The sequence below is a fragment of the Ambystoma mexicanum genome, chromosome 5q (assembly GCF_040938575.1).
Source record: "Ambystoma mexicanum isolate Mex_15411 chromosome 5q, UKY_AmexF1_1, whole genome shotgun sequence".
NCBI lineage: Eukaryota > Metazoa > Chordata > Amphibia > Caudata > Ambystomatidae > Ambystoma > Ambystoma mexicanum.
The window spans coordinates 959,298,181-959,442,359 of NC_090933.1; positions in this window are offsets into that span (position 1 = coordinate 959,298,181).

Here is a 144,179-nt window from a genome sequence, read left to right on the forward strand (position 1 = left end):
TGGTCCCGGCACAGGAAGCGCCGGGCTCATATTGGATAAGAGTGCTTGGTGGACCTACCTGTAGCAGACCATGCTGCTTACTTACCAGCTAACTGGTCTCCTGATCCTTCTCTGCCTGGAACTACTTTTTCTGTCTGGGTGGAGCAGGAGCCACTCCCTGGAAGCAGAACACAGGAACTCTTTTAGAAATCTGGAACTCTTTTCTTACCTGGGTGGGGCCGGGGAAGGAGACGCCTAAGCACTACAGAAGGCTATTTAAACCACACCCGATTGGTTTCACGTGCTTCGCGTTACTCTGCATCTGCAGCAGGACGCTCACCGTGTCAGCTCCAGGAAACCTCCAGCTCCAGATCCTGTGAACACGAAATAACCTGCTGGAATCCAATCTTCAGTCTTCTTCAGTCTTCTGCAGCTCCTGCAAAACAAAGGCACAGGTTAGGCTAAAGTAAAGGCAGTGAATCTACTTACCTAATCCAACGGCAGCATCCAAGGCGCCTTTTCTGCCTTTCTCTTCCGGCATCCGACATCTGCAAAGAGAGAGAACATCGGTCAGTAATATTCAACTACAAGTTCTGCTTACCTGTGTTACGCCCGTTCCGACTCAGCTCGCGCTGCATTCCGGCACCTGCAAGGCAAGATACATCGGTTAGTAACGCTTAGTTACAAGACTGCTTACCTGTGTTATGCTCGCTTTCAATCTGTTCGCGCTGCACCTCAGCACCTGCAAAGACAAAAGAGACATTACGGAGCATTCTCCAGCGCTAGTGCAGTCTTTCTACTTACGTGCCATTAGAAGGATAATCTTCATCGTCACAGCATCTGAAAAGGGAAAGACATAGACTTTACAGACTTAAGACTTTTGAAAGAGAAGAGAACAAGGCAAAAGGAACTTTAATACTTACAAGGCACGCTCGTGCATTAACGGCGTCTTCGCTCTCAGCAAATCCTCTGCTATCAAGAGGCAGAGCTCGCATCTAGTGAAGCAACTGGATCCAGCGCCCCTGCATAAGATGCAGGATGGAGAGCCCGGCATTTACCTATATAAGGTAAGCGCAATATCAACCCAGTTCCACGGGGAAAGAAAGGGCGAGAGGGGCTAGGAACTTTCCGAACCTTCCAAACACTAATACCTTGGTTTACCCTTGCAGACATCTCACTCTTCAGCTTAAACTGTCGGTGGGAAGGGGCCCAGTCTGGGAGCAAAACGAACCCTGCGCCTAACACTGAAGACAGTATCCTCGCCAGATCAAGACCTGCGCCTCCGGGGGAACCAGGTGAGCGTTACAGTTTCTGCACTCAGCACGGCATTCTGGACACTGCACAGCCTCTGGACTGGATCTGATGGGTTGGTTCTGGGTTGCAGCTAACTGGTTAGAGCTCTGCTCTACTGGTTTGGATCTTTGGGTTCTAGCAAGAGTTCTTGGCGAGAAAGCAGAAACAGCACAGCCAGGCTGTTCAATTTTTGTTGTGCCCATTGGAAGTCTGGGGGTAAAATCAGGTTTCAAGATTTTAAAGGCCAAGCTGAGAAGGGTTCAGCTTTGGAATTGGGCCTTCTGCTTTCAGAATTCTGGAGTCTTGGATCTGGGTTTCTCCTGCAGAGCGCTTCGCCAGTAAATCAGTTGATGGGTGAATCTGTGTGTCTCTCTAGATCCTAAGCAATCTCTATTTATGTATTTCCCTAAGGGGTGGGTAGGCTGAATTATACTAAGCACACCCTCTAGGAATCCTATTGGTTACAGTCTGTCCTCTCTCCTGATTTGAGAAGGAACACATGGTTTCATGATGATGCAGTATTTTACAATCCAGGGAGTACCTCCCCTTTGTTTCTGTACAGTAAATCTATTTTTCACATAAATCATATTTACAGTATCACCAACTTGCTAACAATACATAGTTACATCACAGATTTAGTAGAGCACGTATCCGTCCGAGTTCCATCTCGGTGAGAGCTTTGGTTCAGATTTGGCAGTTTTTCGCACTTTTGGTTGGGTACCCAGTGTCAGATCTGTCCACATTTTTCTACATACATGCGCATGACATCTGGGCATAGTCCTGTGAAGTTTCATATTTCTAGCATTATTACATTTGCTACAACATCAACATTTCGGTAGTCCTGTCTCTGAACATCGCACAGAGTAGTTTCAAACTGTGAGCAGAATTTTCATGTTAACAACCTTTAATTTACCGATTTTTACAAACTTTGCAGAGTATTTTTTCAAAAAGATAGTTCCTTGTGGTTTAGGATACACAAATCTGTCTGGTCCCGCCTCCATGGTTTTGCTGGGCCCAGAGCAGCCCTGGCCTCTTCCTGCTGGCAGTTGGTTTCTGTTGACACCTGAATTTGCATTCCCTTTCAGTCCAGGAAGCCTATTGTCTCTCTCCCAGAGAAGCAGAGCAAAATCCACTCCTCCTTTCATTAACATCTAACTGAGAATTCCTGGGCAGAGAGCAAAAGGGAAGGCACCTTTGTTTGGGGCAAACTGTGGAATGTGCCTTTGAAGTACTGTGGCTGACATCAGTTCACTTTAAAACACTTTGTTTAAAATTGTCTTTTCTAAACAAACTTTACATTTTCAACAAATATATACACAGATCTCTTAATTCCAGTCTTTTTAACACATAGAGATTGAATAGTAACAACCTATATTGCTTTTGATGGCAAGTCTCTTCTTTTCCACAATTTGATTTTAAGACACAAGTTTTAAACTGCCAGTATAAGTAAATGAAAGCTTTGACACAGGCAGGCGGCGGTACTGCACCCATATTCTGACATATTTTCCCAGGCAAGTACCCTTTTGAATGTGGATATTTTTGTGATTAAATCTGCTTCTCCTGACATTGTGCTTATGGGGATTCTTTAAATAAAGTCATGCTTAACACCCAACAAGAATGTTGTATCTTTTCTGATGTTTGGGGAACCATTATTTTGCAATTTCAACAGCCAAAAAAAAACAAATTTTAAAGCACTTCTGGGTTTTCCTGGCAATGCAGCACTATCTTTTCAGGTAGTTCCATTTCACTCTGTGGGCAGCCCAATGACAGGTTTTGGCAGTGTGGTCTCCTGTTCTACCACTGACACAGGAAAAGTAGATTTGCAGCCTATTTTTCTGGTTTCCCTGCGCACTTCTCAGATATTTTTAGCGCGCATAGGGCTTTTTGGCCTGTTGCAGGGCAGAGCCTAGTGGGTCAGAACATCCCACAAGAGACCAACCTGTTTTTTCCATTCTCAAGTTTGTTTTATTTAAATAATATGAATACGCCTCACTTTCCCTAAACTATGGGTTTTCCTATCCAAAAAAACTAACTAGCATGCTTGTCGGTCAGTTGTGAAGTCCAAAAGTAATCGGTCTGTCCTCTGTCCAAATCTTACCTACATTGACCCTACCACTAACACAAAACAACTAAAAGTCCAGGAGAATGACTCCCTTCTACTGAGGCTGCTTTCTAAGCAATTTTCCAATAATACAGAATGGTTTAGGTAGTTCTTAGTATCTGCTTGTTTTATTCCCTTAAGGGATTCTTCAAATTCTCTTGGACTCTCTTCTCTTGTCTTTACAAACTTCTCTTTAAAGGTGTTTCTTTTCCTAGAGCTTCTTTCACTCTGACTTTATCATACATTTGAAAGTTTCTCTTCATCTGACATCCAACTTGTATCTTGAGTACTATGGGCAATCTTATTCTTCACAGAGTTCTCAATCCTCTTAACACTTGGCTTTTCACTGTGACTAGTATGATGACCCCAGTGATGATTTTCTCTCTTTTTATTACTCTGCTTCTCACTGGGATGAGTATGATGAACCCAATAATGCCTCTCACTCTTCTGGTTACTTTGCATTTCACTGGGACGAGTATGATTGACTCAGTGATGCTTCTCACTCTTCTGGTTACATTGTATCTCACTGGGACGAGTATGATTGACCCAGTTCTGATTCTCACTCTCCTCTTTACTTGATTTCTCACTGGGATGAGTATGACAGACCCAGTAATGACTCTCACTCTTCTGGTTACTTTAGGCCTCATTACGAGTATGGAGGTAGCCATGCCCCTAATAAGGTCCTGACTGCCTCCATACCGGGTTCCAGTTCCGGGTTCCTTCAATGAGGAATTACCTGGCCATTCCAACCTTGGAGGACCCCGTAATTCCTCATTGAAAAAACCCATCCCCATGGGGAGGGAGCTAATAACGGGCCCGTTATTAACGGGCCCGTTATTAGCTCCCTGGTCCCCTTGCGGGACCCGCTAAGGACTTCTGGTCTGACCAGATGTTCTGAGCGGGTCCCACAAGGGGCCCTCGCAATAGGGCATCCCGTAATGAACAGTGCCGGTCCCGTACTGGCACCATTCATTACGGAAGTGCCAGGGTCGTAATGAGGCCCTTTGTGTCTTACTGAGATGAGTTTGAATATAGTACTTGTTATACTTGCTACCGTCCCTGGGTCTCCCACTCTTCCCGTTAGCTTGGTGGTGTTTGGACTGCATCACTGGGTCAGTAGTTTGCCTATTGGAGTATTCTCTGTGGGTTAGCACGGCAACTTCCTCAGTCTCTTTCTCCGACACCCTTCCCAGTGTCACTTTGTGCGTGGTTTGTCTGTCTGGGAAGTGTCTCCCAGTACTCTCTCCTTGGTCGTCAGGTCTGGATGCTTCTTCCCCGAGAGCTGCACATGTTCGCTCAACTCTACAGATCTTTGCTGTTTCAAGGTGTGACTCGCCCAGCACAGTGTCCAGTTTTCTGCCCTGTGTAGGAAACCACACCTTCTCTTCCTCTCCTCTTGGTTGTCTCCCATTGCAGCTTTGAACTTCCCGGGTTTCTCTCTCACTGGCATCTCCGCCTCCAATACTTATGATGCTGCACTGGGGATTTCCCTGCGTAACTTTACAGTCCACTTTTTTGTTGGACTGGTGTTCATTATTGTTCCATTGGTTTTCTTTATCACAGTACCAGACAGGTACTTTTTCTCAGGTGAAGTATCACAGTAGCAAATGTATACTGATTCGTCCTTTTATCCCCCAGTAGGTTCCACTCACTTTGGTTGTTGAGATATTTGGGCAGAGAGTTCCTCATCAGAACGGGAGCCTTGTCCCCACTGGGGAAGGCTCTCCTAGTGAGGTTCTGCTTGCCTCTACCTCTGACTCACCTCGCTAGCCTCACAAGGAAAGGCTCCACCCTGGGGAAACATGACAGAATCCTGTGATTCATCACAGCAGGCTATTCTCTTATGCTGGATGGGAGTTAACAACAGTAGCAGCTCAAACAGCAATAGTACAAAAACTCCAAAATAAAAGAATGCCCAATCAAGGTGCTATTAAATACAAACATTTCATTAAAGAATAAAAATGCAAATAACTGTCTAGAAAATACAAGCAGAACCCACCCCTGTAAGATAACATAGAACATGCAGAAACGGTATAGAACAGCAGTGAGGGGTGATCAGGCAGGCAACTGCAGCAATGTAACTCTTCAAAGGATATGTCTATCAAGAAAAGGATTAAAAAGGGACCTTATAAACCACAATGAAGCCAAGGTTGGACAGTGTCTCTTTGAGACCTTAGTTTTAGTCTTAAATGGTACAACACCATCACACTGGGTTTCTTGTTATTATTCTTGCTCTTGAACAGGGTATATGATGCACCAAGTCACACCGATCCAGAGGCAAGTTGGAAGTTTAAGTCAGCATTTGAGATGATATAGTTCGAAGGGTCAAACAGTCTCGGGTCAGTGGTTGAGTTGGTTCAAGATGATTTTACTACTGGGTTGAGTTGGCATGTGACATGATCGCTTCTAGGGGTTCAAGTCAGTTTTCAAGTCAGATTGAGGCAAGGTCCTATTGGTTTCCTTTTGTGCTCAAAGATGCAGGGAGTTGAAGTCTTCCACAGCTGAGAACCATTGTTCCAGTAGAAGCTGTGGTGAGCGCTATTGCAATAGAGCAGTGTCAAGCTGGTTTGAAGATGCAGTGAAGCAGTTTGAAGATACAAAGATTCCATGGTTCATGTCAGCTCGAAGGGTATTGCATGCAGTTTGTATACAGTTCAACGCTCTGTGTCCAGGTTTCTAGCTGCTATTAGGCTTTCTGGTTGCTAGGAAGGAGTACCAATCCATAGTCTCCAAGACAGGGTAAGTCCTTTTCTTTTACACTCTCCCTCCAGGTAGCTTGGCTGGTGCCTACAGGGGATCATTCACAGGCAGTGAGAGCCTGCTTCCAGTGCAGTGGGCAGGGGGCAGACCTTGATGAGTTCCCAGAGTTCCTTGACTTGCAGGAAATGGAGGTTGTAGGATGATGAGCCCCAACAGAAAATCAAGATGGTGGACCCCTTTATCAGATTAGATTCACTTTTCTATCTCTGGTTACTCCAACTCTGCCCCACCTGCGTGTGAACTTCAAAGGCCCTTTGGTGTGCAGCACCTAGGTGTGATGCTGGCCATTGTTATGTGAGTGCCCCTTTGAAGCAAGGTTCCAAGGTGATCTCCTGGTGAGATCCCCTGACTTGAGGGGAGGTGCTAGGGGAGAATTATCCCCATTAACACACTTCGTGACGTGGTGACAGCCCAGCTCTTATGAATACACATTGCCCTCACATAGCTGATCTGTGCTCACACAGCTGACACTTGTATGATATTAAATTGTTGCAGCTTTCATGAACGTGTGCTCTTGTTAGTCACAATACCAATAGCAGGTCGGGCTTATTCTTAGACATAAAGCTGTCACCAGACTGATAAGGCAACATTTATTACATTTTGATTCAGTGGGCTGAAGATAAAATGTCACCTCTGGCTGAAGCAGCTGTAAGGAATACACATGTGACCTTTTAATCTGCCCTGTGCCACTGTTGTGCTTGTGCTGCAGTTTTCAGAAGACTGCTGCACTAAGGGCAAATATGTGCACTATTCTTTTGGCATGGAGCTTTGTGGAAGGGGGGGGCTTATTAGCTTACTACACTTTCAGAAAAACATACCTGAATCATTTCATATTAATAAAAATAAAAAAAGCTAGGGCTTTTTTACCCCCTCGCCAGATGGCAATATCCTGGCAACACATCACACATTGCACCTTTTTCTTAGAGGCGACTGTGAGAGCAAATGTTGAACACGGTTATGCCACATGTTCTTATACTATGCCTACCCCCAAAAAACTGTGAATAAAATAGGAAATAAAACATTTTTAAATAACGAGTTAAGGTTACTATAGTAATGATGTAACCTGCCCTGGATTTGTATGGTATGAAATAAGTGTTTATACTTCGGGTTTGATGGTAAATGTGTACCTTAACGTTATATGGACTATTTGTGTACATTACTTTTGGTAAACGTAGCTATTTATTTTTTCCTATTTGTATGTATATGAACTATATGAATGTGTTAGTTAATTAAATGTAAAGCTTTGCTATTTGCAAATATGACCACTTTCCTAATCGTCAAATTTTTCTGCTCACAAAGTTGCCCTTTTCAAAGTCTGAATCATCATGAGTCAGTATGCTCAACAATTTCGCAATCACTATAATCAACAAATCGCGTATGGCATTGTTATTTGAAGGCCCCCTAACTGCGGCAATTAATTTATAGTATGCTTAAAACACTAAAACCGTCTTATTTTCTTTGCCACCCGCACATTTGTCTTACTGCTCCTAAGCATTAGGCGTTATATTGCAATCTCCTAGATAGACACAATACCAAGGGACCTAATTAAATTAGAAGTAATTACGAGTTGTACAGATACGGCTTCCAATTGAGCAGCAGGAAGTTGATATTTTGTCATCCTCGGTTTATCTCCGTGCACTGTGAACAATTCCTTGGACCAGTTATTAATGAGGGCCACTGGTGGACTATAACCTATATGCGGGAAATTGGGGTGGATGAGAAAGAGGGGAAAGGTTACAGAAAGCCGGATATAAAGCATGGCTAATTTGTCTTCATGCAACAACTTCCTTTTGCATCAGCTAAAAACAAATGTAACAATGCTTCTAGTGTAATGTGCTTAATCATGAGCGAAATTATATAACAATAACCTCGGGGTTAATGTCATACTGAATGGCTATGTGTTTCCAAGGATATTTAAAGAATGAACTACTACCAATAGTACACGCATTATTTGACTCTTCAAAATGGCATTTCTGGTTGAAAAATTGAAGTGCATTACTCTCCTAAATACATAAATAACATGATAGTAGCCAGCTCAGGCTGCCTGCTGACAGTAAGAAGGCTGGAGATGGCTCTCGGGGACTTTCCCTCAGAGTGTACCTGCTTAAGGACACTGTGCTTATATCTACTATAGGTGATGGGAGGGAGGGAGACGCCCTTTAGAATTCACAAGTCACACAAGCTGGTAATGAAAGTACATGTATGCCTGAGGTGGTAGCTCCAGTGCCTGAGGACCTCGTGCAGTATCTTTTTTCTCTAAAGAGATGGGCACTTGCACAGATCTATAATTACAGAGGGCTACCTAGCTCTCATCTACAGGGTTACATTTCACTAAGGCTGCTGACAGATTTCACTCAGAATCCAGAACCCAGACCTGGAGTAAACCATTTGTTCAAAAGCTGACCATCCAGAATTCTATGTTGTGTTTGGTCACACTGCAATACTTATCTACTTTTTGCGCTGGCTCCATTGTCCAACATTGGAAAGGGAGAAAACGGGATGAATAAAGAAATTATACACAACATAAACATGGGTACGCCTGTGAACAATAGGGGATCCTTGCCCCCACCCACACTTGCCCTTTGGTTGCCCCTCCACCCGAATGAAAACGTTGGATACATAGCAGCCTAACACCTTCCCGGCCTCCCTTGTTTTAGCATATCATCACAAACATCATAAGAGAACAAGTGGCTGCGCTCTACAGAGACAAAGAGCCCTAGTGACAAAAACATAGCAATGGCTCTAGGCAGAAGAGATAGCAGAACAATAAGGAAGATGGTGGCTTATCACTTATGCAGTAACTGGGCACCACTGTGTAAGATATCAAAAAGGATGCTGCAAAGCTGTTTGTCAATTTTCCAAAACATATACCTTGTAGAATATTCAATTGGGATATACCCCGGTACAGAAAATGTAGCAACCCTCCACAAAACAAGAATCACACAATCTATATTTTCAGGATTCTTGAATGATTGGAGCCAATCCAGGGTAATGGTACCAAAATGCCACCCAACACTAGCCATGAGCGGTTTGAAACCCTTTCATGTTTATAGGCGCTACATAAACATTACAATACAATGGCTATAATATGTTTAGTTAAAATGTTTTTATTTCACAATTAATAATCTCATGATAAATAGATTGTGTAGACCTGACAGCAAAGGACTAGATAATAAATGTCACTGTTTGTAAACATAAACGGTCTTCTCACTCTACACCTCTTTCCTAGTTCCTATCATCTCCTGCTTCTGTGTCTCACACCATTTCTAGGCTGATGACACACAAATCTTCCTCTCTTTCTCTCCCTTCACCTCTGACATCCACTTTAAACTCTTTCCTGCCTTTCCGCGATTAAATCTTGGATGTCCTCTCACTTTCTAACTCTCAATGTGGACAAAATAGAAGTCCTTTTCTTCCTGCTAACACACATCCTCCTCCCTCCCCCACCATCTATTCTCTTCTCCCCTTCTCATCTCCCTATCTCTCCCCATGCCTGCAATCTTGACGTTCACATTGATTCTATTCTCACCCTCTCCCACCATATCTCTCTCACTGCCAGATCTTGCCACTTCCACCTTTATAATATCCATAAAATGTGTCCCTTCCTAACCTTCAATGTTACTAAACTACTATTCTCGTCCTCAACTTCTCTAGACTCTTTTATTGCTCCACTCTCTTTTTTCTCCCTTCAGCTCACTTAACCCCCCCTTAAATCTATATACCACTCTGCTATCTGCTCCCTCTTTCTTCTTTCACCATATGATTCCATCTCCTCTTCTCTCCCCTCCTTAGGCTGGCTCCCCTTTCACTCCCAGCTCCGATTTAATTTCCTTTGTCTCGTTTTCAAATCCCTCTATGGTCTTGCTCCACCCTACCTTTCCTCTCTCCTCACTTTCTACACCTCTTCTCGCCCCCTGCGCTCTGCCGATCTTTCCTACTCACTCCTCTTCCATCACCCTGCGCCCCATCCCGTTTCCGTTCCTTTCAACTTCTTGCTTCTTACCATTGGAATCGTACCTCTCTCCCTATCTGCTCGATCTCCTCCTACCCCTCTTTCAACACTTCTCTAAAATCCCATTTCCTCCAATCCCCACCCTGACATCTTCAACTACCTCTCTCTCTTGATCCTACCACCCATCCTAACTCCTTCTTGTTGCCTCTCTCACTACAGTCGTACGCCACTCATGTTACACCTCAGAATTCAAGTAAACTGTCGTAAATTGTTGCATGTACTGCTTTCTGTTACTTGATTCACATGTTGTTTTACAATGCTTATTGTATTCTTTTGGTCCTCATGTATAGCGCTTTGGCATAAAGCGCCATATAAAAATGTAATAAATACAAATACAAATACAAATAAACGTCCACTATAGACTCAATAAAATGCAATGTTGACTGCACAAACAGGCTACTGTCATGAAGTAGTCCACAGAGCACACAGATGCCGGATTCAGTTCAACAGTGTTATTAAGGAAAATTAACATTGGGGAACATATATCCTCACAGTGTGTAGAACTAAATGGGCAATATTCTATTGCCACAAGCAGACTCAGGATGGTAAATAGAAATTTTGTGAATAGCTTTATCTAGAAAGATGTATTGTCCAGAGTACAAAAGTTAGTTCCCTGTCTAGAATTGAAGACTCCTGAATGTTCACAGCCAGCAAAATGGGCCTCATTACAAGGTAGGAGGTAGTCTTACCGGTAAAACCGGCAAGGCTACCTCCAAACTTGCAAGAAAGTCCGGCACCCGTGAATGGGCAATTACCGAGGTATTCCAGCCCCGCCGCTCGCATTACAAAATTGTCTAGGGACTCCCCCTTCTCTTGGCGTTTTCTGTGAAAGACATGCCTTTCATAATCGACATTTGTATGTGACGTGAAGTATTCTGATAATTTGGTATGCAGGTCTTGGTATGATGCGGTGTCAAGATTGATTAATTCCCCTAAAATGTCTCTAACGGCTGGCCCCACTGCCATGGATAGTGTGTTTTTGAGCTGAACGTCATCTTTGAGTCCTATGGCCCCTAGGTAGATGTTGAAATCACGTATCCAGGTCGCCCATCTGGGGCCTAAATTGCTAGTGTCGCGTATGTCAAAGGCATGAGGTATGTGCAGTACTTGAGAACCTCGGCTCGCGGGGGGAGCCTGACTTGACGGGTCGGCCCCTGACATGGATGAGGTGTCTTCCTCAGACATGGTTTGCTGTTGAGTTCCCCTTGGGAGCGTTGCCATCAGGTAATGTGGGGGGCAGCGGCCCCTTGTCAGGTGCTATGGGCTGTGCATGCTGGTGCACACGTGTCGAGTCTGGATGCGGGGAGTCCACTTTAATCCTTTGCCCTCTTCCAGGGCCACTGGATTCTCCCTCTCTGGCAGCTGTTGTGGCCTTGTATCGCCCTCAGGCCGTGTTGCGCCCCTTGAAGTGCCTTGTATGTGACTCTGCCAAGGCCCTCATGCTGCAAGGGTGGGGGGAGTAGCCTGGGTTGCTGCACGTGGCTTGCGTGAGGCCGGGTTGCACTGTTGTGCCTCTTTTAAATGGTGCTGTGCCCTCGTTGTGCTCTGTGTCCACCCTCTCTTCTCAAGAGTGTGTTTGAGGGGATGCGAGCACGCAAAGGGTGCCTGGGCATATAATAAACGGTGCTGGGCTTCCGGCTAATTTCCTTTCTTTCAAGCAGTACCTGTGGGTTCCTGAGGGACGACTAAATGTTGCACTGATATTTTGCACACATGAAGTGCCCAACAGCACCCTCCCAGTCAGCGTGCTCACCAGAGAACGGCCAGTGCGCAATGGCACCAGGTGCCGTGTGGCGTTCGCACGCGATCCTCATTGCCAGTGTGGAACCCCCAGTTCAGTCCATTCGTCACCAGGCAGGCCCTGAATAGGCCAATGACACATGGACCCAGGGCTTATCATGGAACGTCTTTATTCCTCTTAATGGCCAACTGCCGAAACCCTGTGACCATCTTAGTCCCGCCCCCTCTCTAGCCCAACGTCACTTCCCAGTAACTTGGCCCGAACTGGAGGCCACCCACACAACAATGTGGGAAAGGCGAAGTTGGTCACGTCATGACGTGACACGACCCACCACCAAATGGCACTGGTTATAAACTGTCACCAAGCCTACTGCTGCACCACGACGTTCAGGCAATGTGGAATAGAATACACGAGAAGGTCTGGGATGTCCAAAACAAGCTTGACCAAATAGAGTTCAAGAGCAAGTTGTCCTTTTATAATTTCTGCAACCTCTGTTTCATCTTCTTCCCTATTATATAATTTAAATGTATTCATAAATGGACAGTGGGACACGTTTATGCTTTTGGTTTTGACGTTTGTGTTGCTTTTGTGCTGCTGCCTTGATGTAATCAATTTGATTGATGTATTGAGTATTTGTAACGAGTCAATACAACACATGGTGTTTCCAGGTGCCACAAGACAAAAAGGGGAAGGGGGACAGGGGGGAAAAACAACATTAAAGGCCCTACTAGGCCTTGTGACATTCGGATCATGCAAGTGCAGTAACAAGAAGTGCGAGGCCGATTAGGGCGGAGGGAATGAGATAGAGTGGGGGTAGAGGGTGAAGTACAAGAGAGAGGGGCGCCCCAAGGGCTAGACAAGTGCTAAGGGGAGGTCAGTAGGGCAAATCCAAGGGCAAGACAGGGGTGAGGGTCGTATACTAAGTGCGAGGATGGGGTGAACTCAGTAGGCTAATCAGAGAGTACAAATGTGTATATACCCGTTTGAAACATTTGCCATGTTATTTTATTTTGTTTTGCTAACTGGAGCCTAGACAGGTTTCAAAGTGTCAAGGTGATCAGTGGCAGGCGGTATGCGTGACTTTAGGCCTAAACCATGTGAGCTATTGGACTGTAGTAGTGGTGTATATGGGTAGTAGTGGTGCATGTTCGTTTCTTATTCTCTAGCTCTGAAAGGTAAATATTTTTGATTTGTTGGGTGACCATTTGCATTACATTTTCTTTTCTGCACAACATCACAGAGTAAAATACGTGAAAAACTTGGTGTAAAGTGCAGTGTGCTTAAAAACATAGATTATGTCTAAAAATATAGAGACACATCATCCAATATAGCATTACTGTTGGTAGCTTCAAGGAAAGCTTACATGAAGGAAGGCATACCGTCGACCATTGTAGTTGGCCTTCTGTTATTGTTCTGTGTGATGTGTTTAGTGAGGGTAAATCTCTGTTAGCCCATGCACAAATAAAGCAACATATAGATGTTAATATTCCTACCATGTTAGCCACTGTGGGGTCTCTCTGGTGAAAAGTACAACATCAGACACAAGTAGCAGCAGTGAATGATAGTGATTTTCTCTGTATTGTCCTTATCTGAGGGAGCAGCATTAGTAGAATGAACATGTTCAAACTCTCACAGATGTGTTTATTCCAAATTCTCATCTCAAGGAACAATCAATGTGAGGAGTACAAAGTGTTGGTTCATCCTCATCATCAACACTCTGGCCACCCTACATGGGCCACCTCCCCTCCGCCCTCCTGTAAGGCAAAAAACCTTAGTGTCTGTCATCTTTGGCACCTCTCTCTCCTTCTCTCCTCACTTCATGGCTGCACCTCCTCAGAGGCATTCTCCCTTTCCTCACCTTCCCCTTGAAACTCAATCCCTCCAGAGCTTTGGTTCTCTCCAGACTGTACTATTGCAACAGCCTGTTCCTCAGTCTTCCTATATCTTCCCTTCACCTCTTCAACTAATCCAGAATAGGACTGCACAACTTATCCTTGGCCTCAAGCCCAGGGACCCCTTCTCTCCAGCCCTGAAATCTGTCCACTCGCTCCCAGGTACCACGATGATCAAGTTCAAGACCCTCTGCATAATCCACAAGCCTTTCAGGGGCATGGCACCCTGCTACATCCAACTCTCTCTCCCTAAATACCTCCCTGCTAGAGCCCTTTGGTCGGCTAGATCTAACTCTCTGCAGATCAGATGCTTTTCCAAGCAGAGAGTTCAGGGTAGACCTCTCTCCTACGCAGGTGCCTCCCTCTGGAATGATCTCCCTGTCACACTCAGACTTGAGCCAGATCTCTGTAAATTCTGGAAGCTTCTCAAAACCTTCCTTTTTTCTTTTTCCTTACCTCTCCCACTGCTAATATCCCATCTGTCCTTGACTGGCTGCCTGGAGTCATACCGGGCACCAGCCCCTATAGTCCTGTCTACCCCTGCACTTGTGCTCCCCTGCCCACTAACTTGCGTTGCCCTTCCGGGTCCCTCCTCTCACACTATACTGGCTCTGTCTGCACTCTTGTAGCCCTTCCAGCCCATTACCTTGCACTCAGCTTGTGGACCTTCCTTCCCCTGCAGTCTCTGCTTTCCCTTGTATCTGTCCACCTGGCCTCCCCTGGAACTCACCTTCTCACAAGCCCTTCCACCCTGTCCTGCACTTCCCCCTTGTCCCCTCTCCCCTGCACTTCTTGTTACTGCACTTGCACATCAGTCTTTACCGTTTGTCTTCCCTGTACACCTTTGTCTTGTTGCACCTCAAAACACTTGTGTATAGGTGCATTATAAATAACCAATACATAAATAAATACATAAATACATCATTAGGATTCCTACATTCTAGCACTACAAATACATACAGAGTTGATGCTAGCTGCTGAGCACATTACACTTTTGTTTGACAGTTCGTTTAATTGTGCTTATTTCTCCATTTGTCTGTACCAATAAATTAGCAGGCCACCATGTGTGATAAAAAGTTAATTATCGGTAAGGTACTGTTGAAGCATTCCCTCTACTAGCTATCTTGACACATAGAATTGTTCTGTTGGCTGTATCTTCAATTTGCATTTGCCTAAATCTTTACAAATAGTATAGTATGGTTACTTAACAATTAACTAGCACTGTATGCATGTATGTCATTAATTCTACTATAACTGCTTTCATAACTGATTTTGTGATTTTGTAACTATACTTATGCTGCACAACTGTACAAATGTTCTTACCTATGCCTGTAACCTGATGTTTAAGCGCCCATATACCTCTGGGTCAGGAGCGCTATACAAAATAAATAAACAAACAAACAAACAAACATAGTCTTGTTTGGAATACACTTGGGAAGCATTGGAGAAGGAGAAGATATACTTAATCAATAAACCCAGTTGTCTGGGACATTATCATGCTAGGTAGGGCAGTTAGAAGCCTGAGCAAAGCAAGGGTTTTAAGATTAGTGTAGGGCATTCCCTGCCCCAGTAATGCACCCGCCAAGAGGGTTTTATTGCTATTAGTATCCAGGCATGTTGTACCGGGATACTAATAGTTTTTTTTCAAGTTTAGACATGCAGTGTTTGCCGTTTCTCAACTTGAAAAAAAACCTACAAAACAAGATGTCCGCCATGTATTGGGGGATGGGAACTGCACAAAGTACTTTCTCTCTTTCCATAAAGCCATTGCTGTGTCGGGGATGCACCGGGAACACTAGTGTTCCCGGTGCCAGCGAGGGACAAGGGAGCGGCAGGTAAATTGGGCAGGGGTGGGATCTAAATATGTGGAAAAGGGGCAGAGGAGCAGAGGGCACTTACCTTGGATGCAGCAGGGGAAGATTGCGGCCTCAATCTCTGAGTTGCCTCAGAGTTGGGGTATTACCATGTGGTAAAGCCGCTGTTCTGAGCCTCCTGATTGGCTTGGAGGCTGCAACACCCCCTATGCTGGGTACTAATTGAACTTGTGCTACGTTTCTCATTTCTAATTGATGAACAAGACATTGCAGAGGTTGGTGACTTACACTGGTCTGGTAGTCTGGTGGCAGGTGTTGGGGTGGGGGTGGTTGCGTCACTAGGACTACTCTTTTCGGATGTGGAATACGAGGGCATTTCTTATGTTCTTTTCCTGAAAAGTTGCAAGGTAGACCCCTCACTTTCATGTGTCATGATTCAGTCTAAGATCCATATCTTGTCTCTTGCCATATCACCCTCTGATATAAATAGAGAATCAATGTCTGTTAGAATCCGTTTCAAATTGTGGCACGGAATAATCTCTTGGAGCAAACTATGTTTGTGCTCATCATGGAAATTCTTTCTAAGTGCTCTCCATGAGACCCCATTGCCTAGTTGTGCAGGATATGGATGTCGCTACTTTACCTTTGGGTTGTATCCATGCTCCATATTTCCATCAGGTGGTTATATCTTGTATGAAGCCAAGTTGGGGAAGGCCATTGGATGCAATGGCCACGAACTTTGTGACATATGACCATTACGCTGGCAACATCTGTGTTTCTTAGGAAGTGCTGTACTATCATGGTCAAACAGTGCAAAAACATGCTACACAGGAATAGTTCCTTTCCACTTTTTAACACAATGTGGCTACCATTGTTGCTGACTACAAACCAGCAATCAGTCTAGTTTAAGCCATCTCAATACAATTGTGGTGATTACTGCCAACATGTTTGTTGTTGTGTGCGCCTTCTGCATGACAAACATGAAAAAAGTTGTTTGCTAGAAATGTTTTTGTAGTATGGCAGTTCAGGTAGTGGAGGTTGAGTGGCTTGTATGCAGTTCCTTAAAAGAAACCAAATGTGGATTGTTACACATATAGCTTGTTGCCTATATACTTTACATACCAACTGTCACATTAATGGTATGCATGTCCATCAGGGCTGTAATGACTTTTATCTATGGAATATATCTACATTTCTAATGCGTGATTCATTTTACAGAGAAATATTCCTGACCTAAGACCCACTAATATGTCTATCTCACCCTAAAATCTGTGACAAGAAACAGGCTGTTTTTAAACTGAATATTGTTTATGTGAAATAATAAATCAAGAAGCAAAACATGCAAAATAAAGGTGGTTGTCTAATTTTCAAAGCTGGGTAAGTCACCCAATATACTCCCCATAATTACAGGCAACTTGTTTATTGAATGGAAACATAACCTGCCTGATATTATCATGCTAATCATTACTTTGACAATGTATGCAAGATTTTGTACATATAAAATCAAATCTGAATACTAAGATAAAAGAATGGAATCCTCTGCAAACTGAACATGCACATTTTCATCAGTTGTTGAATTTAAAAAGGTAAAACGGTTCTTAGACTATAGTTTGAAACAAAATAATTTGCATAGTTGTCTCTGAAAACATCATCAAGTGTTGGCATCAGAGAAAGGTTTTGACTTAAAATAGGACAGTAATACTATACTATTGATTTCTAGCTTGGACATAGATGCAAGAACGTTTGGTGAAGCTGACTTGGCTACACATATTCTAAAGGCCTAGGTTCAGTGCTATGGCTTTTATTTTAGTAAACAAAAGATCTAGATTTATTAAAAAGTCATACAAGTATGAGATATGTTGAAATAGGAATGGAATCACCAATGCAACATTAATTGTCTTTAGCTGTCCACAAAAGGCAGAATGCTTCTATTCTGTCCAATGTTACTTGGGAAATTGATATTAGGTATTTAAAATGACTTTATTTTTTGGGGAATGAAGGGGAGAAACATTCCTATCCCTCTTTGACGAGTAAACAACTTCATTCAGGATTTTTCTTTTCTGTAAACTTTGACTTTTGACAGGTCAGGAAGTTTATCAATCCCTGAAAATCTGTAAAATATGTTGTACACTGTGCTCACAGCCCCAGGTGTAATTTGCTCCTATAAAACCCAACAAATTAATCCATAATTTGTTACTATCAGTGGCAAATGTACCCTGCACAATTGTGTATTCTATGACAACCTAATTGCAACATATTTCTACATAGTTCAATTTACAGACCTAGTCCCCCCTTAATGACTTGTAAACAGAGTTCTTCCAAAACATTTTCAATTGCTATCTGGGATTTCATGAAATCCTGGGATTTAAAAAAAAAAAAAACAATGGGCTTATTGAATTCAATGTTGGTTTGTCTTTCAAAGGCCCAGTAAAGTTAGATACATGAACAGCTCAAGGCAATTCTGCCACACACGCTCTTCCTTTCAATCTGTCCACCAGCTCCCAAATCCCACTCAGGAAATCTGGTTCTGTCCCGGAGAAGGCTTTCCATTTGGATCCCTAATCTTATCTTGTCAGTTGCTCTTTGTTTCATATTCATGCCCTGATGCCCGCAGGCTGTGGCGGGCTACAAATAGACAAAATAAAAATAATAAAAAAATAATATGCTTTTCTCTGTGCAGCATCTCTTCCTTTGCTGCTTTCCCCCAAAATCTCCATCTCTTCCTATATGTTTGGTTTTAAAAACCCAAGCAACTCAACCCATGGAGCATCATTTGACACAGAAAATCTAGTTTGGACAGAGCCTGTGATAGGTTCCTTTTACTTTCTCACATCCACTAGAATCCCTTACTTTGCTTTGATTAGCCTAATGTATTTCAGCATATCTTAAGCAGTTGTCTTCAGTTGTGAGTTAGCATTTCCCACAGGCCTTATGGTCAAATTGGACTGAAATAATCTGTTCCCTATTTATGGGCTTGTGCATTAGTAATACCTATATATTCAATATATTCATAATCGAAAGACAATTCTAAACTCAAAGACATATGTCACGTTTCTGCTGCTGCGTGCATAACATATTAATTAGATTATGCAAACGTATTAATAATTCTTGCATTTTAACATATATTGTATATGCATGCACCCTGGGCTGCTCCAGTGAATTTATATCTAGTCTCATTTTTGTAAATAGGACAAATGGATCCAAATTTAGAGCAATCATCTGTTTCATTATGTGTCACTTTAAAATCCCATCACTACTAAGCCTGCACAGATATAGTGGCTTCTTGGGGGCTTTGCTAAGAACAGAAATACTCTGCTGAAGCAGGGATCCTGCAAATCAAAGGAATCATTTTAATAGACTGCTTTCAGGAAGCAGCCACATAATCGTTGAGGCCGCCTTGTCAGGTTATGGTTCGGGGTCTGTTGGCAGCCTCTGATATATGAAGTTGCCATAACTCACTCACCAGTCCTCCAAACTGACTGCACCAAAACCTATATGTAGCTATGTTGCTCTATTTTCTTGGGATTTTAATATAAGGCCTCTTCCCACGGAAAAAAAGGTGTTGTATTAATCTTTTTAATGGCTTGGTCACAGTGATGGATAATGAGGCCTGTTTAACATCAATCTGATCTTTGCATAACAACTTTTTCAGATTTCAAACTAAGTGGACCACTTTGAGGTTACATGTAAAAGGAAAAGGCACTATTTGAGTATTTTCAACTCATAATGCCAATTTAATAAAGTGTACTTGTCAACATAATCTATCATATGACTTATAATACTAATTCTGGCAATCATTCCTTTGTACAATACTAAAATATGAGCGTTCAGTTTGCTATATTCTTCATTCAACATGGCTGCAAAAATGCAGAACTTATTTTGCATGTCCTCATTTTTTTTTTCAAATAACACATTTGTCTTTGTAATTGGTTATTTATAATGCGCTTAACACCCAGAGGTTTCTAAGCGCAGACCGGGGGATCGAACCTGTGTTGCTCCACGTCGTCTTGCTTCCAAGGCAAGCACGTTGCCCTTGAGCTATCCTCCCAAGACTCTTATTTTTCTTAACTTTACTTTGCATGATGTTTCAATGCATAGCCCTTCAAAATGCACACTGGTTAATGAACAGTGTTACATTTAGTCAAATAATTGCCACAGTCCCCCACCCCACTCCTTGTGCTTACGTTCATGGAGGGAAAAACAAGGAGGACAGTGGATTTAATCTTTGTATAAATCCCATTACAACTAGGGTTAGGTCTGTTTTCCTTCATCACAGGTCCGCTTCATTTATTCATCTTGTCTTTAGAGTTGTATTTTTAGTCTTTGGATTTATCCTGGGTTTTCTTTTAGGAATGGGCACACCCAGTCCCCCTGTATGGATATTCCATCTGGAAAACATTTTCCAGATGGAACATCTGAGAGAGAGGTATTGAAAAGCTGCTTTGGTATAAGGCATGGATTAAGCAGATATTTTTCCTACATAGCCTCTGTATTAGCTATTTGTTAATGTACTGATTCTAACAGTATGTTAACAGTCTAATCAAAGCGGTCATCCTTTCATCTAGACATCCTTACTTAACCTTCTAACACCGATTCAATTTTTAATCAGAGGTTACCACAAATATGGGTTTAGATTATCCCTTTATTTGTCCTAGAATTAACCTGGGACCTCAGTTCTTCAGCTGGTTGACATTTACCCAGTAGTTCTCTTTCTAATCCATGTTTTGTATTTTTATTTTGTAGGCAACTGGAGATAGTGTGACTATAATTTCAAATGATCCCCTTCGAGAAGGCACACTCATATGCTTCTTAGATTGATTCCTTTGGAAGTGATAGGGATGGACTCAGTCAACTATTTCATATTCCCATTTGGAGTTCTTAAATTCAAAGTATGTCTGTATACTGATTTTAGATTTTTGCAGGTTTCCTGGTTCATAGGCAAAAGCATGTTAAAGGTGTTTTTAAAGATTTCAAAAAAATTAATGAGTAGTACAGGCATTATACAATGCATGTAGTTATGTTCGGTATACCATACGTGGAGGTAATATCATGTTTCTACCAGTCATGATTACAAAAGTGGATATTTGAGTAACTGAAGCAGGAATAGATCTCCTAGCCATCAGAGCCAGAATCGATCGTAAGTCGTTTTCAGCCAGTTCAGCCAGAAACAAATTAAGTCCCTCTAACTTGCCAGAAATACCGGAGGAATCACAGAACTGGCTGAAAACGACCACCCACGGATTTAGAAAATTCGGAACCTGCACGATGTGCAAATATGCTCACAAAAAAACAGACTTGTTCTCTAACAGGAATAACAAGACTTTGAAGATCAGACAACCCATCAACTGTAGAACAAAGTATGTGGTATATGCAATTATCTGTGTGTGTAAATTGGTGTATATAGGCAGTACGATCAGAGAACTTCTGACCCGAATACGAGAACATTTGGCGAAAATTGGCAGCCAGGATCCCAGATTACCACTTGCATGCCATTGGCAAGAAAAACACCAAATGGACCAAAAGGCAGATATACAGTTCATTGGTCTCCAAAGAGTGACTCTGGGGAGAAGGGGTGGGGACAAAGAGAAGAAACTTAGACAAATGAAGGCCAAGATAATTTGCAAATTCAACTCTACAGTACTTGGCCTCAACCTACATGGGTGTTTTAAAAAATGAAAACTAAAATAATACAGCCAATAATTTCAGAATAATTTCATAACATAACGGAATGAACCACACCGGTATTATGTAAAATTACAGAGTTACCAAGATGTTGTTAATGACCTACCTGCAATTTAACAACATGGAACTATAGAATACACTACACTCTAATATGGCCGCCAGGTAATCACTTGAGAAAACAGGGAGATAGGACTTCACAGTCAGTTCATCACCATTGAAACGTATATATACACATTGAGGACTCCTAATGGCGCCCCCTCGAGACTTCGTGTAGCACGCAATTGTACGCCTAATGGAAAGCAGAGGTAAGAGACCGTCAATGATTTCATGGTCATTTTCACTCGCTATGCGTGCGTTCAGTCTCACGATAACGTGCGCGACTCTTTCGCGCTTATGTTCGTCTCTCAATCACTTCATTTCACACGCACCAAAATGTACAAGTGCATAATCATTCAAAACACTTTAAGCACACTAGTAACGTGTGTTCTACTTGCCCTTTAACGTGCGTGATTCCTTTCGCTATTTCGCCCTACTTTTTACATTATTTTAAATGCATTTCTGCATCCGAGATTCCAATCACCTAGACTTTCGATTGCAATATGGATTAGAATTTGTATAATCCAGAGATTTCCCCAGCGAGACAGTCACAAAACCAACCCTGAAGAATATAGTTAATATCTTCAACAAAATATGCACATGGCTAGGATTACTGAGATACCTCATGTGAGATGTGAAGGATTTACCAAACTATCAAAGTTGCAATGACTGACATTGTCGATAATTCCAATTTGTAGGGATCTAACCCGGTTGTTTTTCTCACTTTCTCACATTTGTATTACGGTGTTAATTCATAATTATCATGACTGTGGTCCATCATTCTACTTTGAAATTTTTGCTTTGACTCATGTACAATTATATGTTGATGTTGGACTATGTTCTATGCATTACAACAACACTTGCTTTGTTAGTACTTATGGAGCTATGACTAAGAAATAGCCCTGATTTGAAAAATGTCTCAGGGAGACCAAAACACGTGTCATCACTCAAGGGCACTTTGCAAATAGAATATAAATAATAAAAACAAGATTATTGGGCGCTGTCCCCTTCCAGATTATTTATACTTTTCACCTAGTCTCAGGGGTTTTTCTTGGCTTAACCCTCCATCCGGTGAGACGCGACCATTGGTTATCTCAAGGAATCCTTTTTTGAAAAACACTTAGTACCAACTATTCTGATGTCGCCATGTTAGACCTAACCGCAGCAGCCAGGATTGTTTGAAAAAAAAATGTAAAAGTTTTTTAAAAAGCATATAATAGGCTGCCTTTCTGTCCTCTAAGTCTGCGGCTTTGTTTCTGTCGGAAATTAAATCTGTTCTTCTAGAATGCGCTGAGCATTTTACGACTGCTACGGTCAATGGCGGACTTAATGCTTCGATAAGCCTATCCAACAGGGCTGCATGTTGCACTTGAGTAGCGTCTGCGCGGAGGAAGCTTCTCCTTTTCCAGGGCGACAAAACTGGGTGTACATTTGACATCACATGTAATCTTCAGTGTGAGGATTGCGGTCATAACTCATCCATTTGAATGAGAAAATAAACGCAATTCTTCGTTATAATATGGGATCCCCAACACAGATATGTACAGATTGCCGTTTTTAATTCTTCAAATCTTTCATCTCATCTGTCCATGTTATTGGGCTTTTTTCCACCAGTGCTTTGTTAAGTCCTTTCAAAAGTGATTGAATATAGGTACTATAATCGAAAATCCAGGCCCTGTAATAGTTACATAAGCCTAGAAACTGTAGCATTTTCCTCACTGTTTTAGGTGCTACGTTGTTCGTGATTGTTTCTGCTCTTTCAGGTGTCACTTTTCTCCCTTCTTGAGAGATCAACTGTCCTATGTACAAGACCTCTTCCTGACAGTATTGTAACTTCTGTATGGCTGTCTGATTGAATAACGTCTCTCATACACTCGATGTGGTATGGGAACAATAGAGGGAACAATAGAGGGTGTCCTATTTACTGCTCTTCTCCAACTATTCCAGTATGCTGGCTTTGAGGGGGCAGGGACTAGTGAGAAAGTGTTTACCTGCTCCTCTACACATTGATTTGTAGAAAGATCACTTTCAGCATGAGTTTGCAATGAAGGCACTGCTGTTATTTGTATTTCTTGCAGAAGGTGTTCCATATCAATGGGTTCCTCTTGGAGAGGTCTAGGTTTTGCTAATTTATCTGCCAAATAATGTCCTGTTTTGTTAGAACCCTCTATTTTCATCAGGTACACTATTGTATTGTGTGACATTACCAAATCATGTATTGCTTGTGTTAATTGTCCATGCTTCAAGGGTTTCTTGCCAACGCACAGCATACCCTTAGCATTCCAATTGACCAAGTGTTCTACAATCCCATTTGGTGCATAACCTAAATTGGTAATTATCAGTAGTTTGTGGAGTTGATGATTTATGGTAGTAAAGAGAGTTTGATATATGGGCATTAAGTTCTGCTACCTGACTACTCTGACAAACATAACTTCTTGTTATTTTCTTTTTTATGGTAGTAACATCCATCCACATAATCTATGGGCATTCCCAGACAGATGTTTTTTATCCTATACCTTGTGAGGGCAAGCTAGATATGTCTCCATATGGTCAGTTGTTTTCAACTCGTCTTCCAAACCAAACCAGTCATTCTTTACACTGTCATGCAGATTCCTTGAGGCATTGGAAGCTTTTGATTTTGGCCATATCTGATTTCTACAGGATTGCCTTGCATAGAATTAATCCAGGAAGTAATCCTGGAGAGACATTGCCAGTCTGTATCAGGCCTCGGACCACCCTGCAACTACTGCCGAGGCTAGTGGTAGGGCTCAATTAAAATATATTTCCCATGGATCAACGGACAGTAGTTTATCAAAAACCATACTGTTGCCAGGAGTGAATTTCTTTGCATTCATCATTTCGATAGGTTTTAATATCTTACTTGCTTATTCAATTACATTATTAACTTGTCCATGCTTCTGCTGCTACAAGAACGCAATTAAACAAATGTTGGAGAATTTTGTTTCCAGAAAAAACTTTAATGGGAATAAGCAATGCAGAGAGCGTGGAACCAACTTCTTTTCAGTTGTTTCACAGTCTCTTTTTGAGTGCCCCTCACTCCCACTTCGACCCAGCCTTCAATAGTTGGACTGAGGGCTGAGTCATTCCTGCATAATTCCATTTGAATGTATGTATGTCTGTAGTTGGACAATCATAAGAGTCATCAGACCTAAGGTAAATTTGGGGTGGTTCTTTAATTCCAATAAAACCTCAGTCTTTTTTTTCTGAGGACTAAGGCCTTTGTCTGTGATCTTACGACCTAGAAAGTTTACACTGGTTCTGCAGCATTGTGTTTTCTGATGAGATAATTTCACACCTGCATTCCTAAATTGTGCCAGTTGTGACAGACCTCCACCAAGTGTTCTTCAACAGTTTTACTTGTATTAGCAGGTCATTGATGCAGGTGTACGTTCCTTAGATTTCTACCAGGTCGATCATTGTTTTATATAGGAATAAACTGAATTCATTTCTTATGTTAATGTACTCCAGCTGTCAACATGTTCATGTATACTGCTGCCCTCTCAAAGTTAAAGGCAAATTTATCTGGTGTCCATAAGTACTGACACATCCAATATCCACTTCTCAAAATGGGAGCAAAGTATACTTCAGAACCTTGCATCTGTTCAAGTCCCTGATCAATATAAGAGGGAGGCACCCTGGACATGCACACCCTCTTGGTCTTAGAGAGTATACCTTTTCATTGCATTTTAATATTCGCATCACTGAGTTATTGAAGGGGATCAGTCAAATTATCCCATCAGATTCCACATTTTTTACAATTCCTGTGAGTGATTGCATGGATTTGAGAGGCAACCTGTACTTTTTTAGAATACATTGCCTCTATTGTTGAATATAAAGAGTCTCTCCTCTGACACAATCTTAAGGTATTTGATGAATCATCATATTTGTTAAAACTATTGAAAAATGCTTGGAATCTAGCATATTCAGATATATTTATTTATTTAAATACAGGAGGATCAATTCTCTTTTCATCACAAAAGAAGGTACAATAGATAAGAAATCAGATTTGACGGGAAGCTGTGAGCTTCTTACAATGGGGTGCATTTGAGGAATATTCTGACCAGGTTGTGGAGGGGAGTAAGTGGAACAGTGACCGGGGACAATACATAAGTGGACACACATAGATTAAGGACAACAAACATTGGATATTTTTAAGTGCAGGTATGCAGTACGGTCAGCTGTGCTCTGGATGTGACCTGATGGGTGAAGTGCTAGAGTGGAGGAAGAGGAAGTGAGGGACAGAGGCAATTTAGAGGCAGGAGAAAAATGTTAGCTAGCAGGCAGATGAGGGGTAGGTTAAGAGGGTAAGTGAGGAAGTAGTCTTTTAGTTTGGTTTTGAACAAATCCAAGTGGACTGTTTCTCAGATGTGCGGGTCAAGAGAATTCCATGCAAGTGGAGCAAGAAGAGAGAAAGAGTGGAAGCGGAAAGAAGCACAGAGAGGACGAGGAGCCACAAGGGTAGTCGAGAATTCAGAGCCAATATTACGAGAAAGCTTGTAGAACTGGATAGAGGAGGTTGATACTGTGGTGCCTTTCTGTGGATAGATTTATGAACCGGGAGAAGATGTTAATTCTGGCCCTGTTTTTCATCATCAACCATCCAAACTGGTGACGATACAAGGAAGTAGGTGTGAAGTGAGGGAGTTCAAAGAGAGTCCTGGTAGAGAAGGTAATGATCTTGTCGAGAGGACAGAAAGCATGGTTGGGAAGACCAAAGAGGATGCTGGAACAGTAGTCCAGTTTAGAGACGACAAGAGTGGTTAAGAAATGCTTGGCAGTGTTGAAAGGAAGGAGGTACCTGATTTTCCTAATATTTACAAGGTTGAGGCAAGCTGCTGTTCCAGGTTTAGAGATGAAAGTAGAGAAGGTGTGAAAAGCATCATAGATGACCCAGAGGTTTCTAGCTGTAAAAGAGTAGGGGGGAGTATCAGGTGGGAACTGGATAGGAATTTAAAATCAGAGAGTGTGAAGCCATTCAATATTTAATGGCAGAGAGAGAGTTGGACATTTTGATAAAGAGATCAGAGGAGAGTTCAAGGAAAGAGAAGAAGATTTGAGTGTTGTCCGCAAAGAGTTCGTATGAGAACCCAAAGGATGAGATTAGCGCCCCAAAAGCAGAGGTGTAGAGTGTAAAGAGGAGCCTACTCAAGACAGAACCTTGTGGAAAACCAACAGTTAGCGGAGTGAGTTGATAGGTGTTGTTACTCCAGGACACTGCGAATAGGTGAGGTGCAAGTTAGGATTCAATCCAGGCAAGGGCTCGATCATGAATCCCAAGAAGAAAGAGTGTATTACAAATATTAGATGGAATGCTTAGCACATGCGATTAAGTTGGACACATTCATGAGAAAAGATTCTGTGGAGTGACAGGAGCGGAAACCTGCTTGTAGGGGGCCTCGAAGGTTGTGGATGTCTAAGAAACTGGTAAGACGGATGAACACAACCATTTTGAGCACTTTAGAGTAGTACGGAAGTAGAGAGGTGTCTCAAACAAAAAGACACGTGGGCAACCTTATTGTTAACCAATATTGAAATATTATTATATTTGAAATTTAGTAATAGAGTTGGATGTTCAGAAAGTTTTTGTTGATGAGGAACGTTTATTAAATTGATGAATGTTTCTTCATTAAACAAGGTTTGCCATTTTCTGATCTTTATTGGCAAAGTATTTTGTCAAGTATTTCCAGGAGTAGTGATGTCTTCTTTGATTTGAATTTCAGCAGAACAAGTTAGCATTTGTGAGGACCAACACATATTTTGAGATCATTAAAACCAGTTAGGTGCCTCCTGATACTGGACCAGGCTGTTGTTATAACATCCAAATAAATGCTAATCAATGTAGTGTGACATAATTGATATGAAAATTCTAAATAGCAACAAAGGCCCAGCATTTATGAATCTTTTCTGTTTTTTCCATTTTCTTTCTATTGTACTTAAATGTATACATGGTCTAGCCCTACTCCTATCTCACGTCTTTCCTTTTCCTTATTTTCCATCCCATTCTCTCTGCTCCCAGTGCCAATTCTGACTTACACTACCCAAACTGCCCTGCGCCTCCTCCTGCATCTGGTCCATCAATCTCCTGGCACCTAAACATTGAAACTCCTTCCCCATGAAATCTGATCCTCGTCATCCCTCTCAACCTTCTGTGTACATTAAAAAAATAAAATCTTTCCTCATATCACTAAAATATGTAATGTTCTAATTGTTGTTCATACTTATTGTGCCGTTTAAAATTTGTGAAGTGCTTTGGCGAAAGCGTGATATCTATACGAATACATGATGTCACCCTATTCAGATTGATATTTATAATTTGTAGACCATGTATACGGCAATTTAAAAAAAATATTATATGGAAAAGCATTTTTGACTCCCAGAACACAACACTTTCAAATGGATATTTGGCCAGTCAACTAGAATGCTGTTTGTAGCCTGCAGCTGTTCAAATTTGCATACAGTGAAGGAAGACATTGAAAGCAGATGGGTACTGCTTTTGTTGATGCCAACTTGAATGACTTTGTTACCTGGCCAGCAAACTTTATGCTTGTGGCCAAAACAGTATACAATAATTCCAATTAATACATCCGCGAGCTAGAAAATAGAATCAGATCGTTTTGTTGATGTGTGCACAGGGAAGTCAGATTCATGGCATAATTAGCAGCACTGAGCATACAGGGATATTTATTTTAGCAATATACATTTCACATTCTCTTATTAATATTATCTTTATTTTATTGCATATGAAATATAAGCGCCGCATGGGGATATGAAGAGCATGTTTCAATCACTGGTAGTACAACAATATTTCAGCTGAAAATCAGCTTCATACAGTAGTTGCCATTGCCTTTGGAAATCAAGCGTTCCAGCTGATATGCAATATTCCCTATATGATGCACCCATTCAACAATAATAGTTATATCATTAATAGTCCAACACCGTAAAAAAAATAACTATTTTTCAGCCGTCCTCCACGGTGTTGAATTGGACTACAATCAGCGGATCCTAGTGAAAATCTCACTGTGAAAAAGTCTCCAGGGAGGTGAGTTTTTTTTCTTGACCCCTGAAAATTCTTTCTCTGAATATTCTAGCAGGGGTAAAATTATATATTATTACCCCCAATCCTAGAATATTTGGGGAAAGTGTTTGATTGTCTGGAGGGTGCATTTTAAGAAAATGTTGCCACCTGGAGGTCATTTTCATGGCAAACTTATCACTGGATACACAGTCAGCTGTACACGTCAACATGTTTAAATACTCCTAAAATGGGTTCACTTTTCATGATGCGTGGTGCTGAAATGTGACTTCTTGAATACCACACACAGAGGAACATGGGAGCTCAAGAACTTAAAGATTCTCAACCTAAAAAATTCTGGTCTGAACATAGGCACAGGTTTATGACACACTATGGCCTACTTTGAGCCTGGGACCTTCAAGGCAACCATGCCGACAGTACCAGAAGATGACCTGCTGCTACTACCGCTCACATACAACTTTTAAAAAACTTTTAGACACAATATTAATGGGCCTCCTTACGAGGTTGCCGGTAACCCGCTGGTGGTACCGGCTAGTTACTGGTAACCTCACCTTACCGTATCCACCATCTGATATCCCGGTGTTACAGGGATATCACAGGCGGGGTGGTATGGCAAGTTCCCATTCCCATGGAGTCCCATATCTGCATTAGTTCCACCATAGTCATACAAGTAGGCCTACGTAACTCATGCTAGTCTATTGTACCACCCTAGTGTAGCATACAGGCTGCAGAAACATGCAGCAACTGCTAACAATGTTTTGGGGGCACAAAGTTTTGCTTAGTCAGATGGGGCATTAGAATCACTGAAATTGAATAATATGGTTGTGACTGACAGGAAGATTCTAAAACACATTGTACTTAGAAAAATGTTATTCTGCTTATAACATTGGAACATGAAGACCAGTGTACACGTGACAAACCTTATTGTGCAGAGAAGGTGTGAAACAGCATAACCGTTCCTTCTCAACCTGCAGGCCTTGGAATCTAACATTTTGGAATTACTCTAAAATAGCATTACTGTTGAACCCGTTAGACACAACACGTTTAAACATCTGGAAACATTACCCATTATGTGCAAAACATTGGTCGAACAACATGACCCTGCTTGAAAAGTAATTTCTCACAGAGGCGGTCTTCCTCCCAGTGTTTGCGCATGTGGCTGGTGTTGTTTCCAATGTATGGCCCTCTTCCTTCACCTTCTTCTGAGGCAAATAACCTTGGTGTTATCTTCGATTCCACTCTCCCCTTCTCTCCTCACATCACAGACCTTGCCAAGAAGGCCCACTACCAGCTAAACATGTTGGCAGTTCCATTTCAGACAATTCATTGACACAGGTCAATAATGTCTGGTGTAGACCCTTTGTACCAACATTCACTGTTTCTCATTTGTCTATCTTAGGTTTAAATGAAGCAATTTTCCTCCAATGGGTAGAACTTCCCCAGGCCATTACTAGATGGCAGTTCCCCTGACACTGAAAAAATGCCCTTGATTCGGTCATAGCAAAGTGTTAGGAGTGGGGATCAGTGAGTTGCAAAAGATAATGATATGATATGTCATTTATAACGCACCTGTGCACAAGTGTTTCTAGGTGCGACAGGCCGTGAAAGACAGAGGGAGGACAAGATCTTACTAGGCCTTCTAGGCCTTCTGTCATTCAGATCATGCAAGTCCAACAGCGCAAAAGTGCAGGGGGAAGTGCCAAGGAGAGGGAAGGTGAAGTGCAATCAGTGCAGCAATGCTCTGAGTGAGTGCAGCCAGGGCAGTGCAGCTCTGGGTAGGTGCAAAAAGGCAGGGGGCTGTAGGTGTTACAGTTACAGAACCTAAGTGCGGAGTATTCCTGGAAGCAGTGCAGGGGAGACTGACTATGGAGGAGCCTGGTACGGAGTGAGACTCTGGGGGTAGCCAAGCAACCAGTTGGTACACCAGGCAGGTAGGTGAGCAGGGGAGAGTGAGTGAGAAAACAGAGGAGAAACAGAAGGTCTTGTGCAGCTTCCGAGAACTTCAGGTGGTACGGCTCAAGTTTGAGATGGGAAGGGATGCAATTCCAGGGGGAGGTACCTGCAGAGGAGAGATATGTTCCCCCCACTGTCTGCCTGGGGAAGCGTCCGACCCTCAGAGAGTTGGAGGAAGCTGAGTGAAGGGCTCGAGAAGGAAGGTATTTGGAAAGAGAGAGTTGGATGTAGTGTGAGCCCTGGCCCCAGATAGCCTTGTGGACGATGCAGAGGGTCTTGAAATTGATCCGTGGGCGGAGAGTAGAGGAAGGCAGATTGAGAAAGAGGCTGTTGCAATAGTCCAGCCTAGAGAGAACCAGGGCTCTGGAGACACTGAGCTTCTGGGGGAAAGTAAGAAAAGGAAGAATACCTATGAGGAGGTGCAACTGGTAGTGGGGCTTCTTGGCAAGGTCTGTTATGTGAGGAGAGAGTGGAAAGTGAAGGAAGTGGGCCCAAGGAGAGTGGTCAGAGTGAGAGAGAGAAAGCAGGAGCATGGGTCCCAATGAGAAGGATCTCTGTCTTACTGGCATTAAAGCAGAGATTGTTGGAGGCACACCAATCCTGAATCGCAGATAGACAGTCTGGAAGGAGTGAGAGAGGAGAGGAGGCTGAGGGGAGCTTGAAAGAGAGCTGAGTGTCATCCACATAACACTGAAAGTTAGAGAAGAAGGTAGAGATCAGGTGGGCCAAAGGGGCCAGGTAGACATTGAAGAGCCAGAGTGACAGGATGGGACCCTGGGCAACACCATATGTGGAGAGAGGGAGAGGTGGTGGGAGGGGGGTCGGGTCAGGAGGAAGGAGGTCAACGACTCGAGGGCCTGATCCATGATTCCCAGGTTCTCACAGAGTCGATTGATCAGGAACGCAGAGAAAAGGTCAAGGAGGATGAGGACTGAAGGAAGGCTAGAATCAAGATTAGAGAGCAGATCTTCACAAGTATCCAGGAGAGCAGTTTCTGTGCCTTTGGCTGCTCTGAAGCTAGAATGATGGTAATGGAGACAACCATCAGATTCTGTGTGGAGAGCAAGCTGGGTATTGCCAGCTTTTCCAGGTGTTTGCCCAGAAAAGGAGTGATAAAGATCAGGCAATAGTTTGCCAGAGAGGTAGGATCGGCAGAAGGCTGTTTTATGAGGGGGTGCATAAGGGAGTGCTTGTGGAGAGAGGGAAAAGATCCAGTGGCAAAAGAGTGATTGCAGAAATCGGCCAAGGCTGGAGCCGGGGTTTCAATGTGCTACTTGATGGTTCTGGAAGAGCAGGGGAGCACCTGTTTGGATGACATCTTGAAACATCATCATGTGTTGTCAGAGAGAAAGAGGAGAAAAGGGGAGGTGAGGGAGAGGCAGCCAAAGTGGGGCTGAGAGAGGTAGAGAGGGAAGAAGAGGAGAGGACAGGATGTCCTGTGTTTTAGTGGTGAAGTGAGAAGCCAGAGCCGTACAGTGGACCTGGGAGGGAACAGGACAGGTGGAGACTAAAGAAGGATTGGCCAGCTCCTTACAGATTTTAAAGAGTTTTCCCGTGTAGTTAGAGGTCGCTGAGATATGGGCTTGGTCGTGGACTCTCTTCTTGGACAGTACAGAGAGTATGTATTGCCTTTGGAGCAGGCGGCAGACCAGTTTTTCAGAGGATACACCCGAAGCCCTCCATTTCCTCTCAGCCACCCTGTACTTGCATTTCAGGGCGGCGAGGTCAGAGTCATACAATAATTTTCAATTGGAGGTGGGCTTTAGATGAATTCTCATGACAGGGGCAAGGACGTCCAATGTGTTGGAGATAGAAAGATTCAGGTTCAAGAGGGCTGTATCAGTGTGTGAGGCATCCGCAGGCGAAGGAGCAGAGAAAGTAGAAGCAAAGGCATCCACTCACACACGCTTCATGGGCGGAATGACTGAGAAGGTATGCAGCAGTGCTGGGGTGGGCTTAGCCTGAAGGACAGAGATTTCAGGTGTGAGGAGAGCAGAAAGTGGTCAGAGGGTTAGAGATGGTGATGTCTGAGGAGATGAGAACATCCAAGGTGTGTCCGGCAGTGTGTGTCGGACCAGTGGGTAAAATGGAAGGAGAAAGTGTGGCAGCGGTTGCGGAATGGCCCAGCAGAGGGATTAGAAGCATCCAGGCAGATGGTAAGATCTCAGAGGAGAAAAAGTTGAGAGGTGGAGGCAAGGAGAGAGGAGGAGAGGTCAGCCCACTCTGAGAGGTAGAGGGCAACCTGGCCAGGAGGCCTGTAGATGGTGGTCACAGTCAGAGAGAGGCCAGGAGAGATAGAGTCTGCAGACTAGGCATTCAAAGGAGGAGTAAGCCTGCATAGGAATGACAGAAGCAGGGTCCCATGCTGGAAAGATCACAGCTACTCCACCTCCAGGTCGGTTGGTAGCCATCAGGGAGGAGAGTGTCAAAACTCATAACAGAGCTGGCTGTAAACACTGTCTCAGTGAAAGCAAGGACATCCAAGTCAAGTTCTTCATGGAGGTGGCAGATGTCAGAGGAGTGTTTGACAGTAGAGCGAGAGTTGAGAATAGCGACGTGGAGCAGGTTGCCACATTTGAAAGACTTGCGGGGCGGCAAACAGGCTTGAGGTACACCCAGCAGAAGTGGTATAGGGGCCAAGAGTGGGCAGCTCCAAGAGCTGGAGGTGAGATACTAGACAGTGAGGGGGAGGGAGGGGCCAGAGAGGCGGTGTAGGCAGGAGGTGGTAGAGGATCCATCCAGAGAGGTGCTAGTTGGAGTAGCAGGAGAGGGAAGGAAGGTGCTAAGAAGTGGGAGATGCCTATCGTAAAGGAGGAGGTTGGGCTGAGGGTCCTGGACCAGGATGGTTTCATTCAGATAGACATTACTGATGGTCTTGGTGGAATGGAAGGAGGCCAAGAGGATATCCCACCAAGTGCCACCATTAAAGGGAGAGGAAGACATAGGAGAGAGAACCAAGACCATATGAGAGGTCCATAGGCCTGGATGAGGGAACGACAAGAGGATGTCCCTCTTGAACCTCTTCCTTCCAGACATAGTGAGAGGGATAGGATAGGAGAAATAGTAGCAGTTAAAGAAGATGGGAGAGAGGGAAATCACCTTAGAGGGTGTGAGGAGGAAAGTGGAGGAGGAGGGAGCAAAGGAGGGATGGATAGACACAGCCCAGTGCTGCAAAGTGCTGGGGATGGTCGGGGTCACACAGTAGGGAACACACAGTAGGAGCAGACAGGAGACACACAAAAGTACAATGGTACCGCCAACAGGGCCAGGGACCTAGAGAGTGGGAGAGAGCTTAATGGGACACAGTTCACAGTACAGCAGTAACCACAATGCAAAACCATCCAGATATGACTTTTCTAAAAATAGAGATAAAGGCCTAGTTATAAACACGGTATCAGGTAATAATATACCTATATATATGGTCGCCGTATATAATGTCACCGGGAAAAGGTTGTGGAAACATGATATAGGTGACCTTATATATAGGGACAGGGGCAGCGGGGGTTGCAGGTGTGTCCTCCGCTCCCCATGAAAAATAAAAAAGGGTTTGGGGGTTGCCGGGGTGTCCCCGGCATGTTCCATGTAATAATGTCCCCACAAAAAACTGCCATTTGTCTGCGCTTTTTTTGCATGGCAATATTTTTGAGGGGACATTATCACATGGAACCATAAATACAGCATCAGCGCAAATGCGACATTCCAGAGGAAATGTGAGGGGTGACTAAACAATACTATTAGCTTAGGTGCTAAAGGGTGGCAGGGAGGTGAAAGAGGAATAATTTGAGGGGTGGGTCAGTTTAGTGGAGTGCAGTGATTGCTACCCCCCTGACTGCACCGCACCTACCTGGTTGGTAGCAGCAGGTTGATGGGTGCAGGCTTCTTGGTTCTGCAGCTGACACCGGCAGACACAATCTGGAGCTGATTCTGTAGGAGCTGCTCTTTGCCTTGGGGCCCTTACCCGAGGGCTGCCCAGGAAAGGCTGCCCTGGTAGGGCCTTTGAAATAAAGCTGTTCCAGTCACAGATGTGGCACCAACCAATGAGATTCAAACCGGCAGAGAGACACCTCACTGCTTCAGCCAATTGCAAGGGGGAGGTTGGGGTCAGTAAGAAAGCCAGAAACAAAGGACTACACCAGAGAGATAGCACACCCAAGATGTAGACCTGCTCAGAAAAAAGGGTGGTAGTCCACAAAAAACACAAGAGAAATCCCACAGAAAACCACAAACTAGGCAGAAAACAATTGCAATACATGCAATGCATGCACATATCTCCACAAAAGCACCTGAAACAGGACACAAACGGATGAAATCAAGGTAAAGCTGCTTACTGAACATCAACCATCCCCTAAGACTGCTTTTTAAGTGGTTACCTTGCAGGATGCTCCTAGATTAAAGTCAGGAAGGCTCACTGCGACAAACTGTATGGCAGCAGGCAGAGAAAAACATCAGGCCAGCGCAGGACTGCCATCTGGCATTCCATCAGCCAGAGGTGACTGCGGTGTCCAGCGTTCCCTGTGATGCCGATGACTGTAGATACCACTGGAATGACCTTAGGGTCCGGGTGAATGGACTCCTGTTCCAACACCGCTAGGAGACCCTCGCAACTGGAGGTGGCACAGTTAATCCACTGGCCCTGATGGCCTGGGAAGAGAAGTGCAGCACCTTCCTTGACATGGAGGTCATTTAGGAAGTCAGAGGTGCGTAGATGGGTGCCAGCAGCCAGGAGGCAGGAGGTGAGTCAACCCCCCCAATACACAGCAAAAGACCATGCACAAATGTCAGCCTAGCACAATATGCCACAGTGGACAGGGACACATGTCAGCAGACCCAGCAGCAGGGAGGCACGGGCAAATCAGGGTGAAGTGATGGGGTGCCACAACTGCCAACCCCATATAGTAGCTTAGGGGTTAGGGGACCAAGTACACCCCTGAGCATTACAGCAGTGCGAATGGATGTCAAATAACCAATCCAAGTGCCATTCACAGCACACCCCTGCTGATGCACAGTGTGCCAGCGGGATTGTGGTATTGATATTGATATTTTATTTCTATCGTGCTCATACACAAGTGTTTCAGAGCACGACAAGGCAAGAGAAGGGAACAAGGGAGAACAAAACAACAATCTTATTAGGCCCAGTGACATTGAGAACGTGCAAGTGCATGAGAGAGGGCGAGGGGAAAAGAGCAAGGAAGGAGGGAGAAGTCGAAAGTGCAGAGCAAAGGAGAACAGAATACATAATAAATAAAATTAAATAATAAAAGCATCAAAAGCGGTAGTGCAGCCAGCAAGTGCCAAGTGCTGAGTTTAAGGCAGCAGACATGGTAGGTCAGATAAGTGCAGGAAGAAAGGGGGGGCTGTATGGGTGCAGGGACAGTGCGGGCGGGCGGCAAGGTGAGCAGGAAACTGGGCCCGGAGGACAGACAGTGGCCAGGTGCACGGTGCCAAGAGCGAACAGATCAGCAGGGGAGAGGGGGGGCGAAGGCAGAAGCAAAGAGGAATGTCTTGAGGTGCTTCCGGAACGCAGATGGTTCTCCTCAAGTTTTAGAGTGGCAGGGAGGCTTTTCCAGAGGGAGGCCCCAGCCAAAGACAGAGATCTACCCGCAGCTCGTTTCTTTGAAAAACGACTGACCCTGAGGGAGTTAGAGGTAGAGGAGCAGAGAGCTCAAGAGGGGAGGTATTTGCGGAGGGATAGCTGAAGGTATTTTGGACCCAGGCCCCAGAAAGCCTTGTGGACAATGCAGAGGGTTTTGAATTTAATCCTTGCATTCACTGGGAGCCAATGGAGAGATTTCAGAGCTGGAGAGATATGATCCCATGGCTTGAGGCCAAGGACAAGTCTCGCAGTCCTGTTCTGGATTAGTTGCAGAGGGCGGAAAGTAGAGGCAGGTAGATTTAGAAAGAGGCTGTTACAATAGTCAAACCTAGAGAGAACCAGAGCCTGGGAGACCATGAGCTTCTGGGGGAAGGAGAGGAAAGGCAGAGTACCTCTGATGAGGTGCAGCAGAAAGTTAGACTTTTTACAGATATCAGAGATGTGGGCGGTGACGGAAAGTGTGGAATCAAAGATGACCCTGAGGTTCTTAGCCTCGCAGGTAGGGAGGGTCAAGGGAGGCCAGCCAGAGAGTGAGGGGAAAGAATGGAGAAGGTGTGCCGATGAGGAGGATCTCAGTCTTGCTGGCATTCAGACAAAGATAATTGGCGGAACACCAATCTTGAATGGCAGTAAGGCAATCAGAGATGAGAGAGGGAGAGGAGGTGGCCGAGGGCATCCTGAAAATGAGTTTAGTGTCAGCGTAGCACTGTAAATTTGAGCAGAAAATGGCAATGCAGTGGGCGAGAATTGCCAGGTATTGGTTGAAAAGCCACAGTGAGAGGTTAGATCCCTGGGGAACCCCCCAGGTAGAGAGGGAGATAGATGATAGGAAGGACCCAAGTATGACCCTGGAGGGTCGATCAGAGATCAGGTGCATCAGTAACCACAACACCATGCAGCCATCACACCAACATGTTACAGGCGCAGTTGGCCTGCCCCTTGTTGGAATGGTAGATGAGCACCATGGAAGTGCGTGTCCCCCTACACTGATATGGATGCTGCTAGCCAACCACTGAACACCACAACGCAACACTGCTGGCTGCACATCAGTCCCCCATAGAACCATGGCAGTGCCATAGACAAAGCCACCACACTCACTCCCACAAGGTGTGCACCACCCATGGAGGGGATGTGGGGGATGAAGGACCAGAAGCATGCATGCCTTTCAACAGCTGCCCTAGCATGGACACACTGCCCTCCCCACACACAGGCCAAAGGCCACCTGGCCATGCTTCACACACACATGGCTGCAACCATTCCCACAATGTTGTGCCCACATTCAATGTCCCCTGGCCAACCATGCCCATATGTGTGGGGTGCCATTCTGTACCATAGTAAATGTGTCTTGCATGCCAACACACATGAAGAAACCATACCTGACAACATTTCATATGTCCCCTAGAGGCACTCATGCATCACTAGAAGCATTTGTTTGTTTGTTTGTTTAGTATTATGTGCAACGGACCCTGGGGTATAAGGGCGCAGAAGGTAAGAAAATGTACAGCTTAGAGCAAGGTTACAGGTTACAAGGTTATAGGTTACAAGCGGGTTATACATGTGACAAGGTAACATTTGTAGCAGGCAAGTAAAGGCAGGCGGGAGCAAGTTCATACATTCATTGAACATTTGTTGTTATCAACCAATTGATCACATTTTGCCTGAATTTGGTAAAGGATTGTTCTAATCTCACAGTGACAGGTAGCTCGTTCCACAATTGAGTGGCTTTGATAGGGAAGCTGGTTCCGCCTATGGTGGCGAGTTTGAATCGGGATACTTGAAGGTGATTAGTGTTGGCTAGTCTTGTTTGTCTCATGGAGTGTGTTCTGGTGAATCTGTCCTTTAAGTATTGTGGGGCTTTATTGTATAGTGATTTGTGTTTGAGGGATGCAGTTTTAAGTCTGATTTTCTCATAGGTGGTAAGCCATTTATGTTTCCTTCTTGTTTCTGAAATGTGTTCTCTCTTAGGAATGTTCAGTGCTGCTCGGAGAGCATTGTTTTGCTGTATCTGAATTTTGCTGATAGTGGATTTGGTGGCTCCAATGTAGGCCTTACAATAGTCTAGTTTGGAGATGATTAGAGCTCTGGCTAGTGATAGGCAACTGTGCTAAGATAAGAATTGTTTTCCTGCTCTGATTAGTTTACATGTGTAAGCTGTTGATGAGGCTAGGGTATTTACCTGTTTGGAAAATGATAAGGTAGAGTCAAGGTATATACCTAGTGTTTTTACTTCCTTGGCTACTTGGATGCAGTTCTCATCGATGATGAAGGAGGAGTCATTTGTACTTAGTTTATTGATGAGGGATGTGGTACCTAGGATGAGAAGCTCAGTTTTGTCATCGTTCAGGCATAAGCCATGGGTGGCCATCCATACCTGGACGATGCTGTAGATTCTGTTCACCAGTGCTAGGTCCTTATCATAGTCCCCTGTGAGTGGGAGGAGGATCTGGGTATCGTCTGCATAGTGAAGATGCTGTATAGTGTTGGTGAGACGCATGAGCCCTGTGGCACGCCGCAGGTGATGGGGATGAGGTCTGCAGCTGCTTTTGGAGAGAAGACCCTCATGGTACAGTCACTAAGGAATGATTGGATCCACACTATAACCTCAGTGGAGAAGTGTGCTGCTGTATCTAGGTGGTTACACAAGACCTTGTGATCCACTAAGTCAAATGCGGCATATAGGTCTAATAAGAGGAGTAGTGCCAGTTTTCCAGAATCTCGTCATTTATCTGTTTGGGCTTTAAGATCAATCAGTGCAGTTTCTGTGCCGTGTAGTGGACGGAAACTGGATTGACGGAAGCCTAATAGTTGGTTTAGTTCAAGGAAGTTCTGGATTTGGATATATGCCACCTTATCCAGAATCTTCAGGAGGAATGGCACGGTTGTGATCGGTCTATAATCAATAGGTATAGCCGGGTCTAAGGTTTGCTTTTTGAGGAGTGGGAGCACCCAAGATTCCTTTAAGTTGCTCGGGATGGTGCCATTGGTAAAGGAGGCATTGATCAGCTTTGTGATAATAGGTGCTAAGTTCCACGCAGCAGCTTTGATAAGTTGTGCTGGGCAGAGATCTCTATTGCAATTGGATGGCTTCAGACCAAGTATTACTTTCCCCACCTTTATTGCAGAAACTTTGGAGAAGTAGAATTGGGTGGACGGTTTGGTATTGGACAGTCTTTTAGTAGTGGGCAATGTGGGGGTGGCTAATGTGTCTCTTTTTAGTTCTGTTTTCTTTTGGAGGTTTAGGACTTTGTTAGATAGTGCATGCTGGATTTCAGAGCACCATTTCCTTATGGGATTTTCTAATTCTCTAAGTATGGAGAACAATTCTTTCGTGCTTGAGTTGGCTTGTGTAATTCTGTTGTTGTAGGTCTCTTTTTTAGCTGAGATGATCTCTTTTTTATATTGAGATGAGATGTTGATTAATTTCAATTTATTTTCCGGAGTGGGGTGAGTCTTCCAGGTATTTTCCCATTTTCTTTTTTCTAGTCTGAGGTTTATTAGGAGAGGGGTGAACCAATTGTTCAGATGGCTCTGTGGCTTGCTGTTTCTAAGCTTTAGCGGAGCAATATTATCAAGAATTTTGTTCATGATTTTGTTGAATTCTTCCATTAAGGCGTTGGGATCTAAGTTGTTTGGTAGAGCATTCAAAGTAGGCATGATGCCAGGGAGTAGTTTATCTAGCGTCATATTTTTTTGGTTTCTGGTAAGTGCGGGTGGAGCACAAGGTTGTTGCAGTTTAGGAGTTTTAGTATCTAGTGAGAATGATATCAGATGATGATCTGTCCATATTTAAGTTGAGATAGTAAGGGTAGAAATTTTGCAGTTATGGTCAGCAACCCAGTCTAAAGTTCTCCCTTTGATGTGCGTGGGCTCATTTACTCTTTGGGAGTAGCCCAGTTCATTCAGAATGTTAGAAGTTGCTAAGGCTTGTGGGTCGTTGGTATCATTGAAGCCTATGTTAAGATCACCAAGTAATACTGATTGGGTGGTGTCTTTAAGGTTTTCTGAAAGGATGGTAGATAGGTCTTCTATGAAAGTCTTGATGGGACCAGGAGGTCTGTATATCAAGTGGAGGTTGAGTGTTTGAGAGTTGGCTGTAGGTGTCTTAGTAGACATTATCTTGCAGGAATCAGTACCCGGTGAAGGAGTGATTCTCATACCAAGCTTAGTTTTGCGATGATGGCTAGTCTGCCACCTCGAGCTTCACGTCTATCCATTCTAAGGATAGTGTAATTGTTTGGAACGGCTAGGGACAGTGCGGAGATGACTTCAGATATTTCTATAGCATGGGCGACTAGAGATCTGGCGTTTATTAGGGTGCCTTTAAGTTTAGGTATGGAATTGGTAGGAGGGAGTGAGATAGGGTTTATTGACATTGTGGGGGTGGTAGTTTTTTCTCTATTTATTTGAAGGTTATTATGCCTTTTGTAATTGTAAGAGCTAGGTTTGGGAATGGGTTTGTTTGTTTGTTTGTTTATTGAATTTATAAGGCGCACCAGACCCGGGAGTAGTAGGGCGCAGCAAGGATATGTGAAGCTTACAAATATTACATAATGTAAAGGCAATATACAAATGGTCACGTTACACAAAATATAATATAATATACAAAACAAGTTGCGCAAGGGGGCAGAGATATTTACATTGTCTTAGTAGGTCAGGATGTACAGTATTTACAACCTAGCTACAGGTCTAACTGACGTACCAAAATTTCAAAGGAGACTAATTCTCAGTCAGATTAAGGTGAGTGATGAGGTTCTTTCTGAAGAAAGAGTAGGGGAGGTCGGCTCTCAACTGATGTGGCAGGGAGTTCCAAAGTTTAGCAGGTTCATGGGCCATTTTAGTTTGGTGAATGTTAGTTTCATATTTGATAAGAGGATCAAAAATTCTAGGTAGTCGTGCACGTAGTCTGACATTTCTCAAGGCTATATTGCATTGTGTCGTGTGTTGTTGTGGATTATGCTGAAGGCTAGCTAGTGTGGGCAGCACTAGGATATTATTGAAGGTGTCTATTGTAATTCCTGTAGGGGGCGACATAGTGTGTAGTCCCGCTAGTATGAGTAAGGTGCCCAGGTATGCTAGGTTGGACAATGTTAGGTACATTGTATAATGTGTGGGGTACCCTAGATCTAAGTGATAGGACTAATTAATATAATAGCGATAGGCAAGTGAGGTGGCAGGTCATAGAGAACTTGGTCTGTTGGCACATCTAGGTTCGAAATTCAAAATACAGCCAGAATTGCAGTGAGAGTAATCTAGGCAGGCACAATTATCTGATACTAAACTCTGACCAGTTTGCTAAAACTTGTCTGATTTGTACATCTAGGTTCGAAATACAGCCAGAATTGCAGTTAGAGTAACCTAGGCAGGCACAATTATCTGAATTGCTTAATCAGTTTGCTAACATTTGAGGTGGACAAGGGTGCAGGCCCAGTGGGAAGTGGCAACTCCAGGCCCTCAAGGTCAGCCACTACCACCCCAAAAAGGTGAACACAGGAGACACCTAGGCGCATGGACTGGCATGAAACAGCTCGAACCAGCAAGACCAAACCTGCAATTGGCACCACAGGCCCTGCACCAAGACCACAGGCCACCAGGGGAAGCTCCAAGCACACTGCCCCAACTCCCGTAGCTGAAGTGTCTGAAACAGACCAGACCTCCTGGGCGGGCCACCGTCGAGTCACAGGGGAACATCAGCTCCATGACTCAACCTGATGAAGGGCCACAAACCCACGAGAGCCCTCACTGCCGCCAGCATGGCCAGACTTCTGAGCCGGGTGTGGACACACTTTCCTATGGCTCACCGGCCTACAACGCTGAGCTTCTGCTTAGACTCCCTCCCATTCAGTACACACCACCAAGCAACACCATCCTACAGAGGTTGGATGAGATGGAGAGGCAGCAAAAGGATATGGAGTCCATTGGGCACACCAATTCCAAACACCTCCAGGCAATCCGCAATTGCCTACAAGGGGCCAAACGCAGGATGGTGTGAGAAAGGCACAGGAACCAGGCAGAGTCAACTGCCAGTACTGCCACCCTGACTGTGTATGGGCAGAGAGTCAGGGAGATGACTGAAGGGGCCTCAGCCCTTGCAGAGACCATCCATCAGAGAATGAAGGTCACATTACAGCATATCCTGGGGCCAGGGCCAATGCCCTCAAGTTCCATGACGCCCACTGAGGGCTCGCAGCCAAGCACACCCAGACACCAGTTTGAGCGCCAATTGGCTCCGAGATCACTAGGGTCTGGCATGGGGGGAAAGAGACCATGGAAATGACTTTGGGACACATTTTGCCCTGCATAGCTGTTAGGCAGAAACCTGTGCAGTTCCCTTAGGGACCACTGCAAAAGATTTAAGACTACAGGTGTTGGGAGTAAACCCACTTGGTAGCAGTCTGCACCACCCAGATTTACCTGGTAGCTGTGGCTGAGCAGTCAGACTTCCCTCAAGAAGAGTTAGGCAGTATGCAAAGAATACACAATAGGCACTCAGATACAATAATACAAGCAAACACTGACCAGAGTTTTGGTATCAAAGTATATAATTATTTATTTAAAAACACACAGTTTGAAACACTCCAGCACTCTTATTGTAAAATATTCTAAACACAGTTACTATTGTAATATATACACCCCTTTTACCTTATCAGATAAGTCACAGTAAAACACCACTTATTTTCATACAGAGGTGAGCGCTTAACTAGATTGCACTCCAATAAGTTTGTGAGAAAGGGAGGGAAAAAGACAGAATATGAAAAGGTACACCACTCTAAGATTCAGGAACACTGTTAGCAAGGCAGAAGAGCAACAGTCACCGGTGAGCCAAAGTCCAAAGGCTGGGCCCACTCTTAGAGAGAGCAGAGCACAAATGCGCCCAAGATCACACAGTTACACTATGCTTAGAAATTCTTGCAGAGGGTTCAAAAAGAGTTTAGAGAGGCTTTAAGAAAGTTTAGCCAGGGTGTCCCAGACTAACCCAGGTTCGAAAGCCGGGGGCTAAATCTACCCCGTACAGTCGGTAGCAAGGGAAGCCAGGCGGGACACGGTACCTTAAGTGGGAAGGATCCTCCAGCGGTGGCAGTTGTTCCTGGTAGTGGGTGCAAGTTGCGTCGTCGTCCAGCGGAAGAGAAGATCTCAACTTGTAGGAAAGATGAAGGTCATTGCACTACCAGGGAAGAAACCAGCCGCAGAGTTTTCCGGTTAAAGGTGGTACCTTGGTTTCGCGGTTGTGGTAAAACGTGGTATCCCGGTTGCCGGGGTGCTTGGCACGGGCAAGGCGGCCATGGGGTACGTCGGGAAAGCGAAAAGACGGTGAAACTGGTTATCCCCACCAGTCAAAGGAAGAAGACTCTCCGGCGGGAGATCTCCTCTGTCGTTGGGAAAAGTGGTGAGGCAGTCCAGCAGGGGTCCACCGGTGGTGGTGTCGTGGCAGGTCGGCTCAGCTTCTCCCTCGTCGGATTCTTAGGTCCTGTGGCGACTTCTGAAGTTCCAGTCCCCAAAGCCCTGCTTTTATGCAGCAAACCCGCATTCACTCAGCCTAGCTGTCACTCAAACATGCTAAGTGGTGAGCCGGCCGGCTCACCACTTGGGCCAATCAGGATGGAGTGCGACTTGAGTTGCCTAGGCAACTCAGTCCAGGGTGCCTAAATTCCCCTACACCCCTCCTAAGTACCCCAGACAGAGTGGCACCACTTTGGAGGGCTTCTGTGGAGAAGCCCGCCAAAAAGTGGAACAAAGGGCTCGACTTGGGTTGGAGTCACAGAAGAGAACACAAACGCCATTTTAGAATCAAGTTTTGGCAAAAAATACCAACCGGAGAATTAATATTAATTAAATAAACCGGCGCTATGTTCGAGGTTACCGTAAATAATTAAATAAAGGTAGTAGCCTAAAACAATGGGAAATCCCATAGGAAAATATTTGCGGTCGAATATAAAAAGTAGTATCCACTGCCACCAGCCAAAACTCGATCAGGGGGGACGGAGACATGCCCCCTCGACTAACAGACCCCGGGGCAATTGAATTGCCCCTAGCCAGTACGTCCACAATATGATGGTTTGTACTGGTTCTGTTCAGAATTTAAGACTAGTAAAGTCAATGGTGACTTTACATGCCCTGGGAGACAGTAGTCAGTCCCAGGGTATGGAGTCTATACTGGGGGGTCACTATGACACCCCTGTGTCACTGCACTGAGGGTGCTGTGTAACACACATCACAAAAACACATGAAGCCCTATGGAGTAAAAGACCCCATAGCCCATTAAACACATCTAGATTCAAAGAAACACACTCAAATCATGCCCAAGAGTGAGGGTAAAAGAGTCTCACTCTTGGCAGGAGAAAAAAAAATAAACCCCAAAAATCCAGCAAAGCTGCTGAGGGACTCACTAAGTTAGGAAATTCAGCCTAAACAGAGAATTTTCCCTAACAATAGCCATACTGGGAGTTGGTGGTGCGAGGGGGGCAGTGGGATAGTGTGCTGGGCAGTTGGTGGTGGCAGGGTGGAGGGAGGCTAGTGTGCTGGGAAGTTGGTGGTGGGAGAGTGAAGGGGATAGTGTGCTGTGGAGTTGGTGTTGGGTGGGTGAGTTTCAGGGGGATAGTGTGCAGGGATTTGGTGGTGGGATGAGGAGGGGGTAGATAGTGCACTTTGTTACATTAAAACTGTTGAACTTCATAAATGCAAGCACATTCATGATTGTGTCACTGTCGTGTTTATCAATGGAAGTGAGTGTCGCACAGTGGTGCATGGCACCGATCTGAGTGCCAATTTGATCTCAGATCACTAGAGTCTGGCACGGGAAGAAAGAGGTCATGCAAATCACTTTGGGACACACTTTGCCCTGAGTTGGTGGTTGTAGTGTGCTGGGGAGTAGGTGATAGGAGGATGGAGGGGGGATAGTGTGCTGGGGAGTTGGTGGTGGGAGGGGGAGGGGCATAGTGTGCTGGTGAGTTGTTGGTGGGTGGGTGGAGTGGGGATAGTGTGCTGGGGATTTGGTGGTGGGACGGGGAGGGGATAGATAGTGCACATTGTTACATTAAAACTGTTGAACTTCATCAATTCAACCACATTCATGATTGTGTTACTGTCGTGTTTATCAATGGAAGTGAGTTTCACACAGTGGTGCATGGCTTGTGCCAAGTGAATGTGCCAAAAGAAATACTCTATCAGTCCCTACCGAGCCAGTCTCCCATCCCTCACATCATCTCTGGCAATGAGTGCAGTTGCCTCTGCCTCAAACACTGCATCCTCATCCTCTGAGGATGGCATGTCCACGTCAGGGGGCAGCGGTACATTTCTCTGTAGGCAGATATTGTGTAGCATGGCACACACAAGCACAATTCTACCCACTTTCTCAGGAGCGTATATCAGTGCTCCACCAATGCGGTCTAGGCAACAGAAACATGCCTTCAGGAGGCCAAAGGTATGCTCAATGCACACACGGGTCCTGCTGTAAGCGTGGTTGTAGGCAATTTCCTGCAGCATTTGTGGATCACGCACAGGAGTCATTAACCAAAGGAGCTGCCAGTATCCAGAGTCACCTGCAGAGGGGAAAGCACAGCCAATAGTCACAATGTAATGTGTTGGCTGGCATTACACAGTATCAGGGCAATGGACGTCACGTGCATGCTAATGGTGCTTCATTCCGTGGCATGTGTCTGTACAATGTCGTTGCATGCTGTGCCACTCGTATTGTACATTGTTTTTACTTTCCATGCACCCTGTTCACTTGCAACAGATGTTACCTGATGTGTCTATCGGTGACATGTGGAGTTGACATGGTGGCTGTCTTGTGGCAGGGTATTGCTCTCGTGCATGTGATGTGGCATCATGGGTTTCCGATCAGCCCTCCCTTGGCTTCTCAGGCCAGCGGGTTGGCATTGCAGCCTGGGTGTTTATGGGTACATGGATGTGGTACTGGCAGGGTTCAATTGCAATATGTCTGTCATTGCTTTGGGTTATGATACCGATAATCATGTGCGTCTTTGGAGTTGCTATTGTGTGTGTTCATCAGCTTCTCTGTCCAGGTGGTCGGACATGTGTATGCTCCATGGGCTGTACTGACTGCGATGTTGGTGTGGGAGGTGGGCAGGTGCGACATTTGTATTTGCTTGTCATGCCATTCTTTGTGTGGTTATTCAACCTCCTCCCATTTGGTCAGGTGCTTTGCTGCACATGCGTGCAGGCAGTTTTACTCACCCACTAACCACGTCCGTTGTTCTCTGTGACTCTCCATGTATCCTGGCAGTGTGCTATTCCATAGGCCCATGGAATGGTGTGTGGATCCAGGTTAGAGAGCACAGCAGTGGGTGATGTAGAGGTCGGGGTCGGAGGTCACATGCATATTCAGGGAGTGGTAGTGCTTGCAGTTACAGTACACTGCTTCCTGTGACTGGGGGGCCACCAACGCAACAATGAGTACAGTCCATGGCTGCTATCACATTTGACATTTGGGCAACGGCATAGAATAGTGCCTTCATGGCGATGACCTGGGCTGGACTGGGGTGGTTGTCAGGAGATGTTGTGTTGCACATGCCGGAGGAGGGCATCCAGCACCTGAGCCAACACTGAACAAAATCATGGCAACAGAGTGCTGGAAGGTGCCAGTGCCTAGGAATTGTAGGACGGACACTAGCTTCAGCAGTGGGGGCACAGCTGTCTGGATGTTAATCCTGCTCCCTATGTCATCCTGTATTGTAGTGAGCAGCTCAGTTATGGTCTCCCTGTTGAGGCGGTACATGGTCACCAACTGGGTGTCACTGAGGTTACAGGGTGAGGGCCTGACCTTCGGGATCGATAGACACCTTGCTTGAGATCTCGTCATCCTCCTCTCCCCCACCCCCATATTCCCTGTGCCCTGGGTTGCTTATCCTGCATCTCTACTTCCAGGCACAGCATGAGCAGCTGCATGTCCCAGCTCGCAATGGTTAGTGGCATAATGATTTTGGAATCAGTGTTTGGGGAAGAGGTGTGCCTTGTGTAGCCCTCTTGAGTGAATTGGGATCACCTGTGGCTTCATTTTTGCCACCTGTGTTCATTTACCTCCACCTGGAGGCTGGGGCTAATAGCGTTGTGTTTTTAGTGATATTACCAGTGGTCAAAGTGTACGAAAAGAAGTAGTGGAACTATGTTTCCTACTGGCCTGCACCGCTCCCCTCAGACCCCATCGCTGCACCCCGTCCCATGCCAAATAAAACCCCCAAAACACATGTGCCTGCTCTTTGAGTAAACGTCCTGTGCAGTGCACTGAAAGTGCAAGTTTCAACTTCTTCCTATACTTTTATTTTAAAACAAAACCGTTCCGCCGGTTTCTTTTTAAAATAAAAGTATAGGAACGGTAAAACGTAATTAAAAGAAGTAGAGGAGCACCGCTCCCGACCGCTCCCGCCCACTTCGACTACTGGATATTACTGCCGTTTTTTGGTGCTAATACTGCCGTACATGGACTTGTTATGTGGCGTTGGCTGAGCTTTATGTTATCGGGTGTATTAGCGCTGGCTGGTTTTACAGTCGGCAGAATTTGGGCCGGCTTGTCATCCGGCAGGCAGTGTTGAGGCCACTGATTTCTTTACCGCCCAACTCGTGATGAGGCCAAAAGAGCCTAATTGGACATGTATTTCACAAAGTAACAGCAAAAATAGAATCAGAACTCCCTCTCTTATATCCCTGTACAAAATATCTTAAAATAGTTATTCACTACTAACGTAAAACTTCACATTTTGATGGTGAGGCATCTTAATATGAGAATCATATAGCAAAAATGCAAAAGATCCCTCTTGTATTCTGCTCTCACCAAGGGTTCATGAAAATAGTGGAGAGCATGACATTTTATTTAATATCAATTAAATAATATATGATTACAAAGGGTGGCTAAACACGTACCAGGCTGTCAAAATGCACATTTGAAATAATATCAACTAAACCTGAAGCAGACTGAATATCTGGACCTAAACTATAAAAAATTTTTTTAAGAAAGTACACACTATTTCTAACAGTAATTATCAAAATTCATCACTTCTGCATATTCCACCTAAACGTTTTTTATTTATTATATCTGCAGAACGGCTGAGGACCGAAACGACGTTGACTTTTTCGGAAATGCACATTATGAGTCATTGATCTTTCTGGAAATGTAGAGAACAGAGAAGTTGGCTGATGCACAGACATCTTGCTCACTATATCAACGAGATCATTTGTCCCACACACTGAATAAATGTGATCGGAGTGGACAAAAGAAGGAGCCACAACAGGACAAAACAAAACTAAAAGCAGTTAACATGTCAAGCATAGATGTTGATTTAAAGTATGAAACTTGTAAATAAAAACTCACAAATGGAAATGAAATGCACAAGTTATCTAGAAATTGAATAGGGGGGAACAACCATTGTATCCAATGTTGAATGGTGAGATTCAGAGAAACAAAGCACAATCCCAGGTACTAATGTTAATCATGTTTATAAAACTAAAAAGTAGCAAATGAAGGGTCAGCAAAAGGAGCAGAAAATTAAATCCCAGATAAAAAAGATGTCAAATCAAGCAGAGGGTTAGAGCCCTCATCAGTTGATGAATGACCAATGTTTACCTTTATCTGCAAACAGGGAAATGATTTCAGTTTGTAGAAATCTAACTATAATGATAAAATGGAAAGCATCTTACCACTAACAACCAACAATTACACTAAGTTGGTTAAGGCCAAATATTCTATTGAAACTCAGTAGAATAAAATTACAGGCGCCAATGGACCAGTGCATTAAGATATCACTAATTAAATGTCGTAAAACCTCCCTAATATTGCTGGTTGTAGAGTCATAATACTCTAAAAGATCTCATATTTACACTTAAAATTACACTATGTATAACATTCTCATCAATATAAGCAGAGAGATGCACCACCATATCATAACTACTATGGATATTAATGAGAACGCTGATCTACTCAGAAATACTATTTAATCCCTTTAATGCAACCTTAAGAAGAAGAAACTTGCATATTGAAACATGAGCAGAGACACAACAGAAAATGATTGACAATTTCTTGAGGCAAACCTGTGTGATACATGTATATCGTAAAGACATGAATGATCCCTTTAAAGAAGCATTTGGCTTTCTTGGGGATACAGATGGGGAATAACATCAAATCAAACCATTTACATAACAATTATTGGAGGAAACAGACCTTTAATTATTCACTCTTGAAGAAAAACAGACTTGCATGCAAGGTTTAGATACTGATCTCAGTTGGATAAAATACAGGCAAGCAGAAACTTAGAAATATCTTGATGAATGTTGGTCTGTAAACAGCCAGAGAAACACTGCTGTCAAATCCCAGAACAACGTAGTTGTTAATCTATCAAGGCCACAGCATTTTGATAATAACAGATATTTGACAGGCAGTGGATCACAAAAGATTATAGCTCAATTCATTTATTAATACATGTCAGAAGCTGAAACCTTGGGCATACGTCTAGTACACAGCTAAACACTAAGTAATCCTAATGAGGTCATGGCTGTAGTTACAACTCAGGAAGCTTTCCCTAGATTGAAATATTTGAAACAGAGAAGTAGGAATATTTTTAAATCAGGGCAGACAATAATAGCAGAACCTGTTGCCCCTACTGCATTGACTGGTTTGTATCTGCAGTGTCTAGAACATATATTTAATAAAACATGCCACCAAAAGCCAGAATATGAATGATATGGGTGTTCAAACAGAAGGTGCACTGTCTCCTGGGTGCTTAGTGGTGTAGGATGGTATTTGTGGTCGTGGTTTGATTCAGTCTGTTCAGTCTGAAACTGACAGTATTCCTAATTCCAAGATGCTTCCTATCACACAATGTCATTAGACGGTTTGTGGGAAAGGAATTCAATCTCAACCTGCTCAAATTGCCTCAGAATGATGCACGCAAACAGAGTGGGGTTGGAGTAATATAAATGAGGGTAGAAAGGTGGCCGCAGTATGCAGTGCTGAAGAATGGCAAAGTCAAAGTATCACTTGAATAAAAGATGTTCAATTACCTTCAACCTCCCGGCATCCAGTTGCAGCAAGGGTTTCAGCAGGTTTGTTTAGTTGGATCTTGCCTGCTGAGCCCAGTTTTATATCTCCTCAGAACACTCATCCTATTAATATAGATACTGTCCGTAATAATCTCCCAGACAAGTCATTGCCAACAAACATAATATTTTTGGAAGCTGTATCAATTCTGGATGGGAACGTTGTACTGAATAGATGAAATATTTTGAGAATCTTTCATGAGATTCCTGTCTTGTGTCCCTTGGTTTCCTAATGACACTCGTATTAATTATGTGGAGGTGAGCCTGAGATCTGCACTGATAGTGAAATTATTGTTGGGAGAATCAAGTGCACTGTGCAGCTTGGGTTGTGACATCTATCAGTAGCGAAGAGTGAGGAAGGAGTTTAATGATATGAATAAAGGGCAATTTCAGCTAACCATGTTTATTTATTTTATTTATTTATTTATATGTATATAGCGCGCAAGAAGCCCAGGGGCATTGAGACGCTGTTACTTCCAATAACTTAGTTACATGGTACAGGCATGAAAGCGATTGATAACACATTATGAATACTACAAGATATCATACTGTTGTTACAGATATTGCATTGGGACGTATATTACAACATATATGATAAGTATTCATGCTGGTGTGTCGGGTCTTATGTGAAGAGGGTAGTTTTCAGAGTTTTGCGGAAGGTGGTGAGGGAGGCCTTAATAAGATCCAGGACATTACACAGAAAATGGGAAATGTTTTGGATCATAGGGAAACTGGTGCTGACAGGATGAAATGTTCTGATGCCAATAGTCATAGGTGGTCTGAAGAGTGGCACTGGTTATTGAGTATCTTACATCGTGAGTTTAAAAAGTTGGGGGATATGGATTTAGATCTCTAACCAGGAGTGAATTGACATTGCTGAGTTGGAATGCTAGGGGTTTTAGAAGTTTTATGAGTAGTGATGGTAGTTTAGTACATTTGATTTAATTATGTTTCAAGAGACATGGCTGACTTCAGGTCTGAGCGTGGACGGGTTCTCCATAGTGCAGCAATATGCGCAGAAACTAAATGTTGGTCGGCCTACAGGTGGCTTACTGATAGCCACTAGGAATTCTGTGCTTACCTCTAGATGCAGAGAGTAAGACTTTTGCTACTTTAGTATTGGGAAAATTGGAACTATGGTTTTCCAAGAATTATATATTGGCAAAAGAGCAGGTTGGATTCAGAAAGGGGATGTCCACCTGTCTGAATGGACGTGTATTGTCACTGTTGAGAGACAGAATTTGGGCTAGTCAGAATAGATGTTTATATATAGCGCTAATAGATTTCTCAAAAGCCTTTGACACTGTAAATCAAGTACGTTTGTGGCAGAAGTTAATGTCTTGGTGATTACCTCCCACACTACTCTCCATTATTACAAGGCATGCGTTAGTTATGAATAAGTTGCTCAACCCATAGAAACAGCACTTTTTGGACGACATATAACTCCGCCCCCTAGACCAATCCTGACGCAACTTTGCATAAACAGTATATGGCCCCGTCAGATTGATTCTGCGAATTATGGTGAAGTCTCGTGCAGGAGGGGGGCAAAGTTATAGGGTGGTCCCAAAATTTGTGGTATTTCCCATAGACACAATGGAAAAGAAAATGTTGCTCACACCTACAGCCCAAACCACTTGACATGCCAGGAGCGGTGGCTTGGTCCCAAAAGCGTGCTTTTGTAAATGTTTGTGTAAATCTGTCCAGTAGTTTTTTTTAAACGGCCAAAAAATATGTAGGTTCAGTCCGCGGACTCAGTTCCCCCTTCAGTCCGCGGATTGTGTGGTGGAAAGCGTGAGATGCGTCATATTTTTGGGAAACATCTGGCATGTTGAATAAGCAGACAGCGGCCATGGTTAGCGAACATAGCAGTAAAAACATATTAAAATACACAACATTGCACTTATCAAACAAATGAAACAATCTCCGGGGAGATGAGTGTTGAGGAACATGGGATGAGATATGGCCATAAAAAGCCAAAAAACTGGATGTGTTTCATCTCCGATGTCCGCGAACAGTTCAGGGACAGCCATGTGAAGTTCGCAAATGGCTCAAATGTTCAGCGGCATCCATGCATATTTGTGCAACACAGGGTTGATGAAAAGTAGTTTTTGGATGGCATATAACTTTGGCGCCACTCAATGAAACTGTATGAAATGTGATATCATTCTAGAGCAGACATTTAATGGTTCTACAAAGTTTGGTGCTGTTTTGCTAAGAGGGAATACAATTATGTAAGGCCCAGATTTGAATGTTTTTGCAAAGTCTGGTGGTATTGTGAAAAGGGGGCAGAATTAGAGGGGGGGGTTTAACATTTATAGATGGTTTATAACTTTGTTGCCGTTTGACGAATGTGCACAAAAGATTATAGAAAGATTATAGACCGAACCTTACATTTTTCTGCAAAGTCTGAATGGAATTTGTCAACTGGGAGCTAATTTATCTGACTATTGTACGTATGTACATTATGATACTTTTCAAAAAATAAAACATGGATTGGCAAAAGTTGTGTAAGGAGCATTGGCAAGGACCTGAAAGCATGGTTTTGCAAATGTGTCCGTGTCTTATTATTTGAAAAGTGTCATAATGTAGGTACAAAAAATATTGATATACCAATGGTGACTGAGGTATGGCTGGTGGCCATGGGCAGTGGCTAGATTGTCCGAGTCAAGGCCTGTGGCCATGGGCAGTGGCCAGATTGTCTGAGTCATGGAAAAAGGCCATGACTCAGATAATCTGGCTACAGGCCATGACCACGAGAGACTGGCAATGTGGTTAAAGTGGGCTTGGTCACCAGGGACTAGCTATGTGGTGATGTTTTTCAAAATTGGGATATGTTTGAATGGGAAAATACATTTTGCTCATGGCTAAAATTCTGTCCATGGCTACAGCCCGAAGTGCTGCACAGGATTGCTTCAAAAGATCACTGTAACTAACTCTGCATACACTCCGAGACAATGCTAATCAGCAGATAATTACCAAGCAAGCCGAACCAGGTGCCCATGTGGTCACCAGGTCATCCCTTGAAATCATTACCTCCCCTTATATACGACAATATTGGGAGAAGATATTGGGATTGGATACTGTACTCATTTTTACAACCTCACAGCAATGACAGGCCCACAATCCACATGCCTTGAGAAAGACTCTAGCAAGTCAAATTATGTTTCGGCTGAGTTATAACAATAAATATAGCATCAAGAATGGCTTTGAAGACTGCTTCATTACGACAACAGTTACTTATTGAGTAACCCAGTGCTAAAGTGAACAGGGCTCACTCCCCTGTTTGAAACCTAACACTTTAAGAAGGAAGAGTGCCTTCACAAAAGAACCCCATCACCAGCAGCAGGGTAATCTGTTTGAAGTATTAGATGAAGCGCATTGATCCACCAATTCTACCGCCCTGCAATTACTTGATAATCTTGTATTCTGATTTGATTATTGGGGCATGCAGCATGGCCGAACCATAGGTATGAATGGGAAGAAATATTTTGCTTGTGGCTACAGCCTGAAGTGCTGTACTGAATGACAAACCTGCGTGAGGAGCATCAGCAAGGGCCTGAAAGCATGGTTTTGCAAATTTGTTTGTTGTTCCAAAGTGTTCCACGGTGTCCAAATGGAAGCACACAAAATTGTGATATACGTTTGGTGCATGGACAATGGGCTTTGCCCTCGGCAAAGGACAAATGCTGACTCTGAGTTACTTATTGGGGCATGCAGAATGAGCAAAGCTCTACGTTAAAATGGAGAAAAAAATCTGTTTGCGGCTGCAGCCTAGAGTGCCAGATGGGATTGCAGCAAAGTTGTGCGAGGAGCGTCAGCAAGTTCCTGAACGGACGCTTTTGTAAATCAGCCCTGTGTTTTAGTTTTTTAAATTGTCGAAACGTAAGTACAGAAATAGTGATATAACTTTTCTGCTGTGGGCAGAGGCAAGGACAAATGTCTACTCTGATTTGCCTTTTGGGGTATGCATTGGTGATAACGACTCACATAAGTATGCGTATACAGTGATGTAACATTATGAAACATTTTCACTTACGAAAATGTATTCAATTGCCAGAAAAAAACTTTGTTAATGCAACCTCACGGTTAAGATGTACCCCACCTTTGGGACTCCTCTGCCCCAGCAGTTAGTTAGTGGCCTCCCACCTTAGGATCCCCTGGCACTTACCTCCTGGGGTTCTATGAGAACGTGTCCATCTGCAATGCCCCTTTTATTTATGCACTTCTGTCACTGCACAATGCATATGTGCATTTATAGGAACACTATGTACAATTTGTTGGTATAAGTATGGGAAATGTACATGCAAATGGTTTGTAGAACATTGTTAAGTGGCAGTTGGTGGGTGGAAGTTTAATATGTTGATAGGCTATTTGTAGAGATTGTTAAGTGATTGGTGGATGTATGTGTGAATGGTTTAAAACAGGTAATGAGGGAGTGTTTACAAACATAACAGTAAAAAGAGTAGAAGGGCTGTTTTGTGTCATGGTGTGCATGTGTAATCTTGGTTTACTAATAAGGCATGGGCTAGGCAGGGGAAAGCCAAGACGCTAGATGGTTATAAACAGCAATGGATTATGGTGTTTATTTTAAACTAGAGAGAAGAATTTCTGCCAGAAATGTGTTTCTGTGCTTTTTTCTTTTTCTCTAGTATACAACTGTCCATTATTTCCATTAGCATAGTAGAAAATGCTAATTGGAATGTTGGAGGAATCTAACTGAATCTAACTACTTCATTGAAAAATGTAAAGTAGATGGAGTCTATAAGCTTATTTCTTTAGTTCTATTTTCTAACTGTGAAAGGTGGTTCCTAAAAGGAATGTTTTGTTATGTTTTCTTTTTTTTTTTGCAGGAGTGGTCAGAAAGTAAGGTGGGGAGGTAAAAGGTAGAGGGCAGTGTTGCTCATGCTCCTTGATTACAGCTTCAAAACACTTTTACAGAGCTCCTACCTGCAGAGTGGTGTGTTGCAGTATATAAAGAGTACTTTTGTTTTTGAAAGATATGGATCAACAGTTTATTCTATTGCTTGAAAGGTAGCTGGTGGGATTTTGTGTCCCACAGAAGTAGGCTGTGTGGTTACCACATTGATTGAGGAAAATGAGGTAGAGGAAGACAGCCTACTACTTCCTAAGAAAGGCGCAGCCTTTCTGAGAGCTTTGCAGTGGTTGGATTTGATGTGGCGGTGCATGAAGGTGGTCCCATAGGCGTACTGCCCCGGTTGTCCACGGCCGAGTACAACGTTGCACTCAGTGCATTTCACTTTGGTAGCTTTAGCCTATGGTACATTTCCAACAGTGGTAAAGAACTGCCACACCCATGTTTCTTTCTGGGTGCTACAGGTAGGCATTTCTTCTCCCCCATCTTCCTGGTCTTCTTGATTGTCTTTTGAAGTATTGTGCTTCTTTCGTTGTGTAGGTCCTCCAACTGATGGTGGTGGTGGTGGCTCTTGGGAGGAGGGATGTCAATAGCTGATGCCATATTAAAAATGAATAGCAGTTTTCTTAATATTCTTCCAAGTATGTGCTGTGTGCTAGATTGTTAATGGATAATGAGTAATAATAGGTGTAGGAGCGGTGCAAGAGTACATTTTGAGCTTCAAAGTTCCTAGTTAAGATGAAAAATGCAGTTACAAACTGTTTTCAAAGCACCGACCCATTCACGAAGTGCAGATGCATTCACAGACATGTCATCAGGCCGCACGCGAGCCTGTGGTTACGTCACACTGTCCTGAAAGTCTGCAATGACATCAGACATTCGCGAACATCGGCAAACCCAAAAACAGTGAAAAAAGTTGCAAAAGTGTATAGAAGTGTTAACAATGATGAATGAAGGTGGGAGATGGCAGAGTTTTAAGGTGAAACTTTCTAAATTGGAGAAAAATGTTGCTATATTGTGGTAAGTATGATATTAGTAAGTTGTAATAAATGAGGGTGCACTGGTAAAAACGCATGAAATTCAATGAAAAAACTTTATTAAAAGGATGTGGTATGGTTAAGTTGCACTAATAAAATCCTATGAAATTCAATGAAAAAACATTGTTAAAGGGACGTTATTGTTACAAATAAAACCGAAACCCCCCAGAAATTCGCCAGTTATGGTAAGCTAAGCAACCATAACCCATGCCATCACCAGTGCTTTAAGTGGGGTAAGAAATTGAGGGGGGGCCCTGGTTTGGGGGCGTGGCTTCCATTGTGGGAGTGGCCTAAAAGTGCACAAATCATAGTAAGGTGCGCAATCAAATATATAAATGTATTTGAGCATTTATATATTTGTTTGCGTACTACTATGGTTTGTGTATTTTTCAAGCCTTCTTTTATATTCGTAGCAATGTTACATATTTCTATGTTTATAAAAGGTGGCTTGAAAGTGCACACACCATAGTAAGTTACGCACACTTGTGTGCTTACCTTACTATGGTCTGTGTACTTTTCAAGCTGCCTTTTATAAACATAGACATTTGTAACATATGTCTATGTTTATAAAAGACGGCTTGAAAAGTAGGCATCTTTTATAAAGCGTTGAGGACGGACAAAACCCAAGGTGGCTTTGTCCGTCGACAAAGCTTTATAAAAGATGCCTTGAATTGTGTACGATTCAAGCAGTCTGTTATAAACATAGAAATATTTCTACGTTTATAAAAGATGGCTTAAACGTACACAGTTGAAGGCATCTTTTATAAAGCCTTGCCAAAGGAGAAAGGCGCCTCGAGCTCAGTGATCTCTGCTTTGAGCAGAGATCACAGACCCTGAGGCGTCTTTCACCCTCTGCGAACCCGCGGGCTCCGTGATCTAATCTGCATATTTGATCATGGAGCCCGCGGGTTCGCTGAGGGTCAGTGACCTGGCGAGGGAACACTAAAGGACTCTAGCTTCCTCTGATGGCCCCTCAGATGAGGGGTCATCAGAGAAAGTTACAGTGACTGACGGAAGTGCCAGCCAGGCACATCAACGGTGTGCCTGGCTGGCACTTCTGTCAGCTTGCCTGACGTTAAAGTGGTGGGCGCATCTCCCGTCGCGGCTGCGGCCGCGGCGGGATAATGCGTCCTGCCATGGCGTGATGAGGTCGGGGGGCCCCGGCAGGGCCCCGGCTCAGCCCCACTTTTTGGAGACTGCCGGGGCCCGGCCCCGGCAGGCCCCGGCCCACTTAAAGCACTGGCCATCACCATGCACTGCTGAGACAAATACTGAGTACATGAAAGATGACATCACAAATGCCATTGATGACATCACTGATGACATCACATATTAAAATTATTTTGATGAACAGTCCCTACAAGGGGTAGTGTTTATAATGTTGGTAACAAGATGTCAGGGGTGATAGGGAGATGTATCATAAACTACTTTATGTATTAAATAATGTTCTCATCTAAAGAAAACATTATATTTGAGTGTTGTAATACAGGAACCTAATCATACATACACATAGGCAGTGGTTGCAGCATGTACCAAAGAAGTACAATCTTTTTTATCTGGTAATTTCCAATAATAAAATAATAAATGCTACCTTATCAAAGTTTTCTGTAATGTTAAACATTGAAAAGATAGCTAACAATTTCAAACTTACGACAGACTTGTGTCTGTTACAAAAATACATATACAAATCCAGAATGCAAACAAATTAGAGCTACATACAGGTAAACTAAAGTAAGAAAGAGAGAAACAACAGCAGCAAAAAATGACAATAGAATTAGAGTTGATTATCATGTACGAAAGTGAATTGTGTGTGTGAGGTCTGCTTATTACCCCATGTATGTGCATTATAAGGTCAAATGAAACTCTATAGAAAGTACTTTGAGAAAATATAAGAAGGTTAATGTTTATATATATAGCAACTTCTCAATTTTTCAAATTCTCATTGACAATAAAAAGAAAACTAGGCTAGACATGTCAGTGAACAAAAACAAGTAGCACAGATATGTGATGTCATCACTGATGTCATCAATATCATTTGTGATGTCATCTTTCATGTACTGGGTTTTTTCTTAGCAGAGCACAGTCATGCCATGAGTTATGGTTGCTTAGCTTACCATGACTGGTGAATCTCTGGGGTTTTAACTGTTTTACTTGTAACCATAACGTACCATCTGGAGGGGAAAAATGACCAACTTGTGTGCCAAATGCGTAAAATATATTGTAAATATTGTAGATTCTCCATGTCCCCTCTAATCAGGTTTAATAAAGCAAAGGTATCCCGGCCATTATATATGGTGCTGAAATTGAATCTCAATCTTATGAATTACAATGGGAAAGGCCGAACAGTAGGTTTTTTATCTCCCTTTATCCCTACCTATGACCACTCTCTGTTTTGAGGTTGGCCTGACATCACTCAAAGCTTGGCTGGATTGGGTATGTTGTCGATGTATGGGAAGATAATATCACCTGGCTACAAATCTTTGTATAAGGATTTCAAGATCTATGTGGAGAGGGTTTCAGAGCCCTCACTACTGAAGTTGAAAACAATGGCAGAGGTTCAATTGGAGAATAGTGGGAGTCAGCTATCAGAGCTGTGAGAAAATCCTAGAGCGGTTAAAAAATCACTGTTTCTGCTGAATGGATCTCTGCCATTGATAAAGTGTGTAGCTATCCTTCCACCCAACATTCTCAACATTGTATAAACCATTGTGGAATGATCAAGCTATCTAATTAGATTTCCAAACACATCGTGGCGTGAACATTTTCTCTGATTTTCCGTCAATCATTTGTATACAAGGGAGATCCTTGAAAAACATTTAGGCACTCACGTTAATGATGGTCTATGTAAACTCTGCAGGGGTGGTAATATGAAACACACCCTAAACCATTTTATGGCAATCTGTCCTGCAGTACAGGACCTCTGTTTAAAATAATTGGGGTGTTTTGTTCACCACCCACATTGGCTTAATACAGTTGGGTTTTGGAATCAACTAATTTTGGGGAAAGAAGCTTTCTTAACAATTGAAGTCGAGGGAGTTTTAAAAGAGATGGATTTTTGATCTTAATATTTATTTGAATATTGTTTTATCATTAGCGTTTACACAATCCTGTCATTTTATTGTGTGTATTGTGAGGGGTCAGAAATGAAAAGCCAGACACAAAGTTGTCATGTTTTTGGAAAAAGACATGAATTAACATAAACGGGTTGGAAAATGCCTCTCCGACCCTGCTGTAAGAGGAATCTCCCTACCTAAAACAAAAATAATCTCTCTGTGTCAGGTTGTCAGAAATCAAAACTGTCCCTGTGTACAAACATTCTATTCTGACCCTCACACTACAAACTAAATAATTAAAGTGAGAAGGGAAATGCCTTATCCTGGTATTTACAAAAAAGAATTTCAAAAATAGAACAGCTTCAACATAAAAGTTCTCCACGGTAACAGAACCTTGGTTCCAGACGGTAGTTCTCTTCAACTGGATTCTTCAATGGTATGGCAATCTAACAGTTCTTTGTGTCCTTCCTGGCCCACAACAATCCTGTTCGTTACAACGCTGTTAAGCCTTGTAATTCCTTCTCTATAAAATGTCCTTCTTAACACAAAATCACCAAGAGTAACAAGCCTTTGTTCCAAAGTTGTACTCACTTCCCATGAATCCTTATCCAACCTCAATGACTATTATGATTGCCTGGTCTACTTTCTTACCAGGACTTCTTATACTTCGTAGAACTACCTGGTATACCCCCTTGCCAGGATTTCTAATATTCATGAGCAACAGTCCCTTGTTTACTTCCACAATCTTTATTCAACAGAAACAGTTCTTTCTTGGGACTTTTTGTAGGTCTGCAATTTGCTGGTATAGTCCCCTGTTCTTATGCACATCCAAAGCAACAATTCCTTGGTTACTTCTACAATCTATATTCAACAGATACAGTCCTTTCTTGGGACTTTTTTTGTTTGCAATTGCCTGTTTGACTGAAACTTATTAATGTTTCGGTCTCTGCAGCTTTACAATGATCAAACTGTGTTTGGCGTGGTAGCCGAAACGCCCCGGGGTCCCCACTTCTCTTGGGCTGATTCACCGGCTCCGTGTGGTGTTTTTGGACCCATTCATGCTAAAGGAGCGTAGCTTTGCTGCCTGCCCTTCACTCTGGCCTACTTCAACATCTCTCCACCTTCTCTTGCGGCTCTGCTCCTGTACACCTCCTTGCCTTAGGTCACGGTGATGGTAACATTGCTTCCTCCAGCTGCCAAATGCCCAGGAAATGTCTTGTGTTTCCTGTCGTCTCTGCATCCTGGCCTGCTCGTGCAACAATACTTTCCCTCTTCGCTGTTGAGCACCTTGGCTCCGGCACAAAGGCTTGTGCCTCCAGCTTCCACATGTCTCTGAGGGAGATGAAATGTCTTCTCCTGAACAACTCCTCATAGTTTGGTTTCCATCTTTAAATGTACCGCCCAAAGGTGCGTGTTCAAAACAACCAGTACGCTCATTGAGCTTTAGGCTCTGTCTGCTCTGCATCATTTCCTTCTTCCTCCCTGTCTCAGCACTTAGGTGGTTGTGGGAATTGGAGTGCATTGATGTCAACTGATGCATAGTACTTGGAGAATCTCTCTCAATGGTTCCATATGAACGATCAGTTCTGTATGAGGGGGAAATAGAACTGTAAACTGTTTTCTTAGAGCTTTTACTTTCCAGACCGGGGATGGGGGTTTGGACTAAAGGGTGTTTGCAAAACGTTTCTGTATTTTCCTTTAAGGGGGGAACAGATGCATGGCAATAGGCCATTAGGGTAATGGATATCAGGGGGTCTTTTTCATGGGCAAATGGGTGATACCATGACATCTCTCAGTGGTTGTCTCCTCCCATGTGATCCTACCTGATATAGCCAGCCCCACGATCAGGATCAGGTAGTGTTTGCAGACCCATGGCCACATGGGAGGAGGTCACCGCTGGGGAATCCGTGATGACTCCATTCGGTTAATCAAAGTATATATTGAACATTGTAATTATCTATGAAAGCTTTTATATGTGTTATATTTCGTATTAATAGATTATATATTAACACCTAGCAACCTACCATTTTATTTGCAGAATGTTTTGATATATGTCATTATTTTTGGGCAAAAGTTCAATATTATTGTGACCAAAATGCAATAAATAAATAAAATAAATTAGCAAATAGTATGTATCTTGGTAGTAAAGGCTTGCATTATCGAATTGGTTAAAGGTGCCTGTTGAGACATCACCACGCCACTGAAGTGTGAAGGAAAACACATATAGGGTAAGGGGGGCCCATGGTGGGAAGGTGTGGGAGAAGCTCTTTTTTATTTGGTCACATATTGTATCTGAGTAATGTAGTTAGTTCAGAGGATACTAAAACAATAAACAGTGAATACATATGGAAATCAAGTGATATATATGTGCAGGAATCATAAATTAACATTGAAAATCATTTTCTGGATGCCTGTGGATTACATTCCTTGAATAAGTGGAAAAGGGCTTGTGAAGAATTGGTAGAGTTTAAAGTGGACCACACAATTTTACAGGAAAAGCATGTATCAGATGAAGATAAAACATTGAACCCTCAAAGTTTGACTTATTAATAGCAACAGACCAGCAGTCAAAAACTCAAGGAGTACCAAAAATGAAACACAAGAAATATGTAGGTCCACCATACTATGTGCATTGGAATGGTGACGGGCAATCTGTCAGGATAGCATTAATAAAGATGCAATAATACTGGTTGGGTATGTAGGGTATTTTGTGGAGATTTGGGGCCTGACGGTATTTTCTTACCGCCGAAAAATAACTTAGCAACAATCACTCCTTGTATTCAGATTGGGCCATGTACAACAATAATACAGTTGACATGCATTATTTCAGCACACAGACATGCGTATTTGGTATGCGTGGTTGGTATGCGTGGTTGGTGGTATTTTGGTGAGCATAATTCCCTTGTTTTATTTGTGGCCCCAATATCCAGAACCCCTTATTTTTGTTTATATTTTTCGTGTAATCACTAGAGAGACCCCAGGCTTGCATTTCAAGAACACCACATTTTCATTTTTAGTGTGCCACCATGGGCAATTTCTCTCTGTCTTATCTACGGCAGCGAGCTATCATGTGGTATTTTCACTATCTTATATACGGTAGTGAACTATGTCCCGGGCCTCCCTTTTTTGCCGACTCATAGACCTCCGACAAACTACAACACACACAGTTAGTTATAATTGCTCATACTGAATTACATTGTGCACACGGCTGCCGCCAAATTTGATGTTTAGCTACCTTGAAAATGACAATTGCACTGTCTAAACATCTCCCCACATCATCAGCACTGTATTGGTAAATATAAAACACACCACCCGTCTGCTTTCAAATATTTTTGTGTATTATAAAAGTTGCATTTAAACACAATCTCACTTTTTACAGAAATAAATAAAATAGCACAGTAACAGCATTGTCTGTGATACACTGAAAAGAGAGTGGCGGAGACAAGAACTCAATGTGCAACATTAAACATGTGAGTAAAGCACAGGAATCTCTTTTCCTACACTGACTGAATATTCTCGTACACACTCAGCCCCCACACTTCTGTAATTACCATATCTGTTCAGCATGAGTTTTCTCCAGCTGTTCCCTTTCTGAATTTGGCTCCCTTGAAGATTAACCCCAGTGAAAACAAGCGTCTTTCGTTCTCAAACCGGGGTTATTGCCTGGAATTCTCAGCTTTTGCAGCAGGAAATCTTCAGCCAGGAAACAGGTCCTTCTCCCAGCTCTGCCAAATCTCGATTGTTCTCCCCCTCTCCTCAAGCTCCCCCAGCAAAACTCTAATCATTGCCTCTAGCATGATACTTGCTATGACGCTGCTCCAATCCGAATCAATCATGCCATCTCCTCCCTCACTACACAATGGCTCATTTCCACAGTAACCATTTGTAACCAACTGATTTCCTGTTCCTTCGAGCCCTTTGCTTCCTGTAGTTATGTGGACAGAGCAGCAGAGAAAAAGAAAAAAAAATGAATGTGCGTTTAAAAGTTCACTTTCAGAGTAGGCCTAATTCTGCAGTGGAGACACATTTTTATTAGTGGGTTATGTTAAATGCAGTTTTATTAGTCAGGTTATTAATAAGGTTAATTATTAATTTTCAAATGTGTCTCTTGCACCATAGGCATTTCAGGTGAAAAATAGTGTGCATTTTTGAATGTGCACATGTGCTTTTAACTGTAAAAATAGATTTGCATCTTATATGTTAAAATCGTTTTTGACTGAATAGCCTGTCTTTACTTATATGTCCATGTTAATCTGGCAACACATATAGCAATGCACCACACCCATGTGGTGGTGCTGCATCAACAAAAAAAAATTGCTACCTGTGCAGTAGTGCTGTACTCTGTGCTGTAACACGCCAAATATCCTTACATACCCTCCTTTTGTTTTTAGAACTTGGCTACGCTCCAAGCCAATTCCTAAAAACAACTTGTTCTTTTTTTTTTCTTTTAAAATGCATGTGTATTGGGATATCTTTCTCTTCCTGACGTAGCTAGTAAAATCAGTAACATTTTCATTTTTACTGATAGCACAATCAACCATCCACCCATGATTAGCACCAGGACAGCCAAACCCACTATTGAGCGTTCCCCCCAGGTTCCCCAATTAAATCTTTCCACTTCTATTATCCCCAGATTACTAATTGTAATATTGTTTCTTCTCAAATTCATTTTTATAACATGTCTTTCTTTGTGATTCAATAAATATTCCACATTCGGATCTATTGGAAAAGCATCCCTTTGAAAAAAATTGATATTTTCCACTTGGCTTTCCCAAACATCATTTGTTACATGAAACAATGTTAACCCCCCAATTGACACAATTGTATCCTTTGGAACCTGTAAATAAAAAACATTATATTTCACTTGTTTAACCACGTATGTTCCATGGTTTAAATGTACTACCGTCATGTTCTTTAAACAGGTGCTGACCAACCATTTACCTCTGACCATCTTAGCCTGTGCCATTTCTTCACTCCCCATATTGCTAATAATCACTTCACATCCCTCTGATATACTTGGGTCAGATTTCAAACCACAAATAGCGTCTGTGGCATCAGGAACAAACGGTTTACCTGGACACATATAATTTTGTTCTTTAAATTTTACACATGTTTCCAGGTTTGGTATTAAATAAACTTCAGGTTCCCATGACTGAAATGCCACCACTTCTGGAGTCTTGATCTTAATACATTTGTCCTCTTGCCAAAGTCCCACGTTGTGTACCCACTTCGTTTGATAAATAAGTTCAGGGGCTACATATGGGATGCATAGCAAAAATCCGATCTCTAGTCTTTCCAAGTCCACATATAACGGCATTGCATTACCCATTTCGAATGCAATTTTTACCTGTATTATATCAATTTCCCTCCTGGTCAATCTTTCTATCATTTGACGAATAATATCCTGCGAAACAAAATACAAGGGGATATGTCCTTGAATCAATTGTGAAACTGCAGTTTGAACTTCTCTCATATAATTCGTTAATAGTCTATCAACAGGACTCATTATGTTCAATATTTCATTTAAAGTTCTGTCATGCTTAAGTATTATTTTAGTCGCCCGTTGCATTACATCCGCTTGTTCATTTAGAATGATTGCAGTTTCATTTATGAATCTTACTTGTTCATCCAGTCCCCCTCTAATTCCATATAATGTTTTTTGTATTATTTCTAGGTCAATACTCAGTTGTTGCGCTTTAGTACTCAGTGTTCCTACCGAAATAGACTTGGCTGTTGATATTGTGGTACCTATTATGGCTCCAACTATAGACATTACCAATGATATTGCGAGCATCACCGCACCTCTCTTTCCTCTCTTCTTCTTAATGTCTGCTGAATTCACGAATGTTTTTTCCAATTGCATCAATATATTTCTTATTGACTGCTTAGTGTCCTCTTTTCTTATTTCCAGCCACTCTTTAGTCTGTTCAATCTTAATTCCGGTATTGTTCAAGTGTTTTTCAACCAAAATCTCAGGATTCAATGGTATGTATATATTTTGGAAAATCATCCTTCTATCACTCATGAGGAATCCTGGTGCCTCTTCCACCGCGATACCAGATGCTGGTCCAGGTTCAATGACAACCTGTGCTTCTGAATTCTTGAAGATCCCTCCAAATATCATCATCATTAACCATATCATCGGTATCATCTTCAATGCTGATCGCTTTGCAGCCTTGGTCTTCACCCCTCTTTGGGGCTTTCCCGGAATCCATCCACGTGGGCTCCAGGACTCCATCGTCTCCCGTGGGCTCTGATCCCGGAATCTCCGACCAAATAATGTTAATTTTCTAAATCAAATAGAAAATAAACAAATTAAGTACATAGCACAATACTAACTTCACCCTTTTGCCAAAAATAAAACATGCTTGGTAAAAATATTTCGTTTTTTTTTTTTTTTTTCTGAAATTAAACACAAGTTAAAAAGAAAACAAGCACATATAAAACAGCATTCAATATGTAATACATTTTCTCTCTGCACACCAACCATGAGCTTCCATTATATTTATTTATTTATTTATTTTATATTATATATTTTTATATATATTACAGTGTTTATGTGCCATTATAACAATCAACTTTTTAACTTCTTTGTCACTGCCTCCTGATTGTACCCATGTATTTTCTCTTTTTGTGTTCAAGGGACTTTATCTGTTTCTACATGCTCAAGCTGCCTGATCTCATGTCTGGGATGGCATGGTTTGATTTGATTTACATGGACAAACTGCTCTATTGCCGTTTCACCTTCATTTTTCAAAATCTTATAAACTACAGGAGAGACCTTATCTATAATTCGAAATGGCCCCTGCCAGGCTGCTAGAAATTTAGAATTTTTCTGTTTACTTTTTCCAAAATGAAACTTGTACACCTGATCCCCTACACTGTATTCCTTTACTGATGTCTTTTTGTCATAATAAGACTTTGCACTGTCAGCAGCTCTTTCCAGATTTCTCTGCACAAAAGCAAATGCATGTTGCAAATGCCTCCTCAGTTCATCAATATATTCATGAACTGTGGATGCACTCACAAGTGTCTGCTCATGTGTTCTGTATAGTAGGTGTTGTGGTAACACCATTTTCCTACCTGTCAAGACCTCATGGGGGCTAACACCTGTTGCTTTGGCAGGAGTTGATCTGATTGCCATCAAAACCAATGGTAAACATAAATCCCAGCTGGAACCTGCTTTTGCCACAAATTTCTTTAAAGTATCCACAACAGACCTATTGCTTCTTTCAACTGTACCTGAAGACGCTGCCCGATATGCGATATGTAGTTTCCTTTTCACACCTAGTATTTGCCATACCTTACTCATTAGAGTACTTGTGAAATGACTTCCTCTGTCTGACTCAATTCTTTGTGGCAACCCAAACCTTGAGAACACATGGTTCACCAGCAATGTGGCTGCTGTTTGCGCACTACAATCTGGTGCAGGAATGCATTCAATCCACTTCGACATCAAACATACCACACTCAAAATATAACGGTTTCCCCTGCTCGACCTTTTTAAAGGACCTACATAGTCTATTTGCAAATCTGACCATGGGAGAGTTAGGCCTCTTTTCATCAATGGTGCTCTATGCATTGGTGAAGCAGGTTTAAATTGGGCGCATACTAGACATCCTCTAGTATATAATTCCACATCTTGGGACATATGTGGCCAGTAAGCATAATCTTTTAGTATTTCTAATGTTTTTTGTGAACCTCTATGGCCTGCAGTTATGGCATCATGTGCATGGTGTAGCATTAGTCCTCTGAATGAAAGGGGTACTACCCACTGTATTTGTCCTGTTATGGACTCTCTAATCATGAGTCCATCCTGTAATCTAATTCGTGTTTTGTTTTTTAATAGCACCCTCAACTCTTCTTTTCCCATACAATCATTTTCTGTTAAAGAATTTTGTTCAGGATCTATCAAATGATTATAATAGATTCCCAAAATTCGATCATTCTTTTGTGCCTCAATCAAATCTTGCTCTGGCGTGTCATGACTCCACTGCACCACCGGTTGATCTACCTCCTTTGTGCTTTAGAACGTGTCACTGCATCAATTTGTATTTCACCCATTAAATAATCAATAGGTAGCAATTCTCCCATCACAGCCCCAATCTTAGCCAGGTGGTCTGCCTTATCATTTCCCTCCTTATCCTCTCCTGGTGTTTTTAAATGTCCACAAATTTTTCTCCAGTATATTGTTAAATTATTCTCTGACACCAATTTGTCTATGGCTTGTATCATTTTTCCATGTTTAAGTGGCTTTTTGTTGTATGTAACCATGCCTCTTGCTTTTCAACCAGGCAAATACTCCACAAAGCTATTCCGTGCATAGTCAGAATCAGTCACCAGGACAATTTCACTGAACTTTTTATCAACTGCAGTAGCAATTGCTTTATAAATGGGTGCCAATTCCACCACCTGACTGCTCCTATCTCCAATCCTCATCCCTATACTGGGGACGCCTTCACATTTCAACCAGACATTTCCTATTCCTGCCACTAATTGTTTATTACTGTCATTTTCAATGTGAAAAGCACAACCATCCACATATACAGTTGGCAAATCCTTGCATGTTTTTTCATCAAAAGATTTGTGTGGTGATTGTTCAAATTCCTGCAAACTAGTTTCCACTTCCATTTCATTTGGTATTTGTTCAGCTGCACAGTCATGTAAGTCAGCTAACCCTTGAGCAATTGGGTTCTTTTTATTTTGTCCATATCTCACTTCTACGGGAAAACCTTGTAATGCCAGCGTCCATGAAGTGATTCTGGATTGCGCTAGATTACCTGATCTAATTCTTTTACTCTCTAAAAATTGCAAAGGTTGATGATTTGTTTCAATAATCACCTTTTCTCCCTGAACAATGGGGCGGAAATGTTGTAGCGCCCACACAGTGGTTAATAGGGCCTTTTCACATTCATTAAATTTAATTTCAACTTGGGAAAATGCCTTACTTGCATATGCAATGGTTTTGTGATTCAAATCATGTTTTTGTGATAACACTGCTGACATACAATGTTCAGAAAAACCTATTTCTATAAAGAAATCCCTGTCCTTTATGGGGTATGCTAAACATGGTGCCTTTACAAGACATTCCTTTAATTTAGCCACTGCATCAGACTGCTCTTTTTCCCATTTCCAGGGAGTATTCAGTTTAAGCAGTTTAGTCAATGGTTGAGTGATTTCTGCATAATTTTCAATGAACTTTCTGTTATAGCCTGTCATCCCTAATAAACTTTTTACTCCTTTCACATTTTTAGGATCTTTTAATCTTTGTATGGCCTCTATTTTCTTCTTTTGTGGATTTAGCCCATGTTCAGTCACTTCATGCCCTAGAAAGTTCACTTTTTTCTTGCACCATTGTGCTTTTTGCAAAGATACTTTGGCGCCTGCTTTCTGCAATTGGCCAAGTACATGTCTTATTTCATCAAAATGGCTTTTCAGGCTTTCATTTTTTATCAGGACATCGTCCACATAAACTATTGTTCCTCTTTCCGCTGCATCCGGCATGGCCTTTCTCAAAAATATGCCAAATTCACTCCCACTATTGATGTACCCGAACGGAGCTCTAAGCCAGGCATATTGAGTCCTGTCAAATGTAAAGGAAAATAAATGTTGTATCTCCTCTGCCAATGGCACGCACCAATATCCAGAGGTGAGATCTAATGTGGTAAATACATTTGAACCATGTACCTGAGCTAGGCCCTGATCAATGAATGGCAGTGGCCATGTAGATACTGGTACTCTTTTATTTAACTCTCTCAAGTCTGCACATAGCCGCCATTGACCATTTGGCTTTAACACACCTAAAATAGGTGTATTGGATGTGCTATGAATGGGCCTGATGATTCCCCGCGATTCCAAATTTTCAATAATCTCTGCCAATGATTCTAAACATGCCAGGGGTAGTCTATACTGGCGTACAAACACTGGATTTCTGCTACACCCTTCTGGTAGTGTGGCCACATGTAAATCAGTTAAACCACAATCATAAGCATCTTTTGCAAATACATCCTTAAACTCCATAAATATCTCCCTCAGATTGTCCCTATCCTCATTGCTTTCACACGCATCCGCTAAGGAGATCTGCTCTTCTACCATTTTGGAAAATTCTGGAAAATCTTCTGGTAAGGGAATCTCGGCGCTTTCCTCTAACTGTGTGGCTGTGTCTTTTTGTAAAGCTGCCACTTTTAAATATTTTGGCATATCAGCTTCCACTTCAATGGGCTGATTTTCTGTTTCATTTTCATTTAAATTAAATATTATGCAATCCTCTTGATGGCAGCACACTGTCTCATTTGAATCATAAGGGTACACAGAATGAATTTTAAATATTCCTTTGGGCTGAGAGTCCAGGTGTTCTGGCAACTCACCCTTGGCAGCTACATACTTTTCAGGAATATTTCCAATCACCATGTTATTTAAATCTGCCGTATAATGTGATTTTTGTATGGCCATTCCTAATGGGGAGTTTTCCTCTAAATGAATATCCTGACAACCTTTATTATTTACCCTAATTTTTACAGATCCTTCACCAATATCTACCAATGGAATGTATTCATAATCCAGGCCTTGCTGTTTTATGGATTCATTCAGGCATACAAATGCATCAGAGCCTTTCATCTGCTGTCCATTTTTGCGTTTCAGTGTTATTGCAAACTGTTTTGTAAATGCAGGAATAATAGTATCTTTCCTCATTTGTAATTCGATTGCATAAGGAACCAGTTGTGCACAATGATAAGCCCTTCTTTTGTCTTCAAATTCAGGTGCCGGACCACCTAGGCGTGACCATATTTTTTGATTAAGGAAATCTAACACCATACACATTCTGTGCATGATGTCATTGCCTATGTAAAATTCATTTTGTGCTCCACTCACTATCCATACATTATGGTAAATTGTTTTCTGCCCAATGCTAATTTTAAGCATGCATCTGCCTGCAATTCGGTTTTCAAAGTCTGGACTGTCCAACCCAGAAACATATTGGTTTTTAATCCTAAATCTCGGGATTTCTTCCCTCTCCATTATTTTTTGCAACAATTTCTCATTAATGAAACTCCTTTCATGTCCAAGCGCTAAAGTGGCTTTTATTGTTTTAAAATAGTCATTTATACCAACATGAACCCATGGTTGCTCATCTTCCATGTATATTTCTGCCAGAGTGGTAATGTGTTTTTCTGAATCTGTTTTAGGAGCAATATTCTGTTTGCATGTTTTCTCTTTTAAATAAAAACGTATTGTGTGCTCATCTATGGCAGTCTGCCAATTTTTCCTTGGGTCCAAGTATATTTGTACAGGTAGTTTTTCATTGTCGCTCTGCATTTTGTCTTGACACATTAATATAACAGTGACACTAGGTATGCAGCTATTCTGGAGATGTACCTCGACAGCATCATTTGTTTTGGCAACGATGTGACATTCATTTATATTGCTGTTTTGTGATTTTAGTTTCTTAGGCCTCAATGGTTTTTTGGTTAAGGACCACAGCACTCCATTCACCCCATCTATGAGAGGAGACAATCTTTTCAGGCAATCTGTCCCCATCAGAAATGGAATTTCACAAATAGATGTGATCAATACCTCTTGTTTCATTCTGTGCTTTCCTATTTTTATGTCAACTTCAGTTACACCTATGATGGGCACCTCCTCCCCATTAAAGTTATGCACTGGACCTTGATTTTCCTTCACTGTGATCTGACTCTGTGGGGGTCTCCCTTCATTGATACTCTTTACCAGCTCCTTGGACATAATTGTGGCCTGTGCGCCAGTGTCAATCATAGCAAAGTGTGGCATTTTTCTTCTACAGTGATGGGTGCATAATATCTGTCCTCAACTTCCTCTAATACACATAAGAAATGTGAATTCTTACTGATTTCAGGGCTCACCTTTCTCAGGTCTTTTTCACTTTTGGCTAAACATATTGGTAAATAGAAAGACATTTTTCCCTCCTTTTTACCCATTTCTGCGAGAGAGACTTTATTTATTTCTCCATGATCAGAGGTTTTTTGGAGTGTGGCCACTGTTTGCCCATCCATCTGGGTAACATCAGAGACCACATTACAACCTTCCAACTGAACATGTGTAACAACATCATTCAGCAATTTGTCATTTTTTAATTCTGTGCATTTGTGATCATTTAGTGTGATACCAGCCCTTTCAGCCTCTTCAAAAATATGTGGCTCAAAGAATTCTTCAGGTGATTGACTTGTACCCTCCTTTTGAGTATTTCCTTTTTCTGTCTGTGTTTGGTCATTGTTTTGCTTGCCCAGGGAAGGAGCTATAGTATCCCCACTTACTCCCTGTTCACTGGTATTCCCCATGAATGAGTCATTTTTCTTAAATCTGTCCCTTTGTTCTTTTGGAATTCCTAATGTTTCTTTTTCATTTATACAAATCATTACTGTTTTATTTAGCTCTAGGTTAAACTGTACCTCTTTTTAGAAGTATTTGCACTTTCTGTCACAAGTTCATTTACTGGCACTTTCATTTTTAATCCATTAGGCATCTCAGACTCGTTATGCAAAATTATATCAGAGCAATCTGTCATTTTGGCACTGCAGTTATCATGAGTACTTAGTCACTTTTCGGAAGCCCCCCGGTCATTGCTATGGCCATCAGCCCCCTCTTTGAAAGGTTGTTTTTGCGCTGTACAGAGCTTTCCTATTTGCTCAGCTAACATTTTCACTTGGGCCTCAAGGCACTGTAACCTTTCCATCTGTCTAGGATCCTCTTTTTGTGGCCTAGGTCGATATTGGTTGTTTTCCCCCTGATTGGATCTATTCTGATACCTCTCAGGTGATTGATGTCGGTTGGGATGGTTTCTGAACTCTTGATTCATTTGTGGAGGGGAGCGGGTTGCACCCATCCTTTTATTATAGTCCCCTGGTGGGGAATCATTGTATTGACGTGGATTGTAGTTCACATTTTGCCTTATGTCCTGTCTCTCAGATTGTGGGTACTGGCCCCAAGGTTGATTTCCATTATCAGTAAATCGATCCACATATCGGGGCCTATCCTGATTACCATATATCATGGTGTTGGGATCAAATCTGCTCTGTGTCCCCAATGACTGGTAGGGACCATCATTTCTTTGATCTTGATTTTGTCTCTGGTTATTGTTCATACCTGCCATATCAGGCCGATATCCTACCCGGGGTCTGTCCCCTAAATACCTAGGGCTGATGTAGCTCTCTCTATTACTAGGATCATGTGATTGGAACATTGGTACAGGAAATGGCGATCTTTGTTGATTACCCCTTTGTTCAGGTGTCACATTATTTTTACCTTGGCTTTGAGCAGACTCAAGGGATATTTTGGCTGACCTGATTTCCATTACTGTGGCTGAGGGTTCTTTAGATTTAGGTCTAGTATCTTTCATTTTATCACTTTCTCTACCCTGACAATAGAGTACCTCATATAGTTTTGTGCTTTGATGTACAATCCATTCAAGGGACTTGTCACGGTCAAATTCACGGACCAATTGGGATATGATGTCTTTCCCATAGAAGTATGCAGTTTTAAACTCATTGGAATTTGAGTCAAAAGATACATCAAAGCGAGAAAAGGCTCTTTTTAAGTCTTGTAAAAATTGGCAAGGGGATGTATTAGGTCCAGCAGTAATTGTGTAAGCGACTTTCCTTGCCTCCTGCAATGACTGAAAAGGAGAAAAATGACGCCTAATTTCTTTTTCAAACTCCAACCAGGTCATATTCTGCTGTTCATTTAATCCCCTTATGATGCTGGCCGTCGGGGCATCTAAAGTTAAATGAAAATATTGTCTGTACTGTTCCTTAGGTATCTGGAGTGCTTTAAAAATGTCATGCACCGCTTCTAAGTGATCCTCAATGCAGCATTCACCTCCCTTTTTAAATGGTTTAATCAGGGCTTTAATGGATTTCATTATTTTTATGGGGCTACTTGTTGCAATGCATGGAATTGCACTATTTTGTGATTCAATCCTGTTTTCAGGTGTATGAGATTGGTGGCTGTCCCCAATGGGAGTATCAAATCCCCCAAGGGCGCTGCAACCAAGTTCAGTCACCGGCCCAGTCACTGGAGCACTAGCTCTTTGGGCAGAGCTAGAATTCACCTCCACTCCATTGAATGTAGTACCCTGCCGCCTCTCCTGGGACCTGGGAATGCACATTTGCTGTTCTAAGTCCTTACACTTTTTAAGGAGTCTTTTTGCTTCATTTTGCAAATAGTTGTTTTCATCACTCATCTTATTAATCACCTCCTGCATGTCGCACATTTGCATTTGGCATTCATTGAACTCTTTATTTCTCTTGTCTCTTTCTTGAATCATTTTAATCATTTCTTGTTCTGCACTCTGGAGATCACATTCTTTTTCACAATGTTCTTTTTGTAAAATCTGCATTTCTGAAACAACCTCATCTTTATCTTGTCTAATGTGGTCCACTAAGGCTTTTAAGTGTACCAATTCTTGCTCACTATCCTCAAATTGTTTCTTGCTTTTGGATAACTGAGCATCAAAGTCTCTGCATTTTAATTGCATGTCTTTTTGGCATACATCCAATTCTGCTCTTAACATTTCCTGATTTTTACTTGCCCATCTAATTCAGTCTTTAACCTGTTAATTAGCTGAGTATCATTCTCCTGCATTCGCAGGGACTTATTCAAAATAAACCATATTTTGCCGCATAGCCGTATTAAACAGTCTTTCTCTGCACTTTTATCGGCTGCATTCAATAACCTTGTAAGGCAGACCTGAATTATGCTGCCTTCTGCAAAAATATTGTCTAGTTTTTCTTTCTGCACCTCACCCTGAATGCGTTCACGCCATTCTAACGTGCTGTTCGACGACCAAGTCCCATGTGCAAAAAACGTTGCCTCTAAATATTGCACTAGGTCTGAGAATGTGGTTTCCCTTTGTGACATTCTGAAATTCGTTTTTAGTGGCACACTGCTATTATAAAATGGGTTCCCTTTAATGTGCAAATGGCAGTGTGAGACACGCTTGCCACGCCCAGTAGGTACTCTATGATCACTTTCCCGGCCTGCAACGCACCATAAATATGTAGGGTATTTTGTGGAGATTTGGGGCCTGACAGTATTTTCTTACCGCCGAAAAATAACTTAGCAACAATCACTCCTTGTATTCAGATTGGGCCATGTACAACAATAATACAGTGGACATGCATTATTTCAGCACACAGACATGCGTATTTGGTATGCGTGGTTGGTATGCGTGGTTGGTGGTATTTTGGTGAGCATAATTCCCTTGTTTTATTTGTGGCCCCAATATCCAGAACCCCTTATTTTTGTTTAGATTTTTCGTGTAATCACTAGAGAGACCTCAGGCTTGCATTTCAAGAACACCACATTCTCATTTTTAGTGTGCCACCATGGGCAATTTCTCTCTGTTTTATCTACGGCAGCGAGCTATCATGTGGTATTTTCACTATCTTATATACGGTAGTGAACTATGTCCCGGGCCTCCCTTTTTTGCCGACTCATAGACCTCCGACAAACTACAACACACACAGTTAGTTATAATTGCTCATACTGAATTACATTGTGCACACGGCTGCCGCCAAATTTGATGTTTAGCTACCTTGAAAATGACAATTTCACTGTCTAAACATCTCCCCACATCATCAGCACTGTATTGGTAAATATAAAACACACCATCCGTCTGCTTTCAAATATTTTTGTGTATTATAAAAGTTGCATTTAAACACAATCTCACTTTTTACAGAAATAAATAAAATAGCACAGTAACAGCATTGTCTGTGATACACTGAAAAGAGAGTGGCGGAGACAAGAACTCAATTTGCAACATTAAACATGTGAGTAAAGCACAGGAATCTCTTTTCCTACACTGACTGAATATTCTCGTACACACTCAGCCCCCACACTTCTGTAATTACCTTATCTGTTCAGCATGAATTTTCTCCAGCTGTTCCCTTTCTGAATTTGGCTCCCTTGAAGATTAACCCCAGTGAAAACAAGCGTCTTTCGTTCTCAAACCGGGGTTATTGCCTGGAATTCTCAGCTTTTGCAGCAGGAAATCTTCAGCCAGGAAACAGGTCCTTCTCCCAGCTCTGCCAAATCTCGATTGTTCTCCCCCTCTCCTCAAGCTCCCCCAGCAAAACTCTAATCACTGCCTCTAGCATACTTGCTATGACGCTGCTCCAATCAGAATCAATCATGCCATCTCCTCCCTCACTACACAATGGCTCATTTCCACAGTAACCATTTGTAACCAACTGATTTCCTGTTCCTTCGAGCCCTTTGCTCCCTGTAGTTATGTGGACAGAGCAGCAGCGAAAAAGAAAAAAAAATGAACGTGCGTTTAAAAGTTCACTTTCAGAGTAGGCCTAATTCTGCAGTGGAGACACATTTTTATTAGTGGGTTATGTTAAATGCAGTTTTATTAGTCAGGTTAGTTATTAATAAGGTTAGTTATTAATTTTCAAATGTGTCTCTTGCACCATAGGCATTTCAGGTGAAAATTAGTGTGCATTTTTGAATGTGCACGTGTGCTTTTAACTGTAAAAATAGATTTGCATCTTATATGTTAAAATCGTTTTTGACTGAATAGCCTGTCTTTACTTATATGTCCATGTTAATCTGGCAACACATATAGCAATGCACCACACCCATGTGGTGGTGCTGCATCAAAAAAAAAAATTGCTACCTGTGCAGTAGTGCTGTACTCTGTGCTGTAACACGCCAAATATCCTTACAGGTATTACGAAACAAATTTTGATGATGCTCAACAATTGCTGGAAATAATTGAAGAAATCTAAACTTTTCAAGTTCCATATGTAATTGCAACAACTTTGATCTCCCATCATTTTAGGAATTAGATATTTTTTCAAAACAGGAAATCAACTTTATCAGCAGCAGACAAAGGAAACAGTTTAGATCATTATGTCTGAATTGAATTTAACAGCTAGTTGGAGGAAATCGAATCCCAAAAGAAGAGAGTATACTTTCTATTCTGCTGAAAACATGCAATTTTAAATGATTGGTTATTGTTAATTAGTTAAAAAGTTATTAATCAAGTCGACACCTATATTAACTCAATTCATATGTACAAATATTGAATCATTGTTCTTGATTTTTATATAAAGATAGGTGGTCCTTTGATAGTAGACTATTGGAGGACTCAAATGTACTTAAATAATAGTATAATTGAATGTATGGCAATAAACAAGGGATAATTTAACATAAATGTTTTGCGGGACGACGAAATCAAGGCATACACATGGGTAAGAATTTGTAGCTATTCTTTATTTTTAAAGAAAAAATAATTTTAAAAAACAAAACTAATTGTACTCAACTAAAAAAGACTTTGGCAATATCTAATGATGTGTATTTATTTGGGTCTTATGACGAACATATCAGGGTAGCATTAATTAATAAAGGAAACTATTACTTTATATACTGAGAGAAAAGGAATTAAAATCTATTTGAAATGGCATAAGAACTCCTTCAGCAATAAAATATGAAAGCTATTGGCCACACAATGTTGCAAACGATAATCTAAAAGATGTGAAATCTTGTACAAAGATGGAAATAGATATCATAGCTATTAGGGATGATTTCTAGTCATTTACAATGATTTATATCAAGAAGAAAACTAAGAAACCCTCTATAATATAATTATAGGTTATTCTGAATAGATGGACTTGAAGCAGCTTGTTTTAGAAGAAGATATAGATTTAGAAGAAGATATAGATTTAGAAGCATTGTACTGCATTTCAGAGTTTGTGGACACAGTTTGTAATTTAAAAAAAATGTAAAAGGAGCAGTCCAGATGGCTTAATACATGACTTTTAGAAAATATGTATGAGCACAATTGCAAATATTCTCCTTGATCTATGTAATGATATTCAATAGGCAGGGCAGGCAACACACTTATTAACAAAGGCAACTGTTTGCACATTTTGGAAAACTGGGAAAGGTCACACTCAATGTCAATCTTACCAGATCATTTAATTAATTAATTAAAGCTTACGCTGAAATATTTGCATCAATTCTCTCCAGAAATATCAATAGATATAGCTGTACCTGGTGGATCATAGGCTGATCTAGATCTCCTTCTCTCTATAACAAACCAACACACATGAACACAGCCACAGACACACTCACACACACCCACCCTATCTCTCTGCTCCCTCTTCCTCTGTATCTCTTGCTCTCTGTGGTAGCGAGTTGTGTTGCTCAGTGTGTGTTTTCTTGGTCCACCACAACTGTTGCTGACAGCAGAGCAACCAGAGAAAGAATCCAAATATCTTGAAGTGGAAGGTTATGTATTTGTATTGCTAAAAGCAGAAAGGGAGGAGTTGTGACAGGGGCATCCCTATTGTCCGACTTTGTATTTGGAGACTTACTGTGTCATTGCGTGTGTCCTGCAGGAATGTTGCAATTGCACTGATGGCAATTTGTCCATATGGGGCGAGGTCTGAGGTTATGAAAGATCTTTTCAGGGACCATAGGCCCAGGCTTTAGGGGCTACAATTCTGATCAGTTTCAGAATCACTCAATTAGTAGCCATAAAGCAAAACAATACCTTTTGTGCTCACATAATAAACATATACCTGGTTTTAATCTCAGTGTGACACTTAACAAGGAGGAACGACTTTTTAAGAGACAAACTGGTGTTTATTCTCTGCAAAAGAAGCTATTACAAAAGCAATTTATGGTAATGCATTAATACTGTAAACTGACTCTCCTTTCTGAATTTTACAGTGTTAATTCCTAAAGATCACTTCCATTATATATTTAGTGCATACTACGCATGTTACACTACTAGTAATTAAAAAAAGCACATTAAATCTAATATAAACATGAACATTCGTTTCTGATAGAAGGATATCATGTCAAAATGGCCAGTTGGTACACTCCCATTATAAACATTCGACATACCCTTATGAGAAATGAAACATGCCAAATAGCACCAATGGGGGTCCTGGGTGCTTTGCATACAAATAAAGAGCATTTTGGGAATATAAATATTGCAACCGATCTTTATATTTGACAATTATATCTGAGATAGTATGGTTGTGTACTTCTATAAATGCATATTGCACACTGGGTTTGGTGCTCATTTAATTGTTCACAATACACACCCATACATTAAAGTGCTTCTAACCATAAACCATATACATTCATTCATCCATCCTCTGTCAATTGATGTATGGATACAATAGCTGTGCCACCTGTTACTCCATTGGCGTACAGGGCTATTCTGTTTAATTTTCCTAGAAATGTTTCCTCTCACATATGAGGAGAGACTCAAAGAAATGTAGAAGAAGAGGGGGTGGGGCTCAGGGTAAAGTTGTCTGTGTGGGATTGTGCGCATCCCCAATGCACAGATCCTTAGAGAATCATCTTTATCGGATTCTCCCGTTATTGATTATTAAAGGACAGCAGAAATATATTCCTGAATGAGATGTTCGTGAGCATCACCTGCAAATGTCAATACCTTACATATTTTAATTAGTGAGCCAGCTGTATTAACTGTCACTGTTTGATGCAGACATGACTTTGCATAAGGGGAAGTGTTCATTTATTCGGTCAGTAATACATAAAATGGGATTCCTTACATTTCTGGAAATCTATACAATTATTACATTAATGGTTATTAATAGTTGTTTGTAATTAATAGAGTTATTTATAATGAAATGACAAATAGTTTAAAGTTATGCTATGGGATTGCAGACTTTCATCCATGGTCTTTTTGCATTATACATGGAAGCATTAATTTAGCGATACAAATTATCAATATTTCTGAACTTAACTAATTTAAATAGTTGGAAGCCATGAATCAACTTATTGGCAGATGATCTGCTAGTTTATTCAGCTAATCTTAAAAACGATTACACATTATTTTGGAGTTCTTTAAATGGTGTCTGTTAATAGTAGGGCTACGTCTGAAAGTTTAAGAAAAAGTGTAAGGGCATCATTACAACTTCAAAGGTGTTCCCTACAGAATATCATCCAGAGACAAATTACACTGCCACAGATACTAATCTGAGTAGTCCGACGTAAATGCAGCATTGCCGCTGGTGCATTGCTAATGAAAGTGGCTTTCCAGGAATACAACCAGTGGTATTCCCAAAAACTCACTGCATATGTTTTTTGTTTCTCTTCATTTCAATCGTCCAATTGAGTGTGGACATGCACATTGTAAAGTCGTGATTTGCACCACTAATGTTCATTCTTTAACGTGTGGGAAAGGTGGTGAGATGGTGGGCATTACAGTGGATTACTTGTTTACTCTTTTCCAATGTCCCATTGAAAAGGTTCTTCGCTATTTTAAAGGCAAGTTCTTGCACTTCCCGCCTACAAGGGAACATCACATAGCTACACCTCTGGAGTGGAGATACATCTGGAGGGTTATTCAATGAGAAGTACAACCTTGTAACATGGTGGTATAAATCTGTGGTGCTATTCCCTTGGAATATCTATTTTTTTTAATGCACATGATATAGCGCACACAAACTCATTGCTTGAGTGCATGCAGAGTAATGAATACTGTACATATAAGTAAACAATGAAATCAAAACTTAATGAAAATGCATGGCATAAGACTACAGCGAACAACAACAACAAAGTCTATGGAGAGAGGGAGATGGATACAGTGAGAGAGAGAGAGATAAGGAGAGATAGAGAGAGAGGTGGAGAGATAGATACTGATACTGCTGTCAGTAAATACCTCCATTTCTGTAATGAGGTGGATGCTAAAGCACGTTCTATATTGCAGATACTGCACCACCTGCTGTAGCCTTACTGCCAAGACTGCAAAAAGGCTCCAAATATGGTTTATCCTGAATTTACAGAAATGTTCAAATTAAATGTTGAAGATCCATGAAATAATATTACAATGAAATTGAAAGGTGTGAAATGTCTATTTGTATCTCTAGTAGAAACAATCAAATATGTCAGAATGCCAGCACGGCATAACATTATGTATTTGTTTATGTATGGATTTAATTGCTTTTGGTTTACATTAAACATTTGCAATATAACACAATACACGTGTCTCCATGCCTCAACCCCTAAAAAGCAAACACATCATTATAAAAATGTATACATATCAAAAGACAGTAAAACGTTCCCCCTAGAAACATTCTTTAAATACTATAAATACTATCAAATACAATTATAACACAAGGAAAGGCATACTTTACAGGTTACTTTTACAGTAAGTAACACACTTTTAAAAATCGCAGGACGGCCAAAGTCATCTCAGTCGACTTTCCTCCTATCATATTTGCCCACAATGCTTCAGAATCTACAAATGCATGATTGCAAGCGAATTAAGCAAACTTTACAACGCAGATGGAGCAAAGTGGCACATTTTAGCAATACGTGAGACAAAGTTTCTCTGGTGAGTATATCATCACAATATCAAAGGCAATGCCACTTTGTATAAATATGATTTCATTTTTGTCTTTAAAAAATGAAAGCGAAACCTCATAAAATGATCCCTCTATGTCTGTCTGCAAAGATCTTCGGATAGGGCTCTGGGACACTGCATCTCTAATGATCTACTCCCAGATGACCATACAGTCAACATGTCCGAGTGGTCTCACAAGTCTTTATCCAATTTAACACTACAATCTTAGTTTTAATTTTAGCGGACTCTTCAATTAATGTTTCCTAAATTGTGTTCAGGTCAACAGGGATTGGAGACAATCTAATTCAGGGAAACCTATCTCTGAATATAACATAGATGCAGGTGATGTTAAAATCTTTCAAAATAACAATAGTTGCTGCCATCTGATGTGACTGTGGAGGGATAGTAGACCAGGTTCACATCGAATTGCTACGATCGGTACAGATGTTGGTAAAAAGTATAACACTCACCTCCACAAAATTGCTTCATATTGATCCATTTCCTCTAGGACCCAATGTGTGGTCAGGTCCAGGCCATACAATAGCTTTGGCACAGCTTTCTCCGAATAGAACTTTATAACAGGGAAAATGTAGAAGTGGCCATATTTGCTATTTGTATTTGCCATTTGTGCACCAAAAATCTGAGCTTTCCTCTTCAGCCTCTCCCTCGGAAACATCTTTTTTGGCCCAGCAGTACCATAAAAACCCAGGTATTTTAGACTATTGGTTAAGGCCAGCCTCATATCATTTACATACCGCACAAAATTACAATTATTTTTCTTATGATGTATCCTCATGACCTGGGTCTTTGTTGGATTAACTTTTAAACCATTTCCTTTCATGTAAAAGGAAAAGGCATTTATAAGTCGTTGGAGCCCAATGTGAGTGCTGTCCAGGAGGATGAATATTGCCAATCTTTGAAGCTACAAAAGATGCCCTATCCAAAACCTCCTCTATATCCGCGGCATAACAATTAAAAGGGCAGGGGGCCAAAATACACCCCTGCCGCAGACCATTTTTGGTTTCCACCCTCTTGGACAACACCTCATCGCTACTGAGCCTTACTTGGATTGTTGTATTTTCATGCAGGTATACCAGAATAGCCAATACACCAGGTGGAAAGCCCCACCATTTCAATGTATTCCATAGGGGGCACCGATCCACCAAGTCAAAAGCTGTGGAGAGATGAAAGGATGCCACAAATGTTGGCAAGCCATGATCTCCCAACGCTAATTTCTGAATACAGCTCATAAGGTACCCATTACAACCCGTGCCTATTGCTCACCTGAATCCCATCAGGAATTTAATCAGGGCCCATTCTTCATTTTTTCTAAAAGAATACCCGTAAACAATTTTCAGTATGCATCTATAAGTGTGATAGGACGGTAGTTACCAGGAGACAATCTACTACCTTTTTTAAGAAATAGGCATCACATGGGCATTTTTCCACGTTTCAGACATCTGCTGTCGGTGGATCACGACCCTACAGTATTCCAGACCAAAGCTTAAAAACCATATTGGACAATGGGTTCGGGCTGACTGCACATGATGTACTAGCACATATGACACTTCTTTCCAAATCCTCAATCGTAAAGTCAAGGGCCCATCGTACCTTTCCCAACTCTATCCTTAATGCTTGTGTATTACCTTGTTTACTATAAAATTGAGAAAAATGCTGAATTTCATCGTCCTCCGCAATAGGATTTGCCTGGGATTCGTATTAATAAAAGTCCATAGCGTTTATGAGGGACAACAAATGTGCATCCTGTTTACAAAGAAGCACCTTTAGCATAGCCTCACTGTCCAGCTAAATTAGGCTATACCGATGTGCTATCCCCCAGTTTTTCAATCCATGTTTTTCCTTTTTTTTTTTATTAATTGAGTTTTGTTCAGTATCAGTCACAATAATAAGAAAAAAAGGTTACAAATTCAAAGTTACAAAACAATATCGCAGTATTTCATAGTTAGTGCCCTTGTATACATTTGTTACATACCTCCGTCTTTGAGCTGTAACTGTTTCACCTTCTCCCTCCCCCCACTACCCCCCGTGGGTCTAGCAGACATCTTTGGGAACATATCTATGCTCCCATCTTGGAATGGTCACAGTTTAATAACAAGAGAATTACTCATTTGGGAGACCTTTTTCACTGTTTTTCATTATTGCCTTTACTCCCAACCTTATGACTTTCACCCTTTGTGTTTCGACTATGTACATCAAGTCTGTTGGCTATTTGGCTCTCCTGACAAGTGTTTATTTGTAAAGTCCATCCATAGTATTTCGCATTGTGAGGATCTCCCGTGGAGAGATGCTGTTATTTTTTCCATTATACATAAGTTCGCGGCCACATTAATCCATTCATTCTTAGTCGGGACTGTGTTGGACTTCCATTTTGTCACAAGTATGGCGCGGGCTGCCAGCAACAGCTGGGGGACTAGTCCCTTGATTCTACTCCATTCATCTTCACTTTTCTCTAGATCGAATAATACTAGATGTGGGTCTGGAGTTGTTTGGATACCATCTATTTCTTTAATCCAGCCTAGGACTTCACCCCAAAATACTCTTATTCGGGAGCAGCCTCACCACATGTGCCAGTAATCGGCAACTCCCCCACATTCTCGCCAGCATCTTCGGTTTATCATTTGGAATATCTTGGAGAGCCTGAGAGGGTCGAATTGCCATCTGTGTAGTAGTTTAATGGCGTGCAGTTTATATTGGCTTGATATATACGTCTGTGATGCCGCATTTCTGGACTTATTTGTTCATCTAGGCTCATCTAGGTCTCTCTCCCATTTTCTCATCAATGGACCTATAGTCCCACCCCCTGCCTCAACCAATACCCCATACATGGCTGATATCAGGCCCTTCATTTCAGTCCTAGAATCTAGTAGCTTTTCGAAGGCAGTGAGCTCTCGCATCAGCTTGTCTTTCCAAGCAGGCTTAATTAGAATGCCTTTAATTTGTATGAACTGGAAGGTGGACAGCATGCCTATCCCCAGGGCTTCAGTCAATTCTGGTAGTGTGATGAAGGAGTCTTTTTCTGTAACTGCCCCACTCTCTCTAATCCAGCCTCATACCATGTTTGGAATATCGCTACTTTGGAGATGTGATAGTTAATTCCCGGAGACCATAAATGACTTAGTGGGGATGGCCATGTGGTGATCCTTTGCAATCTCGTGCTGTATCTCCAAATTCCCCATATGGTGTTCAAGATCGGGTGTTCTTTGCTTCTTTTATGGATTTTCTTTTTAGGGGCCCAAAGCCACTCCGACAGCGTGGCTGGTGCTATATAGTGGTTGTCCATATGTACCCATTGAGGCTCCTTGTGATTGCGTAAATGGGGGATCAGAACACGCAGTTGGGACGCTTCATAGTATTTTCTAAGATTGGGGAGTCCTACCCTGCCCTTTTCTTTGGGGAGTGTAAGGGTGTCATATGCAATTTTAGCTTTCTTGCCCTGCAAGAGGGATTTTACTATGGCATTCTTGGCCTCGGAGAAGAAGTAATGGGGCATCTCTATAGGTAGCATTTCAAAGGGATACAAGAACCGGGGGAGGCAAACCATTTTGATGGCATTGAGACGTCCTAGCCAGGAGATCGTTAACTTACTCCATTTATTAAGATCTACATGGAATTTTTGGAGGAGAGGAGGGAAGTTAGCTTCATATAAATCCGCCAGATTTCTGGTGATCTGTATCACTAAGTATCTCAATTTAGAGTGTTCGGTTTTGGGTCCAAGTGAGGAGTACCTGGTTCCATTTACCTCCACTGATCCACTTATGGGGAACAGAATAAATTTGGTTTTATTCACTTTGAACCCGGAGAGTCGGCCATATTCTTCTAGTAAATGGAGAGCCCGAGGAGTGGACATCATGGGATTAGTCATATGTAGAAGTATATCATCGGCATAAAGGGCCACCTTGTATTCCACCTCTCCCAGTCGGATTCCCTCTACCTGGGGGTCATTTCTCAGTATTTGTGCAAGGGGTTCAAGAGATAGTGCAAAAAGAATTGCGGAGTGGGGCCATCCCGGCCTTGTACCGTGTCCTAGTTTGACCCATCTGGAGTATTCCCCATTGACAAACACGGATGCTTTGGGGGATGTGCACACCGCCTGTATTCCTTTCTTGAATCTGGGGCCAATCCCCACCTTACCCAGGACTGCTCTCAGGAATCCCCATATTACCCTGTCGAAGGCTTTTTCTGCATCGATTGAGAGAAGGACAGGGTCATTGATCACAGTCAGGGATGTGTGAATGAGGTGGAGGGTTTTGCGCATTGTGTCCGCCCCTTGTCTGCCCAGTATAAATCCAACCTGGTCGGGATGTACGAGTTGTGGCATTAGTGTCTCCAATCTAGTGGCCAGAACCCTTGTGTATATTTTTGCATCAATGTTGAGTAGGGAGATAGGACGGTACGATCCACATTTTTTAGGGTCTCTGCCATCTTTGGGTATTACCGTGATCAGGGCACGAGTGAAGGAGTCTGGGGCTTTCCCTGTTTCCACTATTTCATTAAAGAGGTCTGTCAGGAATGGTGTTAGCTGTGTACTGAAGGATTTATAGAATCCCGCCGTGTACCCATCTTCTCCCGGGGATTTACCTAATGTTAGCCTCTTTATTGCATCTTGAACCTCCTGCTCAGATATTGGGGATTCTAAGAGGTCTGAGTCCTGATCTGATATCCTGGGCATTTCAATTGATGACAGGTAGGTTTCAGTGCCAAGTTGATCAGGGTTTGTCTCTGAGGTGTATAGGGTTTCATAGAAGGAGGCAAAGCATTCAGGGATGGTGGGGGTTGTTTCAGGCCGGACAGCATTGCAATCAGTTATCTCTAATACCTTCCGTGTCACTCTTTGCTCCCTTAGCCTTGAGGCAAGTAGTGCGTCAGCCTTGTACCCTTTCTCATAAAATGTCTGCCTCAGGAGTTGAAACTTGCCCACTATCTGCTCGTGCTGTAATCATTTCAGTTCCTCTCTTTTTATTTTTGCTTCACTGATTTTGACGGGGTCGCTCACCTTGTCCCTCATGCTTTCCCCTTCCAACTGACAGATTTCAGTTCTGAGCCTGTGTTCAATAATGTTTCTTTCTCTTTTCTTGCTAGACATTTCCTTTATTAAAATACCCCTCCAAGTGGCTTTTCCTGCCTCCCAGACCACCTGCTTGTATACCTCTATGGTGTTTTTCAGTTTAAAGTATTTGTTTATCTCAGTCTCCAATGATGTCTTGAAGATAGGGTCTTTCCAGAGACTTTCGTTACATCTCCATTTCCCTCCCATTACCGGTAGATCCTCCCACCGAATGTCTGCTATCACCATATCGTGATCTGACCACGAAACTGGAATGATCTCTGAGTGTGCAACAGTGTCAGAAAGGTCTTTGGACAAATATATATAGTCGATTCGGGTGAACGTGTTGTGTGGATTTGAGTAGAAAATGTAGCCTTGATCATTTGGGTGCAAGTCTCTCCACTTATCTATCATTCCATATGAGTCCATCATCCCGACGAGTTCCGTGCGATCACCCCATTGATTAAAGTCCCCTCCCAGCAAGATATGTCCGGAGGCTTCTAGCATGAGTTTAGGGATCGTTTTTGCGAGAAATCTAGCCTGACCAATGTTGAGGGAGTAAATAGTGGAAATCGTAACCTTCACCTTAGCAATACTCCCCAACACTAATAGAGCAATCCCTTCCACATCGGACCTTGTCTTGGTTTCTTCAAATTCTATACCTTTTCTGATGAGAATCCCCACTCCCCTTTCTTCAGTGGCCCAGAACCCCAGTACTCCATCCCTGCACGTTTACCCAATGTTTGCCTTTCTTCCCCCTTAACATATTTTGTCTCTTATAACAGGGGAATGTCAATCTTGGCCCTACGGAATTATCTGTATACCAGCGATCTCTTAGTTGGTGAGTTGAGGCCATTTGCGTTGAGTGTCCCTATTCTTAGTGTGTCTCTTCTCATTACTTCAGTAGTCAGTGCCATTGGGTATTCTCATGAGAAGGTAGCTTGTTCTCCGTGACCAGTGCTTTGTTTGTTCATTAAGTCTCCCACTATGTATAGCGTTCTGATCATTATAGATGCTGCTTCCACCCTATTTTCTAGTTTTCCCTCCCTCCCTCCCCTCTCCCATTCTTCACCCAGTTGGTGCCATCAGATCGAGGCTGGTTGAACCACCTGTGGGAACTGTTACTTCACGCCCCTTGACCGAGTTTGATACCTCACTCTCAATTGAGCCCCCATTGTGTCCCCCCAGGTTTTATGTTTTGGTCGTTCTGTTGTCCCAGAAGTGCCCTTTTGTTCAAGTCACAGTCTGCATAATAGAATAGGTTCAGTCTTAGCACATTCGGGAATATTTCAGTTCTCCGCCTCTGGGGAGACGTTAGCTCTCTGGAACTTTCTCAAGCCTTTCACCCTCTTTCTCCTGGGGCCCTGGATGCGCCATCCTCAGTCTTCCCGCCTCGGCTCCTCACGATTGTCCTCTTCTTCCCTTGGTCCGATTAGTTCAGAGATGCATGCCTTGATTTCTTTTTCAGACCACACTCGGATTTTGTTTCCTTCATATTCAAAGGAAAGAGAGAAGGGGTAGCCCCATCTGTATCAAACGCTCCTTTCCTTCAGCCATTTGGTTAGTGGACCATAGATACGCCTGAGGGCCAGTGTCGAAGAGGGTAGGTCTTGGGATATCGTTATTTGGAGACCACCAAGAGTGATCGCCTTACTGCCTCTAGCCCTTTCAAAGACTCTGGCCTTGTCTTGAAAGCGATGACATCGAACAAGAACCAATCTCGTACCACCCGGGGGACCTCCGGCTCTGTGGATTCGTTCCGTTTTAGGTTAATCTATTGCGTCATCTGCCACTAGTAGTTTGATGATATCGTGAAGCGTTTTGTTGAGATCATTTTCGGTTTCTCCCTCTCGTTCCGGGATTCCCAAAAATACAGAGGTTGTTACGCCTTTCCCTGTTTTCCAAGTCATCCATCTTGAGCTTGAAGTCTTCTTCTCGCTGTTCCAATTCGGTTATTCTCTGCTCAAGCTGTGCCTCAAGAGTGTCTATGGATGCTTGGTTGTTCTCTCCTTCGTCAAGCCTTTCTTCCATGTTGTCTAGCCTTTGTGTGATCTTGTCAATTTTGCCTCCTATGTTGGCTCCCATGGTCTCGATTTCGTCTAGTAAGGCTGCAATGTCCCCTTTTGTGGCTGCCAAGTCGCTTCTTGTGGTGTCCGTTGTTACCATATTGGAGTTGTCGGGCCAAGTAGGTGTGGGGATGTAGGCAAAGGAGCCTAATTTTTGTCTTATGCTCATGTGTTTTTGGCAGATGCGTGTGCAAAGCGTTGTGATTTTGCAAACTTTTGTTGGAATACGTGGAGCGATGTCGCCAGGCCTCCCGAGTACCGAGAGGTGAAGTACCTCACTTAGCTTCTTTCAGCGCTTTATTAATGTTGCTGTTAGTGGGAGGTTTAGTTGTATGTATAAATGCACTGTGGCCGAGGTGGCCAAGTGGTGTCTTCTCAGTTTATGGTTTGGCGCTCAGTTTTCGCACACAGCCCTTTCCCTTCGTCCATATGTATGGGGTGTTGAGTTAGCCGCTAGACAGTGAGGCTTGCTGCTTTGAGCGTATGGGAGGGCGTCCTCAGAATTATTCCAGGAGTAATCTGCGATGCTGGGGCTGTGCCGGGTCCTTCTGTGTTTGGGGGCACACTTGACTTCAGTGTGTTTACCACTTAGGGAGAGGGGAAAAGTGGTGGTGCTGTTAGGCTCGAGGGTATGCCCCTCCTCTTGCAGCGTCTGTAAAAGCGCACCGGGTAGGGGTGCTGTGAGCGTTTCTCCCATTGCGAGGGGGTATTTAGCCTGTTGGTTCCTGGTGGCTTGGTTTAGTTAGGTTCTTATTGAGACATATAGGGAAGTGCCATCAGGTCCCCCCATCCTTGTGGTGTCAGGATAAGGGTAGTTATGTTGTGCCGCAATATCCTTTTTCGTCTGAAAGTTTCTACTTTGTTCAGAAGTGTTGGGCTCTAGGCTCCGTGTCTGCCCCTATTCCGCTCTCTGCTCACCTAGATACAGCTGGACCATGAACCTGGGGTCTTATTTTCTTTTAAGGTAGCACATGGATCAAGGTTGCAATTAACTTTGCTGTGCTTTTTTTAAGGGTAACGTAGAGGCACTTGGGGCCCTCGGGGGCGGTCTATATAGTGTTTTATCCTCTGGGATACAGGGTCGCGGAGGCATCCGCGCAACCACCCGCTGCCCGTGCCCAAAGCAGGTCACGTGCCTGCGCGGGCTCTCAGGTTTCCTTGGGAGGGAGCCACAGGGAGGTTCACCTCACGTCACTTCCAGGGATGTTGCGGACGGCACACAGGCTCTCACCCCCCGCTGTTCCTCAGGCAGGTGGTCCTCCAGCAACCCCCACCACCCAGCTCAGGTCAGAGCCTTGCTCCGTTTTCTCACGGACAGTGGGGGACAGCGGCCAGCGAGTGGGTCTCACCCCGCGATACCAGTCCTACACAGATGCGAGGTGGAGCGTGCCACCTGGGATGGCGGTCCGGGCACTTCCGAATCTGGGATACCCACCTGCCTAAGCCGTTTCTTCACTCGTTAGGACCGTGGCCATCTGGTGTTCTTGCTGGCTCTGTCTGCGGGTCCATGGTGGGGTCTTTCACAGCAATGTTCCGTAGCACACGTGTGCCCGATTAGTTTTGCTTTTGCCTTCACGGATTCAGAGGGCCATAGTTTGAAACATTAATTTCATAGGGATACCTGGTCCGATTTTCATTGAAATTTCTCGCAGAGCTGGTTGGAAGTATTCCCACTGCGGCCTCACGCTTTTCTTCTGTGGGGGTCCAAAAAGTGGGGGCTCAATCCACCTTTTGGGGCAGCAGCAGCAAAGCTCATGCAGAGAGCATGGATGTCTCTGCTCCCCCTGTGGCCAAGCCATTTTTTTCCTTTTTAACGAGGGCAACATTCTCTGTCTCATAAGCCTTGCTTGTTCTGATACTACAAATGGTTTTCCAGGAAAGCCGCTTTTGATCTTGGACTACTTTGGGGAATCGATGGGTACAATGCTCTGTGTATTTCCTCGACCAGGCACAAGAAACAGTAGTTGTAGGGTCTGCCAGATGTGTTCATTTATTAAACCCAGTGAAAACCGACGCTCTTTCTGCCCAAAAGATGACTTTAGGAATAATTCATTCATATTTTCATTAGAACATACCACGTTTTTGTCTGACCATTCGACTCTATTTTGTGTGCTATTAACTTCTAAATCTCTAGGTCCTGCCAACCTCCTATCCTTTATCATAATTCCAAAAGAGGCAGTCAGCATATTGTAGTCCCTTTATTTAGTTCCCCCCACTTGGAAATCTTCACAAAATCCAAGAGTCTTCTATTAAGAAACACATAGTCAATAGTGGATGAGGAAGAACCTCTATGCCACGTGCCTTGTGGAGCACCACTATTTAATATTTGGTTTTTCAGTGGATATAAACCCCAGTCCTGAAATGATTTCATCCAGTAGTGACTATGTTTACATTTCTTGAACTTCCCCAGATTTATTGACTGTAATTGCTCATCAATAGGGTCCACCCCACAATCCAAATTCAAATCCCCGACAACTAGCACTAGATCCCCTGGGAGTCTGTACACCAATCCTCAATCAGTGTTAACATTTTGTTAATTATTTCCATAGGGTCACCATGTCCCAGTTGAAAAAAGATATTTATACCTAAGAAATAGGTAATAGATCTATTAACCATCCCTTTCAATACCACTCCTAAAGCACTTTTACCCTCCTCTTTGCAAGTTCGAATTGTGAAAACACAATACTTTTTTAATGCTATGAGAAGACCCCCAGACGGGCGACCTCTCTCCCACTGTGTGGTTGGAAGTGAAAAAGTCTGATAATCATCGAAAAAGGGCACTCAACTAATCACACCTCCCGAAACAATAGAATTGTAAAATCCCTTAGGAATTTACATAGGGCCACATTGCTCAAAAGCTCTGTGAATCCTCTTGTACACCATGGGCCTCATTACACGGTAGGCGGTAAGGGTTTACCGGTACCGGTAAGGGCACCGGTACCGGTAAACCCTTACCGCCTTACTACGAGTTCCCTTTGCGCGACCCGACCTTAACGGCTGGTTTTACCAGCCGTTAAAGTAGGGTGCTGCAAAGGGACCTCGGTACTAATTACGGTACCGCAATTTGCGGTACCGTAATTAGCGCCTTCCCCATTCCCATTATGCCCTATGGCGGCAAAAATGGGAATGGGGAAGGGCCTTGGTGAATGGGGAATTACCGCCCCCGCTCACCTTGGAGTAGGGCAGTAATTCCGCCATCCACCAAGGTTGACACGGTAAAATACCGGCAGCAACCATGGCGCTAATAGCACCATGGTTACCGCCTACCGTGTAATGAGGCCCCATGACACACATCTGAGAGGACCCGATTGACTAAAGATTCAAATTCTTATCTTTTAGCTGCTGGATAAAGTCCCTGAAGGCTGACATAAGCTTTCTCCCATAAATACATCACATGTGAAAGAACCTATTGTAGCCCGAACATCACTCATCACGTCACCCCTGTGCATATCAGGACATCAACCTCTAACCATCTGTGACTCGTTCCTTAAGCCACCCAATGTACCCACAACTCCTACCTTCTCCTTTATCTCTGAGTGGTAGGGTATGAGAGGATAACATCATTTGTGTAGTTTTATGACCTCATACAAAAAAAGTCACATAAACCAGGCTTGAGGGGATAGAGATAGTTACACAATCATTGCTACCGATATCAACAAAGTCAACAAAGTCAACCCCTCAATTTCTAATATCTTTCACTTTAAGAGCACAGTTGAAACCCTTTGTGAGTCTATTCCAGATAGTGGCAAAAACCTCAAATCTATGAGCACTGTGGCATTATCTCAAGTTATTAACAAGTGGTACTGTAGATTGGACTGAATGCACTGCACGTTTTCAGAATCTGCCAACAGTGATATTCCAGATCACCAAGGTAAACCAACATTTGATTACGAAGTGAGTCACCAGACTATTTAGTTATCCAGTTTACTGGTGTTGGATAATGGTTATGGAATAATTAAACATGCTTATACTGACAATACAGTTGCCAGGCATGGTATGTGCTCCAATTCTTGGTGTGGAAGTGACGAACAATAGTAGGAACTTGAAATGGGCTACCATCATTCAGCCCAGAACGCACACCAATACTGTAGCAATGCCCACAATACATTATTGCTTAGCTTGTTTTGGCATATCTGCCCTGGATAAAATCAACCAATACACGTTAAGGCAATGGCTGTCCTTCATTTCTTTGCCTCTGGGTTTTTTCAAATGACCAATTGTAGGGGCATCTCCGACCTTACATTCATGAGCTATGCACCAGGTCCTCACTGTTTTCTTGATAACTAGCAAGCACCACATGTACATAGGTTATGATGGGCATGTAAAGGAAAGGATAGTATGCTTATTCTATTACGTAGCTTGGCTCCTTATTGTCTATGGTGCAGACTATTACTATTTACAAGACTACGGTACTGGAATAGAAGGAACTGGGAATTCATCAATGTTGAGATGGTATTTGATGCCAGCAACGTAATGCTGAATGCCAATATTAATAATCAAACATCCAACGATGCCAGATACTACAATTTGATGGTGGGTGGTATAGTGCCACCTGGTTGCTTGGTAATTATTCTAAGGACAAGAAAAACACAGATATCCCTAAAATTCGTATAGCCATAGCTTGCACTGACTTTGAAACTCTCTCTGATGTCCCTGACTACCCCATGAGGCAACATTCCTGGAACCATAGGGAGCAGTACAATTCAGCACACATCCATTTCTGCTATACTACTGAATGGATGTTTGGCTTCCTGAAATCAATTTTTTGCCGCTTGACCATCTAGTAATGCACTGCTCTATGACTCTGGCAGTTTGCAAATCATAGTCGCCTGTGGACTGCTGAACAATATAGCACTGTGGTCTGCAAATGCAAGCCAGTCATGACTTGGGCACAGAGTCACAGATCCCCCATGTTGTTAAAAGTAACTGGAAGCAAGGGTGTTTGACTTGCTGGGGGTGGGATGCCTCCACGTCACATTGCACATCGTGTATTCATTTTACAAGTACCTACTGCCCGAAAATACCATTGTTGTATCTGCAGTAGAAATATCTCCAGTGCACTTGATGAGTTAAGTAACGTGTTGCTCATTCATTACGACTGTTGTGAGTACTGCAGCATGACTCCCAAACAAATGGTCACATGACGGTAGAAAGTGGGAGGCAATGGTGGTAGAATAGAGACTCAAACAGGAACCTGGGAATCATTATCAGAGATACTGATTTAACATGAATGAGACAGAGCATTTTCTGTAAATGCCTACAATTAAGTTATATGAAACATGCATGTGTCATAATACCATTCTAGTGCTAACAAAAACTGAAAATGAAACTCTGTAACCCTGAAATGGTTAAAGTGGTACAAAACTGCATTGTAAACCCACCTTCAGACCTTAATTCAGCGAATGATGATGAATGTTTATTCACTGAGTCGGTAAAAACGGCACCGCACTGTGCTCCATAAAGCCTTGGTGTCGTGGAGGAGAGGGGGCAAGGATGGTTTAAATGCGACCACAACAGGGTCCTCAGTGCCATTACTAGATGTGCTTTTTTGACTGGAATGTGAAAATAACTGTCCAGGACAGCGATCCACACCAGACATTACTTTGGATCTACATATGTTTCAGTCATATAAATGGCTTTTAATGTGATGTTATTGTTTCTTGTAGATATGTACCGGAAGACTTTGTTCACCTAAATATTGTATAGACCAGACCAGAGTTGAAGTCTGGTTTGATCCTGAAGAAGGTCGTTGAATCATGGGCCGATTGAGTAATGGCCATTTATACGACTGAAACATATGTCGATCATGCGAATAAGCTGTGGAGCTATTTGACATATATACACACAAAGAATGGTCACTGGTGTAACAAAAATTGTACATTGATAAATGTTATTTGTAGACAGGGGAAATTCTCCTGTGTTGTCTTGTTGAAATCAATCATTAGTGGTATGGAATTTAAGATTGTGTGGATGGTGAGAAGATTGAAAAGATGTCAACTATTGATATGAATTTATGTGAATGATGAGTAGACAATACTTCAAGTGTTATTTTGAAAATAATAAAATATATATTTTTTGATATATAGATTGTTTATTGATTATACGGTGGATTGCTCTAGCCTCAATACCAGGGTCCATTTGCTGTGTTCTTTCAATATGACAGAAGTGAGGGCAGGCTCTATAGATGACATGCACATCTGCCTCTCTACATTCCCCCCTCTTTTTGGGTCCTTGACCACCTCCTTATTTTCTTCACACTGTTGTTTCTTCGGAATCCATCTCTTTGTCACCTCCCTCAGGGCACCTGCATTTTCTATGTGTTCTCCACACTCCAGGTCATGTAGCAACATATAGTTCTTATGGTCCTTAGGATACTGAAACTTTGTTCCTGGGAATGCCCTGGTACTTCCCTTCAGATGCTCACGGGTGGTTTTTTTGGTTTGTGTGTGTTCGTCAGCCACAGCATAGCAATCGATCATTATCTTCATCCCAATAGCTTTCTTCACTGTCTTCTTCCATTGTCCTATGATTATTCATATAAGACAGAATCCTAGCGACACTAACAATAGTATTGCTCCCAACATTTTGAAGGCATTTGCAATCCAGGTTGGAAACCACGAAAACAGATATGAAAAAAATCTTCATCTTCAGTCTCATCTACTTCATCCTCCATTTTCATATGCAGAGTTGACAACATAGATATTGCATCTGTCAAGTTTCCATTTTCTCCATCACGGGCAAGTATATATGTACAGCAAGAAAGACCCATTTTTGCTCCACGTCTCCTTACATTGCTGTAATTAAGTCCAGGACTTACCTGTTCTGGAGGGTCACGAGCCTGATGGCCCTCAATTCTTATTTAATCACATTAAATCATTTTATCATCATGTTAATTGTCTGTAGCATCTCACATTTGGTGAGTTGAAAATCACTTGGCATTTGCCGCGGCCTGAATTCCTGGCCTGAATATGGCTGTACGTATCACTGCTATCATACCACACAATGGCCCTCATTACGACCCTGGCGGAAAGTGACTGACCGGACCGCCACAGCGTAAATAGCGTTTCCGCCATTGCACGATGGAGCAAAGTGCGGCCCATTCCGACCCATCGGGCACGAGCACCACGGCATGGCGGAAGTGCAAAGTCTGCGATGGCGGAAATGACCCCAAAACGGCCCACACCGCCGCCGTACGGCGCCCTAGGTGCAATACCGCCACCCATCTTAGCGGACACCGCAGTGAGCGCCAACCGGAAAGTACGGTGACCGTAAATATACGGAAACGGAAGTAAAAACATGGGCCCGGAACGGGAAACAACACGCCGTACACCTATAAAACCACAAAATCCACACAACCACTAAAAACACTACCCTGAGACACATCCCAACCCGTCATCCACCCTAGCGAAACCAAGAAAAATGGGAAAAGTAGCGAAGAAAGCGTGCGACCGCAAGCGGCAGGTCCACTTCTCCCGTGAGGAACTCACCGTGCTTACAGAGACCCTCCAGGAGAATGCCGCCGCCGTCTTCTCCACGCAAATGACCAGGACGGCACTTGCGAACAAGAAGGCCATATGGGCCCTGGTGGCACAGCGGGTAAGTGCGGTGGGGACCGCACCCCGCAACCCACAGCAATGCAGAAAGCGATGGGACGACCTGCGGATACGCGTCCGTAGCATACTTTCTGCCAACCGCAACATTGCCACAGCCACCGGGGGAGGATCGGAATCACCCATCAAGTTGACCCCCTTGGAAGAAATCTGTGCCTCCACCATTGGAATGGAGAGCATAGAGGGAGTCGGAGGGATGGAGAAAGGAGTGCAGACATCCGGAGAATCCGGTAGGTGGCCCAAATAAAACCATGCCAAATCCACAATGTCCAATCATGTGAATCACATGTGTCCACATAGCGCAACAGCAACACATGTCCAGGAGAACGTCCACACACATTGGCCTGATAGCGCACTTTAAAACTCACAATAAATACATAAATAATTAAAAACCCCAAAAACACCCACTACACGTGCAGCAGGCACACCCTAACTGCAGGCTGCCAAACAACTGCACCCTCACTCCACACACAAATGAAAGCACCTCCAAGGCCCCGACCCAAATCACCCTCAGGTACCACCCCAATGCATGTGATACATTGCCATTCCAATTCCCACAGACCCATTAATAACGCTCGCCCTCCTTTACTCCACCACAGGGTCCGATCCAAACGACGAGCTTCAGGACACCCCTACCAGCACACCTGCAAAGAGGGCCAAGACCAACGGCCAAAGACCCTCCACCTCAGCTGCACGCATCAAGACACGGCAGCAGCACAAATCAGGTGGCAGCACAGAGGAGGGAACATCAACAGGCACCCCAGCAGCCAGCATGCCCACAACAGCAGCACCACAGGTCCCCCCAATGGATGCCACAGAAGGCACTGCCTCTGGTGGCAGCAGCACCATAGGTGACACCCCATTAATGGCAGCATGCTCCGACACAGAAGACGGGGATGTCGAAGTCAGATCCATCCATGACCTGTCCCAATCCCCCTGTCTGTTCCATCCCGTACACCATGAGGATACCACGCAGGGGCACCCACAAGACGACGACTGGCCATCCCCCACAAGCCCTGTGGCAGGGCAACATGAGGCGAACAGCCACTCTGTGACACCACCGCAAATGGCCATGGCCCAGCAGAGGCAACAGTCCCTCGACCAGTTAATCGTGCAACAGCAGCAACTGGCCACACTCCTCAAGGACCATGCCGATGAATGTGGGGGCACTAAGGCAGACATAGAAACATCAACTGAGACACTTAGGGCAGAAATGGAGAGAAGTACAGAGACACTAAGGGCACAAATGGAGAGTAGCACCGAGTGCCTGAGAGTACAAATGGAGAGTAGCACCGAGAGCCTGAGAGTCCAAATGGAGAGTAGCACCGAGAGCCTGAGAGTCCAAATGGAGAGAAGCACCGAGAGCCTGAGGGGGGAACTGCATGCGACGTCCAAAGACGTATGTGCCGAACTTGCCGCAGTGCGCCGTGTGCTCACTGAGCTCTCACAAACCCTTAGGGACATGCATGGACGTGAGCAGGCAGAGACATCATCCGTTGCAAGTTCCGTCCAGGGCAGCCCCCAACGTAGATCTGGGAGGAACCTGCGCTCCACAGGCAGGGGTGCCCCTGATACCCGCAGAGGGGGCTTGCAATAGCGACTGCCCACTGACAATGAGCATCTTTGGACACTGGTGTTCGGGGGGGAGGTAGGAGGGTGGAGGGGGTGTGTTGGGCTCACTTGGGTGGCGGGTCGATAGGGTGTTCAACATGATATCACATATGCCATAAACAATGCACGATCAACCAATGAGATGTGTGGACAATGATCTTTGTGTACTAGGCCATCATAGGCGTACAGTCCATATTGTGCATGTACCAGACACACACAGTGCCACGAGTCCCGTGTCCATGTATCAGCCACCAGGCGTGAGTGCTAGAAGCATGCATCAATGAGATGCTGACGAATGTCACGGCCCTCCTGTGCCTCGCGGACTCCTTGAGGTGCTGCCACATCCCCACCCTCATCATGACCATCTTCAGGTGCTTGCAGTTCTGCGTCAGGGGGCATGGGCACATTTCTACGTACGCACATGTTGTGTAGCATGACACATGCCATCACCATCTTTGCAACCTTCTCATGGCGGTACAGGAGTGCCCCGCCAGACCTGCTGAGGCACCGGAAACGAGTCTTCAGTAGGCCGAATGCCTGTTCAATGACTACACGGGTACGTGAGTGGGCATGGTTGTAGTCCTCCTCATGCTGGTCCCGTGGGTTCCGGACTGGTGTGAGGAACCATCTCTTCAGTGGATATCCGGCATCACCTGTATGTGGACGATAAACGAATTATGTGGAATGCCATTGCTACGTACGCACCCCCCCCCTTCCTGCCAGGTCATTGCCGCATCATCATGCATGAAATGAGACTCACCGAGTAGCCAGGATCTGTACCCTGCGTGTCGCTCCATGTAGCGTGGTATTGTTGAGTTCCTCAAGACCATAGAATCATGGGTTGATCCAGGGAATCGGGCACAACAATGTGTAATGATCCTGTTGGAGTCACACACCATTTGTACATTCAGAGAATGAAATTGTTTTCGGTTGCGGTACTGGGCCTCCATGGCATGTGGGACGACCAATTCCACATGGGTGCAGTCGATGGCACCAAGGCAACCCGGTATGCCGGCAAGTGCATGGAATCCCACTTTTGTGTTGGTAATTTCCTGCTCCGAGCGTGGTAGAGAGATGTAGTCGTCTGCGTGCTGCAGGAGGGCATCGAGCACTTGCAATAGTGTCCGTGAGAACAGTGGCTGAGAAATGCCATGCAACTGTCTGACTGTGTGCTGGTAGGTGCCTGTGGCCAGGAAGTGGAGTACAGACACCACCTTCAGTAGGGGTGGGATGGCGGTTGGGCTATCTATCATGCTGACAAGGTCAGCCTGTGTCATGTCCACAATGGCGGCTATGGTGTCCCGGTCCAAACGGTAGAGGGTGTGGATCTGCTCATCAGTGAGGTTGAACGGATGTGCTCGGAGGCGTGGGATTGCGGGCTGCCTGCGTGGTGGCAGTGGCTGTGCTGGCGGCCCTTGCTGGCCCTGCCTTGCCCTCCTCCTCCTCCTGCGTCTCCTCCGTGCGGCCGGTTGTAGTTGGTGTTCGTCTTCTTCTTGGAGTTGGAGTACTTGCAGTGCTATCAGGTCCCCCAGGGCCAACATCGCGAGTCCTGCCGGTAGCATTTCGGAGTGGGTGTGGTTGTGGGAGGAGACTGGGTGTACAATTTATGTGTTTTCAGGCTGTATGGCCTCCACCTGTGGTGATTCATTCCACCTGTGCAAGCTGCTCTCCCCTTTGGCCGAGCACGTCCCGCACACAACACTGCAATTCGACGAATGGCATCTTGCTATTGCAATCATGTATTTGTACCCGATGGCCGTGTAACATTGGTTGATATGTTCATTCGGCTATGGTCCCATTGTTTCACATACAATCTTTGCAGTCGCGAACAGACTTGTGAAGGGTCAGTGGAACGTAGTACTCGAGTAACGGTGGACCCTCATGCATCACTGTACCGAGTTGCAACGACGGGCGGGGCCTCCCATTTGTGAGTGAAGGCAGTTGCCATTTTCACACACAGCCGCACTAGATGGATTAATTTGTGATTTCAAGCGGCCACAGATCCCTTTTCGACGTGATGTTGCAAATGAGGAATTCGAAGGGCGGCGCTTTCGGTTATCAGCTAGCGGCGAGGAGATGCCCACAGGTCTGACTGCAAATATAACGTTCTATTGTTCAATGTCCTTGGGACAGGGGCCATGGCGAGGATGCAATGATTGATATGAATAGTTTGGGATGCGCAATAGCGAAGTGGACGGTGAGGCCGGACGTTCCCAAATACATGTTACTTCACAACACTGGAATTACGGGCTGGGGCACAGTGGATTTTGCAGGCTGCATAACGCAGAGACTCAATGGAATTCTCACATGTTATGTGAGTATGGAAACAGGCGTTATCATTACGGGATGAGGGAATGATGAATGGATGCATGGACAGATGATTTGATACAGTGTTTGCCATGTACAGGGCTTCTTGGAATCTGTCCGCCTCCCCTGCGCTATGTGATGCAGGGCTGCCATAGTGGGACCATCGTCTATCTGGCCTTGTTGAGCCCTCCCTGTCTCGACGCGCCCTCAGACACTTGTGTCCATGCACGTTACCAATCCCATCTGATGGATTCTGTTTTCACAGACGCATGCACAGGTACACTCGTTTGTGATGGTGTTTACACCTCGATATAGATAGTTATGAGTCGCAAGTGGTTTTGGGGTGGTGATGATCCTTTGGAGTGGGCTAGCATGCATATGGCTGTGGATTTAGTGTGATCATTGAAGTGAGTTGTTCGAATGTAGTTCTGACGGCCATTCTGTTCTTTTTCTTTTCTTTTGGTTGACAGGTATCTCCTCCCCTTTTGCCACTGCCATCTGTATGCCACTCCTGCAGATGGCTTTTACTCCCGACACCTGCTGCTTCGTGTTAATCAGTGGAGCAGCATTACGATCTTATGGGACGATCGCCAATGGGCCACATGCCCTTACGCAGTACTAGTGGCTCGGAGCAACATTTCGGCCTTTCAGCTGGACTAGTGCCTCCCCATTGGGACGGCCCTGCGGTTCTGTGCGCTTCCATGTTGCCTTTTCGTACGAGAATGTGGCCCTGTGTACCATGAAGGAACAGGGCGTCACACAAGAAGTAGCTGGTCATTTCTTGCGGATCCAGCCCACAATGGTGAAATGTGTTTTGGAGTTCATGGCCTAATGGCTGTATGGGCTTGGTGTATTTGTTGTGCATTAAATTTCTATTCTGATATGGGCCGTGTAGCGTTCTTCTTTGCAAGTGATGTGGCATATTCCTATTTGGGGAGCGATGTATTGTGAGGAGATCTGCATTGGGTTCCAGCTTCGGAGTATAGTTGCGTGGTACTGTGCTGGGCGCGTTTGCCTACGAAGCCCAGTGAGGTCAGGGATGAGGGCTGCCAATATGACTGTTTGAATGATGTCATGCTCAGGGGCGGGGGATTAGGTTTTGTGTAACAGATGCCGGTCAGCCAGGTGGACTGGTGGAATGATGTGATTTTCGGAATATTGCTGGTCACAGGTGCCTGTGTTTGCGTGCGTTTCTTGGTGGGGGACTGTGGTCATGTCCATTGGAATGGCTTCTGTATTCGTGCCATCTGTGCCCTGCAGCTCCCATTGGCCCCTCTTGAGATTCTTTTGTTCGTTGGCATGCATGGGTGACTTGTACATTTCACTGGTTGCATTGTGACTTCATTGCACCTACGGGGAGTTGTACTATGTGGCCAGGGAGCGGTGTACAGGCACTCAGTGGGGCCGTTTACGGTTGATTCGCGATGCCGTACTTCTCACCATGGCGGAATGGTACTTTCCGCCGTGCTTGATGGCGTTAGGTACATGTCCGCTAGGGTCGGAATTCGCGTACCCTTGCGCCATGGTGGTATTTACGGTTTGGCATGACGCGCGCGCGCGTACTTGGTGCAGTTAGCGTTGGCGTTCACTACGGTGTCGCTAATGGCATCGTACTTTGCGGTGACGGGTCATAGTCGCACCGAGCGCTATTCGATGGCGGTATTGCATTTCCGCCATCGTTTTTCGATTTCCGCCAGGGTCGTAATGAGGCCCAATGTGTGCTCATCTGGAATATCGTAATTAGCTTCTATTGATTTTTCTGGAAAATAGCTCTCTCTCTCTTCTGTCGGTGAGGTTGAGTGACCTTTACTTCCTTTGGTGTGCATCTATTTTCAGAAAGTCAGTGATGTGGAGATCACTTTGGGGGATCACCAACACAGGAACATGTATTATCACAATAGAACATAGTCCTCTCCAATTTTTTGGCAGCTTCATACCAGCTTTGGATCCACAGGCCCAATAGTGGTCCATTAGGGCGGCAGTTCTTCTTTCCATTGTTGACACATCAATTATTTGCTTGCATCCTTTATTTTCTCCAACTTTGGTCAGAGCACTGTTTCTGAAACACAGTGTTGCATTCTTCATCAGTAGTATGCATACAGGTTCTGGTTCATCTTCAATCCATGTTAGTAACTTCGAATACTTGGGCCATTCCTTAAGGCATCCATCATTTACTACTTGTACTACCTTTACTGATTTTGTCATCAATAAGTGTGAACTGTATCCCATCATTCCTTCTTCCCATCCTGTACTGGTGGCTACTTGTCCATATACCAATAGCTGAGGTCTCTCCCAGCATCCTTGCAATCCTGTTATTTCCCATAAGTCTGCACAATCCAGTCTCTTTGTTCAACATTCCTCATCTCTCCTCCAGTCAGACCACTAAATGAGTACAGGAGCATTCCGCTTTTCAACGCGGGTCTTTTATCATCTTCTGCATTTTCATGTAAGCATCTTCACATGGGAACGTTCTCTTTGACATCCATCATAGGGTTGGCCACTTCCCTTTAAATTGTTCTCTTGTCATGCATGCTTCTAGATGGCTGAGGCACTTCACATCATGTGTAGGTATTTCTCTTGCTATAAATGTTCTGGCTGTGCTCATGGAATAAGGTATAAGCGAACATACAAAGCAGCTCTCATCTGACGTTCTTCTGCCCACCTCACTCAGGTGCTGATACCGCATATTTTTTTTAAAATGGGCTGAATTATGTAGGTATGTATTTATATCCTGATAATCCTCTCCAACACCCATCATAATTCGATTAATTTGCTTGGAAATATCAGGGAAAATATTGCTCAGGCTTTTGTTAGGGATAGAAACAGCTTTCTCATTGTTGGATACTTCATCTATAATGTAAAACATCATTTGATGAAATACTATAAAAATAAGAAAATAAAGACTACACATTGTACAAAATGTGGCTACAAGTAATATTGCAAAATAATTCATGCACCGTACTGTATCCTTCATATCAATCGAGTCTCCTGCTAGCAATGTGTATCTTATAAATTGGAAAATCCACATTCTCTTTTACTCAAGAACATTTTGTTCTTGTTATTCTTCATAACAACCACACTTTTTTATTACTGATATTGTGATAGCATTGCAATGATGATCCTGTGAATAATGGGGTCTGTCTTGGGATTTCCCAAAAAAGTGACAATATCAACGTTTTGTCTCACTAGAGCTGTAAGTGAAAACAGCATAAAAGAATGAGTGCAATATTATAGGCTGCATAAAATGCTGTCTGCATTTTCTGTCTTCTAAGCAATGTCTCTTTAACCTAACAGGTTTATTTTTGTGAACCTCTGAAAAGCTATTTGTTTCCCTTTAAACTTGGAAATGAGTGAAAGTTCAAATTGTTTTTATTTCATCTGTTCTTGTTGGCTATTGGTAGTCGATCTAGTCTGCATTCGCCAAACGTCTTCTCTTGCTTCACTGTCAATGGGTGCCAGAGAGCTAAGGGTTTCTCCTTTGTAAGGCTTTCTCATTCAGATGCAGCCAAACCTGTCTTCATTGGATCTTCAAGCAGTGGGAGTGACCTCCTCTACTAGGTACAGTCCTTCTGAAATGGGATTTGTTCCAAGTGGGGACACATCTCTTTACAAGAACTTGGTCCCCTGGATACAAACTAGGTGGCTTTATACATTTGAGAAGATTGATCGTTTGGCTGTTGTGTTCTTCAATCTTCTTCGACCCTTCCCTCTGATTTTTTATCCGTTGGGAAATAAAAGAAACACTACCAATCATATTTGTCAAATAATCATGCATCTCATCCCCTAATGTTTTTGCTACGCTATGGGCATCATTTTCTATTCAAGTGGGAGGGGCAAGGTGTACTTTCATGCAGCGTCCAGTCACCAACTCATGAGGAGACAGGTGGTGATCTGAGCCAGGCTGATTTCTCAATGCAAATTGGGCAAGGGGTCATGTAGCCATCCCTTCTTCAAAGTGAACTTTATCTTGGCAATCCTCTCTTTAAGGAGTTTATTTAAATGCTCACAAGTACTATTCACCTGTGGGTGATATGCTGAAGAAAACTTAAGCTTTATGCATAATAGAAGAGTTATCTGTTCGAACATCTCATTTACAAAATGCACCCCATTATCAGACCGCAGGACTTTGCATACATAACATCTAGGAAACACTGCATGTATGGAAACGCAGCAGCACATGTGGTATCAGGGTGCATGCATGGACCTGCCTCAATCCATCTGGAAAAAGGACTCACTACTTTGCATTTATCTGTAACCATTGCATGTTTGCAACCTATCCACATACACAATATGCAGATGCTGAAAAGGACCATTGGGGCAGGTTATTGTTCCTCTCATTGTTTGCAGAGTATGCCCTGCTGTGAATTTCTGACAGATAACGCAATTCACAATAAACTGTGAAACGTGATCTTAAAATTCTAATTTTCTTTTCGAAAAACTGTATTCTGCTATCATGGCAGCAAGCGTCTCTCTGGTTGTATGTGCAGGATAATGAAGCTGATCCAGTGCAACTCTCAACAGTGCTAGAGGCAAACCTGCCTTTCCTGTACTATCTTGACTCCATATAGCCTCTGTGGGGGATAAAGAACATAAATTCCGTTCTTCTTCTGGAGCTCGACCCTGCAGCTCAATTAGCTGTGCAATGGATACCATATTAAAACCTTCCTTTATCATCATGCAACGTTCTAACATTTGCTTAACACTTTCTACTTCAAAAATATTTGGAAAATATGCTGCTCATTTTGCTTCAACATCTGCAGCTTCATTATCGCAAGAAACCATGCCTACCTTCTTAGTATGGGCTACGCACTTCACCAAAGTGATAGCCAATGGGAGCTTGAGTGCCTTAATAAGCTTACACTATAGCGGTGCATGTTGCACTGGTGTGCTGTCTGTGTGGAACAAGTCCTTCCTTTTCCAGTGTGACAACCCTGCATGTACGTTTGACGTCACATAGGCAGAGCACACTGTCACTTCCTCATCCTCATATCTCTGAAGTGCAGCGATAAAACACCACTAATTCTGCAGCCTGTGTTGAACAATGGAAGGCAATCTTGCACTTGTCACTACTTCAAATTCACCATTCTTTTTTAACTTCACTACTGCTGATCCTGTATGCCTTTCTCCTGTTCTCAATAAATAGAATTTCCGCCAAACCTAGTGCACTTTGTTTAATGTGGGGAATATCGTCATAAAACTCACTATACATTGTGCAATCATGCACATAATCCTCTTCTCTACTGGTTCTGTTATGAATGTTGCTGGATTCACTACTCTACATCTAGCAATTTTGATCACAGGGTTTGAAATGATCACCTAATAACACAACGCTTTTGTGTAGTCAACGTGCTTTTAGGTTTAGGTCCAAAAGGGCGAATAAGGAATTCTCAACGTATATCGTCATTGAACACCCCATTGTAATACTTGCAGCTTTTTCAATTGTGAAAGCAGCAGCAGCTAATGCCTCTTCACAAGGGTAATGACCTCCCATTGCTGGGTCTAGAATCCCACTGTAAGAAGCCAATGGTGTATGTCCATGTTCTATTGTTGTCTTCTGTGTAAGGACTGTTGTCATTACCACTCCATTTGAATGTGAGAATAAATAAAACTCTTCTTCATAATCTGGAATCCCTAGCACAGAGGCTGTACAAATCACCCTTTTAAATTCTTCAAATCCTTGTGTTATTTCATCTGTCATGTTATGCCATCTTTACCTGTCTGTGCTTCAAGTCCTTTCAAAAGTGGTGTAATATATGTACTGTAATCAAAAACCCAGAGCCTGCAATAATTACATAGGCCTAAAAAGTACTGACTTTCCTTCACTGTCATAGGTCTTAGAGTGTATATGATCACTTCTGCTCTCTCAGTGTGTTACTTTTCTCCCCTCTTGAGAGATGAGCTGTCCTATGTATAGGACTTCTTCATGGCAATACTGTTGTTTCTCTTTGTCCACTAAGTATCCTTTTGCTGCCAACAATGTAATTAACTGAACTGAGTGTTCTCTGCGTTTTTCTTCTGTTTCACTGCACACTAGTATGTTGTCTACTACTGAATTAGTATGCTCTCAAGTTGTAGATTAACTAGGTGCATCTGAGGGACCCTATTCAAGAATGATGGGGACTCACAGTACCTCTGTGGTAAACTTGTATGATTCCACCGCTGATTTCTATACGAAAAGGATTGAAAGTAAGACATTTTTTAAATTTACTACTGTGGCATTAACACCCGATCCAGCATGCTGGATCGGGTGTTAGCGGCCAGGAGCCTCAGTTAAAAGACCCAGCAAAGCGAAGGTGTTCAAAGAGGGCCTGGGCCGTTAAAACCCGATCCATCCCACCAGATCGAGTGTTAAGGCCATTGGCAACTCAGGTTACAAAAGCGGCAAACGGGGGTGCTAAAAAAAAGTTTTTTCATTCCTACAATAGGACGCGCGTAGCTTCCCATTGCAGGAAGGAAAAACCTTTACCGACATGGCAACCATGGAAAGAGAAGGTAGGGCTCCATATAGAGCCCCTCATCCCTTTCCATGGCAGCTGTTCTGAGTAGAGAGGAAGGTGCAGCTGTGGTGGAGAGTGCCGCGGCAGCCACAATAAGTTAAATTTGGAGGTTGAGGGATTACAATGTTAAAAAAGGGGATTGGACGGGTGTGGGGGGAAGATGATGGTGGGGGAGCCAGGCATCAGGTGGGTTGGAACGTGTGCTTGCACCCGTGGTTCAAGCACACATTTCTAGATACCTGATTGGCTGTCTCCCCCCTACCGAGAGATAATGTAAATATTTAGCTGTAGCTGGGATGTTACATAATATCGTAGCTGGGTTCAGAACCAGAGGAAACTCTGCTTTGACAATATTATTTAGGGGGCATAGATCCTAAATAAATCTCCATGACCCGCTCATTGATTTTTTTACTGGGTACACAGCCGTGTTACACGTGGAGTCTGATGGTACCAGCATTCCCTGCTGTACTAAAGTGGAAATGGTTTCAAATATACCTTTGCCTGCTCTTCTAGACATGGGGTACTGTTTTGCTCATCGTAAAATTGCTCCTGGTTTAAGCTTCATTTTAACTGCTCCTGCTCCGCTCAATAGACCCATGCCATATGGACTGATGTTCCATAAGATGCTTGGATTCTTTCTAAATCTTCCTGGAAAAATTATGGTTTCTTTCTTACCAATGCCATTCTCTGTGGTATTTCCGTTTCTCAACTTTAATCCAATAAGTGAGACTTATGAAAAATTCACATTCATCGTTTGAATTCTCATCTCTGAAAAACTCTTCGTCTGTCAAGTTTGCTAGTCTATGTCCTTCATCAAGAGTTATTACTGTTCTCCATGCTCTTCCTTCATCATCCATCCCATGAACAACCACCCTTTCCTCTCTTACCACTGCTGCCTCAAGTTCTATGGGAATAACCTGTCCATCCTTGTCATCCATATTTATTTCTGGCCTAAACAAAAATGTGTCAGGTATCCTCAGCAATTTACCTATCAATACAGGAAGCCATGTCAACAAAATAATTACGCCATACAAAAATACTTCTGTGCCTAGAGGAACACCTCTCAATTCATTTTGGCCTGTAAATGCTCAATTAAATTCTCTTACATTCATGTAATGTATTCCTGGAGTGGAACATACTATCCCCTTGTCATTAAATGATATTGTCATGTTAAGTTTTGTCATTAAGTCACATCCTAATATGTTAACTGGTGTCTGTCAGGAGTACAATAGTGGCATAGAGAGGTCATGTCCTCCTATTGAAATTGGTAATTCATCAGTAAAAGGAACCAAACTCATAGCCCCAGGGAATCCCTGTGCATTCATGGTGATTCCAGACATTGGATGCTTTCCCTTTCGAACACAGGAACGAGTAACACCCATGTCCACAAGAAACAAAAATGTCTTGCCTCCTATCATTATCCTGTTCCTTGCTTCCTCTTGGGCGTCTAGTGTCACTGATAGTACTGAACACATCAGTTCACTATTGTGGATTTAAATTCATCCATGTACCCGTAAAAGAATTTCCTCCCACCACTGTCAAAATCACTATCCTGTGTGTAGGTGTTTGTAGGTGTTTGGTGGGCTCCTGTATTCGCATTCCTTTGTGGCATCTTCTGTTGTGTCGGAGTATACTGTTTGGTCTGTACTTGTTGTGTTTGCACAGGCATGTGCTGTGGTTGCCCTTTTGATGACTGTGATTGCACCAGAATCTGCTGTGTTCATTGTATTTGCAGCGCACTTGTCGGATACTGCATGTGATCTTTGGCATAATATGCTGGTGGTTCTGTACTACACTGTGGAAAATAGCCCGTCCCCCCCTTGGATCTTGCCAGTTCTGCTGCATGCCACCTCTACTTCTACACGTGCAGGCCATATGTTAAATTCTCTTACAATTTCAGCACTGCTGCTGCTGTCCTTCATTAAATCCTCCTCCCCCTTGAGGGTTCTAAAATCCACCACCTCTTCCTCTAGATGCATTGGCTGTCTAGGCTGTAACTCTTGTGTAACCACTCCTTTGACGCTCGTCAGTACTGCTCCTTCTTTAGCGAATTTAAACAACTTTCTCTGAAGTAACTTTGCTTCCCCAAGCTTCCTATTCTCTGCATGTTTCTTATTCTTCTCTTATAACAATAGATAGTGATGTACAAAAGTCAACCGTATTTCTGCCCATGGCTTTGCTTCCATTCCTACCTGTTTTTTCATCTGCCTTTGCACTGATTCGGGCAGTTCCTGACATAAAATATGATAAAATCATGCTACTGTTTTATCCCACAGTTCCCTCGTCACAAGACGCCAACGTTCTTGAATCTCCTGATAATAAGCAACAGGATCTTCGTTCTCATCCATTTTCCTTGTCATAATCACGCCCATGTCTGACGTATCAGGATACTGTACTCTGAGTGCCCTCCATACGTCTGCTGTACAATGAATAAATGGCGCTCCATGGTGTGACGTGTTTTGTGCTGTCATTCTTTCTAACTCATAAATCCACCTACCCACTCCTGCAGTCACACTACCTACCTTGCATTTAAAATTATCTTTATACATCTGTGGCCATGGTATAAATTGTGGTTGTCCTTCCCCTTTCTCTAATCATGGGAATTGTGTGAATACTGTTCTACACTCGTATCCACTAATGCTTCTTGTCTTCCAGGTGGGGCTAGTTTCACCAGCTCGTCTTTGCCCTGGCAATGACATCAATCTACTTATATAAGGTGGGGACATTTCCCCTACACTATGAGTCTGTCCTTGTGGTTGTTCAGATATGATATACTTTCTGGTGTTTTTGCTTCTGGTTCTCCTAAATCTGACCACTTTACCCCTTTTACTATGTCTGGAGCCACATGCACCCTTTTCTCATGATCTCTTGTTTTTTTTTCCTTTTCTTCATTTGACATCATTATACCCCAACTGGTATAGCTGTTATTCCATTCCTCATCATCAAGATCTACTCTGCTTAAGGACAGTGTTCCTTGCTTGTAAATCATTACGTCATCCTATCTACCTCTTGATTCTCTTGGTGGAGATACTTCGATAATCCCTCTGGTCTCATTCCTCATATGTCTATATAATTCCCTGATCTTTTTCCCTATACCTTCTGCCTCATGCTCATCAGCCCATGTTGCTACTCTAGGTATCTCGTGCAGCTCCCTGCACGACTGCTGCAATGTTTCTCTTCTTCCCATCATTCTCGATCTTCAACTGGTATTACAGATCTGCTAACAATGTGATCTATTCCATCATCCCTTTGTCCCTACTCCTTCTCATTTCCATCCCCTCTTATTCTTCCCATCTTCTCATCTCCCTCCTCTCGCCTTCTCATCAACCCTCTTTCTTTCAATCTCTTTGTTTCTATTTCCTCACATTTCTTCTTTTCCCCATCTTGTATATGGGCCTCATTACGAGGTGGGCGGTAAGGGATTACCGGCACCGGTAGGGGCACCGGTGATGGTAATCCCTTACTGCCCTACTACGAGTTCCCTTTGTGGGTCCTTCCTAACGCCTGGTTTTTTCAGGCGTTAAGGACGGGTCCTGCAAAGGGACTCTAGAGCTAATAACGGTACCACAATTTTCGTTACCGTTATTAGCGCCTTCTCCATTCCCATTGAGCCCTATCAGGGCTCAAATGGGAATGGGGAAGGGCCCTGGTGAATGGGGAATTACCGGTCCCGCCAACCTTGGAATGGACCGGTAATTGCTCCATTCACCAGGGCGGAGTCGGAACGTGTTTGGAGGCAGCCATGGCGCTAATAGCGCCATGGCTACCTCCAACCTCGTAATGAGGCTGTCTCTTTTACCTGCTCACCATACCTCCTTCGTTCTTCCTTTCTCTTCCTCTCTTTCTCCTCCACATCTTTGTATGCCCTTTCTTGTTCTTTTTCCATTCTTTCCTTTTCCTCTCTTTCTTCTCCTTCTTTAACTTCATCGATCCCCTTTCTGTCTTATTTAAGTAACATGTGTCCTCCCATCCACTCATTTGGTATAATTGTCACTTCACTGGCATCATCTTTCTCTCCTTTTGTCTCTTGATCTCTTCTTCTATCTCTATTAGTTTGTCTCTTCTCTTATTACGCTCCTCACATTTACTGCGTCTGGACATATATTTGTGTTCTATTGTCATACTTTCTTCTGTACTGCCTTCACTACTTTAAGTGTGGGGGCACATATCAGATTTACATAACCCTCTGCTGCGTTTAACTCCTTTAGAGGATAGAATCCCTTTTTCTCAGTGGTTGTGCTCTTGTCTTCGGAAGGAGAAAGAAGAGCCAAGGGTACTTTGTCCTCCCCTTCATGCTGATTAAGCTTCCATTTTTTTTCGGGTGGGTCTTATCTCTGAAAGGGGCCCCTAGGGGTCCCTCGTACTATGGAAACAAGGCAATAACCATACATGAAAAGATGCGCCAGACACAAGGTTCAAATTCCCAATGCTAGGGTTTTTTGCAAGCGAAAATAGTATCAATTGGCCAATTCTGATCTCACGCTCCGCGACGTGAGTTTCCTAGACCTCGAGGGACGCAAGAGAGCGAATTACGTACATCAGTTACATATATACAAAATGCATATCATACAATCAGCAATGTCATGTTTAACACCCCTCTTTATTAAGTTTCTTTGAACTCGGGATGACGATGGACATAAACCGATGAGTATGACGATTATGACACTTTCGATGTCTATTCTAGTAACAATGTGCAATTAGAAAGTGCAGAGGCATCTTTTAGTTGTTGAACAGAACACGGTGGTTCTGTTCTTGGAAGCAAGCTGCCCATGGGGGAAGAGCCACATTCCAAGCTTTGCTATCTATGAGGTACTATTCATGTCCTGGGAGCCGACACGCTCTAAAGGGTTTTGCGAAGGAGGGCCGTAGGAAGAGCATAATTCAAGCCTTTAGCTGTTTTATTCTAACATATTCTACTATCGTACGAGACTGGCTGGCAGCTGTGAAGTGATTAAATGCCCTGCAGCTCTCTCCCAAGGCTACAGAGAGGGAGCGTGGGCATTCCTTTCTGAGCTACACATGAGGAGTTTCAACGAACTCCTCAGTCCCGCGACCTTGTCCTTTCATATTCAGACAACAATGTTAGAGCAGAGTAAGCAGAATTCGCAAGCTGCAAAGCAGTTTAGACAGAAAGCAATGAGCAATGGTTAACAAGCAAAATGGCGATTCTTGCTACTTTTAAAATGGCCGCTTGTTGGTCAAGCATAGCAGTCTATATTTCTATAATTCGGTGCATAAAACGGTTGGCCATCAAGTTACGTCCGTCATTCAAAATGAAGAGTATTCACTTTTCCAGATTGACAAACCCTCCTTTTGGCCGTATGCCAAATGTCTTATTCATTCATTGTATCCTCCTCCGATGAGGATAAGTCTGGGGTATCTATGTCTGAACCATCTTCATCATTAATGTCTATAGCCATGAATTGTTTTACTGTTTTTGTTTCCTCAGTGTCTCTGTTATTTTGGCCATGCGTTTGTTTTCCTCTCGACACCATGTGCATACATGCCTTAGTACATCCATCAGTTATTTCAGTGCAAACTATTGGTAAGCATTGTATGCAACAGCAACATGTTATGAATATACCAGGTACCATCATTAGTATCGAAATTAACTTCCATCCCCAAGACCGCAATAATCCCCAAAACCAGGATCCTATCCCCCAAACCCCTTCTTCAGTAGAGAGTGTGGAATTTATGACATGTAATTTCCGGATTGCTTTAAATATCGTAGGGGAGTAATCATCTATATACACACAGCATGCAGTTTTTACGAGTTTGCAAACTCCCCCACGATCAACTAATATTATATCGAGAGCCATCCTGTTTTGGAGTGCCATTAGTCTTATTCCTTTTTCTTCTAACGTCATATTCAATAAAATATCTGTTGTTGAATCTATTTTTTTTTTTATATTCCAGACAGTTTTCTTATATTGTAAGAATTTTCTATTTGGGACAAGAATGGTATAAATTATTTGGCTATATCCATTGCTATCATTCCATCCTCGCTACTCCTTTGACTTCTACCTTTTGTTCGTCTGGCTACTTCTGCTGTCTCCAAGAGGAACACTCCTGGAAACAGTAGACCTAGGTAGCATGTACCTTCCCAGTTCCTAGGTAACCATGGATATGATTTTTCCCCACATATAAAGTAAACAGGGTCCCCTTACGTACACGGGTTCTATTTTGTGTTTTAAAACCACTGTGTTCAGGCAGTTGCTAAACGTTCCTACTTTATAGGAACCCTTTTTTCTGTAAACATAGGGGAGCAGTTTTGGGGGTGTGATCCACTGTATAGGCAGGGGGCACAGCATCTTTATTCCATTCATCCCTCATTCGAAATGTCATTACTGATGTTTTTTCTGCTGGCGGGGTTGGTCTATTTTGCCTATGTAATCTATCTAGTCTTGTTATCTTTTGTGTATTCTTCCTCATGGGTTCTAGTGAAAACACGCGAGCTTTTTGGAATATGGAACAACCCACAGGTCTCATGATCACTTCCTCAAATTCATTCATATTGGTCTCATCTAGCTGACCCGTACTACTCTTGTTCCATTTCCCAAAGAACATTGGACTCAATGGCCCTCATTACAAGTCTGGCATTGGACCATGGTGCTATTAGCACCATGGTCCATGCCGGAGTCCGGCATGGTGGATGGCGGAATTTCCACCCCATTCCAAGGTGAGTGGGGCGGTAATTCCCCATTCACCATTTGCCCTTCCCCATTCCCATTTTTGCCCCATAGGGCATAATGGGGATGGGGAAGGCGCTAATTACGGCACCGTAAATTATGGTGCCGTAATTAGCACCAAGGTCGCTTAGCGCCTTGGACTTTAACGCCTGCAAAAAGCAGGCGTTGAAGTGTGAATCAGGCGTTATGGGTTAACGGCGCCGACGGCGCTGTTAAACCCTTAACGCCTGACTTGTAATGATGGCCAATGTTACTTCACATGAATAAATCAATGGTAACGGTTGTACATACCAGCCTATCCCTTTCCCACCGTGTTGTGGTAAATGGGCGCAAACCCAGCCATCTTTTTTCTTTAAAACCGCATGGGTCATGTTCGTGATGAGCAACAATGTATTGTTGCCGTATCCTTCTCTATGTCTCTCTTCCATTGGAGGCAAAGTACCAGTGATTACATGAACCGGGCTTTCAGTAGCTGCTTTTGGCAAAAGTGTTTCTAATGGGTCCACGTACTCCAGGAACCATAGTGTAATAGCTGTTATTGTTGGTACTACCATACTTAAGAAACACAGGACCAATGTCCAAATCAGTACCTTATTCCTTTTACCATGCTTTCTCCCTAAATTTACAGTCTCTAAATCTATCATCTTTTCAGCAGGGGTGCAGGAGGAGGCTGAAACCGGCCTTGACTTGTTCTTCATCGTCCTTCTTCTTGCTGGCAAAGTTTGTCGCAAATGTCGCTCGTTCTCGATGCCAGAAAAGTTCAATGAAAAATGTCACAGTTCAATTCTGCCAGTCTTTTCACAGCCTGGATCACCTATCCACTCCGAACAAGATTAGCTGTTCTTTCTCCCACTGCTCAGACGATTTCTGAACAGTTCTTTATTGATAGAGTACTGTGTGCATCCAGCTTGTCCCGCTCTGGCTTAGGACACATGTACTCTATCAGCCTTAGTACTTATGTGCGTCCAGCTTGTCCTGCTCTGGCTCCTGACACATGTACTTTTATAAGCGCATCGAGGAGCTGTGAGTCTTGAAATGTCCGACTTGCACAATTCTCACACTTCTCTCCTCTACGCCCCTGGCTCCTACTCCGTCCGTGAGTGGAACCAAAGGCAAAAGAAAAGCACCAAAGATCTGTGGATCACTTTGCCTGTCGAGGCCGCAAATTATACCGTTTCACTCCTGGTATTGTATGATCCGTGAATAGTGCCGTTGCACTTCCAGTATCAGGTTCAGTGTCAGCCTGTGGCACTACGATGGGTAGCGATGAGCGCCGTGGCAATGATGCAGTTTCTTTCTCTGGCTTTGGTGCTTTTGTAGAAACTGGTGGGCGCCAAAGGGGTACACGCGTTGTTTCTGCTCGTGTTTGCAATGCAGGGTTTGTGTCGCTCGGCAGTGATGTTGTTTCTGCTGAGCAACGTTGGGACACTTTTCGCCCTCTCCCCTTACTGGCAGCCTCCTCAGGCTCTGTTTCGAGTTTCACTTCTTGCTTGGGCTTTGTTTCAACTTTCACTTCTCGCTTAGGCTGATGCTGTGGCAATGGACTGGCAACAGTTTCTTTCGTTTCCGAGACCGTTTCCTTTCTCTGGTCGTCGGAAATTGGCAGCAGTCCTGGGAATCTTTTTGCATGTGTCGCGTGGATCCATGCCTTCCGTCCGTCTACTCGGATGGCCTTTTGTGTTGCCAAAAGTACTTGGTAGGGGCCGCGCCACCTGGATGCTAATGCTGTCTTCCGCTCAAAGTTCTTTATTAAGACCCAACTTCCAGGCTCCAGCGAGTGCCCCGGTCCGGTATATCGCACTGGTAACACCTCCTGCACCTGCTGATGAATCAAACGCAACTTCTGTATTAAAAGTCCACAGTACGTGCTTAACATAGGATGCTCGACCTCACATAATCTTTTGGGCTGCGGTGCGCACCACACATTTGCCGGTCTCCCCATTATAATCTCATAGAGGGAGAGCCCAGTCTTAGCCTGCACAGACGTGCGCATGCACAACAGCGCTAGGGGTAATGCATCCACCCAACTCAACTTGCTCCCAGCGCAGATTTTTGCTATCTTTGACTTTAAGATTCCGTTATGTCTCTCCACAAGCCTGGCTGAACTGGGATGCCTGGAACTGTGGAATCTCTTCTCTATCTGTAGACCTGCACAGATCTGTAGCACTACTGCACCCACAAAGTGTGGGCCGTTGTCTGACCACAGGACACGGGGCAACCCAAACCGGGAGAAATACTCCTTTAACATTACTTTTGCCGTTGACATGGCAGTACAGTCTTTTAAAGGATATGCCTCCACCCACTTGCTGAATGCACAAATCACCACTAACACATATTTGTAGTTCTGGCACCTTTCCATTTCTATGAAATCAAAATGGACCACCTCAAATGGCATAGAGGGTGGGCCGAAACTACCTACTGGAGTCACGGTTCCCTTCCCTACATTGTGTTGCAGGCACGTAATACAATTCTGCACTAGTCTTTCTGCATTCTTTTTTATGTGCTCATTTTTCCATACTGTGGATAAATGCTGTACCATCTTTTTCGCGCAAATGTGGGTAGGGTTATGCGCCATTGTAAGAATTGCGGTTACGTAACAATTTGGCAACATCCAGTTCTTGGTCTCTTTGTCCACCCAACATCCCTCCAAATCTAACTCAGCAGAGCCCTCAGCCCACCCATGAATCTCTTCGGTCGTGGCCTCAGCCTGCATTTCTTTGACTGTGGCAACTCCATTCTCTATCATACAAGGTACTTCCTCAGTCTGTACTGTCATCATTTTATTTCCCAAATCTGTGGCTGTTTGCTTCGCAATCCTGTCTGCAAATGCGTTTCCCTCTCCCACTTTACATGTTGCCTTTTTATGCGCCTCGCACTTCACTATAGCTAGGCGCTTTGGAAACGTGAGTGCAGATAACAATTGCACAATCAAAGGGCCATGCTGAATCCTGGCCCCATGTGATGTCAAGAAAACCCTCTCAGCCCAGAGTCGGCCAAAGTTATGAACCATGCCAAAGGCGTACTGGCTGTCAGTATAAATATTCACATTCAAATTCTCAGAGAGTTCACAGGCTTGGGTCAGTGCTATTATTTCTGCGGCTTGCGCCGAATTGTAGGGTATTCTTCTGCTTTCTACAACACTCTCTAGGGTAGTAATTGCATATGCGGCTGTTGATGTGCCATCAGATAATTTAAAACAAGAGCTGTCACAAAATAACTCCCCATCTGGCTCTTTCTATGGCATGTTGCTCAAGTCAATTCTTCCCTTTGTTTCTTCTTCAGTGACCATTAAACAATCATGGGGTGGTGATTCGTTGTCACCAATTTCTGCTATGGGCAGTGGCATTAATTCTGCAGGATTCAATGCGCTACACCTCATAATTTGGATGTGGGGTGCAAACAAGATGAGCTCAGATCTTGTCAGTCTAGCTGAGGTGAGGTGTTGCGTCTGTGTCCTATTTAATAGAACGTCTATAGCATGTGGCACCATGAGAATTAAAGTGTGCCCCAATACCATTCCTTCCGATTGTTTCACTGACGCAGCAGCCGCTGCGACAGATCGCAAACATCATGGTAGTGCGCGCTACAGGGTCCAACGCGCAAGAAAAATAGCTGCACGGCCTATTTCTTCCACCTTGTTCCTGTGTCAAAACCGCCAATGCACATCCTTCACTCTCACTCACAAATAGTCTAAAGGTCTTTTTATAGTTAGGAGTGCCTAAAACTGGCGCAGGACACAATGCAGCTTTCAATTGTTCAAACGCTTTCTGAGATTCCTCATCCCACTGAAAGGCATCTCTGCATCCTTTTTAGTCAACTTTATCATCGGCTTCACAATCAACGCAAAATTACTGATCCACTGCCGACAATAAGAGGCCATGCCTATTACAGCTCTCACTCTGTTTTGAGTCTTTGGAATAGGCATACTAGAAATACTTTTTATGCGTTCTGGTGTTAATCTTCTCCCTTCTTTTGAAAGTAGGTAACCCAAATAAAACACCTCCTTCTGATTATACTGGAATTTCTTCAAACTTGCCTTGTGACCATGGATCGCTAAGTGTGTCAATAGTAATATAGTACTTTCTTTGCAGATCTCTTTTGTTTCAGCCGCTAATAACAAGTCATCTATGTACTGCAAGAGTACGCAACCTTCGGGTAATTCTAACATGTCTAGCTGCTCTTTTAGCGCTCTGCTGTAAATGCTCGGGCTCTCTGTATATCCTTGTGGAATGCGTGTGAATGTGAATGATCGACCTCCTAGAGTGAAAGCGAACAGATATCTAATGCTTTTATCCACTGGAATGCTAAAGAACGCGTTCTTCAGATCAACTACACTAAAGTATTCTGCAGTGGCCAGTATCATTGTCAGTATTTTTGTGACATCTGGGACCAAAGGGAATTGTGGGTCTACCACTTTGTTTAATGCGCGCAGATCAATTATGAAACGATAGGGTACCTCATTGCCTCCTTTCTTGTAAACTGGAAGAATCGGGCTGTTGCACGTGCTACCTGCAATTTCTTCAACCACCCCCAATCTCACCAGGTCAGTAACAATGCTTTTCAATCCCTTCTCACCTTCAACAAAAATGATATACTGGGGAATTCGTGGTAGTGTGACACCTTCTTTCAAAGTTAATTTTGCTGGCTCTATTTTCAAGCATCCTACATCGTTATCATGCATTGCCCAAAGACAGGTTGGTACTCTACTTAGCTCTTCTGGTAACTCTTTTGACATAAATTCCGTCACCGGTGCATCGTGAGGCCACATCGTGAGGAACACCTGTCTGCCGTACAATGTATGACTGCCCCCAATTTTCTCAACAAATTTAATCCCAGCAAGTTCTCTTCACAATTTTCTGTCAAAAGAAATGGACACTGCTCTGTAAATGGTCCTATTGTAATTGGGACAGCTTCGGACATGGGGTTAAATACTGGCGTACCTACGAACCCTACAGAAACATTCGTTATCCCCGACAGTGGTATCTCTGGGACCAAGTGGTGGTCTATCGGGCACTTCTGTGCCCCTGTATCTACAAGGAAATGGTGCTCCTTATTCCCGACTCTCATTTCTACGTAGGGTCCTCTCTGATTCACGGGAATAGACACTGGTTCCGACCCCTGCCGTGGGCTGTCCTATCGTGAAAATAACACATCGTCCGATGTGTAGTTACCGCTGCTGCTATAATACGTGTTTGGCTGTGTATCAAAAATATTCCCATTTCCCTCTCGGTGTCCTCCACTCTGATCATTTCTCTGTTGGCCCTGCCCGCCCTGATTTTGGTTCGGAACACTTTGGTTCAATGCCTGGTTCTGTTGCGCTTGGTTTTGACCATAGGATTGGCTTTGAGTACCTCCATTGGTATATCCCTGCTGCTGCTGCATGCTATTTCTGCTTGGGCCGTTTGACCCCTGATGTCCTCTATGGGGCCTTCTCTGACCAAACCCACCTCTATTCTGTAGGTGCGGGCATTGCGCTCGCCAGTGTCCTTCCTCCTTACAGTACGCACATTGATTCACTCCCAATGACACCCCATGCATATTATTCAAATTTCCTCTGCCTTGTGCATTTCCTCTACCTCTATTGTATCCAATGACCTGCTGCAGTGACACCCCTACTATCGTTCGCATCGCTTCTTTTCTCATCTCCAATGGGTACCCATTACATATCTCACTTACTTCCTTTAGTGACGTTCTTTTGTTCGACATCCATCGCATTGTTTCCCCCACCCATACCTGCAATCTTTGTTTATCAGCTATTTGTCCCGGTACCGGCAAATGCTTTGTACCACCTGAAAAAACTCTCGGCCACGATTTTTGCATATACAACCTCGATGCCTCCTTCCTACCTTTCTTAATATACTCACTACTATATTCAGGTGTAGCAAACATTTCAGCATATCTGTCTTCCATTTCATTTTTTACTTCAATGAGTTTGTGCACATGTTTTCTTACATCCTCATCTCTTTGCTCACTGCGTGCTAACTTATTCAAATCTAACAATCGCTGTGGCGGTAAATTCCCTACTATCTTTTTCCATTCTCTCACCAAAATTTCGCCCATGCATTCCAACACTACCTGTCTCTCGTCGCTTCTTTGGTACCCATACAATGAGGCCAATGCTGCCATCCCATCGTTTCCTTCTATTTACATTTCTACCTCTTGCTGTAATTCAATCTTTCTTTCTTTGCTGATCGCGCTGCGAGTTACCCGTCCAAATCCTGTTTCTTCAGCCCCGCCTCTTGCCTCCCCGGTCTCAATTTCGACTTCGGAGCAAGAGGTGCGGATGGGACAAGTGACACAGGTGGCATCTGTGAAGGGCCTTCCTGGATGCTGGGAAATTGTGTGTCCGTGGTCTGCGCTTGTGGGAGGGCTGGAGCTGTGGGTGGGGCTTAGGTTAATGCTTGCGTGAGGGGAAGTGCTTGGGCTACGGGAGGGGGTATGAGAGCTACTGGTTGGGCCTGCGCAGTCACTACTGGCGTGTTTGGTTTCGATTCTGGTTTTGGGCCTCCACCCATGTTAGTTAGCAAATGTTCCATTAATTTGTCTGCTATGTGTAGTTCCCGCTGCGGGTATATTCTTTCTATGTTCATTTGGTCACGTCTCCCTTCCCGTCTTAGACTTGCCGTCCACTCCTCCTCCTCCTTTTCTTCTGCTACCTCAAGCTTTGTTTTGTGCCTACGTGCATGCTTCTCTCTACTCCTAAGTCGGAGCATTGCTTCCCTCCTCCAATCTTTCACAGTCTCAAAAGCTGCGGGTCGCACTTTCTTTCTAATAAGCACCCTTTCTAGGTTATCTATCCTCCCAATCTCAAAACTACCATTAATCGGCCATTGATGGTCGGGTTGCTTTCTAATTTGCCTATGCCAAATTTCACAAAATATTATCGCACCCACACCATATTTTGCATACATATCATAAGCCGGCGTTCCCCCAGGTGGTGCACTTTGGCCATATTCCAAGGACTGTCTACCGCAGCTGAAAAGCCCCGCTAAAGTGGACAGTACTCCAGGCATGTTTCTTTAACCTTCCCCTTTGGTTAGCTAACCTTTACCTGGACGTTTGAATTTGCAAAATCAACACTCTACCAAAAATCATGTTTTTCTTTGAATCGGGGAATGACTCACCTGATAAAACAAGTCGCCTGTCCTAACACAACCTCTCCCAACGTTGTGTCTGTGCTTCTCTGGCTTCTGCCTCATCTCGGGTCCCTCGCCTACTTTGCCTTCTGGCCCGGTACGTCGATCAGGGATCAGATGTGTGCAGATATGCAGAAGGAATCTCTCCTCGCTTCTACAGGGTGCCCGTACACTTCTTGATCCCGGCTCGACTGTCCCGTCCTCGCAGTTCTTCCGCCTTTACCCCGTTACAACCTATACGATGGGGCAAGTGGGGGAGGGTCCCTATTCGGGCGCCATCTTGAAAGGGGCCCGTAGGGGTCCCTCGTGCTATGGAAACAAGGCAATAACCATACACGAAAAGATGTGCCAGACACGAGGTTCAAATTCCCAATGCTAGGGTTTATTGCAAGCAAAAATAGTATCAATTGGCCAATTCTGATCTTACGCCCCGCGACGTGAGTTTCCTAGACCTCGATGGACGCAAGCGAGCGAATTACGTACATCAGTTACATATACAAAATGCATATCATACAATCAGCAATGTCATGTTTAACACCCCTCTTTATTAAGTGTCTTTGAACTCGGGATGACATATCCGACGAGTATGACGATTATGACACTTTCGATGTCTATTCTAGTAACAACGTGCAATTAGAAAGTGCAGAGGCATCTTTTAGTTGTTGAAGATAACACGGTGGTTCTGTTCTTGGAAGCAAGCTGCACATGGGGGAAGAGCCACATTCCAATCTTTGCTATCTATGAGGTACTATTCGTGTCCTGGGAGCCGACACGCTCTAAAGGGTTTTGCGAATGGGGGCCGTAGGAAGAGCATAATTCAAGCCTTTAGCTGTTTTATTCTAACATATTCTACCATCGTACGAGACTGGCTGGCAGCTGTGAAGTTATTAAATGCCCTGCAGCTCTCTCCCAAGGCTACAGAGAGGGAGCGTGGGCATTCCTTTCTGAGCTACTCATGAGGAGTTTCAACGAACTCCTCAGTCCCCCGACCTTGTCCTTTCATATTCAGACAACAATGTAACAGTTTGAGCAGAGTAATCAGAATTCACAAGCTGCAAAGCAGTTTAGACAGAAAGCAATGAGCAATGGTTAACAAGCAAAATGGCGATTCTTGCTACGTTTAAAATGGCCGCTTGTTGGTCAAGCATAGCAGTCTATATTTCTATAATTCGGTGCGTGAGTTACGTCCATCATTCAAAATGAAGAGTATTCACTTTTCCAGATTGACATCTCATGCTCTGATACATTTTCCATAGCTCTAAAATAGCTAATCTTTTTCGTAACTTCTTCCCTGTGTACACAGCATGTAAGTATGTGTCATGTTTTGAAATACTATCCTTGATATGGCCAAGGCATGAACATTTTGTCAGTCGTGCCTCTTACCCATTCAGCATGATATTTCCTAATCTTAGGTGTGTAACTCGGCAATGTTTTGCCCAAGTGTAGAAGAGGAGTGTCCTCCATGATGACAAGCTGTTTTAAACATTCAATACTTACCAGGCCTTATATTCTGCTATTGCTTTAATTAATTATATCACAACAAACAATTTGAGCAAGCACCATCATCCGCCGCCTATTTCCCAAAAACAATTCTTCAAACAATTTTCAAGCCTACACAATAATATAAATTGTTCTCCTTTTTTACAGTTCTATCGATTCTCACTGTCCTGCTGTTTTATTATTGATAATCTAAGAATCTTATTTCGCTATGTTTTTTCTCAACTTTTATCCTCTTATGATTGGCACCTTTTTCTCTTGTTTTTAGGGTCTGATAAGCAGTCAAATTATTTCTATATTTTCAGTTTACAACCTATTGTATCACAACTAGACTAACATATTCATAACCCCAACCAAATGTGCACAACAAATTCAACATTCGTCTTTCTTTAGTTTCTCTAGTAAAGGTATCTCATCTCCATTTTACCTCATCTTCGAGTGTGAAATGCATCCTTCATATCGGCCTTGCCTCAGGAATCCCTTAAAAATAATTCACTTGGAGTGTGATGCATTCCCTTCTATCTCCTTTAGAATAGGAATCAAGGTATCTCTCTCTATGAACCAAATCTTGTTACTGTGTCCCCAATATATATTTACACATGCAATACATTTCCTGCCCTTTTATTTGCCACTTTTGATGTTCTACTTACATCTGTTGCTCCGATCGAGCCCTTCGTTATCGACTCTTCCCCAATCGACCAGTTTGCCTTAAGTTTGCAGGGCGCCTGTGGCGACCGGATAGGAATTTCTTCAAAGAGGCACCTGTTGACCGTCTCGTTTTACATGTGTGTTTTCTCCATGTTCCGCAGGAAACTCTGATAACTTCTGGCTAGTGGTGGAAGATATCAAAAATCTGAGATTCTGGATCCGAACCATCTGCAATGCTATCAAAATGTGCAATAGCACCTGGAGCGTTCCAAGTGCTGAATGGGATGACCAAATACATGATCTCAGGCCCAAATAACCAGACAGACTCAAAGAATATAAAGAAATACCACTTTATCAGTTCAATAAAGTTGGGAAACCTGGCCAACAAACAGATAGTAGCTCACACACTCTCAACACATTTCAATTACGCAAATGGCTTTATACCTCGATGTACATCACTATGATGTCATCCTATGTGGCAAACAGTAAAAATCTTTCGGACAGAGGGATTGGTTAAGAGAACATATAGTTCATATACGTGTTAGTATCATCATTGGCTGTTCCTTTTCTGGCAGGCACGCCTTGACCAACCTCGAACTACGTAAAATACAGGTAATAGCATAACAACATCGGTGGATAGGCTTCTGCAACATTGTATAGCCCACCATCACATAGGCCCTCATGAAAGGTTGGCACTCTCCTCCAAGCTTGGACATTTGGATTGTTGGCAGCACGTAAGCAATGCAACGCATGTGCAAGGGAACGTCGGACAACTGCCCTCCTTAGCTGATTTGCCTACCATCTCCCATCAGTTAGGCCCTAAGTTAAGGCTTCTTCTGTGTAGTTAACCTTGCTTACTGTTCTCTTCCTCATAACCTTAAACAGAGTGAAGGTATATTGCTATCTTTATTTGGAGCTTTATGAATAGGCCTTTTTCTGGTCTTGTACCACATGTGAGGAGACCATGATTTTTCCATTCTATTCTTTTTATTTAGTGCTATTTGATTGGCCTCTGGAGACTTGGTTGTTCCGTCTTGCGTATGCTTTCTGCATCTTTGATTGCTCGATAGTTGGCACTCACAATAATTCACTCCTTTACTTCATCTAAGAGAAATATGTCTTACGTACATGGCTTATCCTCTTCTACTCCTTTTGTGCCTTGCAGTTGCTTCTTGCTGCAGCATCCTTGATTCTGAGTCGAACAAATATCATTTGTTCTTGCAAAAATCTGTATTTCAACGCCTGTCGGTTCTGTAGCCGTGGTCTTTCTCCTCGAGGTTTCCCATGTACTATTATGCAATGCTGAAGTACATTTTCTAAACATGGCTGCTTTACTCACGTTATATTTCCTAAATTAGCAAGCTTCTACATTGTTTTATCTACCTTGCATTTCGGCGTGTAGACATCTAGTGAATCTCTCATTATTTATCTTCTATGTGTATATGGTTTTCTTCATCTTTGCATGCATGTCTACTTCATCACTTTAGTCACATCTTCATTCTTTAGTTCTTTAGATATCCGTATATCAGGTTTAGTGTGTTCACACATCTTCTCTTCTTAATGGCGTAACGTCACACCTGTCAGACTTTACTTATAGTACTTCTATGTACAGTGGGTATACAGTGATTATAACTAAGAAATTAATAACTGATAGCTTTTATAATGAAAAATAAAATGTTGCATTTTTGGTTAAAAGTATATATAGGGATTGGGTAAGGGATTAAAAAGGGTGTGGGGTTTGCTGGAGGGTAATACAGCTAGGGAATCTGGGGTTTAGGGGTGACCCCCCCAAATTAAAAGAGAGGACAACATTCTAAATGTTTTCATTATTTTTCATTCACTGAACAAGTTATTGTTATATATTTATTCATTATAAACACACAGTACTGTACATAGGTGTCTGCAGGCTCATGTCTACCACATCACTTTGAGGGTTTATTCTATACAGTTGTCTCAGTGCATAACGTCTCGCATATCTTCGATGTGGGATTGGGATGATACCAGGTGTCATATCAGTGTTCTATTGCTGTTCTTCCAATGTGACAAAGTTGAGGGGCCGGGCTCTATAGATGACCTGTACAGCAGCCGCTCTACATAAGGGATGTCTTCAGATACTTGCAACTAGGGCAGGAATATCTTGGTCACAATGCTTCAAATCCTTACACAGTGGTGCATCATCAGTTTTGCCCTCTTGATCTTCACATTCATCTTCAACATGAGACACGCTGGAATGAGGATTTTCCGATTTGTTCCTAAGTGGCACCTCAGCTGTAGAAATTGTGTGTAGGTCACTGACTACATTTGGGATAGTTTGCTTTGTACAGATCAATGCATCAACCGAACTCCACAAACCCATCATCAGGCTTGTGATCATGTGATGTTATTCTTGCCTTTTCTCACCACATGTGACCTCTCTGAGCATTTCCTCTCTGGGTTTGATTTCCTTGATGTGCACTGTGATACCAGAAGCAAATGCAAATGTGGCCTACCCGTTGTTTAGTGCGGGCCATAATCCTCATGCATTTACTGTTTCTGCATGTGATGCTGGAAATGCTTTGTCCTGTACTCCCTTATCATGTGTGGTCTGTGTTGTTTAGTGCACTGGAGTCCATGTGGGACTCCTGGCAGTGCATCTCTTCCTATTTTTGATTGTGGTGAACAGAGACCCTTGGGATAACCTTACGGCACCCATGTGTGGGGGTACAACCCTGTAGCCCTAGTGTATCTTTATGGGCAACTGTGTGTGGCTCACAGAGCAGGGTTATGTTCTCTAAGTATCCTCTATTTTGGGATACCCAGGCCCTGCCATTGTAATCAGTGAATTCCTGATAGGGGACAAGATGGCCCCTGTGGCCTCTTGGTTTCTATTACCGGTTAGCTTGTTTTCCCAAAGTCCTGGAAAGCCCTGACTCTGTCCCTTCCCCTGACTCGCTTTTGGGTGGAAGAACCATATCTGGTATTTTGGGGAAGTCCAGGCCAGACTGGTTGGAGCCTTCCCAGTGACTGTATGCTGTGGGTACACCCTTGGGGTGGGACCTGGGTGAATGGAGTGTGTGACCAATATGCACTTCATGTTATGGTGTCTGGTATCTGTGTGTGACACAATGATTGAGACAGCCCTGCCTGAAACTGACATGAATGCAGTGTGGTGTGCTGAAAGGCTCAGTGCTTGCCCCAATGCACATTCCTTTTTATGGGTGTCTGGTTGGAAGAGAACGGCCTGAATGCACTGTGAGCCTGATTGGTTGCCTGCCTCCGTGAATGTCCTTCTGACTCATTGGCTGCCTAAGCTTGGCTCAGCAGTGTGATTGAGAGACAGAGCAATATATCTGGAGACCTCTGACTTACCTGAATTGTTCAGAAACTGAAGTCGAAATGTGATGCTTTACCTTGAAGCCCAGCTGGAAATTCGAAAGCTGTCGTATCTGTCAAGGACTGATTCAAGAGAGACCACTTCCCTAGCTACGAGGGAAAATTGTGCAGAAAGCTAATCTTCACCAAGACACCCTGGAAGCAAGTCCCAAAAGACTGTTGACCGGAGACGGGGACAACCGAGAAATCCTGAAGTAAAGCACCCAGACATCCAAGTCCATCGTCGTCGACCAGGGTTCAGGGTTTTGCCGTAACTGCTGGAAGCAGTCGAGTTGTGTTGTCCAGATGCGGGGAACAGCTTGACGCTGTGCTGCTCGACGACGGGAGCCACAATACTCAAAATAAGCTTGAGACATTTGAAATCGAAGGACTTCCTTGCCATCACCGTCGACCGCTTATCCCGCCGGGAAAGTCATAGTCATCGGCTAGTTGCAGAGAATCCGCCAGTGGTTTTCCCACCACCCGAAGTCCACAAAGACACAGACCAATGAAGATCCGAAAGCCCGCCGTGGTCGAGTCCCGACCGTCGACCCCAATGCCAATACCCGATGCACACTGCCGGGCCTACGTACTTCATCAATCTGCTTTGCGGAAACTAATCGGGTGCACCACGACCGATCGTCAACGAGCACCGCAAAGGTAAAATCTGCTCTCTCAATGACAGTGTTCACATTTTCTTCAAGGAATCTCACATCCTGTGGCTCTTGCTTTAAAGGGAGTACACCCACGAGAGAACCATCGAGGAACCATCAAAGAAACTCTGAAAAACTCAGGTACATTGGGGTAGTAGAACATTTTAGCAGGAAACAAGACTATTTTTAAAAAAACATATATGGACTAGGCTTGTTGATACACTTTATTTATAGCTTACCCAAGTGGGGGGATCCTCACACAGAACGGTTTCATGTTAGTGGGACAAAGTACTAGTCTGCCATCGTTTAACCTAACTTGTCTTCCTTCCTATGTCTGATGTTGATTCACATTGCTATTTGAACTGTCAGCAGTTGATGCATTTTAAAGGAGTCAAGAGTTAACTGTGGTACCACATATATATTATACATATCTACCATATAGGATTTGCCCAAGCACAAAGCGTATTATTGATTGTGTATATTTATTGAACCGTATTTATATAAAGAACTGAGTTATCACATAACATAATGTGTGAACCTTCCTTTGTGGGGGCTTGGGTACTACACTGTACTTAAGAATCAGCCCGCATCACCTCCTGAGAGCTTAAACGTTGATTGCTTGTCCATTCTACCATATAGAGACTTTTGGCTGGTGTGCGCTGTGCTTGTACTCTGTCATATAGAGGGGAGGAGTACAGAAACCCCCCTCCAGTCTTTACACTGCATACATAACCTCTTCTATGAAAATGATCTACATCCTGTGAGAGCATGTATGTTTTGCCATAGAATAATATGTACCTCATGCTGCTGTGCAAGTGCTTCAGGCATTGATATGCAATCTATGAATAACATTCACATTTAGTTCTAATGCAAACTTTTCCCATGACAATTGCATGCTTCCTCTGATGATGTGCACGTTTCACAGGTCATGTGATGTATGAAAAAGTATCAACCTAGGAGCGATCCATTTTCATGCAAGTACTTAGATGTTGATGCCAAATCTATGCATCTTGTACTGATGTATATGTTTTACCAACCTGTGCGTGATAACACAATACGCACACTTTTCATGCGCACATATTAAGGAGGCCATCAAGCTTTTTTAGCGCGCTGAATTTGTGAATGTGCACCACACTTTGAGACACCTGATCACACAATAGCATTTATGCGATGCATGATACCTTGGAAAATGGATGCCTACTGTATTTTTTATCTTCCCTTTATGGCTGCCTCTGATAATACCTCTGTTCCCGTTAAATATAACATTGTTTTATGATTTTACAACTGTACTTTATATGTATTTTATTTCTAGATTCTAAAGAATATTTAAACAGAATGTCTTCTTTACTCTTCAGATGTCAGTATTTCTTGAGGGCCTATAGATGTTTTCAGCCTTTAAAGCTTTAATTAAGATTGTAATTCCTTTTAAATGTTTTATGAGTAGAAAATCCTCACAGAATGATTAACATGAACATTTATAGAAAATGCAAAAAGTTTGTGACCACTGCCCTAAATGTTTTATCACCTGTCAGACATCTCAGTGATAATAAAATGATACATCCTTTAAATTAATTAGCCATGCTCTGAATTTTACGCATAGCAGCCACTTCATTATGCAAAATTTGTCAGCATTATCTAATAACATTACCATAAAACTGATTTGTGTGTTAATGAATATGTCACTTCACATAATACAGATAAGCCATTTCTATAAAATCTACGAAATAATAGATCCTGTAAGGTCAGAGCCCTTATTTGTAGGAGAAACTGTACTCAGAGATTGGAAGAATACTCTTACAGCAAGCCCTTTTGAACAATGATGTGGCAAATGTGAGCGTTACCAAGCAATGGAGAAGTTTGGCTTTTTATCATAACTTTAGCATCCAGTTAGGTTGCTTTTGTATTTTTAGCACAGCAATCGTCATTGCTGAAAGGACAAGGTGGCTGTTCTTTAGAAAGCAATGAAGTGTGGCTGTCCTCGCCCATGCCTGAATTCCTCTTGAGCAGTTAGCCACATTGTGTGCAGCCTTCTCTGTATGGAAGCCAGATCTCAAACTGTTGATATCAGGTATCACTCACATATCATGAAAGTTGGGAGAGCTGAATTTGGATATGGAGAATTTGATGAACATCGCAGCAGGAACAGAGGGGTGCAGACATGTGGGATACAGGAGCCTTCTATGCAGCAGGATTACAAGTAGTGTGGAGAGCTTATCAAACAAAATGTGAAAGTGGAAGCCTTGAGGTCCTCAATGCCACCTTCTCCTCCACCAACCGTTGTGCGTGAGCTCTCCAATCCTTCTCGGGTCATTGTGCCATGTGGTCTACCTCCTCCCTCTCCAATGAAGTCCTCTTGGATTGGCGCATATTAAAAGTCTATTGGAAGAGTAAAACAGGTGAGTACAGGCTACCCCACCCTTTGACACTAATAGGTAGAGGTAGGGAACAACAGTATGACAGAATTGATTATTCAGGTAATAACCAGAATCTGGTCAAACAAGAATGCATTCATAGTATAACAAAAACACCAACATTTACAATAAACATGAATCAAAATTTAGCAGTATTTCTGATGTATACAACTTATTTAAACACAGTAAGGTTGAACAAGCACCAATGTAGTGAGGTTAGTAGAACGAGTGTGACTGTTGTGCTTCTTATCAATACCCTCATATAAGTTCCAATAGACTAATCCCTCATGAGTCAGGCCCCCCACAACAAAAAAGAGGGCCTTCACCTATAGTTTTACCTGCATTATTCAAAGTGGCATGCCCAAGGCTCAAAGCAGCTACAGTGTGTACCACGTACAGGCACAGAGAGGATGAAGGGTATCACCAGGAACATTTAGGATGGGTGGTTGGTTGGTTCAGGAGGATCAAGTGCATCTTTTCTCCTCTTCCAACCCCCTTACAAAGTCTATTAGGCTCTTTAGCCCCAGTTAATCTGGACTGACGGTCTCAGATGTTATGGTGAGAGAACAGATGTAGGGAGACTTGGAGACAGAGCACAAGTGGTCTGGGGGATATTATGATTTGTCACACAGGAACATGTTCTTGCTGAATGTACCATGACTTGCCTGAGAGCAGAATATATCGGCACATTGCTACACTGCTATGTAATGCTGTATTACTACTGCTACGCTGCTATGCAATGGGGTACCACTACTGCTACACTGCTATGTAATTCTGTATCACTACTGCTACGCTGCTATGCAATGCGGTACCACTACTGCAACACTGCTATGTAATGCGGTACCACTACTGCTACACTGCTATGTAATGCTCTATCACTACTGCTAAACTGCTATGCAATGCTGTACCACTACTGCTACAATGCTATGTAATGCTGTATCACTACTGCTACACTGCTATGCAATGCGGTACCAATACTGCTACACTGGTATGTAATGCTGTATCACTCCTGCTACACTGCTATGCAATGCGGTACCACTACTGCTACACTGCTATGTAATGCTGTATCACTACTGCTACACTGCTTTGCAATGCGGTACCAATACTGCTACACTGCTATGTAATGCGGTACCACTACTGCTACACTGCTATGTAATGCTGTATCACTACTGCTAAACTGCTATGCAATGCTGTACCACTACTGCTACAATGCTATGTAATGCTGTATCACTTCTGCTACACTGCTATGCAATGCGGTACCAATACTGCTACACTGCTATGTAATGCTGTATCACTCCTGCTACACTGCTATGCAATGCGGTACCACTACTGCTACACTGCTATGTAATGCTGTATCACTACTGCTACACTGCTTTGCAATGCGGTACCAATACTGCTACACTGCTATGTAATGCGGTACCACTACTGCTACACTGCTATGTAATGCTGTATCACTACTGCTAAACTGCTATGCAATGTGGTACCACTACTGCTACACTGCTATGTAATGCTGTATCACTACTGCTACACTGGTATGCAATGCGGTACCACTACTCCAGTGCTGTTAGTAAAGAGAGTTAGTGGGACCGCAGAGCGGAGCCGGAGACAGGCCAAGATCCGCTGATTGCAACTGATAGAAAGTGATAGGATCTGTAATAGTATCTTGTATTAATGCACCAAAAGATGTCATATTTAAATCCTACTTTTCCATTTACAGGAAGGTGCTTTCAGACGTATGGTTACTGTATCGTCATGCTATGCTCTTACGGCTGGCTGGATACAGTGTAGCATTGTCAAACTAGATATGTGCTACAGTGGTAGAGCATTGTTGCATATCCGTATTACGTTCGGCTCTGTCATGACAGAGCGAGCTAAGACAGTTTGTGAGGTCCTGCTTCTGAGACACATGCGTAGCCGTGGAGGCCCAGAGAGGATTAGCAGGAAGTGGTACGTGTGTGCACTGAACTGAAATCACGTGTTTTCATAGGATACCCGTAGCTGTATCTTACATTTAATTATTATTTAAACTCAATTTATCTTGCAAAGACTGGAGACGAAGCCACTTTTGGGCCTCGAGAATGTGGAGGTGGGCACGCGTTAATTTGCTGATTACATTTGGAGAGTCGTGTTGCCCTCAATTTTCCCGGAGTGCCAATTTTTGTTCCTTTTTGTTGCCTGGCCGCATGTGCACAGAGTGAGGCCTCTGCATGGAGTTGCTGTTCGACATTGCAATTGCATCCTATTGTTGAAGCTCCTTATCTAATTCATGGTTTGGCCATCCGTGCTTGTCGCCTGGATGGATCTGCACTTTGCTGCACTTTGCTGAACTCCAGAGCACAGCAAATCTGATGATTAATACTGGAATTATGGTCTGCTCTCATCGGGACTTGTATTCTTGCCACTTGTGTGACTAGTAGACTTCGGTGCTTTGTTGGTGAGTGGGCACAGGCACACTTCGGGGAGCCCCCAGAGAGACCTAGGAAGTCATGAATTTGCGATCTTGCACGTTTGTTATTTAAATCATACCACTTTAAGGTATTTTTATACGCACACTGCAGTCACATTGCTAAATCTGAGAATTCTGAGATGTCTTTAGCGTTGAAGTATAAAGTATATATTTGATATTTCACCACGATATTGTAGCCTTAGGTGTTTTATAATTATAATTGTTCTTTTACAATGCCCTTAATACCACAGATTGGCTTCTAAGCGTGGAATCAGGATTTAAACCTTTGTTGCGCATTATCTTGTTTCCAAGACAAACACGTTGCCCCTGAGCTATCCCCTTCAGGCATCAGAGAAAAAATTGCCATGCATTCAAAATAAGCAAAGCACGTCTTCTGTATCCTACTATTCACTCATTGTGTGTGGGTTGCATAACTCCTCTAGCACAACTGATGCTTTTAATGTTTTAAATGTTATTTTTATAGCACATCGGAACGTATGGTCCTGGATAATCAAATGGATAGCTCAATCTGGAACTTTGAATATGGACGTATCAGCTAGCGAGTGTGCACCCACAATGAGTGAGGGAACTATCCCAGGGACAGTTAAAGACCATGGATCCAATGCAATCCTGCAAATCATACTTAGAACCCCATCCCTCCCTTGAGGCACCTGTCCCCACTTTGAGTATTCATGATTACTTCCAAAGAAAACTCCAAAAGAACAATTATGGAGTGAAAAGTAAAACATGCCTCCTTCTTCTGCCACACTCGAATTACAAGTATGCCCAATGACAAGTGTAGTGGCATGTGAATGATCTAATGATGGAATGTGGAGAAGTGATGAATGATCAGCTGAACACACAGGAGTCACAATACTGTAATGAAGGATAACAAGCGGTGTTGGTGTGAATCCTACTGGGCCTATGGGAATCATGTTGGAGACAATTGCTCTAAGTGTGTTAGGTTGGCTTAACTCCATGTCATTCAAATGTATAATTATGGGAATATTGAAGCATGCCTTTTGGCTCCAGCGTACAGTCTCAGGGATACATTCCTTAGTGTGCTCATTTACTTTACAGAATCATTGATATAACAACCACCATGAGTCTTGTCTTCACACCCTCAGTGATATAATGTCCATGGAGCATCTTCGTCTCTCACAGTAGGGCGTTGTATGGCGGTGACACAGCATCCTACACTCTTTTTGCTGTATACTACCAGCAAGCATTACTCCCCCCTTTACCTCAGGGTGCATGTCATACTTAGATATTCTCACCCTTAAGCTGTGTGTCATTCTCCTTGACTGAAGTGATATTTTAGCACAATTCTACTGTCAAGTATTTCTTCCCAATAGTTTGGGGTTTTATAAGGCTGTGCTATTGTTACCCTATTGTAACAACAAAGAACCCATTATCAGTATCCAAAGTCGTACCAATTTTGGAGTGTTCAGGAGGAAAAAGATATCCTGCCACACTCAAGAATATACAATAGTCACCTCATGTAAAAGTAATAATACCATTTTTTTTTTATAAATAGAGAAGATGTTGTTACCCACCAGCATCCCCGAAAACGTGGCGTACGGTAAAACCTCGTCTTGTTGCTCTACCTTGTACCGCAGATCTAAATCTAGCCAATGACCTTTTTACTAAAGGTATCAAATATCATGAGGCATAAAGTAGAGGTGTATGGTTATCCCTACAATTCCATCTACTGGAATATTCAAGTTTTTGGCCACCACTTGGAAGATCCCAATGTGTATCAATGGGCACTTTTCAGGGGACTCGATTGTGTATGGAACCAATCATTGAATACTTTAGAAGCTTTCTGTTCACAACAGGAAAGTGGTGAGAGGTCAGCAAATTCTAGGGATTCTGACTATTTTAAGGAATAATGTCAAAATGACAGATGCACCCTACACCTATTCCTATTACATCTGCGTTTGAGATCTCAATTATGGAATTGTCACATACCACTAATAGCACATGTTGTGCATTCACATAATTCTGTATGCAAGAAAAAATGACTACCGCGAATTCTTTAGTCAATACAATCAGCAGGTTCAACACTAAACAGAGATATGTGATCTGTGTATTTGGACATTTGTATTACTTTGTTAGGCTCAGTTGCTGCAACGGGTTGTGTCGGGTTGTGCTTATCAGTATGGGAAATTCCTGATGTATCCATTTGGAAAAGGTACCCCCTTAAGAGAAGGAGCAAAGGTATTAATTACTCCATTTGGAGTTTTTGCACATGAGCTGTCTGAATTGAACATCGGTCTCAGATCAGCCAGCAAGCCCTCCGGCAGTAAGCCAGTGCTGCTAGATGACAGTTTGATCTCCATTGCAGACTTTGAGCCAATCTTCTACTGTCGAATCTTACATGGGATGGGCAGTGTTACTGCTCCCCAAAGCATCATCACTTGGCTGACGCGTGAGCAAAAGCAAACTGAAGCACTGCCAAAGCAGACATCATATCTCATTGGGCACTCTAAGAGAAGGCATTTATCTCCAGTTTTCATATAGTGTGAAAGAGACAAACAAGTCCATCACAGAGCTGTACAGTGCCCACTCTGGGACCCCAATCTGGGTGCCCACTAGTAAACAAGTGGCAATACTACCTGCACTATAAATGCACGGGGACTGGCATTAAAATGCATCCTTATTAAATATGCTTGCGTTTCACTGTTCTAAAATAACAGTGGACATTCATGGTAATTCAAGGCTCTCTGCCTACATCTAGACTACAAATGACGGCGGGATGCTAGTGGGTTTCCTGCACAAAGCAGGGAAGCAGGCATAGTGGTTTTCGTTTCCTTGCCAAGCCCAACCTATAAAATCTGTTCCAAAATATCACAGATGGTAAAACACAGACAGAACTGTGCTCCGCGGAGTCCGGCAGTGCTCCCCTTCGTCGCCACTTCTTTTTTAATATCTGTGTTAGGCCATTGCTTGATATATTGTTGCCTAAACATGCATTGTTGTGCCCTTTATACAGCGATGATAGCTAAGTATATGAAACGTTGATTGGGATGATTCTCATCTCAGAACTCTGGTTTGTTGCTTTGATGCTGTTGAGTATTTTTGATGCTAGACAATGTGTTTCATCTTAATTCTATTAAAATAAACGTTTTTCTTTTAGGCCCAAAACCTAAGTTGTGTTTCCCTTTGCAACTTTGCACCCCCTCCCCCCAGCTCCTGTTTTATTTAGGTCACATACAAGCTGTGCCACTAAAGTAAACCATCCAGGATTCTATTGACAACAAGATCTCAACATGAATGCCTAATTAATTGAACTAGTAAAAGAATCTATTTTAAGCATACTCTGAATCATAGATCTGTACATAGATAGAAATGTCCTTCCTATGGTTGTTTGGTTCCCTCACTACCTCCGGACTGGACTATTCTAATGGTCTTAATCTGGGCCTCCTTGTCAACCACAGAAATTCCAGGACTATGCAGTCTGTCTGATTTTTCATTTATCACAAATGGACTCTGTGGCTCCTCTGTGCCCATCCCTTCACTGGCTCAATGTCAGATGTAGAATTATTTCCAAAGCCATCTGTCTTGTTTTTAAGTGTCTGCACTGATTGGCACCTATCTATATGCAAAATAAAATTCAGCAATATACGCTTACCCATTCTTTGCTTTAAAAAGAGTTAACATTGCTGGAAATTATAAAATTAGAGGATACCATGGATTTGCCTTAGCCGCCCCATGATTCTGAAGCTCATTTCCAGTGTCTATAAGAAAGTAAGAGAATTTTTATAAAATTCTTAAGGCAATGCTTTTCTGCTAGTTCATGCCCCTGGTATATGCTTCTGGATTAATACTACTGCTATAAGTGACAATTCCTTTGTGCCTTAACACAGTTTAGTCTGGAAGTGGCACGTTATAAATCCCTATTCAGAAATCCGACATTGGCACCCGCACAGCCTTGTACCATTGGGCCATCATACCCCACCAGCAGTGACATATTTAAGACAACATTGGTCTATACTCACGAATGTCAAAAAAGGCCCGCAGAGTGTTAGAGGGATGATAGACTGGGTTTTTGATTTAATCATGTTTCGGGTGGTCTTGGATGTAACTACGCCATATTTTGGGGGTTAGTATTTCCACCTGTTATTTCATAGTGTAAATCACAGTGAATAATTTCTAGGAGCCATAATTTGAGGTAAGCAGAGAACTGGAATTTGCGCCCATATGCACTCGTTTCACAATCCCCAGTTTAGCTAGTATTTATGTTTCTTACCATCCCATCCTTAGATTTACACCAACGTACATATTATTCTTACTTTGTGCTTTATCAAGAACAAACCCAGACCTCTGCGTTTTATTAAGCTGATTTGTGAAGCACCAAACCACATGCCATACCAACCAACAATATCAAATAAATCTTTATTTTAACTGATTAGGTACAACACATATGATATATTTCTTGTGTTTCCCATGCAGTGCTTGCTAATGTAATATTTAGAATGTGTAAACATATTGTTTTTCATCTTCACAGCACTCAATAAGAATGAAAGGGAGAGTTGATGCAAATCTTGAACTCATAGAATTTCTCGGATTTGACCAAACCAAACTTTTTTTTCCCTGAGGATCTTGATATGAGGTTCTACTGGCTTCAACTTCTCAGGTGAAACTCAGGAAAATTGATGGTTGGTATTTGAAGATGCCGGAATGGCAGAGGCTTATAAGGAACAGGTATTGTAGCTTTACTGTGTAGGCTAGAGTAGAGTTACATTGAGAAAAGGGCCATGCTAGAGTTAGGGAAATAGGTTGAAATATTTCTGTTAGGTTTAGGGGCACCTGATTTGAGGGTAGGCTGGGGTGTGGATTGTGAGTGGGGGGACTGTGAAAGCAACGTGCATTTTCTAGGTATAGATTAAGGATAATCAATGAAAACCCCATATGCAGGTAGTAGAGATAGGAGAAGACTAAAGCGCTGATAATCTCGCCTGCATTTAGTAGGTGGAGGAGCAGGCCTAAACACTGAGAAGTGCATATGTATTTTCTAAGCATGGATAAGGCAACATCACTGACAACCCCATATACATTGGGCCTCATTATAACATTGCCGGTCCGGCAACAATGGTGCTGGTAGGCTTACGGGCACCATTGTTACTGGACAGCTAAAGTAGAAGTTTGCGGCCGGGATGCCCTCCCGCCCACCAGGTCTGACCTGGCAGGCGGAACGGCACCCACCCGCAGATTTCGACGATGCATCCGTCCTCCCCAATCCCATTGAGTCCTACAGGACTCAATGGAGATGGGAGTTACTTTTTCCGGCACCTGGCTTCAGGGGCCGACGGGGCTGTAATGCCCCAGTGATTCCCCATTGCCAGTCGTCGGAAAAAAAGCATAACTCCAGGCAGCAGCCTGCCCTTTTTACGGGCACGGCTACCGCCAGAGTTATAATGAGGCCCATTGACTTGTCAGTGGGGAAGAACAAAGCACTGAGAAACCTATGTGCATTTAGTAGTTGGAGGAGAAGTACAAATCACTGAAACCCCATGCGTGTTTAGTAGGTGGAAGAGATCAAAGCACTGAGAAACCCAAATGCATTTAGTAGGCAGATAAGAACCCTGCGCACTGAGAAACCCATGTTAAACAGGCAAAACAAACGTTCTTCACCTCCCAAATTTAGAACTCTATTACCCAGCCTAAAGAGCTTGTTAGGGTAGTGCGTTCTCTGTCTGCTAAAGAGTTTTCTGATGAGTCTACCCCTCTGACCCATCAACATTGTGATTTCTTTGTCCGTAAAAAAGACAATATTCGGGATCATATCTCCACCACTCTCAATACGGTTGTGGTAACACCAGGTTTATCATCTGCTTTGCTTCTGGGGCCTATGTTACCTTCCGGTGCCATTTGGCACTCTTTTCCGCTGTTGATGCCATTGAATATCACTGCAGGAGTTGAGAGAATGTAGTCAGCTTCTCCCACTGATGCCATCCCTTTGAGAATGGTGAATGCCATCCTCCCTCTGATTTTGTCTAACATCAAGACTGCGGTCAATCATTCTTGTTCGACCGGGACCATTCCCTCTGTTTTAAAATGTGTCACAGTGATTCCTTTGTTAAAGAAATCCTCCCTGAACCCTTTAGTTCTTGCGACCTTTCGCCCTATATCACTCCTGCCGTCTTTATGAAGTTGCTGGAATCCCTGGTCTCCCCGCTGCTTGGGCAGTTCTGTGAGAATACGTCCTTGTTTGATGCCTCCCAGTCGGGCATTAGGCCAGGACGTGGTACCGAGACTGTTCTGGTCTCTGTGCTTGATGACCTGACACTCATTGCTGATCAGGGTGGAGTGCCAGCATTGATCCTGCTGGATCTTTCTACCACATTTGAAACTGTTATTCACTCCATCCTGATCAGTCATCTGTCAGCGGCTGGTGTGTCAGGCTCTGTTCTTTTATGGTTCCACTTTTTTCTCTCTGACCACTCGCAGCTGCGCGCACTCCAACCTTTTCTTTCTGCTGTTTCTGCTTTGGTGTGTGTGGTTCCTCAAGCTTCTGCCTTATCTCCCACTCTTTTCAATATTTACATCCAGCCTCTGGTCGCTCTTATCAGCTCACATGGGTTGAGGTGTTACTTATAAGATGATGATACTCAGATTCTTGTTCGGCTGGACCTTCTCCACCTAGCCCATGCCACTGAGCTGTGAGATTGTCTTTCTGCTGTGGGTTGATGGATGAGCGACAATTGGCACAGATTGAATGGGGATAAGTCTGAGGTTATGGTTGTGAGTTCTAATGCTGTCACGTCCCCTTGGACTTCATCTTTCTTGCCCTCTTCATTTGGCTCATTTCCTGATGCGGTTCCTGTGATTAATAATCTGAGTGTAAAGCTGTCTGCTTCCCTTTCAATAGCCTCCCAGCTCACTCTGTCAGGCCGGTCATTTTCAGCTGAGGGTACTCAGAAAGGTTTTGCAGTTTATTCCTTTTCATTTGCAGGCTCTGGTGTTCTCCGCTTTGGTTCTTAGTCGGATCGACAATTGTAATTCTCTGTATTGGGCCCAGCCTGACTACCTGTTATGCCGCCTTCAGATTCTTCAAAATTCAGCTGCCCGTGTTGCCACTGGTGCTTCCTATCGGGAGCACATCTCTCCAGTTAACAATACTCTGCATTGGCTGCCAGTGGCAAAACGTGTGCACTTCAAATCTCTCTGGCTGGTGCATAGGGCTTTTCACGCAACTGGCCCTGAGTATTTGCTGTCGAAGTTTCAACCCTACATTCCTGCTCGTGTTACGCTCTAGGAATCGCTCCATTCTTGCTGTCCCTAGGTTTTGCCGTGCTAGAATTGGCGGATGTTCTTTTTCTGTTAAGGCTGTCATGTTGTGGAATGCCCTTCCCATTGCTCTCCACTCTGTGGCCGCCCGTTTGCAATTCAGAAAGGCTCTGAAAATGTTACTCTTCTAGCCCTTCTTCTTTCTCTGCTTGTGCTTACGCAGTCATAGAGCCAGGTTGCCTTTGGGTGCCGGTTGCGCCGTACCTTGGTATGAAAAATCCTAACATAAGAAAACATGTGCACTTACGAGTCAAAGGTTAAGGCCAAATCAATGAGAAAACCATAAACATTTATTATGTGGAAGAAAAGGCCAAATCACTTAGAAATCCATACGCATTTAGTTGGCAGAAGAGAAGTGCTAAGCACCAAGAACACCCTATTCATTTACTTGGAGAAGGAGAAGGCCACATCACTGACAACCACATGCCCATTTACTAGGCAGAGGGGAAGGGGAAAACTTAAGGGTCTGGTTCACAGAAGCATTTTATAATGGCACAATCCCATTGGAAAACATTCTGTGAATCAGGCCCTGAGAGTCAAATGTTAACTTAGTAGGAAGTGGAAGTGGATAACCCATGTGCATTTACTAAGTGGAGGAGATTGCCAAATTACTAAGAACTGGTGCATTTACAGACCGGAGGACAAGTGTAAAGCACTAAGGATCCGTTTTGAATTAAGTATGTGGAGAGGTCCAGCACACTGAGAACCCAACATGCATGCAGAAGGCAAAAGAGAAGGCCATCACTCTGATATCGCCATTTGCATGTCCTCGGTGGAGGAGAAGGGGAACATATTGAAAACCTTAATGTCATAGGAGAAAGGAAAAGCATTTAGAATTCCATGTGCATTTAGTAGGCAGTGGTGAAGGGCAAAGCGCTTAGAACCCATATTCGTTTGCTAGCCTTCCTAAGGTACACTGTATTATCAGGCAGGTTGCATGTTACAGCCTCTTTGCTGCATTTCGTTGTAACAGATATATGCTGTATTTTTTTTTTTAAATACATTTTTTAAGTGAGGTAGAGGTCCGGTTACTAGTTGGGCCTCACCCCATGATAGTGGGGGGTTTGATTTTGTGTTGGGAGGTTGCTGCACAAGTATGCCCATTACGTGAGCTTTTTCTTCCAAAATGTTATACTTACATGCCGTGGAATCGCTGTCCTCTCTTCCTTAGTCGACGGTCCCAGTAATAGAAAAAAGGCTATCATATGAAGCTTGGATATCCAATATTGTATCCTCAACTCTCACTCATAATCGTTTGGCTGAGGTAACTGTGGTGAGTGCCAGCAGAAGACAAAGATTGGATAAGAGAAGAATGGGGGCCTCTAGTGATGATGGCGCTGAAAGTGCTGGGAGTGCTTCTGCTCGGTCCTTGAGTCAACCCCTAGGGGACGGGGTATTGAAACTGCATAGCAGTGACTGTCTACTACATCATGGGTGTCTTCTTGATGAGGTGGCCACCGATTCGCAGTTTATCACTGGCAACCAGAGTGGAAGTATTAATGGGCCACAACGGACTCAGGATTACTTGGAGTCGCCGGATGAGCAGTCAGAGAACTATGCACATTTTAGTGAGATCAGTGGTCTCGAATTAAGCTGAATATTACTCATGACCTTAATATGTGCAATCATGTTTTTGACTTTTGTCACTGGGTGGAGCTTGTTGATAAGTGTGAATGACAATTTTGCCCAGACAATAATGACAATCGTTCCCATATTTCTAAAGATTGTGCCAAGAATATAGCTTGCCAGAATGATTTCATTGATGTTTATGGCAAGGATATGGCTCATCAGACGGACCTAACTAAGGCCTATCTGGCCTAAAGGCTGCTACTTGAGATTATGTAATCACATTCCCTGTTATGCATGAAGTAGTAGGAGAGATGATACAAAATGTGGCATGGACATGGATTACTGATTTGGGAAAGTGCACTAAAGAGCCATCGTCTACTGTTTTTCCAGGTAACTCCAAAACAACAGTTGGTCTCTTAAAGAGAGCTCGTGTGGGCAAAGCAGCCATGCCAGTGAGTGCTGATGATAATTTGAGGGGATTTGCAATGGACCACCGATATTTTGTCATTACGGACATGGAGAAGCACACTGGGTCTGTACCTAGGGAGGCCATCCGTAACAAAGTTTTGTTCTGGTTACATCAGAAGGTCGGGCCTGGGACTATAAAATCATCCTATTTGAGAGTCCTTTGGAGGATCAAATTAGACAATCCGTGCTCTTCTAACAATAGAGACTGTAGGTCTCATTACGAGAAGTGCGCAAATAACGGGGACATTACCGGCATGGAGGAACTAGCGGGTCCGTGATCGTATGACGCCTCTAATAGCGGCTTATTATGAGTGCGCGAGCACGCGCAAACCCCCATGCCGGTAATGGCCATACCGCCATGCCGCTAAAGGCCCTCCAACCACACGATAGCGCCATCACGGGACCGGCCGATACCGCCTCCGCCTAGTAGGCACCCCTTAATACCGACCCGGTAATAACATCATGCTAATACCGGGCTCATAATACCGGACCCGGAAGTAACGTCATTGCGTCGGAACGGGAAATGCGCCGGCGGCCATCTTTAAAAACACAATCCATTGCAATCCTCCCAAACCACCAGTGTTGAACAGGAGAGACCAGGACCTTCCAAATCAACATGTCTAAGGCAACCAGAAAATCCAACCCCTGCCTGCGCAATAAGTGTTTTTCTGATGCAGAACTTAACATGTTGGCGGACACCCTTGCTGCCCATGCTGATGACATAAACACACATAACCTCAAAAGGGAGGTGCAGCAGAGAAAGAAGGAGATATGGGAGGAGGTAGCCCGCAAGGTATATGCAGTCAGCACCACCCCATGGACAGTCAAAGACGGCAAGAAAAGGTGGTATGACCTCCGCCTTAGGGTCTGCAACATCCTGGCCAGCAATTGGAGGGAGGCCATGGCCACAGGCGATGGTCCCCACTCCCCGACCAAACAAAAGCACTGGGAGGAGACCTGTAGTACTTTTATCCAGATGGAGTCTATTGTGGGCTTCGGTGAAATGGAGACGGGTGCCACAACATCTGGAGATGGAGGTGAGTGACTCTGCAGACCCCAGTCGGGGAAACCATGACATAGCACAAGTGATCTGGAATAGAGCCTAGGCAAGGCAATGCATGTCCCAACACACACACACACAACATAACCATGTCCAGATGTAGGTCCAAACCCTGCCACACTGAAATGCATGCTGAGTGCCAATCCCATTACCAACAGACAGCCAACACACAGGGACTATTCCCATGTCATACATCACACAAACCCCAATACAATGGCATGCCACCTGCCATGCAGCATTTCTAAATTGACACATCACAGCAAATGCCAAAATGCCCTCCTTCAAACTACTCTGTGTCACACACCTGTAAGATATGAATGCATGATAAATGAAAATCTCCACCACCATATAATGCATCTTGCATGTAACACCATCACTGATGCCCTGCATCTCTTCTACCCCCCAGGCACCAATGGAGAAGATGCCAGTGAAGAACCAGCCACAAGCGCATCCACCTCCTGGGCCAAAACTACTGCCAGAGGCAAAACCACCTTCAGGGCAGCCGCGCAGCCCACACCAAAAGCCAGGGCGAGTGCCCAGGCCATGCCCGCACATGAGGGCTCCCCGGCTACGCCTGAGACTGGAACCACAGAGCTGGCAACACCAGCGGAAGGGGAGGCCAGTGGCACCCATTCTGCAGAAAAAAGTTCAGTGGGCGAGGCAGCAGTCACAGCCCCACTGAGCGACATTGAAATTGGAGCAGAGGAGTATGTGGACGAGGAAGGCCTAATGCATGTGGCATGTCCACACACCCCAAGCCCCCTGTCCACCCCCAACCCCACACTCAGGCCACACCCTCCAGCACCATTGCGGATCCTGCACTCCCCAGTTCAGACCTCAGCACCACCCCCAAGGCCAGCCCTGCAAATGCACGCCCGGTCGCAGCACCCTCAACCTCTGCTGCTCCCACCGACCTTGAGGCACGGCTATCAAGGGTGGAGGCAAGACAGACTCCATGATGGAACTTGTTCGACAATGGTTGTTTGTGGACAAATTTGTGCGTGGGTTGTTGCCCGACATCCAGTCACAGATTATGTCCTCTGAGAGCGCTTGGCAGGCGAAATCCCAATCCGAAGTTTTGCACAAGGCTCAGTATTATGAGAACCGTGTTAATAATGAAAAAGAGAAAATAGAGAAGAGGAAAGGAGATTTGAAGACTAAAGTATTGTTACAACAAATTGTTAGAAATCCCAGAGGAGGTACTTCACAGACCAGAGGTCAGTATGTCCCGAAAGGAAACGCTCCTTTGGATCCTGTGAATGTTAATCAATGTGCCTATTGCCGCCAGGAAGGTCATTGGCGAGCACAGTCCACCGTCCTTCGCCAAAGGTCAAACAATGCATTTGGGAGTATGGGTAGAAGAGCTAGAGGTCGCCCCGGAGCGGGGGGCCCTGATAGAGTTCAGTTCTCGCAAGATCCTCAGCAACCTTTTTCACTGGAAAATCAGACTTCGAGTGTGGACACAAGAAACATATTTGATCACCCTTCTGCTGCCTATCTTTCTGAAGAGCTTCCTTCTGATGACATTTTATTTCGTTAGGACTGCCCGAAGCAGGGTTTGGAACCTTCACCTATTCCCGTTAATCAGAAAGGTCTCTACGTTGAATTGTTAGTGGGGAATAGGAAACATCAGTTTTTGATAGACACTGGAGCACAGAAGTGCTCCATTGATCATTCCCGGGTTCCAAACATTCCACTGTCAGGGCAAACAAATGTTTCTGTAGGGTTTTCTGGTATACCAATTGTTTGTCCGGTTTCTTCGCCGGTGTCTGTTTCTTTGGATCCCTTTACGGACCATTGTCCCTTCCTTCCGACTTCGAACTGTGGAGAGAATTTGCTGGGGTTAAATCTGTTGAAGAAATTGAATGCAGTAATTCATTGTTCCTCTGACGGAGTACGACTGACGGTTTCACCACAGCAGCTTCCCACTTCCTAGTTTCTGACTTGACCATTGCCTCCTGAGCTTAGCGTTGTTCCGGAATGTTTGTGGGCGGTTGACGACAATAATGTCGGGGTGCTACAGATTGAACCCGTTAGAATAGTTTTGAAACATGGAGTTAAACTACCACGCATTCCGCAATATAAAATATCAGTTAAGGGCGAGCGTGCTTTGAAGTGCATTGTCTCCGATTTTGTGCATCGAGGAGTGATTGAAGAGATTGCAGGTAGTTTATGTAACAGCCCGATTTTGCCTGTATACAAGAAAGGCGACAATGCAATCCCATACCGTTTTATAATTGATCTATGTGCTATTAACAAAGTTGTCGATCCCACAATTTCCAATTGTGCCTGATGTAACAACGATACTAACAATGATCCCTGCTACAGCTACGCACTTTAGTGTTGTGGATCTAAAGAATGCTTTCTCTAGCATTCCTATACACAAGGAGAGTAGATATTTGTTCTCGTTGACCTTGGGAGGACGTTCATTTACATTTACTCGGGCACCTCAAGGGTATACTGAAAGTCCAAGCATTTATAGTAGAGCTTTGAAAGAGCAGCTTGACTCCCTTGAATTGCCACCTACTTGTACACTGCTTCAGTATGTCAATGATTTGCTTTTGGCTGCAGATTCTGAAAGTGCTTGTAAAGAAGGCACTGTATTGTTACTTATTCATCTGGCCGAAAACGGTCATAAAGCTTCGCTCAAGAAATTTCAATATTGTTGTCAGGAGGTCGCCTATATAGGCTACCCCCTGTCAAAGGAGGGGAGAAGATTGACACCTGAAAGAATAAAACTCATTTCTGGCATGTCTGTTCCAAATTCACAGAAGGAAGTCGGAGCCTTAATAGGTATGGCTTCTTACTGTAGGTTGTGGATTCCGAACTTTTCACTAGTGATAAAACCGATGTTGGCTTTGACGAAGAAGGGCATTTCTTTGTCGCTGCCATGGAAATCGGAACATCAACGAGCATTTGAGCTTCTCAAAACCGCGTTATGCTCTGCACCGGTTCTGGGTACTCCAAATTATGACAAGGCCTTTGCGTTGTTTGTGCATGAATGTGATGGAAGTGCTTTGGCTGTGTTAACACAGGAACACAGAGGGAAGTATAGGCTGTGCGGCTACTACTCTTCCGCCCTTGACCCTGTCGCATGCGCTTTGCCAAGATGTTTGCGAGCTGTTGCTGCTGCTGCCGCGTCTGTAAAATAGAGTGAGGGAATGGTCCTAGGCCATGATTTAATTTTGATGGTACCTCACCCTGTAGATGTTCTATTGAATAAAACCCAAACGCAACACCTCACCTCTGCACGACTGACGAGGTATGAATTAATTCTGTTTGCCCCTCACATTCAAATTAAGAGGTGTTGTGTTCTTAATCCGGCTGAACTTCTCCCTTTCCCGCAAAATACTGTTTGCGGTGACGAAGAATTACATGACTGCCTGTATAATACTGAACAGGAAACGAAGGGCAGGATAGACCTTATAGATACTCCTTTGGGTAATGCAGAAGGGG